We start from the raw sequence: 144,179 nt of genomic DNA on the forward strand, positions 1-144,179 counted from the left end.
CTGCAAATTCTTTAGCATAGCTAGCAGAGTCTAATACTTGTTGTGAAGTTGTGAAACCGCTAGATTTTATAATTTTTAAATCCACGCTCTATGAGAACCAACCTGTAGAGCTATTTGAGTTGTTAACAGATCTTTTTGCTCAACTGCTCGAATAATACGTAATTTTTGCTTCAAAGTCAATAAAATACGTATGACACGGTTCATTTTTCTCAAAACTATGGCATAAATTATTTGTAACAGATATGACACATGGTTGCCTCAGAAAATTGATCAAGTAAACTGATTACATAAAACTATATACATGCAAGGACACAAGGAACAAGTGAAAATAATGTTTCGAATACCTTTTCTGCAACTAGAGGTATATTATTGTTAATTTAAAGCTTTTTTAAAAAAAGCGTGATAAAAACGAAACAAAACCGTGAGAAAATCGAGCGTGAATTTGGCGAGTGGTGATAAAAACGAAAAAGCACTGTATTAAAAATTGTTGAACATTTTCGAAACACAAATGTCGACTTTTAATTGGTCGCTTGCTGCCTTTCTTTAATAAGGACGACACAATGGAGTACCTAGTTAGCCGGGAATGCACTCTTTGGGCTATATAAGAGACTGTTTCTCCTGAAGCAAATCAGTTGATTACATCGATTCTCTGCTAGCTTGTTGAGCAGTACAGTAGTTTATTTTCGCTCCGTTCGTTTTGTACGTTCGTTCGTAAGTTTGTGTGTTCGCGTTGGAAACCGACGCTACGGTGAATGAAAAACCAGTTCCAGTACGGGGAAAAGGCCTCGGCCTGACAATACGCCTGATCCTGCGGCTAAAAAGCTTTTGGCCAACAACAGATTCGCTGACCTGGAAAACGCCACGGATCCCGAAGTAGTGAAGAAGGAGAAAATCCCACCTTTCTATGTGAAAGGCTTCCCGGAAGGACTACGTGCAGCAATTGTGTTTTATATCGACAAAGGACTGAAATGCACCATCCGCATGTGCACTGAGGGATACAAACTGATGGTTCCGTCGTTGAATCATTACAAGGCGGTGCAAGGGATACTGCAGAAACACGAGGTGGAATATTTCTCCCATGACATCGGAACAGAAAAACCCCTCAGGGTTGTTCTCCGCGGTCTTCCTGACATGGAATTTGACACCCTGTTGGAGGAACTGAAGGCAAATGGACTCAAACCAATCCAGATCCACAAGATGACGCGGCACAACAAAACTCGGAAGTACCGTGATCAATTATATCTCGTAAACCTGGAGATAAATTCTACGTGCCTGGCGGACCTGCAATCCATTCGAGCACTTTTTCACATCATCGTAGCCTGGGAGCGCTACAAACCAGTGCATCGTGACGTCACCCAATGCTCTAACTGCCTGCTGTTTGGACACGGGACTAAAAATTGTCATATGGCGTACCGTTGCATCAAGTGTGGCCAAACGCACGCCCCCGATGCGTGCCAGCTGATGGAGACCGCCGATCCGGTGTGCGGCAACTGTGGGGCTGCCCACAAAGCAACCAGTAGAACGTGCCCGAAACGCGCAGAGTTCATCGAGATTCGTAAGCGGGCCTCCACCAACAATCAACCAGGTCGCCGAAAGGTGCCCCAAACAACACAAAGGAGTTCCCTGCCATTGGCTCCCGGCACCCCATACCTCGCCCTATTGCTCGCCCCGCTACCGCTGAATTCAACCGCCAAACCAGTCACAGCTGCCTCTACGTATGCTGAAGCAACGAAATCCGGTAGCCGTTCACTCCCAGGTCTCCAAGGGAACTCGTCCGCGATGACTTTCTCCCAAGCTGCAACTGGCACAACTGAAAACGAACCCATGCTCACCATGGAGCAATACGTTTCACTGGTCGTGGAATGCATCAACACTTTTCGCAATTGCAAAAGTAGAGCTGAACAACTGTAGTCTGCGGTGATGATCGCTTCCAATAATGGACCGTGAAATCATCAAGATTGCTAACTGGAACGCTTGCTCCATCAGGAACAAGAATTACGAGCTTGTTGACTTCCTCAACGTACACAAAATAGACATTGCAGTCATCACGGAGACGCATCTCAAACCTGAGATGAACATCTTTCTACCCGATTTCCGATTGGTACGGCTGGATCGAGCATATTCTTCTGGAGGAGGTGTTGCTGTTACTCTTCGGCGTGAAATAAGCTGTCATCTGCTACAAAGTTTCCAACTCAAAGTCATCGAGGCCGTGGGATTGGAAGTAACCACTGAAGTCGGTCCCATTACCATCATCGCAGCCTACTGTCCCAAGCAAGTCAACGTACGGGACGGGTCGGCAATGAACCTAGAAGCGACATCATCAAACTGACTCGGAGGCAGGGACAGTTCATCATTTCGGGTGACCTCAACGCAAAACACCAAGCCTGGGGCAACAGTCGACGCAACCAAAACGGCCTGATCCTCTTCAACGATCTACAAGTAGGCCACTACAACATCCTAGGGCCGGCCGCTCCCACCCGGTTGAGCAGATCCGGAGTACACGCAACCATCGACCTGTTCATCTCCAATATGAGCAACATTACCAACCCGGTTGTACACCAAAAACTCAGCTCGGACCACTTCCCAGTGGTAGTCGAATTTGAATCCTCTGCTAATCGATTCCAAGTCTCTCGGCGTAACTACCATCGAGTCGATTGGGCGCGGTTCCAGCGATGTGTGGACAACGCAATAGACTACAGCGTCCAGCTTGAGTTTTCAGAAAACATCGACCAGTGTCTTTAGTCCATCGATGAGGCGTTATCCCAGGCTCGGGATCTACATGTGCCGGCTTCCAGTCTGGTGAGTAACTCTCTGAACCTAGACAACACAACCAAACGATACATCCAATTCCGTAACACTATAAGACGACAGTACCAGCGCTCTGGCCTGCTCCACCTGAAGACCAATATCAATCGTCTCAACAAAATCATCAAAGCCAGGTTGGTGGATTTAAGAAACAAACATTTTTCTCAACATCTTCGCTCCCTCCCAGTGCGTGGAAAGCCGTTTTGGAGACTTACCAAAATTTTGAAAACCAAACCGAGACCTATTCCCCCTCTATCACCCCCAACACCAATCCCCGGTCACTTCCTTCTAACAGCATCTGAAAAAACCAATGCACTTGGTCAGCATTTTGTCAACTCTCACAATTTAGGTCATGCTATGGTTAGCCCGCACGAGCATGCCGTCCAGGAAGTAATAACTAGAGTCGCCGATCTTCCCTCAGTCCTTCCCGATGAATCTAAAACATCTGCTGATGAGGTGTTAGATGCCATCAAGCGCACCAAGAACATGAAGGCTGCCGGCGTCGATGAGGTCCTCAACCTTGAGCTGAAAAACTTGAGTCGAGAATTTTTCGAACACCTGGCAGCGAATAAGTGTCTGGAGCTCAGCTATTTTCCGTCTCGCTGGAAGATAGCTAAAGTGATCCCCATCCACAAACCTGGTAAGGACCCTACCAACGCTAAAAACTATCGTCCCATCAGCCTATTATCGTGCATCTCGAAGTTGTTCGAAAAATTGATTCTTAGTCGCTTACTAGAATTCGTAAACCAGAATAACATCTTCCTCCCAGAACAATTCGGGCTTAGACAAGGTCACTCCACCGTTCACCAACTGACTAGAGTTACTCAGATCCTAAGGCGGAACAAGTCCGTTAGTAAAACATCTGCTATGGCATTGTTGGACATCGAAAAAGCGTTCGATAATGTCTGGCATGATGGCCTGGTGTTTAAGCTGCAGCGATTCAACTTCCCGATCTTCCTCTTGAAGATCATCAGGAATTAACTGTCGAATAGATCATTCCAGGTCTTCCACAACAACATTCCCTCTGATTCGTTAAACGTAAATGCAGGGGTCCCACAGGGAAGCCTTCTTGGTCCCATCCTGTTCAACATATTTACCTCAGATGCTCCTCCCCTTCCGGGTGCTGGCATCCTGTCTATGTTTGCCGACGACACTGCCATTATCTACAAAGGTCGAGTGATTAGAGCTTTGACGCGTAGATTACAAGAGGGTCTGGATGTTTTGTCCGACTATTTCAACAGCTGGAAGATCTGCATCAATGCAGCTAAGACCCAAGCTATTATATTCCCGCATTCAAAATCAACTAGACTTGTTCCACCTGCCAATGTGAGAATTCATCTCAATAACACTCCCAGCGAATGGTTGAGTGAGGTTGTCTATCTTGGTCTCTCCCTGGACCAAAAACTTCTATTTCGTTCACACGTAGAGAAAACTGTAAACAAGTACAACATACTGACCAAATCCCTCTATCCTCTCATTTAGAGGAAATCCACTCTTTCCCTCACTAACAAGCTTGCCGTTCACAAGCAAATAATTTTACCGGTCATAGAGTACGCTTTACCTGTCTGGGAGAACTGCGCTAAAACCCACCATCTTAAACTTCGATTGTTCAGAATAAAATATTACGTATGATACTAAACACCCCTCCGAGGACACGAAACTCTGAGATCCATCACCTGGCTGGTCTTCAGGTGCTGGAAGAACGGAGAACAACATCGTTGACTAGGTTCAGAGAGTCCTGCGCCAGGTCACCTCACCAGATCATTCGTGAGCTGGTACCTTAGTTTTAAGTTAATTTTAAGTTAGTTATTCGTAGTTAAGTAGGTTATAAAAATTAATTTTCAATTAAAAACAAGTCCTATAAAGGAAGAACTGTAAAATCCTACACAAATAATGTAAATCTATAGAAATAAGTAACCAGCAAACCTCAGAACAAAGATGCAGAGCCTAGAAAGGCTCAACAATTATTGTGTAAACCATATGTAACCATATAAAAATATGAAAATATTTATACTTAGAGTTAAAAAAAAAAGTGAAGCAAATCAGTTTACTAGCAGCGGGCAGCAGTACCGGACAGAAGCAGCGATGGCAGTGCAGTGGGCAAAGGTGGCGTGGAGCAGCAGCGGAAAACAGCGACGGTGGTACTGGTTAGCTGCAGTTCCTACCTCTTTCAGTTCGGCTTTCCTTCGATCTGAGTTGGACCCAACCAGCGGTAATCCAATTCATATGTCGTTGGGTGAATACAACCCGAAACTGAAAGAGACTCGCACCGCCAGATGGTTTGAGAGTAGCGTGTGTCGCTAGCTATATAAGGTGTGTGGTTTGCTGTAGAGCAGGTGCGGCATACTGTATAGCGTGTTTGCTTTGCTATATAGCGTGTGTGACTTGATATATAGCGTATGTGGCTAGCGTGGCTGGCTAGCCGTATAGCGTGTGTGTATGTTCATAGCGTGTATGCATGTCTGTAGTGCGTGTGTGCATGCTTATAGCGTCTGTGGCTTGCTATATAGCGTACGTGGCTAGCTATATAGCGTTTGCATGTCTATAGTGAGTCTGTGCATGTTTGTAGCGTGTGTGGCTTGCTATATAGCATGTGTGGCTAGTAACATAGCGATTAAAGTTTTCAATAATAATTGCAAATGAATCATGTTGAATTTAATTATCACTGTAAATCATTAAGACTAAAATAAAAAAATTGACATGTTGAAAAACATTATTCAGTTGTCAATAAGTGACATTGACAAACGCAATTAACCTTCTTTGACTTCAGCTAAGCCTCAAAGCTTATCTGAAAAAATTTTGAGCTAGTAAGCCTGAATCACATAATTTGTTACTCAAGTCTTACTATTTGCAACAATCAGTTATAAAATTATCTACACTATCGTAAAATGCAGAAAATTGTTATTTGAACTGTTATACTATAGACGGGTAATGCACTATTTGCCCTCGTCTATAGCCTCTTCGTAGCCACTGCCTAAATTAAAATATTTCATTCTTGTTTTGGATACGGCAGCAAGTGAAACCGCATAGCTGCACAAAGCTGTTCATTGTCGTTACCGGTGCCGGCTATAGAGGTAAACGTCATGTGGAGCAAAGAGACCATTAAATAAATTAACCCCAATTGAGTGTATTCCCAAACCTATTCCAGGAAATACATTGACATAAGACAAGCTGTCGTATTCTACGTTAATTCTGCGGTCGTGTCTTATAAAAAAACCTCTTTAATTTTTTTTTTTGGCTACTGTCATCGAACCACTTCTTTCTCTCTTTTCCGTCTGTTGTTCGTCAGATCATTTTAAATGAAGCTTATGACTATTTCAATTGACGCAGAGAGTGACGGAGAGAGAGAGACTATTTCCTTTCCTTCAGCGTTTCAATTGAAATTAGCACCGCATCGCGTCGTTTGATGATAGTTTTCTAATAGCGCAAGCCGTAGTTAGAACAGCAATGGCATCCAATAAATACGTCACGCAAGTTCCGATGAATATTTCCTTCCTCTTTCCTATATATGGGTGAAGTACTGTATGGAGGCCTCCTCCTGTCTCCGTCAGCGCTCATTGTCATTTTTAATTGAGAATCGTCACGTGAGAGTGATGGTGATAATCTCCGCTTTCAATTGAAAAGCATTCTAGGGCTGATCGGCCATCACCCGCTACTGCATCTCGAGAGATCGGCAGTTACATTCTAAAAAATAGGCACGTAAAATCCACCTGAAAAATCATGTAAGTGACTGACCTTCAGAAAATCTGCCATTTTACGTGACACTAGTAACTTTCACCTAAATTTCAAGTACGATTCACTGTCAATTCACGTAAATCGGTCAAATTATAATGTAAATATTTTGAGCGCGTTGGTATTTGTGTGTTTTGACTTTGTTAGTGTTAGTGCGACTGTGGTGTGACGTGTCCGACAACGGAATTTACGTGAATTTTTGGTGTGCAAAAAAAGTCAATATGGCGTCCAAAAAACTCCAAAGCTGTTTCAGCTAATTTTATATTTAAAAACACGCAATGTAAGTAGCCAGAATAATATTTAGATTAACAGAGGAAACATATACATTTTTCAAATTTTCAGTTGGTGAATTCTTTCCGGACGACTGGAATCGTCAACGATCATTTTCGAGCGGAACACCTCCTGCCGGTTAAACGGTCGACATCTTTCCTGTCATTCCTGTTTTTTCCGGTTGGAATCCCGATTTTAAACAAGTAATTATTTTTTTTATTATTTGAAAATAAATTAAATTTTTTATATGCGCTGTTTAGTCTATTTACTTAAAATTTACGTAGTTTCCATCTGAATAACACGTAAAAAGTACGTGAAAATCATGTGGGGTTTATGCGTTCTGCTTATGGTTTCACCGAAATATCACGTGAAAAGGTACGTGGAAATCAGGTTATAATTACCTGACCAACACGTAGACGATTGACACTGAAGTTGACACTAACCCACTAACACATGAACGGCTTTCGAGAAATCGGCAAAAGTTACGTGAAAATAAGGTGGACGAGAATCAGCCACTTGTCCCGGTAAATTTTACGTGAATTTTTTTCAGAGTGTACATTTTTCAAGTACCTATTAGGGTGTCCCAAAAAATCTATGTTGAAAAAGTCAAGGTGCTCAGCCCTAAATTGAAAGATATTGCTATTTAAAGCATTTTGTAGAAAATTTCGACTTTCTAAAAAAATGTGTTCAGGTTGCCCAAGCGTGATTTATAAAAAAATTACTTTTTCAAGCTACAAAACCACTCTTTTGCACATTTTTTTCTAATCTGTTCGATTCCTTAATTTTTCCTACCCCACAAAAATAAAAAAAGTATATGGGAAAATTTAGGAATCGAACAGAATTGAAAAAAGTGCAAAAGAGTGGTTTTGTAGCTTGAAAAAGTAATTTATTTTTATAAATCACGTTTGGGCAACCTGAAAGCCATTTTTTTAGAAAGTCAAAATGTTTTACAGAAATGCTATAAATATGCTATAAATCTATCAATTTAGGGCTGAGCACCTTGACTTTTTCAACATTGATTTTTTCGGGACACCCTAGTACCCAATCGTTAGTCTGTTTTCGTTACCTGAGTCCCAGCCGATTGTTCTGGTCCGTAATTAACAGGGGGGATCTATCTGTCAAACATCGTGTAACCAACATATTCGGCAACATGGTGTTTGTTTTGGTTTTTGTTCTTTTTGGTTATGAAATTGATCGATGTGAAATATTATAGAATTGGAACGTTCCACCACCTAGCAGTGCAGAAACCTTCGTTATACTAACTATTACTACATATAAATTTGTTATGCCAGTTACCATAAATCGTTTAAAATTAAAATCAAAAGATAGTTTTTCATAGGGTGAACCAAATAACATCACTGAATCAAACCTCGATGAGGTTCTCACATACATTCTCAATAGCACAACGGCTTCGTTTTCAAAAATCGCGAGACCCAGAAAAGAACATAATGATTATAGATTATGGATTAGCATCGAATATATCCCACGGATTGCAGCAAAGTCCTACAAACTTGCTCTCAAGAAATTATAGATCAGAATTATACAGCGTGTTAAATGCTTTGTTACCATAGAAATGTTGCTTGAATCATACGTGTGATTATTTCAAAAAATCAACAAAAAATTTGATAAAATCTGTAAGGATCAAGTGCTAAAAGATTTCATTGAAACTCCTATTACTGCTTTTGGAATGTCAATTCCCAGTACACATCAAATGCTGTTAAAGGTTGTAAAATTAATTCTATTTCAAATGCATTTTTTCAAAATTAAAGTTTTTCGCAAGACTTAAGAACAGTTATATGCCTGTTCAAAGTGTACTCGGGGACTCTTGTTGGAGACCTAGGCTGTATGGTGAAATCTGAAACACTTTCAGAACTTTATAAAACTTGCTGCCAAACGAGGATCAGAATAACATGGATACTCTGTTTGCACTGAAGGAAAATAAATTCAAAATAAATTTAGAAAACAATATTTATATTATACAAAAGCGAAGTGTATCAACTAACCGGAACCGGACTTAAATAAGCATTGCAGTTTCCTCTGAAATCTATTAAATATTGTTAGTAAAAAATATTAAAAATAAAAGGTTCATTTATTTTCACCAGTTAGAACGAACTACACAGAGTATGAAAATTATGCACAGATGTCTTTTACTCTTAGTTTCTTTTGAGAAATAAATAATACTAAAAAATGAAAGTGCGAGAGAAAGAGAGATAGTGATATAAAAAAAGGATAGAGAGCGAGAGAAATGATCCAGAAAGTGGAATACTCCATCAAGCAGACGGTATGTGCAGTAGGAAAAGCGAAAAATAAACTAACTGGAAATATGATACCGATTTGAAAAAATTTACCGCATCTCGATTACACTTTCGATTGTTATTTTTCCAAATCTGTATCCTATTTCCAGTTCGCTTATTTTTCCCTTTCTTACTGCACATACTGTCTGCCTAATGAACTTGTGTGTTGACGGGTGAAAGCCGTTGTTAAAAATAGAAATTTAGTTCGAAAAATAATCCATGTTTAAAAATTCTTTGGTAAATATTCTAGAAATCAAGCAACCAATAAAAAACTCTCTCAGTATGATTTTCAAAAGGGTTTGGAGCTTTGATTTGCACTTGTAAACACTTAAATCGAATAATGCATTCTGTGAAAGGTGGGATTTTTTTTTTGGTTTTTTTTTTTGTTCGATTTTGATATACTACAAATATAAACAACATATTTACAAATACGGCCTCCCACTCCGTGGTGGGACCAAGAGTTCTCCGATGTCTACACGCAAGGATCCGACTCGTTTTTGGCCTACCAGAAGGGAGGTATACCTGGCGACTATTTACGGTATTCGAAGCTTGATACCAAGCTTAAAAGCTTGGCTAAAGCAAAGAAACGCGGATATTGGCGTCGGTTCGTGAACGAGACGTCGAGGGAGACATCGATGAGCACTCTTTGGAACACAGCCCGAAGAATGCGGAATCGCGTAACGGTCAACGAAAGCGAGGAGTCTTCAAGTAGGTGGATATTTGATTTTGCCAGGAAAGTATGTCCGGACTCTGTTCCTGAGCAAAACATTGTTCGCGATGCGTCTCCGGGCCACGACGCGATTGAATCACCTTTTACGATGGCAGAATTTTCAGTTGCCCTCCTGTCCTGCAACAATAACGCGCCTGGGTTAGATAGAATCAAATTCAGCTTGTTGAAGAATCTACCAGGCAATGCCAAGAGGCGCTTGTTGAACTTGTTCAATAAGTTCCTGGAGCAAAACATTGTACCGCAGGATTGGAGGCAAGTAAAGGTGATCGCAATCCCAAAACCAGGGAAACCAGCTTCTGATCACAACTCCTTTAGGCCGATTGCAATGCTATCCTGTATCCGGAAATTGATGGAGAAAATGATACTCCGTCGCTTAGACCACTGAGTCGAATCAAAGGGTCTGCTATCAGATACTCAATTTGGCTTCCGCCGTGCCAAAGGGACGAATGATTGTTTTGCGTTGCTTTCAACAGATATTCAGCTGGCGTCTGCGTTCTTGGACATTAAGGGGGCTTTTGATTCCGTTTCTATTGACATTCTTTCGGGCAAACTTCACCGACAAGGATTTTCTCCAATTTTGAACATTTTTTTGCACAATTTGTTGTCCGAAAAGCACATGCATTTTACGCACGGCGATTTGGCAACTTTTCGCATTAGCTACATGGGTCTTCCCCAGGGCTCATGTTTAAGCCCCCTTCTTTACAACTTTTATGTAAATGACATCGACGAATGTCTGGCAAATTCATGCACGATAAGACAACTTGCAGACGACAGTGTAATCTCTGTTACAGGAGCCAAAGCTGCCGATTTGCAAGGACCATTGCAAGATACCTTGGACAATTTGTCTGCTTGGGCTTTACAGCTAGGTATCGAATTCTCTCCGGAGAAGACTGAGATAGTAGTTTTTTCTAGGAAGCATGAACCTGCTCAGCTTCAAACACAATTAATGGGTAAAACGATTTCTCAGGTTTTGGTACACAAATATCTTGGTATCTGGTTCGACTCTAAAGGCACCTGGGGTTGTCACGTGAGGTATCTGATGAAAAAATGTCAACAAAGAGTGAATTTTCTTCGTACAATAACCGGACAATGGTGGGGAGCCCATCCAGGAGACCTTATAAGGCTTTACCAAACAACGATATTGTCTGTTATTGAATACGGGTGTTTCTGCTTCCGCTCCGCAGCAAACACACATTTGATCAAACTGGAGCGAATACAATATCGTTGTTTGCGTATCGCCTTAGGTTGCATGCAGTCGACCCATACGATGAGTTTGGAGGTCTTAGCTGGAGTACTACCATTGAAAAACCGCTTCTGGTCTTGAACCGTCCTGTGATTGAAAATTTTGAAAGGTTAATCGAACTTAATTCTCAAACCCGTTTTATGACATTGTATTTCAAACAAAGTCCCATAATATTAACCCTTCTTCGAATATTCCAAATCGTGTCGACTTATCAAATACTTCTGATTCTACTGTGTTTTTCGATACATCCATGATAGAAGAAACTCGTGGAATCCCGGATCATTTACGCGTGCAGCAGATCCCCAAAATTTTTTCCAATAAATCTCGAAACATCAACTGCAACAATATGTTCTACACTGACGGATCACTTCTTGATGGGTCCACTGGCTTCGGTATTTTCAATAACAATTTAACCGTCTCCCATAAGCTCGATGATCCTGCTTCTGTTTACGTCGCAGAATTGGCTGCAATTAAGTACACCCTAGGGATTATCGAAAAAATGCCCACGGACCTTTATTTCATCTTTACGGACAGTCTCAGTTCCATTGAGGCTCTCCGATCGATGAAAGATGCTAAGCACTCTCCGTATTTCCTGGGGAAAATACGGGAGCATCTGAGTGCTTAATCCGAAAAATTATTTCAGATTACCTTAGCGTGGGTCCCTTCTCACTGTTCGATACCGGGCAATGAGAAAGCGGACTCTTTGGCTAAGGTGGGCGCAACAAACGGTGATATTTATGAAAGACCAATTGCTTTTAATGAATTTTTCGCACTTGTACGTCAGAATACGATCATCAGTTGGCAAAATGCTTGGACCAGAGAGGAATTGGGAAGGTGGTTACATTCCATAATCCCCAAAGTATCGACGAACCCGTGGTTCAAGGGGTTGGGTGTAGGTCGAGATTTCATTTGCGTGATGTCCCGGCTTATGTCCGATCACTATAGATTTGACGCGCATCTCCGTCGTGTTGGGCTCGGGGAAAGTGGTATCTGTGCCTGTGGTGAGGGTTATCACGACATAGAGCATGTGGTTTGGTCATGCCCTGTACACCGTGACGCCAGGTCTAAATTAATAGCTTCCCTGCACGCCGAAAGTAGGCAGCCGGCTGTTCCTGTTCGTGATGTCTTGGCGAGCCGTGACCTATCCTACATGTCCCTTATATACGTTTTCCTGAAATCCATCCACGCCCCAGTTTAATCCTACTCCCTTCCGCCTACATCCAACCAAACGACAAGAACACGTTAAGACCCCGGATCCGGAAACAGCAACTAGACCCGCACGATACTCTCAGGTCCCGAGGGAGACAACCCAATATGCCAGTCCGTAATATCTTGGCCCAACAGCGGAACATATTCAATATGCTGCTTACCTATGGCGATGGAAAACCATTAAACAACAAATCAGTGCTTTTAATGCAAAACATTCTAGCTTTAAGTTAGATTTAGTTTCAGCTCGTAGTCGGCAGCGAGGATAAAAAATTTGCTTTTAGTTATTAAGATACTTTAGAAAGTAGGCTACCAGATATGATTGGCGCCGTTAAACATTAAATTGTATTTGTGCCGTGTCAAATAAATTATGGATGAGGAAAAAAAAACATATTTACAAATACTAACGTACATACACACATACACATGTATATAGGCAATGTTCATTTAGACGAACTGAGTCGATTGATATACGACACTTGACCCTCAACAGATTCATTGTGTGTTTAAAGTTAAATACCCTATGTTAAAAAATACTCTATGATCAATATCTCAAAATCTAAGCCTATAATCAAAAATCCACTCGGTAGCATTCTGGGGGAGCACAGTAGCTTTCATTTGCATATAAAAACAACAAAATCGGATATTGCGTTCTATAAGAAAAGTGCGTTAGTATTTTGCGTCACATACATACGGACAACACACACACACACATACACACATACACACGAACAGACATTGCTCAGCTCGTCGAGCTGAGTCGAATGGTATATAACATTCGGCCCTCTGGTCTTCGGATCTATTTTGCGTTTTTCGACCGATTTTATAACCTTTGTTTAGTATAACAAAAAAATATCTGAAATCAAGCTTAAATAGGGAAACAACATTTTCTAACGCCAGAAAAGAAAGAAAATGAAATCATTCGAAACTAGAAAGAAAATCGGAAGACCAGGAAAATGATAAAATAAGCCAATTAGCATAAACACTTTTAAAAAATGGAAAATAATCCCAAATCAAGCTCGAATTGGCGAAAAACGTTCTCAATGGCCTTTCGAAAAGGATCCGACATTAAGCTTAGAACATCGAAAACCTTTTCTACAAGTCAGAAATGGTCAAAACAGAAAACAGAAAACGATTTCAAACTGAGCTCAGAATAGTTATAAAAACAGTCCTAATAATGAATAATTTATTTATTAAGTATAAGTGTTTGCTTTGAACGGAAAATAGTTTAACGAATTAATCGATAGATCGATAGATTTTTATATACCTACTATTTTTTCTTCCAGTGTATTTTACTTTAAATTATAAATTTTGGTGCAACGTAAGAACTAACGAATAAATATTAAACGGGACACAAACATCGGAAATCGCCTTGTAGATGGGTAATAGCTTACCCGAAACCGGTCGGTAAAAAGATAATTTTTACATTGTAAGAACCATAAGTGTATGTGTCCCGTTTAATATTTATTCAGTGTATTTTTTTCTATAATTATATTGATAACTTTTTAGCGTCAAATTGCTTTCTAATGATGTTTTCAAATGCCAACTGATAGATAATCAAAACAATTCAAGGCCAGAGTAAAGGGTCAACAAATGTTACATATTTTAATTAGCGCCCAAGCACGTGTTTACTCTCTCCTCTATTGTCCGATTGGGTTCCCATTGGACAAATCGAGCAGATTACCATTTAACGCACGATGCTAAATTCTCAATTACCAATACCACAAACAACCCATTTGTTGTCTAATGCACTTTTCACCTTATTTCTCTTCCACCTTCCGCCACCCACAGAGCGCACCATCGCCCTGACGACCGAAATCAACGGACCGTGGCCAGCGAAGCGTCGCCGGGGTTCACTCTACAAAAACATGGGTCTGCTGTGTTGTGTTTCGAGGCCAAACTACCTATGAATATGGAAGTGCATCGCAGCCTAGATCCACCGAACACGAACCCTTCCTAACTTCCATGGCAGCAGCAGCAGACTTTCGGTCACCAACGTTTTCCAGTATGGATACCTTGCTAAAAAAAATCACGACAAACTATTAATATCCACTGACGACAGACAGGCCGTAGATGATTGGCTTTGAAACCACCAGAACCCCACTAGCGACAGATAAGTTTTTACAGGAGGATGCTATATTTTCCCCAGCGCGGGATAAAATATCGAACCGGATTGGAGTCAATTGAGCTCGAAATGGGCACCTGGTTGGTTGGATTACAGTAATTAGCAAATATGGCAGTGGGATATGTGCTAATTTTATTTCCCCCAATGCCGCGATTAACCGTTTGGAAGAGTTTGAAATAACCGCATTTCACGCTACACTGTAATGCACTGTACCGTGAGAGAAAAAAAAACCCTAATCCCAACGAAACTTTACAGCAAGAGGAAATGTGCGAATAGCTCTATTGATTTTAACTTTAGTCGTTAGTAGAACCACCCCCAGAGATTCCGAGCACATAGGTGAAGTGAAGAAGAACACTGAAACTGCATCAGCAAAGGCGTCGTATAAAATGGGCCAAAGTTTGGTGCTGTTATGCTGTTAAAATCCGGCGTTTTAGCGTCCATACGATCCAACACCATGCATCGGTCTACACGGCGACCACTTTACACTAAGTCCGCCCACCTTGTGCTGAGCCATCGAACGTTTAACAGATAGCAAACCATACGGGTGGGGTGGAGTTTGCTAGCCAAAACTAATCGTAACATCAATTAAAAGCGGTCGACCGCGAAAAGTACATATTGGCTGTGCTAAGAGTAGGGATTGAATGCAAGTGTCGTCTCGAGTTCGAGCTCGGGCTCAAAGCACGAGGTGGGTGCTGACAACTTCACCAAAGATAGATGTTATCGTCTAATTGAATCATTCGGCGTGGCTTGTTCGTACTTGTACTTGGCTAGGAGTTAACAGGGAGGTGGGGGAGGTATCGAGTGACATACAGTCTGTGGGTAGCAAATTTAGTTTGGGATAAAACTTTGTCTCGTAATGCCACTTGCTTCCATGTTTTCTTCAATTCACATTAAGTGAATCAAATCACGATTGAATGGACGTTGAGTTGGCTGCCGATGGTGGCTTGTTATGCACTTCAAGTTTGGCCGTTATAGACAGCTCAGTAGTAGCCATGAAAAAAAATATATGGATAATCGAATTCTGCTTTGGTTTGCATTTAATAATAAAACATCGCAGACCCAAAGCTGTTCAACATCCAATGCAGTCACCGACTCGTCGTTGGAGTCGGCGGCCTTTTTCATTATTACAGATTTTGTTATCTTTCTGGCTAAAAAAGGCCCAATTAATTTTAACGGTAATCAAACTATTTTACTCAAACACAGTGTTTTGCACTTCTCTTCCCATACTTCAAAAATAAAACGCGAGAAACAAGAAAAACTCATTTAACATGAGGTTCAGCACACTACAAAACATCATTTAATAAAGGATAATAATATTATGTACAAAAGCAATAATATTATACGTATTGAAAGAAACAAAAAAAAATCAAAGAAAATAAACTGCAAATGAGATGATAATGTAAACGATACGACAGTTCAATAAAAGAGGAATTATAGATTTTTACATGTGTTCTATAATGCAGAGCGATTATCAAATATGTATAAGCTACAAATCAAATTCGATCGACTAATCCGCAAAGCCACTATCATTGAAACACGTATAAGATAACAGAGAAATAAAAATAATGCATCACTCAGTATGGAGCACAACTCGTCAAAAGCACTCATCACGTAAGATCAAAAAGAAAAAAAAATCAACTAACTAAGCAAAAAAAAGGTAGCGTTTAGCATTTAGCATTCGAACTTGTATCAACAAACAACATCACCAAAGAACGTCTCGTGCAATGTACTAAGTAGTAGAGGACGCTTGTTAAATAGTGTAGTACATTAAAGTCTTATTTGTCGCATGCGATCCGGTCTAAGTTTGCGTTCGTTGTGTTAGTGAACGGAAAAGAAAGGACATACTCACACAGACACCCGGCACACAGCGGAGGGTCATTCAGAGCCAATTACCTAACTATAAAAATAAAAAGGAAAGAAGGAACAAAACCAATTTACTTTTAGTGATAACTGTGATATAGATGTCCTAATTGTCAATTTAAGCGAGAGATTTGAAATAACTATTAAAGATGAAGAAATATTCTCTCCTTAGGTTTTTCGATCGTTAGAAGCATATGGTAACTAGAACTAGATGAAAGAATATATGAACCTATATTATATAGATGAATCGTTCAGAATATATTGCAGAAGAGAAAATGAACCTTACATAAAAAAAAAACAAACCATCGTTGAGAGAGCGATATTTTAATGATTATCGAAGATGTCGTAATATGTAAATGATTATTTTCATGTTAGGAATAATTCTGAAAATTTTATTGCGATGAAATGTAGCGTTTATCGAAACTGAAAAAAAATCGATAACAACACCAAACTTGGTTTAGTTTTATACGAAAGTGTATTGAGTAATAGCAAACTGATAGTCAAACTATTTTTCTCGTAGCGAAAGAAAATGGCTCTTATTTCGAGGACCAATTGTTTACAAAATCACATACTCACACTGAAAGAAAAAAATACTGATTTACACTGCTACAACACCGACAACACCTAATTAATGAAACAAAAAAAAAAGAATCTTTATACTGTGTAACTAAATGGTAGCATTTTCTATTCGAGTTGATCATGGATGTTAGAATGTTTCAATTATTACATTTTTTAAAAGCAACTACCTTTGTGAATACTTTTATAAACCGCACATTGGAATTAACGCCGAGCGCAAATTTAAATTATACGCTACACAGTCACACACACAAAGTATTCCCGTATATTCCAAGAGAAGAAATTTAAACTAATGTTAAAAGTCAGAACATTTCAACAAACTGAGAGAAAGCGACGATGTCAGAGAGCAAAAAACACATTCACGAAACACAACAAAAAAATAAAATCAAATGCAAGAAAAATCAACTATGATATTTGAAACAATTATATTACTAAAGAATGAACCAATAAAAACTGAATTGTTAAAAAATCATTTTGTATCTGCTCTTACCGAAATCCTACCCTTATTGTTGCTGTCAACAATAAAATAAACAATCGCTTCAGTTTGAGACATAGTTAAAAGTTTCGGATTAAAAATGTCGTAACTGAATTGTACAGCACACATCAACTTGCTAAAAACCGTGATTTTCCGCTAAAGAGGATCAACCATGTAAAGCTTAATAAATGTTTTTTTTTCGATACCGTCCAATGCATTCCCGGAAGCACTTATTATTGCACCTGCCCGAGTAATCAGATTATTGCAATTATTTCAATCAGTACGGATTTAATGAACTGTAGCGCGGGTGCTTTACATAATATGCAAACGAAACCCATTCGCAGTCGAGCCGCAGCAGCAGCGAAAACAAGTGCGCCCTCAGTGTGTCCTAGAAAACTATGAAACACCGTACGTGTGCACCTGAATAAGGTTTCGCCCCGGTCAGTGTGGTTTTATATTTTTTTCGGACCATGCACTCTTGTCTATTTATTTTTCAAATATTAACCTCCAGCTGTTTTTTCTTTTCGTTTTAAATACCGGGAATTCTGCAATCTCTTCCTGTGGCATAATGGTGTTTTTATAGTCATGACGTTTTATTCTGCAGCCCTGGAAAAATGGTTCGATGTACATATTTTAATTGAAGCCAGAAAATTCACGGCGCTCCCAAGAGAAAAAAATAATATAAGCTACTCCCGTTGAGACCGGGCCACACTTTAAATGAATAATCAAATTGAATCAATGAATCTCTCATTAACTGCATAATTATACTTATTTATGGACGCTTTGTTTCTTATCGAAACTTGGCTTACCGAAATTGCTCCAATTCTTGAATTTCTTTATCGCACTACTTAAACCAACATCTCATTGGAAAATGTAAAATGGTGGTCACCATATTGAATTGTTTCACAAAAGAAATCCATAAAATCTTTTTTAACAGTCATTCCTTCTACCTATTAAAGGCACAAGAATCACAAACTATCTCCTGAGAAGAACACTCATATGTTTCTGGCAAGTTTTATTACACGAGAGACTTTTTTATCAAGTAGAAAGTAAATAAAGTGGCTTGAAAGAAGGGTATAAGTTTTTATTTTCTTGTATGGACTTCCTCACTGCGACCAGAATCGTTAATCTGCTGAAAGCCCGCTCTTTCATTATTAGCAATACCGCTATTGAGAAGTGACATGCTTATTTTTTATCCGTGCTTATACGTAATATGATTTTACCCTTCCTTTCACACATGTACTGCTCTACTATACCAAGCCTTGTTCCTCCTGCCAACTATCGCCGCTTATAATTCCCTTACAACGGTTCTCGAAAACGACCCGACTGGAACGAGGCGACGAGGCGCGCAGCAAGGTGGCTCGATCAAGTGGAAAACGACCTGCCTGGCCTCCGCAGACAACATGATTGGCTAATTGCAGCCATGAATCGAATTGAATGGAGACTCAACTTCGAACAGCAAGGTAGGGTAAATATGTATAAAACGCCCCCCGGGGCATAACGCCCCAGTCCATTTATTCGGAAACAACCAAAAAATAAGACATGAGACTATTGGGAATCTGTAGCGGGTCATAGGACCAACCTTCTGTGCAAGGTTGATATTTGTCACTATCACCAAAAAATAAACAAAAATCAATTTTGATTTGAGCTGCTTCAGATGTAATTTCTTGCTGCGTTTCCGTAACGTTTTTTCACTAATGTATAAAGATTATTACCTGGTTTTTGTACTTATATATCTCAAATGAACCTCTAAGCAGCTGTATCCACTGAAGAAACGATAAAAATTGTATAATTTGCTTATATATTCAATGCTTTCTGCTACACTGCAGCTCCCGGGCAATATGCCCCACCGCTAGCCCGGCTGATTTGTTCATTGCTTTAGCGTTTGCTTCTGAGACTTCAAGCGTTGTTTCACTTCGCATGCTGAGCTGGCATATGAAGCTACTGCATGGGGCATATTATACTGTATCTGGGGCGTTTTGCCCCGGTAGATTGGAAAGCTTGCAATTTAGTCATATTTTTAATAAAATTATGGCGTTTTTGTGTAATAGTAATTACAAAACAAAATAATAGCAGTGCATTACCAACTAAATAGTGTATCCAACTGCATGAAAGATTTGTTGTTTGTGATAAACATAGCTACAATATTGACGATGTTCCTTAGGGGGGGCGTATTATACCTGTTTACCCTACACTTTAGCCTGGAGCTGATTAGTAAAGGTAATTTATGATTCCTTGGAGAAGTTTCGTTGGACGTCCTTCTGGCCAACTGTATTATGGGAGGGACTTTTCAGAGGTTCAGAGGAAGTCACACCAAGTCTTAGAATGAAGCCATGCTTAAGGGGTATATCCACCCAAATTTCTTTTTTCTTGTCATTTTTTTATTGGCTTAAATCATGCTAAAACTATCCTAGAATCTAAATCAAATTCGCCCAAGAACTGGTCTAAACTCAAAATTCGATTGAATCAATTTTTACCAACAACCTTCATGCTTCAAAATAACATTTTTTCGTTTATTTTGGCGATACTCGTTTTTCTATTTATTTCAAGGCTTTGTAAACTAACTGAAGTTACCTATCATCGTTATCGTGTTTCAAATTTGAAGTATAGAGGTCACTGCATCAAGGTTAGACCGTTATAGCGTCTCTACAGCACGTGTTTTCTCACAATTTCCCTTTGTTTAGTCGATGAGCTGTTCTCGTTGTGTACGTTCTTTATTTGAGTTTTTCTATGCTTTTAAACTGTGAGCTATATATTCAAAAGTACCTCAATATGAGTGACAAGTTTGAGTTTCGCGTGGGCTCGGACGCCACCCGCGTCAAAGTCGCTGAGCATCGCATGTCTGATATCGCGGAAGAGGCTATGCGCAGCCTTGCATCAGATAACAAAAAGGAAGAAGTGGAACATAAACCCCAGGCAGGACAACTTTACGGCGCAGGAATAGCTGACTGAAGGTAAAAAAATTATAAGGGGCTTTATTATTGCGTATAGCGTATATATTGCGATTTATAGCATTTTGAAACTCAAAACGCGTTTTCGTCAAAACCATGTTTTCAAAATCAGCGAGCAGTAGGACTGAAACAGTTTACATCCGATTGACTTTAAATTTCAACTGTAACTTCTACATCAGATTATCTGGTGAAGTACACACGATTATAAAACAAACAAAAGTTATAAGCAAGTAAAGTCGAAAAAGATTTTTTTTTTCCAAACCGTTGCCATCTTGCGAAGAAATTTTGAAAATAAAATCATGTGTACTTCACTAGCGACACTTATGTAGATAATAAAAAAAAAATTGTTTTGGTTATAGGTGGAGTTGGGCACGACTTCTACTGCTCGCCAGGCATGGGGAAAACACAGCACACCAAAGCGCGTGGGGCCCATCTGCTAACAAACACACCACGCAGGGCTATTCGTATTACCCTCCGTCGCTAGCTAAAGACAAAACACTGGAGAGCCATTCGTGAACCCGCGAGCCGAGGGATTTTTAACTTCGTCACATGAGGCAACCGAGGGCTCGCAGTTTCGGGAACACACAAGCATTGGTCGCCACGACGAGAGTATGAGTCAACGCATACAACCACATGCAATATTTTTTTCATACGTACTTTTGTAAACATGACGCGTTTGAAAAAACACGTGTTAGCAAGCGGGCTTCCGAGGGCTCATGAATTCGGGAACACTCGGGCATGTGTTTGCTGAAGCTTCTAAAGGGCTGTTTTATTTAGAACACTGTGGGTTTCCGTTTTGTATAAGCACTGAAGGGCAATGAAGAAACCCTCCGTGGCATCGCCTAAAACACACACGCAAGTGGTGTGATGGGTTTGGACATGCCTGCTGCTCGCCGCGGAACAACTTTTGAAAAAGCGGTTCACGGCAATCGCTGCACAGCCGCTATTTTGTAAAAAAAGTAGCAATAAATTTATTTTTTCTATTCTCCAAGAGTTGCTTAATCCAACGAAATATTATTCATATACCTTACATCTCAAATGTCCTTTAGAAAAATTTATGAAAAAAACCTTGCTGTTTTGTGTATTTGGTGGATATTACCCCTTAGGTACTTTTTGACATCGAATGGCCTGATTCTACTAAGGTTCGAACTCACAAGAATGTCATTAATGACTATTTTAACATTTTTGACACTTTTTCAATATTGTTTACAGATATTATATTTTTGACATTTTTTACTTATTTGATTTTTTTGACTTTTTTGACATTTTAAACATTTTTGATATTTTGGACATTTTTGACAATTTTGACATTTTTAAAATTTTAAAATTTTTTGGAATTTCTTAAAATGTTTGAAATTTTCAAAATTTTCAAGGTTTTTGAAATTGTTGAAATTTGTGGCATTTTTCACATTTTTGGCATTTTCGACATTTGTGACATTTTTGCCATTTTTGACATTTGTGGCATTTCTGACATTTTTGGCATTTTTGCCATTTTGACATTTTTGATATTTTTGATATTTTTGACATTTTTGACATTTTTTACATTTTTTACATTTTTGACATTTTTGACATTTTTGACATTTGTGGCATTTTTGACATTTTTGGCATTTTTGACATTTTTGACATTTTTGATATTTTTGACATTTTTGACATTTTTGACATTTTTGACCTTTTTGACATTTTTGACATTTTTGACATTTTTGACATTTTTGACATTTTTGACATTTTTGACATTTTTGACATTTTTGACATTTTTGACATTTTTGACATTTTTGACATTTTTGACATTTTTGACATTTTTGACATTTTTGACATTTTTGACATTTTTGACATTTTTGACATATTTGATATTTTTGACATTTTTGACATTTTTGACATTTTTGACATTTTTGACATTTTTGACATTTTTGACATTTTTGACATTTTTGACATTTTTGACATTTTTGACATTTTTGACATTTTTGACATTTTTGACATTTTTGACATTTTTGACATTTTTGACATTTTTGAAATTTCTATATTTTTGACATTTTTGACATTTTTTAAATTTTTATATTTTTGACATTTTTGCCATTTTTGACATTTTTGACATTTTTGACATTTTTGACATGTTTGACATTTTTGATAATTTTTCACATGACAGTTTTTGCGCCAACACTACTGAGAAGCTGGCAATATTCTCTCAGAATCTAATGAATCTTTCTGGGTGTGCAGAGGGTTTTATTTTGCTTATTTCGTACTCTAAATTAATAGCATCCTAAAATTTGATTGTAGTGTTACACTTTATTTGAAATAATTTCTATGTGTTTTATTGCGCTTCTTTCGGATGGACAATTAAGTGATTAGCTCATCTAGAAACTTTTTTAACAAAAGATATACAAGATTTTATATATAAAGATCACTTAAATCATAGTTAAATTTATTTAAATATAACTTGCAACATTTTTTTGCCCTGGATTCTATGTATAATTCTTTTTTATGTATTTAGACGCAAAAACAAATTTCCCCGAGTTTGAACACATCTCACCTTAAGGGGCAACAGTGGCGCCATTTTGAATTTTTGAGAAATCGGAAATTTCAGACGTTTTTTGACGCCATTTTGTTTTAAAGCCAAATATCTAAATTCAAAGAGTTTGTCCACATATTTGCATTTTTTCTTACCCATCTTTAAAAAAAACAGATCTTAAATCAGACGTTTGTATTGTTGAAAAACCTCAAACCTTGTCGAAACGAAAATTACGTCCTCTGATTGATCGCTTGTTGGCTTTCTCTAGAAAGATCGACAGAACAGTATACCAAGTTAGCCATAGCGTAGCGGATTATAGCAACAGCAGCAGCGGGTTGCACCAGTATCAGCTGGCTTTCTGAATTTGCTTTCGACTTAAACAAATCACTTGCCCGGTTGGTCTCATGTCTCAGCAGCAGCGCGCTTCTATTCAATGTGTGTTGTCAGAGTGCCTCTATTTCCCCATTGTCGGAACAACACAAAAATTGCGATCAGCATACCCGAATTTTGCAACATGATGCAACAAGCAGCAGTGAACAAAAAAAATCGCTTGATGTTCCAAGCCACAACACGATACGGGTTATCTCGTTGCGTGTGTAAGAGCATCACAAAGGAGCTGTTCCGAACCGTTACAAAGGTTACAGAATCTGCAGACAGCAACAATTCGTTTGTTCTGTGATTTAAGTATTTTTTATACGCAGCCTCCCCATAGATTTTCTTTTTAGAAATATTTTGACAACACTCAAAAGAACTTCGATTACACCTAACGATATTGTGTAGTGTTTATTTGTGCGAACAACATTTAATTAACAAGGCCCAAGCGTTTCGTTGTTATTGAAGAAGCACAAAGAATTACTCGCAATGCGTCTGAATCAGAATTAACTTTATTTCCTCGTAAACCAAATCCAACAATACCTACGTTATGATAATACATGATTTTGTTTTATTTAACTCTGATATCATTAAATTTATTATATAAATCTTTTTATGAAAATAACTTCGAAGCCGTTACATAGGTTCACTCATAGGAAAACATAAAAAGATATGTTAAACAGAATTATCAACGAGTTCCAGGGAAAAATCATATCAATCAACAATTACAAGGAAGTTAAAGTTCGAAATGATTAATTTCTGTTTTTTGTTTGACAAGTTTTTTTTTTCATTTGCCAACAATTACATTCACTGTATTACGAAGACAGCTAATATACGTAAGAATATTATTTGTTAGGTTGTAAACAAAAATATATCATCTAACAATGTTGAATTGTGGTAAAAGATTCCGAATAGATCCTAGTGAATCTACAAAATATTCAGAAGCATTCGCTGGCTCTTAAGCTTCTATACATTTCATTTTTAATTTAGTGAATATGGAAGATAAAATGCAAAAAAAATCTTATGGCCGTTGCAAAAATGTTCAATTCTTGTTGAGTAGTTTATGTTTTTATCAAGGTAACCATATTCATGAAAAAAACTTTTAATTACTTTCAATTCAGCAGCATTGCAGTTTTTCCTTGATTTCACGGAAATAGAAGTCGTGTACCACTGCAATGATAGACGACGAGAGACCAGCGGCGCTCTGCTCTACATAATATGTATATTATATTGTACGGCATTGTTGCTTTTAAGACATCAGTTTTTATTATGCTCTGACAGCAGATTTAGAAATTGTTCAAGTAAAAGGCTTGTTTCAAAACTCTTCGAAAGATCTTTACCTTCGAGGCATCAAATTAGTCTAAGTTCATGGAAGCAAACTTAAATTGACCTGTTGGGACGGGGAAACTCTGTCCATTTTTTTTTTTTGTTATTGATACAGAGAATATCACAGCAAATAGTTGGTATCCATTCACATCGTCTGTGCTAGGAATACCCCTGTGTGATTGGTTCATTGTTCGCGTAAAGTTCCTAACTTTTTATCAATTTTCACCGTTGAGTAGTGAAATTATAGTGATGACTAGCGTATTAAAAAATGTTACACATTTTATCTATCCAACAATATATTGGTTATTGTTATCCAGCATATGGTTATGCTGTTATTATCGTTTGAAATCTGACGTAACATTTGCCAGTTTCGTTTCCTATTTTACAGAATGCATACCAGTATAGAAAACAAAGACGTAGTAGCATTTTATTACTCGTTCACTTAAATTAGATTTGTATACGGAAATAAAAATATGAACAGAAAAGTTTCAAGGGCAAAATCGATTTTTCGCAGAAAACAGCAGTAAGGGGTATTTTTTTCTCTAAATAGACTCATAACTTCGACCACAGACACTTGATCTATTGTTATATTGGCCAGGTGTTTCCTGTACTCCGCACTTCATATTTTTGGCAGTATCACTATTGAGGTAAGTGACACACTTATCATTGATATCCGTGCTTGTGTGTGAATTTTACCTTCAAGCCGTTTCAAGCTTACTGCCCTACTGTACATTGGGCCTTCTTTCATCCTACCAATAACGCGGGGGCCTAGCGTGGTTGGTAGCGTCTCCGCCAACCACGCTCGACGCCTGGGTTCGAATCCCAACGCTGATATAGGTGTCGATGGTTGTGGGGTGGGGTGGGTTGCGGGGCAATCCTAGCCCGACACCGGGAGATTTTCTGAGGCGAAAAATCTCTGGGATCACGCCTTCCATCGCATGAGGAAGTAAAGCCGTTGGTGCCGGTCCGTTAATCAACGGGTCGTGAGTTAGGGTCCTGGGTGGAGTCGCCTCCCGGGCGTCGGTGATCGGCACAACAACAGTGGCGGAACTAGACCGACGGAAAATAAGCGAGAATAAAAAAAAAATCCTACCAATAACACCTAATCAAAATTCCTGGAGAGAGATTTCAACTAATGTTTCTTTTTGGCCAGGTTTTTTTTTTTTAAGAGGTGACTTATGTAAAAAGGAAGGAGGTTTATCGAAACATCATATCTCTGGTTACAATTCCCTGGAGAATATTATTCCTCTGAAGGAGGAGGAAAGGAGTCTTATAGAAATCTCGTTCCTTCAGCCAATATTACACCATAATTACAATTCTCTGAAAAGAACTACTATGCGTTACTCAGACCAGAGACTAATTTGTGTTAGGAGGGAAATCAACAAAGGTACTAAATAATTCTTGAAATAAGGGTGTGTGATGTGGAGCTTGCGAATAAATACATGATAAAGTCCTTCAACAACCGAATGGTCTGATTCTACTAATATTCGAACCTTTGACCACACGTTTGTTTGTCATATTTGCATTTTAAAGGCTCTAGAATAGTTCTTTTTTACATTGTATGTAGCAGTAAAGCGCTCGATTCGTTTCGTTCTTGCCAGTTTCATATGAATCCTCTCTCTACTCTACTAATAAGAAATTTTTAAACGCGTTTTTTTTCGAAACAACTAATTTACAATCGGCGTTCAGGATTTTTCCCTCAATTTTCCTTAGACCGCCAACATTCTTGTCAAGTTTTGCTGTTTCAACTTAACCAGATTATCCTAAGGGCACAGACAAACAGACGTGCCTCTTCGAAGAAATATCCTGGAAAATCTTCGTCCTTATTCGAAACGTTACACTCGTGCGCCACCATGTGAGCTTATTGCCTACTAACTTATAATCGTAAAACGGTTTTTGTCTTTGCTAAAGGGTGTGATTGACGGTTTTTGTTTTTGATAATGAATGTGCACGCTTGCTTATAGCGACACTAGCGGTATTATTGGCCTTAGTGGCCAAAAGTGGGCAAAATTTCAAAATAATCCTTATTTTTCTGGTCGATGAAATCGTCATCGAGTGGCACGTCTGTTTGTCTTTCGCTAAGGGTATGGTCTGAAGAACAACGACCTCCAAACTGGTTGGAAGGACTCATATGCCCTATCTACAAGAAGGGACATAGACTCAACTGTAGTAATTATCGAGGCAAAACCCTCCTTAATTCCGCTTATGAAAAGTTGTCCGCATTGGTACTCTCATTGGTAAAACCGCATTGGTACTCTCCAACAAAGGCTTCCTGCAACGGCCTCAGTCGCTGGGACAGGATACATCCCAGCGACTGAGGCCGTTGCAGGAAGCCTTTGTTGGAGAGTACCAATGCGGTTTTCGCGCGGGACGATCTACAACGGACCAGATGTTCATCTTGAGACAAATCCTCGGCAAGTTTCGAGGAAACAAATTGCAGACACAGCATATAATTATAGACTTCAAGGCGGCGTACGATGCAGTGAAACGCAACGAGCTGTGGCAAATTATGCAAATTATGTACCGTTTTTGAGGTTATTAAAAAACGCAATCCGCATAAAAAAATCTGACTGTAAGTAAATACAGAAAATCGCTTTATCGTCCTTGCTAGAACAGGTCATTCTTAACAATAATAGTAATGCAAGGTAATTTTCAACAGAAGGTCATGAACTTTAGAAGTTATATAGCTGGTTTCGTAGAAGCCTAACAATGGATCAGATCTACGCACCATCTATTTATAGTTTTAATATATATATTTTATATATAAATAAATCCGACTGATAAATGCTACGATGGATGGTAACCAGTGCTGTATAAGGTTAATCGGGAGAATTATCCAGATTATCTAATATTTACTATTGCGCTAGAAAGCGTTATGGAACGAATGGCGTCTGTGGAACTGGCGTTCGCTGGAAATCCAGTTGGTACCCGACGAAGAGAAGCACAGTGAATAAGGTAGATAGAACAAGTGAAACAAAACCTGGTAAGTATTGGAAGCCCTTGGGATTGGGGAAACGTGGCTAGGAACCGAATTCGTTAATCAGGCAATACCGTAATGATCCTAGACTGAATAAAGTAAAGTAAGCGAGACTGATTAAGACATTTTTGACATCGTGGACATTTTCAACCACATTCTTCTCTACATTTTTTTTATAATTCTACTCGACTTATTTGAATCCTAGGCGTTCGAGAAATAGAAGAATGAGGATTTTTACGGTATTACACACTGTCAGCATCAAGCTTTCAAGAGCTGTTCACCTGTGTTTAACTGTTCTATAACCCATATTTTATTCTTGTCATATGCACCAGTGCGAGTAGAACCAGGAACAGTCTATCAGAGAAATTTGCACCACGTTAATGCGCTTTACGGCCTGCACGTGTGTTCCTTCAGAGTACAGCTGTCATAACGAGGCGCCGTGTATCTTACAGTTACAAGTAAACGGATTCCCCGCAACGGTCCGCCTGCGTTACGCCAGACCCCGAATCGAAAGACATTTCCGCTTTAACTCATGGAGTGAACGACAAATCATCGGCTGGAGCACAATGGAATAAACCATTGAGAATGACCTCACCACACCGTAAAGCAAGCTCTTGTGTGCCTCCGGGCGGCATTGAGACAAGCACAAACCCGGAAGATACAAAGCGTACAATTTTACCAACCCCTTCCGCACATAAGCCCACTCGTAAATCCTCGTGCAACCAGCCAAGCGAACAGTAAGGATTTGAATATCAGCGGAAATATACGATCCACATAGAGCCACTCGTTCCCGGAAGGTGTTTGCCAAGCACTTTTTGGATGAAATCTTAGGCAGAGGAAGAATTTTTTCCTGGATTGAACGTGAAAGAAAAAAAACAGTCATAAATAACAACTGGCTAGCGTGCGGCGGTGAGCAGTCCGGATTTCGTATTTCTGTCGAGTGCAACCGGTCGGTCGGGTGGCGTAGCATGGGAGGACGGACAGCTTTCCGGTAGTCCACCGGTAGCAACAGCGACGTTGTACACTGTGGCAAACCGACCGACGCGACGCGACATGATGCCAACCAACGGCCGGAAGACTTTTCTTGGAAAAGATCAACTCATCGATTTAATGAAGTGAGATAGCGAAAAAAGTGTACACAAAGAAAAGCTCCGTTACCCGGCGGTAAAAGTTGTCGATTTTGTGTTCCGGCCGGCAACGATGGCGGTGGCGTCGGTGACTGTGTATTCTGTCAGGAAAAAAAACAAATATTTTTCATGTTTTTTGTGGTTCAGGTTTTTGAACAGTAAGGTATTTATCATTCAGTCTTCGCAGGAATTTTTATTCAATTAGCAAATGTCCGTTATTGCATCGCTCTGTTGACAGAGTACCGCTTTCGTTTGGTTTAATTCCATACTGAGACAAATTATTTGGATACACTTTCACCCTGGGTGAGTTTTTTTCTCACAGAAGAAACAAAAATAGAAGATCAAAGCTCAATTCAGTTAAACTTCTCTCTAGAATGTAAAAGCAAACTTGTTCAACTTTCAAAACATATTTTCAACCCATTACATTAACTTGAACAGTACATTTTCCTAGCATGTTCAGAGAAGATTAGCATTGGAAAACGAAAGCTCTCCACTGTAATGTAATTCATCCGTAAAATATACAATGTTCATCTGTTCGTTTGCAGGACAATCAACCATCAGGCAGATCCTCGTCCTAAGCTTTCCATTCTTATCGGTTTAAAGCAACCATTCCAAATGTTATCATTTATCTGGGAAGGGAGGGGAAGGGGAAGTCGGGATACAAGTCGTTAGTCTGGTCGACCAAAGAATAACGGTAATCGTTGGCCCATTCAAGTGAAAAGTTTTCAAAACAGGATTAAGTAATCCCATTGGCAAAACCACTTTTACAGGCAAAATAAACAGCGGGAAATAAAATTGCTTTCCGAAAATCGTGACCGAAAATCAACCGATTGTAGCTTTTCAACCTTTATCGGTTCCGATAGCCCCTTTGTTCCGGGCCGAATCGAGGGAAATCATTGTGTGCTGACTGTAGTTGTGACAGAGAGAGAGAGAGAGCAGAAAAAAAATAGAAATTTACATGAACATGAGTCAGCAGGACACGTGCAAATCGAAATAACCTAGCTGTGTGACGGGAAACTGCATTTGAAAGCTGCATCGAACGACAACTAGAACCGCTTGCCCGTTCGGTGGCGTCTCCAAGTGCAATCTTTCTTTGCATTGTTGTCGTGACTAGCCGGTGCTATTGTATGGCAAGACAATAAAAAGGCCATAACAATGCCCAGCTGGGGCAGTAATGTGCGTAAATCATTACCTGGGCGGAAACCGGTTCACACCTCGGAAACAACTCAGAAGGGAAATGTGGAAATTTTTCGTATATTTTCATTTCTCTTTTTGTATAATCCCATCGATGACAATTCCCATCGTTTTATGCTTGGTTGCTCCCAGCGGCGGCTGGGGGGAGAGGGGGGGTATAAAAAGCAGCCTTACGATTCTGGACTGTCGTGTTTTTTTTATGTGTGAGCAGCTGGGTGTGTTATTTTTCCCAGGAACGTGCCGAAAAAGGATGACTTTTGAATTTGTATAATTCTTTGGCTTTTGTAACTTTTTGCTTCTTTTCAATACAAATAAAGCAACAGATCCGAACGGGGAGCTTGATTCGACGATAGCAATTTATTGTGATCATTAGCTATAATTGAACTGAAAATCCGTGTGAAACTTCGTGATTTTCCAATCATTCTTGGTGATTGTCAAGGATAGCGTACGGGTAAGCAAGAACATCGGAACGTGACCTACTCTACCCGGTACCCGGTGTTGGTGTATCGGTCAAGGATGCCAGATTCGCAGAGAAGCCTGGGTTACACAGACTTTCAGTGTTTGATAAGACATATTTTTAACTACCGTCTACCGGGGTGAGATTGTGCCAAAAAAATTCAATAAATTCAAAATTCAAATTCAATAAATATGTCATGTTTTATATAGTATTGAGTTTGAGGCTTTAGGTTCTAAAAATCTCAAATAATTTCACATACAAACATTCCCCGTTTTGACTTAATCGCACCCCCGTGGCCTAATCTCACCCCGGCATATGGTACACATTTACTATAGATGTTGTATTAAAGTGTACACGAAAACTAAAAACCTTGTGCAATAAAATATTAATTAAACACTGCAGTTTTTCCTAATGCCCGAAAAACTTGAAAACCTATCATGATCAGGGAATTAGATTTTATCTAGAAAAGTTAGTGTGAGTTTTTGAAACAATCAAGAAATTGGTTTAAGGATCTAATTTTTCAACTTGTTCATTCGCATATAGAACTCTCTTTCAATTCACAATCCCTCAACTTCGATTCTGACTTACACACCAAATGATACCAGACATCTAAACATAAACAACCACTCACTAAATCCGCAAATTGAGGGTTTTGAAGCCTAACTTTTTAAAGAACCACACTTGAAATATCTCAAAAATCTCAAGCACCTCAGATCAACTTTAAACTCAGATTTAATATACTTTATAGTTGACTCTATTAGAAAATACTACAACGTATACAGTCCTAGGGTTGTATGAAATGGTGACGGGGAACTAAACACTGTTGTTAGAGGGATTTTTAGTTACAGATTTCACAGATGGAATCAATTTGTTTGTTCAATGACTTACGTATTTTTATTCCCCCCTCCCCTTTTTTTTAGAAACATATCAACCAAAACTCGAAAGAATATTGTTTACACTTGGCCTTATTGTTTCTGTAGTGTTTTTTTTTTCAGAATTAATTTTATTTTCCCAAAAACCAAATCCAACACTACTTACGTTATCATAATGAATGGTTTTGTCTTATCTAACTCTGAATAAATCAAATTTATCACATAAATCTTACTTTGAAAATAATTTCAAAGCTGTTACATAGGTTCACTGATAGAAAACATAAGAAGATATGTTAAACAAAATTATCAACAGCTAAAAATCGTTGCAATCAATAATTACAAAGAAGTCAGAGTTTAAATAAAATCATTTTTGTTTTATGCTTGACAACTTTTTTTTTCATTTGTTGAGTAATTTATGGTTTTTATGGTAACCATATTCATGGGATAAATTTTTAACCACCATCTGTAGCCGCATTGCAGTTTTTCTTCGATTGCACACAGATAGAAAATAACAGGAGGGTTGTGTGCAAAGCCACGACCGCAAGGTTGAAGTAGAACACTTTTACAAGAAAGACCCAGCTGCTTGCGTGTCAGTCATTTTTTCTAGTTCAATAAATAAACGTTGACTAATCAGATCAATCGCCGCTTTCCGCCATCGCTTGTATCCACTGCACTGCTAGTGCTGCTGCTAAGGGAGGAAGACTGCTGTTGTCGCTGTCTAGAACTAATATAAGCAGCGTCGACTGAAATAGGCTCTTATATAGGGATGAGAAACTTATCGATAGTTATCGATAGGAGCAAATCATCGATAACTATCGATAGCCATATCGGTCGATGTTTTCCATCCTTACTCTCATACTGACAAAGAGCACATTTCAAATTGCAAGGTCTATGTTTCTGTCGACTGTGCTTGGGAAGCAATCATGTTAACGACCAATCAGATCAATCGAATTTCGCGCTTCAGCAAGGATTGACCATTTTCAATAATATAGTGAGTTGATTGTTAGGATTGGGGCTTGTTTTTAAATTTCAATTATGCGCAAAATTGATTTTTATGCAGATAATGAAAGTTTCGACTGTCGTGTTCATAACTGAACGAAAAGATAATTCAGTACGTTCTGAGACAAGGAGATAGAGTAAATATTATAACTTTTACAAATTTAAAAATGGGAATTAACTCATTAGAAAATATTAACTCTTCAATCAAGTTTTTATTTCATCCTGAAAAGGACAATTTGTTGTTTATTTCTGTATCGGATAAGATGCCGATCACATCTTTGCGTTATCACTGACAGTGCGAATAAAGTATTCCTTGTGATAAAATAAACAGTGAAAAGTGAAATTGTCAAAGTGAGTCAACTTTTCATTGAATGCATTTACTAGTGTCAACCATCGCACAGAGACTGCATTTCACTAAAGTGCCTCACTGCATCAGCCGCTATCGATGCTGAGATTTGCTGCAACTAGTTCGCTATCCATAGCCATGCCACAGTTGTGGCTGCTATACGCTACCATTGGTATCCACTGTCCTTGCATCAGCTGGCCCAGCTGCTATCGTTGCTGGAATCTGCTGCAACTAGTGTGCTATCCACTGCTACGCCACAGCTGTGGCCGCTTTCCGCCATCGCTGGTATCCACTGCACTGTTAGTGCTGCTGCTAAGTGAGGACGACTGCTGTTGTCGCTGTCTAGAACTATTGTGAGCGGCTTCGGCTGAAACAGGCTCTTATTTAGGCCAAATAGCATGTTTTTAATTGAAAGGTATATGATCCTGTCGACCGTGCTTGGGAAGCAATCATATAACGACCAATCAGTGGTCGAATTTTTCGTTTTGACAAGGCTTGACTATTTTCAATAGTACAATAGTGTGAATAATAAAATTACAATTATCTTCTTTTGGGAAGAATCTTAGAAGACTTTCCAACCTTATGCTGCAAGAACGAAGGAAATCCATCGAATACTAACCGATTTATTAGCATTTGAAATTGGACATATTTTTCACTTTTTTCGGTTTTAGATTTTCATTTCACATCCCTATGTAGCCGAACTTCCTGAGAGAAGTATTCTACTTCAAAAGATATGCGGCGCTTTGCTTTACATGTACTGTACGGTACTGTTGCTTTTACCAACATGTTTTCTTTCAAGACATCAGTTTTTATTACGCTCTAACAGCAGGTTCAAAAAATTTTTCAAGAAAAAGGATTGTTTCAAACTTTTCAAGAAAACCTTTACCTTCGAGACATCAAATTATTGGGACGGGGAGACTCTGTCAATTTTTTATTGGTACAGAAAGTAACACAGGGAAAACGGTTGGTGTTTATTCACGTTGTCTGTTCTAGGAATGCTCGCATGTGATTGGTTAATTGTTCGCGTCAATTTGCGTTCAAAACTTTTTATCAACTTTCACCGCTTAGCAATGAAATGATAATGATAACTATCGTATCACAAAAATGTCCAACATTTCATCTATCCAACAACATATTGGTTATTATTATCCAACATGTGGTTATGCTGTTATTACTGTTTGGAATCCATCGAAACATTTGCTAGTTCCATTTCCAATTTAACAGAATGCATCTTAGTTTAGAAAAAAAAACGTAGTCCCACGTCCAAAAAATTGCGGGGTTAAATTTTACCCCTTCCTAACGCGTGACGCCGTATGGCATAAATGGACTGTAAACAGGTAAGGCAAAAAGCTTTTTAACCTTTTTTGTCAACATTGATAACGTAAATGATTTTTCTCCTCAGGGAGAGGGTTAAGGAAGACAAAAAAGTACTTGACATGTACCGTGAAACGTAACTTTTTAGGTTTGAGTTTTTGCAAGGCAGAAAGCGGCCAAGTTGACTTACCACTCTGTAACTCAGCTCTTATGAGTAGTGAGAAACTACCTCATGCACCGTTGGAAATCTAGCTTAAGCGCTTTAATTCATGTAAATTGGAGTTTGAAAAAAAGATGTTATCCATCCAGTTGAAAATTTGAGTTCTCAACCAGCGACAGTCGATTTTTCTCTCACGCCGTACATCATACCTAACGTCGGAAGTACTGTACTGTATAGCGCATCTGATGTGCTATACAGCGCACTGGTTCTGACGTTTAAAATCGATTGTCACTAGTCGAAAAATTCTTTTTTAAACTGGGGCGACAATATTTTTTTGAATATCATCAGAAGTATTGATATCGATGCATAGTTTCAACACATCCACAATTTGGGTAAATAAATAAATCAATCCCTATTTAATAAATAAATGAATTGATAGAAAGGCTCCTGAATGATAATGATATAATGATATAGAAAAAAATACTACAGTTCCATCATATATCACAAAGATCGATGAGTCGGGAGCGGGAAGCTGACAGGTCGGGTGTCGACGGCTGAAAGTGGTTAAGAGCAGTACCACTGAGAAAGGACGACTAACATCCGATTTCGACGACGAGGAAGCCCAGCATAAATCTACGCGGCTTATGGATGAGAAAAAGCACAATTCTATAGCAAAGACGAACACCAGAGTACGAAATCATTTGCGCCAGATATCGATCGAATGAATGTAAATAACGAACGAAAAAAGGATGTACAGCGGCGCATGCCAAAGGCGCGGCTGACGGCGAAGTTAATAGCCGGCGCAAACAAAACATACATGGGTTATATTACGCCAAAGCGCACGACGCTCGCGAGTATCAACACTGCGAGGATGGCAACCACTATCCGCTAATGAAAACTTTTGTAGGCCAGACACGCTCTCCCGTTGTACTTCTCTCGTAATCTGTCTCACAGTATTGGAGCGACGAGTAGCTCCACTAGCTACTTCACGGAGACTACAGGTTCGCGCCTATAAGCCATCAGCTGACAGGCGTAAGTCATCTCTTCCAGATGGCTTACATCTCGTGAGTGCGAGGAAATGCACCGGCCTTTTTCCCAGGAGCAGGTAGAGCTACATACCGTTCGCACAGACTGTCAAATATTCGATGTCGGAATAGATTGACATCTTGCTTTCCATGAGAAACAACGACGGCTGCCTAGTCTAAGTGTGGAGCGAATGAGTTAATACAAGGAAAGAGTTTAAACAAGGAACAAGCTTTTTCCTTTCGTGGTAATGAGGAACGATAGGGCCAATAGGATAGAAAGACAAATCGGTAGATAGAAAGGTTTGTTGGGTAAAATTAAGTTTGTTTTATTTTATAAATTGTCACTTTTAACGGTTTCCAAGCATGCGTCAGGATAGTGGACGTAATCTCAGACCCGTTCGTGACGTTGAACGGTCTGAAGCAAGATGGCGGCCTCTAGGATTTGTTGTTTAACATTGCCTAAAAAGGTGAAGTATGGAGAGCTTGCGCGCAAAAAAGTGGTACCGAAGTCTCCTTGGCGTTGTGGACAATATTTATATCGTCGATATTATTCGCAGAGGAGTGGAAAAGGCTTTCGTGCTCCAGTGACGTGCGACAACGATGTTAACCGCAAAATAAAGGGACCGATAACAGCCGTAAGCAGGATCCTATACGATATACGTAGTCAGCTGAGATTTCGCAGCATGCTTGTCCGCGCGAAACTCGCACTCTAGAGGACGCTGACTCTCCGGTGGTACTCCGTGTGTTAGCTATGAGTGTTGATCGATAAAAGAGGCCGACTGACAAGCACTTGAAATCTTCGAACATAGGATCCTGCGTTCAACCCTTAGCGGAAAACTGTAGAATAGAGTGTGACGCAGGCGCGTGAACCACCACGCATACCAACATGCTGATAAAATAAAACTGATGAAATAGTTATGTTAACAATTGACATAACTATTTTGAAGCTTCCGAGTGCTGGAAGGAGATCCTAGATCAACAGCGTTGAAGACTTGGATGGAAAGCATGCCGAAGTGCATGCATCAGGTCGTAGATTGCTATGGAGGAACTCGGATTTTTTGACGCCTTACGAAAGCCTTGGCTTAATGTTGGGATAAAACCTCTAGAAGAGCGTCGCAAGCGCACACTGGCCAGGGCAGTCTATAAAATCCTTGCAGGTTACCATGCTCCCAGTTTAAGCTGTTTCCCTTAAACTGTATGTTGCCATTTTAGATTTGCTGGCAGGGTTGTTGTAGAGAAGTGATTTCACAGGGATGTCGTCCGGCATCCTTACGACATGACCGGGCCACCGCAACCTATTGACTTGCGCCAGGTGTGCAATGGGGTTCTCTCCAAGTAGCGCGTGCAGCTCGTGGTTCATGGGCCGTCGCCATTCTCGTCGTCCGTCTGTACTCCACCGTAGATAGTCCGCAGCACCTTCCGTTCGAAAACCCCAAGGGCGTTAAGGTCCTCCGCGAGAAGCGTTGTTGTCTCGATTCCGTAGAGGACTACCGATCAAATCAAGGTGTTGTACATTGTCAACTTCGTGCGACGTCGCACTTGAATCGATCGAAGTGTCTTCCGAAGTGAAAAGTATGCACGAATTCCAGCGTCTCTGGATCTCTTTGCTGGTGTTATTGTCGGCGGTCACTAGCGACCCCAAATACGCGAACTCGTCGACCACCTCAAGCTCATCGCCGTCTACAGAGACTTGAGTTGGAAGGCTGATGTTGTTTTCCTTGGAGCATCTGTGTACAGTCGAATCCCTCTATAACAACACTTTTTATAGCGACAAATCTCGCTATAGCGACATTCTCAACAGCCCCTTTTGTTTTATACTAAAATTCTTCGTTTTAGTGCGACATTTCGCTATAGCGACCTTCCTCTATAACGGCATACCAAAACTAATACCTGTCATTCTTTATTGTGACAATAGTACAGTCGAATCTCTCTGTAACGACATTGCCAAATCTATAACGACATTCTCAACGGTACCTTCTGTTCTACATATGCAATAATTCTTCGTATTATTGCGGCATTTCGCTATACACGCAAAAGTTCAAGCTTTAATCATCCAATGTGTCCTTTCAATTCGCACAGAATTTGCTCTGACTTCGCACAACCAATGCGTGATACGCATAACGCAAAAGTTGTACAAGGAATACATTGACAGAGATCAAATCAGAATATGTACCATATACACAAAAATCGTAATGTCTCGGTAAACTTCGGCTTCGGGCGAACGATCAGTTTCGAGGCGCTCAAAAAACCGTTCTTTACTTTCGCGAGCCGGTGCGTATCAACAGCTCGTGCATCCCTAAAAATCGTCAGCAACCGAAACAGCCAATATCGAGGCTTGTTGCCGCGGAAGTTATTGACGCTGGTGCCAGTAACGCAGAACCGAATGCATGTGAATGAAACCAGAGTCATAATTAAATGCAAAATGTTTTGGACTAATCTCATGTTTTTGTTTATTGTTAATGATTGAATGATGTTTTCAAATGACCTGATTCATGAAAGTGAATCGATCAGACAATCATTTCTTCAATGGAGTCAGTACCCAACTTATCAGTATTGATTGCTGGTTGCACTGTTTTAACGATGCCAACCTTCTGACATTCGGCTTCTATCGATCGGATGCTTTATAAGTGTAGTGGTTTGGAGCTGCGTAATACTTTCAAAAATACGCTAGAGCATCGAATGCGTTATGCCCAACGCACATGCGTTGCACTGGTTCCAATTTTAATCAGTAAATGCGCTAATTTCGCTCATAAATGATCTGTTTAGGCACACTTCAACTTTTGCGTGTAACGACAGTCCCTTGCGATGTCGCTATAAAGGGATTCGACTGTATTTCGTTTTCGACGCATTTATCCGCAGTCCGATTCTTCCTGCTTCGGCTTTCAGTCGAGAGTAAGTTTCCTCCTCCATCGTAAAGGTGCGTGTTATGATGTCAAAGTCATCCGCGAAGCCCAGAAGCTGAACAGACCTTGTGCAAATCGTGCCCCTTGTGTCGATTCCCGCCCTTCGGATCACACCCTCCAAGGCGATGTTAAATAGCAAGCAGGAAAGTCCATCACCTTGTCTTAACCCTCTGTGCCATTCAAAGGGGCTCGAAAGTATCCCCGAAACACGGACGTAGCACATCACTCACGCCATGGTGGCCTTGATCAATCGAGTCAGTTTATCCGGAAATCCGTTGTCGTGCAAGATCTGCCATAGCTGTTCTCGATCCGCTGTATTATAGGCCGCCGTGAAGTCGATGAAGATGTGATGTGTTGTACTCGCGGCATTTCTGTATGACCTGGCGGATCGAGAAGATTTAGTCCGTAGTGGTACGGGCTACCTTGAAAACCGCTTGGTACTGACTCACGAACCTCCAGGTTAAAGGTGATAGACGACGGAACAGGATGTGTGAGTGTATTTTGTAGGTGGCATTGATTAGCAAGACACTGCGATAGTTGCGGCACTCCCGCTTGTCGCCCTTCTGGTAGATGGGACAGATGACTCCCTCCATCCACTCGTCTGGCAGCTTTTCCTCCTCCCAAATCCTGGAAATGACCCAGTGCAGCGCTCTAGCCAGTGCCTCTCTCCCATGTTTGAAGAGCTCGCTCAGCAGTCCGTCTTTGCCTGTGGCTTCGTTGTTTTTCAGCTTCCTGATCTCACAAAGAACTTCATGAACACCGGCGGCTAGTAATCGGTCATCTTTTGCTGGTGCTCCCAGGATAGTTCTTGCTCCGCTTCTGTTGGCTGTATCGCCATTCAGGTGTCCATCGAAGTACTCCTTCTACCTGTCGACCACCTCGCTGGCATCCGTGAGAAGGTTCCCGTTCCCGTCGTTGCACATGTCGGCTTGTGCCTCTGCGGGACTGGTTTACCTTCTCAAAAAACTTCCACGTATCACTGACCGGTACAGCTGTTCCAGATCCTCATGTCACGATCCTCTTTCTGGCGCTTCTTTCGTCTGAGAATCGTGTCGTTCCGTGCCCGTTTATAATTGGCCTCGCACTCCCCGTCATACCAGTCGTTTCTGTCACTTGGTGCTTCCGCTCCTAGTGACGTCGTTGCAGTCTCCCCGATAGCTGTGCGTATGCTGTACTAGCCGTCTTCGAGATGCGATGCGCCAAGCCCCTCCGCTGGCACTGTGGGAAGTACCGCTTCGAGCTGTTGCGCGTATTCCTCCGCAGTCTGGAGGTCCCGGAGCTGCTTGATGTTAAGCCTCGGGGTTTGACGATTTCGCGCATGGTATACGGTCGACAGTTTTGAGCGTAAAGTTAAGTATCCGCACCGCGATTGGTGTGTACGTTTGTAATGTCTGAGAAGAACCGGCCGTCGATGAGAGCATGGTCAATTTGGTTTGCTGTGCGTTGGTCAGGGGATCTTCAGGTGGTTTTGTGGATGTCCTTTCACGGGCAGAAGGTACTTCAGACTGCCAGTCCTCGGGAAGCTGCGAAGTCGACGCATCGCTGGCCGTTGTTGTTCGTCATGGTGTGCATGCTGTGCGGGCCGATCACCGGCTTGTACATTTCTTACCTACCGATCTGCGTGTTCATGTCCCCGATAACGATCTTGATGTCTCTACGCGAGCAGCTATCGTAGAGTTTCTCCAGTTGTGCGTGGAACGCTTTTTTCTCTACATCGGGTCTTCCTTCGTCGGGGCAGTGTACATTGAGGATAGTGTAGTTGTAAAACCGGCCTTCTATTCTCAACAAACACAATCAGTCGCTGATTGCTTACCACTTGATCACACGACTCTGCATCCTGCCCAGCACTATAAAGCCGGTACCCAGCTCATTGGATATGCCGCCGCTCTGGTAGTGCTGTGCCCTGCGGTCACAAATCCTCCGTACCTTCTATCCTTTTCGGCATAGCTTCTGGAGCGCAACGACATCGAAGTGGCAGGGTTCAAGCTGATCCAGCAGAATCCGGTCGCCAATCTACAGTTCCTTGTACCGAGCTTCCAATCGTCGTCCTTATTTCGTCGCCTAGGTCGTTGCCGATTGTTCCGGTCCGTATTCAATTCTTGATTGCTGCCTTACTAGGGCTGCGGATGCATAGTCTCGCGACGGGGCTGCCATTCTGGGTTTAGCTGGCAAGACAAATCTGATTCAATAGGAGGAGTCATAATTCGACTTGAGTTTGAGGAATAAAACGAAATTGTTTGATTACGGTTGGACTGTAATCTCAGAGAAAACAATTTAGACTTATGATAAATAACAAAAATATCTGGCATCTCTTATCGCTCGACCCAAACCGACAGTGGAACAGCGACAGCAGTGTTTGCAATGATGTCTTCCGCACTAGACGATGAGGGAATACAAAATAAGAAATTTAATTGCTAGTTGATACGAAATAGAAAAGAGCTGCACAAAGCGGAACGAACCAACACCAGAACAACGGAACACTTCGAAGTTGTCTTTAACTTCAGTAGTGGGAGACGATGGAACATGATATACGGGTCTCAAACTAGCTGTTGCGAGTTTTTCTTTTGTTTACGTTTCCAGGATGTGTATAGTCAAGTTGTGGGGAAGTAAGAAAGTTTTCCTATATACTTTTCACATGAGACTGTGATATGCTTGAAATTGATAACATTCGTGTAGTGCGCTTCGGTGGTTTTTATTACTAATTGTCCCACACTACATGACGATTCCTCTAGCGCGTGACATAGATTCTAGAAAAAAATGGTGCTCGAAGTTGGCTTAGTACAAAAAAAAAACTCGAGACTCAGGCATTCAACGTGCGCAAAATGAACAAACACAGACACAATCAAACTCGCAGCTGTAAACCAAAGCTTTATGCATCACATGTATTCTACCAAGCGCGGAAAATACGCACCATTTTCCGAACTAATATTTGTTTTATTTTTGCCACCCTCTCCCTAAAAGAGACTTTATGTTGTGTTGTGTTTGCTTCGTTACCGGGAAACAGGTCCATTCAGATGAACAATTACGAGAGCATATTTCGTTCCGTAATGACGGGATGTGGCTATGGGAAAAACATAATCGAAATGTGTTTTTCTTGATGGGCACTTTTTCGAAGCTAAATTACCTTTGAATGACAACGCGGAAGTGAACGTGGAAGTGATGCTAAATGAGAACGGAGGGGTGTAGGAAATTGTGTATGACTTTATTTCCTCGAATGTATTTCATTTAGCCATGAAAATATTTAGGGTATTTTAACAAAAGATGGGACTAATAAAAATATGTGCAGGTTTCGATTTTTTACTATTCATTAATATTGAAATTGTAATTGAATCTTTTAGATTAAAATGATTTCGATTAAAAGAAACATAGATTTATCACATATATCTGACTAAAAAGTTCATTTCCTTAATTCACAATCCGACCTCAGAATTCGAAAGAAATAATTTTATTATACAAATAATTCTCTAGTCCACAGCCAATAGAAGTACGGTAAAATACAAAATATGAACTCGACATTGGAAACCTAAAATGAAAAACTTCTATATCCGTTATCCAGAGCTCAATATACAAGTCCTGAAGTTCAATTCCTTTCCAAGTATTGAATACCCAGAAACCCAGGTATCAAAAACTTGGAGTTTTTAGTCTTAAATCGAGGAATAGAGTAAGCGATAATCATAAATGATAAGCTGAAGGATGGATTAGATTGAAGCGAAGCAAAATAACTTGTGTTAGCAGAACGTAGTTTCGATCTACGGACCTCTGGGTTATGGGCCCAGCACGCTTCCACTGCGCCACTCTGCTGCATACACCAGTGAGAACTTTTTTTCCTCAATTACTTGCATCCATTTCTCCATCATCCATTTCTCCAAGCTCATATTTATTATTGCGGAACGGATATCGAAAAATGATTGTTGATCACGATACAATGATGTACAGTGCTCCGATCGAAGTTTGGCAGGCAGTGGAACGGGATTTTGCGTTGGTTTATTTGTTATTATTGATTTACCAGTAGTAGGTAAGATGGTTAATGTTTTGTGAATTTCAAGCGGGGACTAAAATTCTTTCAGTCCAACGTAAAAGCTTCAACGGAACACAATAAGCCGTGATAGGCTTTATGCATTGTATATCTGACACATTACAACTGGCTCTAATCCAACGAAATAATAGCGATGCTAATTTTCGCTTGTTGCGTTGGCCGCTCGATTTGGTGACATGTTCCTAGCAACGCTCTTCCTAACCTTCAAATATAACCTCAAATCTCTCCCCGATTGACCAGCATCCGTGTTTTGAGCAGCACCTAAATATGTCACCACGGTTCATCGCAATTAGTGTCTCATCTAGCTCGACCCGGAATAAACCCTTCCGGCGGGAAATCAACATATAGTGCGCTATGTGAAGTGCCTACACACGGATTTGACTTGCAGCAGCCCACATGAAAATTGTTTCATTTGCGGTGGGCGACATCGTGATCTTTTGACAGGACGAACCAAACAGCAGTAAGGTAATAACACCCAAACGAGCAAAGAGAAAAATCAAGTGGTTGGTTAGTGGAAATTTTGCTTTTGAGGGACACATTTTTGTTATTTTAATGACAACAAATCATGTTTTATTTACTTCGACAGGTTTCCGTAGTGTAGTGGTTATCACGTCTGCTTCACACGCAGAAGGTCCCCAGTTCGAACCCGGGCGGAAACAATCTCTCCATTTCTTTTTTATGTCCCTTCAATTAATAATTATCGTTCATTAGATTAGAGAATAAAGGTCACGACGTAGGATTTAATTTTCTCACATAGCAACCTAGTTGATCTATGAATGTAGGGAAGTTTCAACCGAAAAATATATTTATATACCAACTATAGACAGGTTATTTTCGCCTAGGATGGAACAAAACCCCCGTAACGAAGGTAAAATTTAGTATGGCAGCACACAGCTCGGTAAAAGTTGCCACGGAAATTTACCGGAGGCGCTCATGATGCGGCGCTGGATTGTGTCCTGTTTTTTTTGTGCACTTTTCACTACTGTTCTTACACTGTTGCAGTTCGCCAGTATCACCGCCACCTGTCGCGTTTTCTCCCGGGGTGAGAAAAGACTTTATTTATAGTGGAAGAACCAGAAAAACTAATTTAGTCTGAAGTTTTTTTACGGTCGTTCAGTCTATTGCTACACTCTTCGCAGTAAGACGTCGGATTTGTGCGGATCCTCCTCGGGCAATCCAGCACAGACCGGGCCGGTGGTGGTGCAATACGATGAACTTCCTTCCGCCAGGTGCCCCAGTTGCGCGGGTGTTTTGACGTTGACTAACGTCTATATCGAAGTTAGGCCCCTGAATTTGAAAATCTAGTAATTCAACCAAGGAAAACCAGAGAAAAGTGGTCAGGTTTTGAGCGCTTATTTTGCAGTCATCTATAATCTGGTTTTCGAGGTTTTGGCATCAATCGATCAGAAATTCTTTTACGGTTACATTTATGTAACCAAAACAAACTTTTGTTTGAGATACACTATTGAAAAATTGGTAATTAATATCGATTGTCTAAATCATACCGCGCAGCCAATCACTACCTCTCTTCCCAAGCACAGTCGACACTAACGGATACAATCGATCTGACTTTGTTGTTATTGTTGTTGTCACTTTCTGTTTCCGATGTTTATGCTGCTGCTAGCGGAAAAAACCTTGCAAATATGCATTTTTTTGTTGGTGTTAATATTACGACAGCGGCCGGCGCCCCATAATTCTGATTCCAAAACCGCACCAGTGACATGCGGACGCTAGGTGATAGCAGCTGAAAGGAGGAAATACAAAATAGTACCGGTCATCTCGTGCCGGTTTCACCCGTTATGCTGGTGGCTTTAGTAGTAAATGGCTACTGCAAAACACTTAAATGGCTGGAATTCTGGACGGACTAACCAGGAAACTATAATCGGCAACTGGCACCTTTTGTTGCCTCGAAATTTTGGTACAGAAGCGGCTAATTGAATTTTCTGTTTTACCAAATGCTGCTGCTAGCGGAAAAAACCTTGCAAAAATGCATGTTTGTGTTGGTGTTAATATTACGACAGCGGCCGGCGCAGCTTTCAAGAAACATTTGTCTCTACCATTCCATCATCTTTGTAGCCCCGCCTTCTTTCAAATTATCTGACGAAGCCTTGGTATAAAACGTATCGTTCGAACATTTCACCCCATTAGTTTCACTACTAAACCGTACCGGATACATACGGACGCTCGGTGTTAGCAGCTAAAAGGAGGAAAAACAAAATAGTAACGGTCATCTCGTGCCGGTTTGACACGTGATGCTGGTGGCTACTGCAAAATACTAAAATGGCTGGAATTCTGGACGGAAACCAGTAAACAAGAAATCGGCAACTGGCACCTTTTGGTGTCTCGCAGTTTTATAATAGAAGCGGTTAGTTGAATTTATGTTTTACAATTTCTGTTGCTAGCGGAAAAAAAACCTTGCAAAAATGCATGTTTATGTTGATGTTAATTTCACGACAGCGCTAGGTGTTAGCAGCTGAAAGGAGGAAAGACAAAATAGTACCGGTCATCTCGTGCCGGTTTCACCCGTTATGCTGGTGGCTGTTAGTAATAAATGGCTACTGCAAAATACTAAAATGGCTGGAATTCTGGACGAGAATAATCGGAAACTGGTACCTTTTGGAGCCTCGAAATTTTGTTACAGAAGTTTTGTAAAAGAAGCGTTACAATTCCCTCTACCATTTGCTTCAATGGAATATTTTTTTTTTTTTTTAAGAATACGGTAGTCAACGTCATGCGGTCGTGTCTTGAATACCACCCTCCTACTTTTTTTCTAATGAGATTGGATCCGGAGAAAGCCGATACTCGCCGTCGGGTGCAGCGCAAGCTTTCAAGTTAGCTTTCTCTTAGCTGTTTACACCTTCAGATTGTTTTCACTCCATTATTCTTGCCTTTATTTTCCCGCTTGGAAGCTGGTTTAAACCACCGGATTAGCAGGCTGGTGAACCTAATTGAAAACATATTTATGGCTTTGCTCTTCGGGTCGGCTGGATTTATGGTTTTCATTCTGCTCATTATTTCTTGTCACTCGCGGCTGATCCGCTGCTGGCTGCTTACGGTTTACGGGCTGAGGAGTCTTTGAAGCAGAGCTAATTTGGGTTGAATTTTTGATTTACTAATTGGAAAGTTAATCTTAACAAACATACATATTTTGAATTGCAAATCACGATGTCTAAACATTAATTAGCTATTGGCTATTATTCGTTTGATGTTTTTCAAAACCTTCGCCTTTATTCCATAGAAAAAGAAGGCCCTATTTTTAGGAAATGAAACTACAGTGCGAGCATCTGTTCACTTACATGTTTACATCTTTGATTGATTGATTGATTTTTATTATAGAGCCTTTAACCTGAGGGGTCATTCAGCTCTTAATGTTTACATCTATTGATTCAAAAGTTATAAGAACATGATAATTCTACAAAATATGTCATAGAGAGTCCGGTGCAAAGTTGGGCTGGACCAGAACGGAGCTCTCTGGACCGGGTAATGTTTCCGGAATCTGGAAAAGTCCGGTTATAAATCAAACTCAACGTTGTTTAAATCACAAGCAGCAAACTTACAGGTTTCTTCATTTGCATTTCTATGAATGTGCGTAATTTCAATCCAAGTAATGAGCCGATGCGGAACAGAGTGGCTTATGTGCCAACGAGCAAATTTTTCAGGAGGCAATTTTCGAAAAATCTCTGAATAAATTCTGTTTAACGGATTCTTTCAAACAAAATGTTATGAAGTGGTTTAACATGGGAATAATTTATTGCGAAATAAGTGATATTATCTTACCAATGTACATAGACCACTCTGACTTCATATATATTTCACTGGAATCCTCGAATCGTTTCGGAACAGAGTGGTTTATGTACACAAAACTAGTAAAAGACAAAGAAAACGACGGTAACTCGTATAAAATAGCTAGTGTCACATGTTACATGAATAGGGATACCATCCGTCCTGATTGAGCAGGACATGTCCTGATTTTGGAGTCCTATTTGGGCGTCCTAATTTATTTTTTGACGTTGGACTAACGTCTATATCGAAGTTAGGCACCTGAATTTGAAAATCTATTAATTCAACCGGGGAAAACCAGGGAAAAGTGGTCAGGTTTTGAGCGCTTATATATCAGTCATTTCTTTTCAGAATTTCGAGGTTTTGGTATCAACCGATCAGAAATACTTTTACGGTTGAATTTATGTAACAAAAATAACCTATTGTTCGAGATACACTATTGAAAAATTGATAAATCACATCGATTGTCTAAATCATACCGAGCAACCAATCACCACCTCTCTTCACAAGCACAGTCGACACTAACGGATACAACCGATCTGACTTTGTAAACAGTCTCACAGCTTTCAACCAATAACGAGCTCGCTTTCGGTAGCTGCAACAGGTGTTTCAACACCGTTTTAAAATGCTTCTTTTATCATTACCACTGAACAGATTCTAAACACCAATGGCTTGATTGATGGGGGAAATATTGCGCAAGATTGTCATATAGTAATTTAAATATGTTTTCGATACTAAACTAGTTAAAAGTTGTGTTAAAAGTCGTGCACATTCAACCAATCACAAGCTCGCTTCTTGTTTGCTCGCGGGTGGATTTTTGCTTTGGGCTATATAATAGCCTGTGTCGTCTCATAGCAGACATCAGTTAACAAGTGAAAGGCCACCAGGCCGGTCTTGTATAATCAGCAGCGGTGGCTGATTCCAGCGGCCAAACTGAGCTGCAGCAGAACCAGAGCGGTGGTATCAGGCAGCAGTGGCGGAGGTAGTGGGAAGCTGCATTTCTTCATTCAGCTCGGTGCTCCTTCGATCTGAGTTGGACCCCACCAGCGGTAATCCAATTCAGATATCGTTGGGTGAAAACGTTGGGTGTGTGTGCAGTGTGCACATATAGCGTATGTGCATCTGTATTGCTATGCCATTTGCAATGATAGGGATGGCGCTGTTGCGTGTGTATGGCTAGCTATAGCGTGTGTAAGACACTAGCATGTGTAGCATATTATGGCTATTGCGTGTATATCTTCAGCGTGTGTACGGATAGTTATAGCTTGTGTGTGGATAGCTGCTGCGTGTGTAATGATTAGTTATAGCGTATGTATGGATAGTAATAGCACATGGTTGGATAGCTTATGCGTGTGTATAGATAGTTGTATCGGATGTATGGAAAGGATTAGCGTGTGTATGGATAGCTATAGCTACAGCGTGTGTATGAATAGTTTTAACGCGTGTTTAGATAGTTATAGCATGTGTGTGAATAACTATAGCGGGTGTTTATCGAAGATTATTATTGTCATTGAAAATATTAAAACGTCTTAACGAACACCGTTGTGAATTTGATTTTACAGCAGCGATTCTAACTTCTTCAGCCAGTCTTTATTCATCGAGGAAAAATTACTACCTATGAATGATCAACACTTATTTACTAGAAATTTGATTTAGATCAAAACGGGTTCTTTTGAGTATCATAAATTATTGGTAAAAAGAGTTGCAAGTTTTCTCAATGAGCATTCATTAAATTTTCGTGTTTGTTTCTCGGTGCGCGGTTTTGATTTTGTTTCTCGCACACAGAGAAAGAAACAAACTTGTCGCTATCGTGAAAAATAACAAAACAATTAGAAATGCTCTAAATCACAACTGAAGAAGTTAAGATATTTTCCTGTCACTCGCCCAAACCTTGATAACAACTACCGAAAAACGTGTGATTGAGCTCTTGCTATATTGAGTTATTGAACCAAACGTTTTTTTTTTTTTCAAATACATGAAGTTATATGCTGGGCTGGAACTAACCTAGCATGAGTTTTATCGATTAAATGTCAAACAATTTTCAAATTTAAAATTTTCGGTTGAATCGTTCGGGCTCCAATTTCAGATAGTTTCGTAAAGTTTGCTTTTTGCTTAGATAGGAAAATTTTACCAATTCGCTCAATTAAATGATTGTCTTGGTAGTGCAGCAAACAAAGGGTTGATTCGAATATGTATGAAATGACAGTGATTAAATAAAAGATATCCATTCTTTTAGTATATATTATTATTTATAACGTTCTAACGTCTCAGCATTCAGAAATGCACTGTTAGATAAAATTGCAGCAAATACTAGAGTTGCAATTCTCTCTATTATTTTTTTTTTTCTTCACATAACATTTATTTGACACGGCACAAATACAATTTAATGTTTAACGGCGCCAATTATATCTGATGACTTAAAAACTAAAGCAAATTTTTTATCCTCGCTGCCGACTACGAGCTGAAATTAAGTCTAACTTAAAACTAGCATGGGATTTCCAATCAGTGTTTTGTTGTTCAATGGTCGTCTGATAATCGTCGAATGGCATGTATGGATTCGTTCTGCTGAGCCACGATGTCGTGAGTTGGGACAGAGGCTCGTAGTCCTTGGGTCCTGGTTCTATTGTGCGGGGTCTGGTTGCTGGTTTTGTGCTTAAGGTTCAAACGTGTTCTTGTCGTTTTGTTGGGTGTAGACGGAGGGGAACGGGACTAGACTGGGGCGTGGATGGATTTCAGGAAAACGTATATAAGGGACATGTAGGATAGGTCACGGCTCGCCAAGACATCACGAACAGGAACAGCCGGCTGTCTATCCTCGGCCTGCAGGGAAGCTATTAATTTAGACCTGGCGTCACGGTGTACAGGGCATGACCAAACCACATGCTCTATGTCGTGATAACCTTCACCACAGGCACAGATACCACTTTCCCCGAGCCCAACACGACGGAGGAGCGCGTCAAATCTATAGTGATTGGACATAAGCCGGGACATCACGCAAATGAAATCCCGACCTACATCCAACCCCTTGAACCACGGGTTCGTCGATACTTTGGGGATTATGGAATGTAACCACCTTCCCAATTCCCCTCTGGTCCAAGCATTTTGCCAACTGATGACGTATTCTGACGTACAAGTGCGAAAAATTCATTAAAGGCAATTGGTCTTTCATAAATATCACCGTTTGTTGCGCCCACCTTAGCCAAAGAGTCCGCTTTCTCATTACCCGGTATCGAACAGTGAGAAGGGACCCACGCTAAGGTAATCTGAGTAGATTTTTCGGATAAAGCACTCAGATGTTCCCGTATTTTCCCCAGGAAATACGGAGAGTGCTTAACATCTTTCATCGATCGGAGAGCCTCAATGGAACTGAGACTGTCCGTAAAGATGAAATAATGGTCCGTGGGCATTTTTTCGATAATCCCTAGGGTGTACTGAATTGCAGCTAATTCTGCGACGTAAACAGAAGCAGGATTATCGAGCTTATGGGAGACGGTTAAATTGTTATTGAAGATACCGAAGCCAGTGGACCCATCAAGAAGTGATCCGTCAGTGTAGTACATATTGTCGCAGTTGATGTTTCGATATTTATTGGAAAAAATTTTAGGGATCTGCTGCACGCGTAAATGATCCGGGATTCCACGAGTTGCTTCTATCATGGATGTATCGAAAAACACAGTAGAATCAGAAGTATTTGATAAGTCGACACGATTTGGAATATTCGAAGAAGGGTTAATATTTTGGGACATGTGATTGAAATACAATGTCATGAAACGGGTTTGAGAATTAAGTTCGATTAACCTTTCAAAATTTTCAATCACGGGACGGTTCAAGACCTCACATTTGATTAGAATACGAGAAGACAGGCTCCAGAAGCGGTTTTTCAATGGTAGTACTCCAGCTAAAACCTCCAAACTCATCGTATGTGTGTTTGCTGCGGAGCGGAAGCAGAAACACCCGTATTCAATAACAGACAATATCGTTGTTTGGTAAAGCCTTATAAGGTCTCCTGGATGGGCTCCCCACCATTGTCCGGTTATTGTACGAAGAAAATTCACTCTTTGTTGACATTTTTTCATCAGATACCTCACGTGACAACCCCAGGTGCCTTTAGAGTCGAACCAGACACCAAGATATTTGTGTACCAAAACCTGAGAAATCGTTTTACCCATTAATTGTGTTTGAAGCTGAGCAGGTTCATGCTTCCTAGAAAAAACTACTATCTCAGTCTTCTCCGGAGAGAATTCGATACCTAGCTGTAAAGCCCAAGCAGACAAATTGTCCAAGGTATCTTGCAATGGTCCTTGCAAATCGGCAGCTTTGGCTCCTGTAACAGAGATTACACTGTCGTCTGCAAGTTGTCTTATCGTGCATGAATTTGCCAGACATTCGTCGATGTCATTTACATAAAAGTTGTAAAGAAGGGGGCTTAAACATGAGCCCTGGGGAAGACCCATGTAGCTAATGCGAAAAGTTGCCAAATCGCCATGCGTAAAATGCATGTGCTTTTCGGACAACAAATTGTGCAAAAAATTGTTCAAAATTGGAGAAAATCCTTGTCGGTGAAGTTTACCCGAAAGAATGTCAATAGAAACGGAATCAAAAGCCCCCTTAATGTCCAAGAACGCAGACGCCATTTGTTCTTTACGAGCATACGACAGTTGGATATCTGTTGAAAGCAACGCAAGACAATCATTTGTCCCTTTGGCACGGCGGAAGCCAAATTGAGTTTCTGATAGTAGACCATTTGATTCGACCCAGTGGTCTAAACGACGGAGTATCATTTTTTCCATCAATTTCCGGATACAGGATAGCATTGCAATCGGCCTATAAGAGTTGTGATTAGAAGCTGGTTTCCCTGGTTTTTGGATGGCGATCACCTTCACTTGCCTCCAATCCTGCGGTACAATGTTTTGCTCCAGGAACTTATTGAACAAGTTCAACAAGCGCCTCTTGGCATTGCCGGGTAGATTCTTCAACAAGTTGAATTTGATTCTATCTAATCCAGGCGCGTTATTGTTACAGGACAGGAGGGCAACTGAAAATTCTGCCATCGTAAAAGGTGATTCTATCGCGTCGTGGCCCGGAGACGCATCGCGAACAATATTTTGCTCAGGAACAGAGTCCGGACATACTTTCCTGGCAAAATCAAATATCCACCTACTTGAAGACTCCTCGCTTTCGTTGACCGTTACGCGATTCCGCATTCTTCGGGCTGTGTTCCAAAGAGTGCTCATCGATGTCTCCCTCGACGTCTCGTTCACGAACCGACGCCAATATCCACGTTTCTTTGCTTTAGCCAAGCTTTTAAGCTTGGTATCAAGCTCCGAATACCGTAAATAGTCGCCAGGTATACCTCCCGTCTGGTAGGCCTTAAACGCGTCGGATCTTTGCGTGTAGACATCGGAGCACTCTTGGTCCCGGGAGGCCGTTCTATGATCGTTACGCCGGGATATTTCTTCGTTTGGGCTTGCAACGCGGCGTCGAGAATCAAGCCCGCGAGGAGGTTGTATTCTTCAAGTGGTGAATGATGTTGAATCGACTCGACCGCTTTTGAAATCATTTCCTCGTATAACTTCCAATCGACATTTCGTGTGAGGTCATACGGAATGTCAATTGGTCGCATGCGAGTTGACCCGTTAGTATTTAAAATAAGAATAGGCAGATGGTCGCTACCGTGAGGATCGAGGATTACCTTCCATGTGCAATCCAACCGTAGCGACGTCGAACATAAGGATAGATCCAAAGCGCTTGGGCGCGCTGGAGGTTTCGGGATACGTGTCATTTCACCGTTGTTTAAAATAGTCATGTCGAAGTCATCGCAAAGGTTATAGATTAAAGAGGAGCGGTTATCATTGTATGGGGAACCCCAAGCCACGCCATGAGAGTTGAAGTCTCCCAAAATCGAACGTGGCGAGGGAAGAAGTTCTATTAAATCAAAGAGCAGCCGTTGCCCAACCTGTGCTCTGGGGGAATATATATTGAGGCAATACAAAGCTCTTTACCTTGTATTGTCATTTGACATGCGACAACTTCGATGCCTGGAATCGAGGGGAGGTTAATACGATAGAAAGAATAGCACTTTTTAATCCCTAAAAGTACTCCATATGGGGTGTCTCGATCAAGGCGAATAATATTAAAATCATGGAAGTTGAGATCAATATTTGAAGTAAGCCAAGTTTCACAAAGGGAAAATGCATCGCATTTGTTTTTATTTATCAAAACTTTAAACGAATCAATTTTTGGTAAAATACTTCTACAATTCCACTGTAAGACAGAGATAGAATCCTTCATATACGCAGTTGAATTAGGCATCGAAGGATACAATCGCTGCAAGGAGAGGCCATTGGGCAGTCAACTGCTTCAAAAATGATCTAACTGTTGGGAGGAATGCTGTAAGAAAAATTTTAATTGGATCGGGTACATTGAAAGTTTCAAAAATCCAGTCCACAATGTCAGAAAATTTCACTAATCCAGAGTTTGTTTCATCAACTGGGAGTGTAAAAGGAGCAACTGGGGTTTTAGATGTTCCTGGCAGTGCTGGGAACTCCTTCTGGGACTTTAAATTTGCCAGCCCAGGAGGAGTTTGCTTCGGTTTTTCCGCAGCACTGTTTGGTTTGTTTGTAACTTTCATTTCACTTTGAGAAATCTTAGGACCTTTTCTGGGAAGTTTAGGAGAGGAAATATTTTTCCTCTTTCTAGACTCCCCAGGATTGGCGTAAGATGCTCCCGCTGGTGAATCGTCAGAATCGGTTTCATCAGAGGACAACAGATCGAAGGGGTTCGAAGTAACGGGAGAAGTGGTAACGGTCTTCTTCAGCATGTCAGCGTAGGAACGCTTTGAACGCTCTTTGAGAGACCGTTTTATTTTATCCCTGCGCTGCATGTACACCGCACATGTCGAGAGCTCATGCAGATTTTCTCCGCAGTGAATACACTTTTCAGCGTTAACACTGCAAGAATCTTCCGCATGAGACTCCCCACACTTGCCACAACGTGCCTTATTGCAGCAGTAGGCGGCTGTATGGCCTAACTGCTTGCAATTCAGGCAGTTCATGACGCGGGGCACGTAGAGCCTCACAGGGAGACGAACCCGGTGGATCGAGACGTGGCTTGGTAGTGCAGACCCGGCGAACGTAACTCGAAACGAGTCTGACGGAGTGTATACTGTTTTGCCACCGATGATCGATGCTGACCGCAATTGCTTGCAGTCGAGCACCTTTACTTCGGGACACGTTTTGTTCTTAAAGCACCCTTTGGCACTTTGCAGTATACACTCGACGGACAGACTCGAATCGGTTATGACACCGTCGATCTCCACGTCTCGTGCGGGTATGTAAACGCGATACTCGCGTGTGAAGAGCTCAGAGCAAGCTATTTCGTTGGCCTCTTTCAGGTTACCGACCACGACACGGAGCTTGTTAGGCCGGACCTTGGAAATTTCGGTCACGCCCTTGTACTCCTTCATCAGGTCTTTAGAAATCTGCAAGAGGTTCAACTTTTTCGATTTCGGTCCTGCCTTTGGCCGAAAATAAACAGTATAGCTGCCCTGGGCTCCGTCAGGGTAAAGCCTGGGGCGAGGGGGGACTGAAGAATGAACAGGGGAGGGGGTAACAGAAGGGTCAGGGTCAGAGGGGTTCGGGGATGGTGGCGCGGGAGGCGAGGGATCTACATCCATCGCGCTAAGTCTAGCGCACTAGCGCTGACAAGAACACGTACCTTTTTATTTCTCCCTTCCAGTAAGGTTGGTTGTCCGATCGTTCGAAGTAGCAGCCGTTACAGCCAGCAGCACCAATACAGCAGCACCAAACAGCCACCAGCAGCGAGCCAGGTGTGAGATCACTCCACACAGCGATACAACTCGCTGACACTGATGGCTTCTTCTTTTTCCTCGTTTGTGTCTCGTCCACTGCTGTAGCACAATCCAGCCAGCAGCCAAATCGGCTTACGCACCAGCTGGCAGTCACGATGCGAAACAGTTGCACAAAGGCACGACCTTGAACCCGGATTTATTTCACTCGACCAGGCAAACGATGCCAACACTTGTTCACACGTCTTTTGTTTTATACTCTATCGGACCGATCACCAAACACGTCCAGTACTGATGCGTGTTCGGCACAGAATGGTCTCTATTATTTGTTTTAATGGAATATAAGAATACCGTAGTTCAACGTCATGCGGTCGTGTTCTGAATACCACCCTCCTACTTTTTATATTTTAGCATTTGTCCTGATTTTCTGGAGATATTTATCTTTCTGGTGTGGCAATGAGCAGAATTTTTCAAAATTGCTCAATAAGTGTTTTCGATTCCAGGTCCCAATGCTCACTGCGATCGAAGTTTTTCATTGGTTGAATCTCACTAGAGTAATAAGACGAATCTCTAACGCGTTGACCGTTACCATTTAGCATCTGGCATTTGTTAAGTTTAAGTTGAAACAGTTTACGTGTGTTGAATGTTTGAAGTATCTACTAATGCGTAATAATTCAAAGTGGTTTGATGAAAGTGGATCGTCAGAGATACACTCAGATTTTTTACTATTTATTTTTTAGGTATTTTTCTACACGGATTTTCGAATTCACGGTTTTTTTACGCGGATTTTTAAATCGAAGGATTTTCAAATTACGCGTTTTTATACGCGGATTTTTTTATTAACTCGTTTTTCCTCGAGGTACGTATCCTCGCGTAGAAAAAAACTGAGTAAATCGAATATTACGAGTTATATTTGCTCATACTTCGAAGAATAGAATAACTTAGACAAATTTGTGCCCAGAAAGATGTCCTGATTTCTAACTTCGAACAGATGGTATCCCTATACATGAAAGACATAGCATGTCAAATGTAACATGTCACGTGTAACGTTACATGTTACGCAACATGTTACATATTACATGATATTTCACATGTTACTTTTCGTGTTACATTACGAGTAACATGTTACAAATCACGTGTGACATGTTACAAGACCAGTAATATGTTGCTTATCACATGTAATCGATTTATGTACATAAACCACTCTGTTCCGAATCAGAATGGCCATTCTGTCAATTTTGAATATCACTAGAACTTAGCATGGCCTGTTGACAATTGGCATTTTCCCCAAGTGCTATTATGTAAAACTTAAATTAAAAATCTTCAAACACTCGCTACTCGCTAAATCAGTGCAGCAGTTAAAAAATAATGAAAAAATATGAAAAAGTTGAATTAAGAACAAATTCGAAAACTTGACGAAAGACGTCAGTCGATTAGGGATAAGTTTCGTGAAGCTCTAATGATCAGGAGATCATCTATTTTGAAAATCATGACTCCTCGTCAACAACGAGAGAGTAAAAAAGAGCAAATTCAAATAATTATTGACATGATATTTATTCTTAAAAAGAAACATGTTGGCAAATTTACAACGATTTTTGCAAGTTTTCATTTCTACAAAATGCACTGATTTTAGTTAATGCACTCTATAAAATTTTCAATGAGTAAAAAGATTTATTTTTCGCAGCTGAGTACAGGTTCGACTCGATTATCCGGAGACTCAATTATCAGGAATTTTATTTTTCTAGTGTTCGTTTTTATTACGAACTTTTTGTATTAACTTGTGTTCTAAACATGGACAATAGTTAAAATATCAAAATTCCTATCAAAATTACTTACTGATTATTACAAAGTATAGCAAGTTTTGTAAGAATTTTGGCAGAAAAAGATCAGAATTAGTTAGAACGTACAAATGTATTGTTAATTGAATGACAAATTTTGCTACGATCATGCTTAAAAAACACTTTTGAACATTCAAGTGGATGATAACCGAATTTGATATAATTCTGTACTTTTTATCTTTCTGGCATATCAAGAATATTACAGGCTTCGTTATTTCATTCAAGTTCAGATATGTATGTGTTACCCGTTTGTTATAATCGTTTGATCGGGATAAGTGAAAATAATCAGCGACAGCGACAACAGCAGTCGTCCTCCCTTAGCAGCAGCACTAGCAGTGCAGTGAATACCAGCGATGCCGGAAAGCGGCCACAGCTGTGGCGTAGCAATGGATAGCACACTAGTTGCAGCGGATTCCAGCAACGATAGCAGCTGGGCCAGCTGATGCAGGGACAGTGGATACTAATGGCAGTGTATAGCGGTCACAACTGTGGCATGGCTATGGATGGCGCACTAGTTGCAGCGGATCTCAGCATCGATAGCGGCTGATGCAGTGAGGTACTTTAGTGAAATGCAGTCTCTGTGCGATAGCGGGCACTAGTAAATGCATTCAATGAAAAGTTGACTCATTTTGACAACACGTGAGCCGTCTAGTTTTGAGTGTTATATCAGCATTTCACTTTTTACTTCATTACAACAAATACTTTGTTCGCACTGTCAATAATAACGCAAAGATGTAATCGGCATCTTATCCGATACTAAATTGAACAACAAATTGTCCTTTTCGGTATGAAATAAAAACCTAATGATTAAAGCGTTAATGTTTTCTCTTGCGTTAATTTACATTTTCAAATTTGTTAAAGTTATAAATTTTACATTGTTTCCGTGTCTCAGAACGTACTGAATTGTCTTTTCCTTTAGTCATGAGTACGACATCCGAAAAAATTTCATCTCAAAATTTAAAAATTGTCAAGCCCTAACCATGACAAGCAACTTACTATGTTATTGAAAATGGTCAATTCTTGTTGAAGCGTAAAATTCGATTGATCTGATTAGTCAACGTTTATTTACTACGGGTTATCTTTCTTGTAAAAGTATTCTACTTCAACCTTGCGGTCGTGGCTTTGCACACAACCCTCCTGTTTTTCCAGTTTGTAGCTGTTAATAGGGTTTCGGCTCCATTCTCGTCAGGTTTATCCAATTATTCTCTGGGGGGTTAATGAAAAGATAGACAAGGTGGCGAAAAAGTTTTCAAAGTCAAATTCCCCGAGTTTCCCTGATATTCCCTGAAATGTAACATTACCTTCCCTGATATTTATCAGCATTCAGCACAAACAAGTGCAATGTAGATGAACGCAACCCTAATACCCCAGTGAAAAAAGTATTCAATCGGATATGAAACCGAACCGTCGATATTTCTAAATAACCTTTTATGCTGCAAAAATCAGATTTTCCGCTGAAGAATCGTTCAAAAAAGAATCGCGTCTCGGATAAAATTGTTTCCCTGAATATTTTTCAGTTTTCTCTGATATTCCCTGATTTCCCTGATTTAAAAATGGATTCGCTACCCTGAATAGAAAACTAATCTTTTGTAGGAAGAACCTGCATGATGGAGAAATTAACGATCTAGGATATCAGTGACCTGACCTGACGATAATAGGTAAAGCCTGACTATAACAGAGTTGATAACCTATGTAATTAATCATAAAATACTTTGCGACCAATATTGTCAATATTCTGCACGATGATGAGATCTCCAATTTTCAACCATAAATTATATGGTGGTTTTCCTGGAAGAAAATTTAAGAAACTACAATGGACAATCTAATGATTGCAAAGAATTTCTCTCTGAACAATGAAACTCAAATTGTCGATATTGCCTAGGTGTGTTCTGTATTCCGCACTTTATATAGAATTTTTTTGTTTATATTTTGCAGATTTTCCCTCCGTACAAAATTTAAGACAAGCGCAACACAAAAAAATGAGCACAAATCTGGTTGATGTAATACTTACTCTTCAAGAATATTCACACTTTATTGAAGCGGGGGCGAATGTAGCGGCATCCCCGTTTAACCCACATTCTATAGGGTTCCGTCACGAATCTTGTGATATAGGGAACAGTGATAGTGGAACAAATACCATTGTTAATCTTATTAAGCCGATATTCACGAAGAATGCACGGATTAAACACCAACTTTTCACGACATCATTGATCAAATAAACAAAATACGCTTACATGCTCTTATGGAATCGTCCAGCAAATAATATTTAGTAAACTTAGCTAAATTTATCCTGAATTTTGTAAAACAAACCATTCTCACAACACTTTCATATTCATCTCAAAACTTAAATCACTGCTCAATTAGGCTTCGTGTGTGTTTGTGTTTTTACAATTCATCTCCCACTGACCGGCAGTGCTTTTATGGAAAAAACCTATCTGCATCTATTTCTATTAAAAGCTGATTTTTTTTACTGATTTTTTAATATTTTACATAATACAAAGATGCAAATATTTTTAGCCCTGGAGATGAAAGGTGACAGCTCTAGTGTTCATCCAACGACCCATTTCAAGAATGCCTGGCAATACACGTACATTCCGAGATCGTTTTCATAAACACTAAGCCCCGCATGAATACGTTGTTATATCTATTGGACATAACATTGTATTCACACTTCCAGACTAATTAACATTAGTGGCTCGTATTTAATATTACTTGATAATACAGTTACAGTTCAGAACGATCTTACCAACGTCTTCTTAAAGAAATTCTTCGCTATTAGTGTACAGATTCGAATCTGCTCACGTTTTCCATGGCAGCTAATTCATTTACCCGCCACCGAACGGCGGTGGCGCTGCGAGCGTATTAAATTTTACTTCTTGGTCGATGAGTTTTGTGGTTGGTTCAAGTGCTCCTCAAAAACAAAACACTTCGAAAATATAGCGATACCTATCCTGCCCAGAGCGGTCCGTTGATGCTCTTCTTCACTTTTCTAGGTATCAGAGGAACCGGAACTTCGCGATTCCACCTATTACTTCATTTGTATTCCGCGAGAAACCGCCTTTATTACTAAAATTTCACGTTGAGGCAGAACGCGCACAACACTCAGTTGGCCTTGTTGCCAGTCTCACTGCTCAATTAGGCGTCGTACACAAATTACGTAACGCATGAAGGGAGGGGGGGGGTTGAATCTGCATTACCTATTGTTACATAGGGGGGAGGGGGGGTAGTTGAGACAGTCACGCAACTGTAATGTTTGCTAAAAATCGCAAATTCGGAGGGGGGGTAGGGGCAAGTTGTCCAGGGTTACGTTATTTTAGGGGGTGGAGAGTAATTTCGAACGTTACTTATCGTTACATAGGGGGGAGGGGGTCTGAAATCTAGGTTTTTAGCGTTACGTAATTTGTGTACGACGCCTTATTCATCTCACGACGCCCCCATATTTATCACACTGTTAATTCTGAATTAATCGCATTTTCATGAATGAACGTAGACGCAAACCGTTGTAGTAGGGGGTGACCTAGATATGCGCTGTAGTGATTCACGTGCTAAATTGGTAACCTAGGTAACCACTGCAGTGTTGTCGATTTATGTCAATCATGTCGGAATAATTCAACATTTTCAATATGATTTTTCGTATTTACAGAAACTGTTTTGGCAACTTTTAATTTTCTTCAACACAGTGTGAGCAGATGAAAATCAATACAGTGGGAATCTAGGTTTGTAAAAATTCATCTCATATATTTCTGGTAATTAATAATTTTTGGAAATTTGAGGTGAACATTTTAAAGATTAAAGTATTCCTATTGTAGTGAGTAATTTTGTTTAGTGATTAAAATAAAAAGTAATCCGCTAATGACGAAAAATACTCTGGTTGGCTGCTGCGTGGATTTTGCTTTCTGAGGTAAGTGATTGAAATTAATGAGTTTTCGAGTGCAGATGCCCGAATCAAATTTAGAGCTTTTAAGTGACTTTTTGAGAATTCTACTTTATGAGAAATCTACAGTGAACTAAGAAGAATCTATTCCATGGATTAGTAGATTGGTTTAGTTAGAAATTATGAGTTTTGTAGATTGGCAAGATCCCCCACCCTCCTCCTCGTCACATTTCGTCACAAAACTGCAACCACCCCTCCCCCCTCGAATGCTACGTCATTTATGAATATTCGCAAAAAAATATTTTCATATACTATTGCTTGGGATGCACCTACTGTGAAAATTTCACCAAATTCGATGCAATATTTTTGAAGATATGCCTATTTTTTACAAATTTTGACCTAAATTTCGAATGACATTAGCAGCATGAAAACTTACTCAGAATCAATAAAAATTAGAGAATCAAGTTCTCGAGTGAAAATCTTGGGGTTTTTATAATTCAATCGAAAAAAAAAAGACATTGCGATTTATATTGATCCGTTTCGAACTCTGACCCATATACATCTTCTACCATATCACCGAAATGTCTTGACCGATATTCACCAAACTTGACAAATATATTCCTTACATATTTGAAGTGTTTAAGAGTATGAGAAATGGGAGGGCATAAATTCCGAACAAGTCTATGTATGTTTTCCGCTTTTCATACAAAAAAACACGACTCATTAAAATTTGAGTGTAATACAGTCGCAAATGATGTTAAGCAAATTGTTTTGATCATAACAGATAGAACAAATTCTAAAAGTATTGAAAAAAGGACGAAAATAATTTTGTCCGCTTGCTTGTATGAAAATGTCCCATAGTGCAGCGTTCAGTACAGGCTGGAAGATGTAAGGGGTTGTGTCAAGGGAGGAATCATTGAGCATATCTTACAAATTTTCATTGCACGAATTCAATTCTATCAATTCAGAAACGGAACGGATTAGAATTCTAAGGTTAACCGCACTAAACAAATCGTGAAATCCTAGTTCACTCTAGATAGAGGCTAGCCCAACATAGTACATATAGCCAAATAAGATTCTAAGATCTTTGTCCAATAGAACGAGATGAAACTATAATTCTGAATGCTTACAGACTGAAAGTTACTAGAACACCATTGACTTAAAATATCGCTGAAGCTTGACGCAGTCCACAGTGTTGCTCACAACCTAAAATAGTGTGAAATTATCGGTGTACAATCTAAGACACCCATCGGGAAGAAATAAAAAAATATCAATGGTAAATAACATAAACAGTAACGGTCCAAAATAAGTACCTTGCGGTACTCCAGAGACATTTGTAAACTGTGCTGTAAACTGAATCCCCTGAATTTCTTAAGCAAGTCGATAAGAATTCAACTAATGTAAAAAGCATGTTGATCAGAAGTGATGTATTAGCTGCAGGATACATTCATTGCTGAAGAGGTAAATCAAACAGCAGGCATAATGAATGAATGAGGACGGCGGCGTAAATATCCAACATTGTCAAAAATGTCCTAAAATGTCGAAAATATCAAAAATATAAACCAATCATAAATGGCATGGAATATCATAACAATAAAAATTTCAATAACGTTGTTCAAAACATTAAAAATATTGTGAAAATTGTGAAGAAAAATATTTGTTGAAAATGTACAAAATATCAACTGTTAAAACAATGCTGAAATCTTCTCCAAAATCTTCACTGAAGCAACTTCAAACAAAAGCTATGAAAATCAAAACCCATCTGATCTTTGCAAAAGCTATTCTTCTCAACGCTACTCCCAAAACCGGACTTCTTTTCGTTCCTTTCCCATACACACAGACACAGCAGGTGAAAAATTGGTTACACTATTATTGAAATGAAGTGGAAAACTGGCAAACAAATGACTTACTTAAACTACACTTTGGATTCGAGCGCTTTTTCATTTTTGTTTTTTTTTTTTTTATTTGTTTCGATCACTCTCCGGCAGGAAGTAACATGATACATATTTCCGTTTCGTTCCGGCCGCCGCTTCACGTCCCTTCGATCAGCTTCGAATGAACATCGTACAGGCTCTGTGGGCGAGAAAAAGGGTCGTTCCGGTCGCGGCAGGAAACAAATTAATTAGTATCCCATAGGTGAGATTTACTAGCATATACATAGTGAAAGGGGGAGAGAAATGGGGGAACCGAATAACGGACCGCCGGTCGGACGCTTTTTCCTGCTTCCCTTCCCCATTTGGTGGATCCAAAAACGCGGACGTCATCCATCTGCCACCGGGGGTAATTGTGGCCTTCGATTGGATCTTAATTTGGTGAACGTAGGAAGGTGATAAAGATCAATTACTTGCTGGGGTTGTTGCTGCTGGTTGTTGATGGTGTTGTTGCTGTAGTCACCGTTGCTTACTTCCGCTGCTGTACATCAATTGGGCTGAGTTGCCCCACTTATGTCGTCCCCATTGGCAGTGGCCAAAATGTAGCAATCCTGTTTTTCATACAAACAGAGCATTTCCAATAGCCGTAGAGGAAATGGAAAATGTAAAATGTGCTTTGTTGTCTCGGATATAGTAATAGATAGATTTTTGTTAGGGTGGTGCGAGAAAAATCAAAGCTACGTAAAGAGAAACTTCTATTTTCACCACCCCATCAGACATACATGGAATTTTATTAGACCCCGTTTCCTGCCCCACACGAGATTGCGTCATGTTAGGGACAAACATATTCTAAATTAAGTGCGGCAATGGATGAATGGCTACCGGTTGACCTTTCATTAAATTCATTAAATTAAATTAAATTAAATTTAATCTTTCATTAAACATATCAGTCACAAAACCCAAGATAGATGTTACAAGTGTACGAAAGATGACGAGAGACTATTTCGACTATTGGACAGTTGTTCGCATTGTCTGAATGCTGGTTGTTCAGGATTACCGATGATTTACTCCGAACATCCTTTTTCCGGTTGGTCCGTTTTCGGTTGACAAATTTATTCAGTTTCGTAATTGAAGAAGCCATTTTTACCATTTGATGATGTTTGGTCTTGCGGGAATGGACTTTGCTGTTGGGTGATGGTGCAATCGGGTCACTTCGAATCAAAGAGTAGTTTTTGATTGGTCAAATGCCACGATAGTAGAGGTTTGCAAGCAGGCTAAAACTTCCAAACTACAGAGTTAGAATTATTTGAACATTCGTACATCTTTTGCGTCGTCTTCGATCAGTTTATGATGAATTTGGCTCAGAGCCTGAATGTTCACGGCGTCAACACCACGCAAACCATGAAGCAGCCCGGTGCCATCATGAAATTAAAAAAAGTGGGTGGAAGCTTGGCGTTAGCAAAAAAGTGCCAATTATTTGGTTCAGTAAACCATCACCAGAGGCGTAGAACTGCCATCCACTATCACGAAAGTGATATTCGTGTCATATTACTGATGCCATCACCAGGATGACCACGCCATAATAAAAATATTGGTTTATTTCCGGTTGCTTCCAACCTGATCACAATATAATTTGGTTGAATAAACATCGCATGAAAATCTGTTAACAGCAATAGAAGCGCAATAAACCATCACCAGAGTATATATTTATACAACAGAGTAGAAGAGAGCAGGAAACCATCACCAAACAGCAAATTAAACTAGCAAAAATGTTCTTAGAACAATAGAACTCACCTTGAAATACTTGACCGTCTTAACGCGCAGCTCCAGCGTGGCGTCCTCGTCGCAAATCATAATCGTGTGCGGGTGCTGCTGGAAGGCACTTACGGTCCACATATGATTAACACCTTCCTCAATGGCCTTGTACAGTGCAAACGCCTTGTGCGCGCCGATAATCAAAATCATCACCTCCCGGGAGTCCATCACCGTCCCAACACCGACGGTGAGTGCCTGTTTCGGCACCTTGTTGATGTCATTGCCGAAAAATCTCGCATTTGCTTCCAGTGTATCCTGGGCGAGTGTTTTCACGCGGGTTCTCGAAACCAACGACGATCCGGGCTCGTTAAAGGCAATATGGCCGTCCGGTCCGATTCCTCCTATAAAAAGCTCAATTCCGCCGGCAGCTTTGATTTTGTCCTCGAAGGCATTACACTCCGCCACCAGATCCGGCGCGTTACCGTTCAGTATGTGCACGTTAACCGGGTCGATGTCGATGTGTTTGAAAAAGTTGTGCCACATAAAATAGTGGTAGCTTTCCGGGTGTTCCCGGGGCAGGTTGACATACTCATCCATGTTGAAGGTTTTCACGTACTTGAATGATATCTTGCCGGCATTGTGGAACTTAATCAGATTCTTGTACAGCCCCAGCGGGGTCGATCCAGTCGGTAGACCAAGCGTGAAATATCGGTCCGGTCCCGGTTTGAAGTCATTGATTCGCTTCATCACATACTTGGCGGACCATTCGCCGACATAATCGGCCGTGTCGAGAATAATGAGACGCATTGTTCTGAAATGGATGAAATAGAAATTTCATTGTTTTTTCGGTGGATGGCCTGGAATTCGAATTAATGACGACCGTCAATATTTGAACAAAACATTCCGGTACCTAAACTGCTTTTTAATAGCATGCTCAGGCGCGGTTGATCGATATTGGAAGCATGTCAATAATCCATTTCACCCTTCCGAAAACTAATCATACAAATGATTAGGTTAGTGATAGCATTGAACACGCAGTTTAGCTGATTGACATCTGGTTGAAACAAACTAGCCTTCATCGGACAGCCGGTTAACCGATTTGGTTAACCAACCAGGTTGGTAGCAGGACATGGAATCGATAGTTGATTACTTCGAACTGTAATTACCTAAATGAAACAGAAGCTTCAACAGAAATTTATTTCAATTTACGAAAGTGGAGCTTGTTTGAATGAAAGTAAACATAGCGTGAGGGCAAAACTAATCCATTTAGTTGGGGCGTAAGGGAACGCAGTTAATATTTAATATCTAATATTAAAAAAGACAATACAAAATTTGTAATTCAATGAAATGACAGTCTATTGAATTCACAGAGCGCTGTTGAATTGGTAAATCACTAGTTTTTTTTGTTCGACCCATTTATAATTCTCTATTCCGAAAATAATATACAGTTTCACAGATCTAAAGAGTTTGAACTTTTATTCATAAAGGTCCCAAGGTGACCATCACCTGTACCGAGAACTTCCTCGTGGTGCTAACTGGGATACGAGTAACCTTAGTGAAAATCTAGTGCCAACTCCGGTGGGCAGTTTTGCATACGTGTCTATTTTTCGCATTGGGCAACTTATAACAGCATCTGATTCGGAATGGATTATTATTAATTCATCTGAGTTATCGTCTTAATGAAAAAAACATTAAATAATTTAAAATCAACAGATATTAGAATGTCTAACTTATAGCAATTGCTGTTTGTAAATATTCGAGGTACATCCAAAATCGAACAGTTGACTAGTGTTATTGAAGCTACGGGTTACTCTAGAGCAGTAGTTTCCAACCGGAGGTCCGCGAGACTTACCTAGGGGGCCGCGAAGCTCTTGGCAAATTTAACAGGTAATTAATTTTTTTTCTAGATACCTCTGTGAAGACGGATTTTCAATTCTTTTGCGTATTAGGACTAAAACGTAAAACAAATTAGACTTACAGAACGATATGAGACTGAACAACGAAGCCTCGTATAGCAAAACTTGTATCTGAAATTCTACTGGGGGACCGCGAAGCTCTTTTAGCTTCGCATAGGGGGCCGCGGAGCCAAAAAGGTTGGGAACCACTGCTCTAGAGATTGTAATCATGTGAAGGAAGATTCGGCCCATCTGTCCAAGGAAATCTACGGAGTGCGAAGCGAACAAAACGCTTTTGCAGCCTCTGAATCCTATCAATCCAGGTTGTCTGTTATGGCGCCCACACTACAGCTGACGATACCGTACTCGATCTTACTAACACCGAATATAACGGTTTCTGGCAATAAGCAATAGTGAATCTATAGACACCTTCATAAGAAATCGATGCGGCCCAAAAGTCAATTTATTACCAAGTATTACCCTAATTTCATTGACACGAGCTAGAGGTGTACGCCCGATTGTAAAAGTAGCTTTGACGGGATTACTACATCGATGAAATGAAATTACGGCATATCTCTGGACACTGACACTCTACTACGAACGACAATGGCCTGAGGCTTGTTAATTTCGCTGCAGCTAGGGGGATGGCTATCTGTAGCACTTATTTTGCACGCCGGAACATACGTAAGCACACCTGGATGCACCCGAATGGAGAGCTTTGCTCTCAAATTGACCACGTTCTGATTGATGGACGGCACTTTACAGACGTTGCAGACGTGAGGTCGTTCAGAGGACCGAACGTTGACTCGGATCACTATCTCGTAGTAGCCAAAATCCAAGGCAACGAGGAGGATGCAGTTGAACATCCAGCGGCTATCGACTGAAGGAATGGCAGCAGAGTACTCGCAGAAGGTTGATGAACGGATTGAGGAAAAAGTTGAAGGGAACCTGAATGAACAGTGGAGGCACATCCACAGTTCGATCAGCACTACAGCGCGAGAAGTGTTGGGTACAACTGCGGCAGCTGCGCCCAATGAGTGGTTTGACGCTGAGTACCAGCGAGTGACGGAGGAGAAGAACCGCGCCAGGGGTCACATGTTGGCCACGGCTGTGACTCGTAACAGCATGCGTAGATATCGAGATGCTAGAGCCGCTGAAAAGAGACCCCAACGCCGGAAGAAACGACAGCATTGGGAGCGTATTCTCGCGGAGGCGGAAGGTTGCTTCTTCAGGCACGATGCGAGGAGCTTCTACAAGAAGGTCAACGGAATCAGGAATCGAAACGTGTCAGCCCCTGTCATGTGCAACGATAGGAAGGGGAACCTGATAACCGATAAAACAGAGGTGGCCAGACGTTGGAAGGAACACATCAGTGTGCTGTTGAACGGTGAGGGAAACAGTGGAGTCGAAAGGAGCGGGATGACTATTGAGAATGATAGTCAAGCTGTGGATCCACCATCCATGTTCGAGGTGAAGAAAGCAGTGAAAGAGCTGAGAAACTGCAAGGCAGCCGGGAAGGACGGCATTCCCGCCGAACTCTTCAAAGTCGGGAGCGAACAGCTGTCTCGTGCCATCCATCGGATTATGCTGAGAGTGTGGTCTGATGAAGAATTGCCCTCGGACTGGTTGGAGGGTCTCATATGCCCGATCTACAAAAAAGGTCATCGCCTGGACTGTAGCAATTATCGGGGCATAACTCTTCTCAATACCGTGTACAAAATTCTCTCCCGCATCCTGTTCCACAGACTGAGGCAGTTTCTGGGGACTTTTGTTGGCGAGTACCAATGCGGTTTTCGAGGGGGACGCTCCACGACGGACCAAATGTTTATCTTGCGACGAATTCTCAATAAATTTTGAGAATTCAACTTGCAGACGCACCATCTGTTCATAGACTTCAGGGCAGCGTACAATTCAGTTAAGAGAAATGAGTTATGGCAGATTATGCTCGAACATGGCTTCCCAACAAGGCTGATTAGGCTGATATGTGCCACCCTTGAAGGTTCTACATCAAGCGTCAGGATAGCCGGTGAGATATCGGACTCTTTCGTGACGTTAGATGGTTTGAAGCAGGGTGACGGGTTGTCGAACTTATTGTTCAACATCGCATTGGAAGGTGCTACACGGCGGGCTGGTGTGCAGAGAAGCGGCACCATCATTACGAAGTCGCACATGCTTCTCGGTTTTGCGGACGATATCGACATAATTGGTATCAACAGCTCTACGTGTGGAAGAAGCCTTCGGACCTCTCAGGAGGGAAGCTACGAGATTAGGGCTTGTCATAAATTCTGCCAAAACGAAATACATGGTGGCTGGCAGAGTGCATGGTAGTCCGTCGGAGGTTGGTGCTGCGGTGGTGCTAGAAGGGGAAACATTTGAAGTAGTCGACGAATTTATTTACCTGGGAACATTAGTGACATGTGACAACGAGGTTAGCCGTGAGATAAAGAGGCGGATAGCAGCCGCAAACAGGGCCTTTTACGGATTACGTAACCAGCTAAGGTCCCGCAGTCTGCAAATCCGTACTAAACTTGCACTCTATAACACACTGATTCTTTCGGTGGCTCTCTACGGCCATGAATCATGGACGCTGAAAGAGGCTGATCGGCGAGCTCTTGGTGTTTTTGAACGTAAATTCTTGTATTCACCCCTTGGTGGCAAATTGGAGAAAGGTGTTTGGAGCAGACGCATTAACCATGAAGTGTACCAGGCATACAAATCGGCGGATATAGTCAAGCGGATAAAACACGGCAGGCTTCAGTGGGCTGGGCATGTAACGAGAATGCCGGATGAGCGTCAAGCGAAGGCTATATTTAGCAGGAATCCCGATAGAGGTCGTCGACTTCGGGGTAGACCCCGCACTCGTTGGATGTGTGCTGTCGACGAGGATGCACGCGGTGTTAGGGGCGATTGGAGGATAGCAGCCCAAGACCGAGAGACATAGCGAAGTATTCTGGATTCGGCACTGGATCGATAATCGGTCTGTCGCCTTAAAAGTAAAGTAAGTAAAGTAAGTATCTGTAAATAAAGTAAAGTAAAGTAAGTAAAGTAAGTATCCCAGAATCCAGCGTAGCATCTGTCACTGAGAACATCCGCTCGTCTGATGTTGAAAAATTTGATCATTTTTTATCACGCAGCAAAATATCTATTCATAACTATGTACGGAGAATTTGGGTTCCGTTAGTTACGTCATATTAAAATTAATCAGGGATTTCAATTATTTATTTTGTATGCATATGTATGATACGTATGATTCATATAAACTGCTGAAAATTTCTATTTTGTTAATTTATCCTACTAGCACAACACGGAGAATGGTGAAAAATGCATGTCTGGTAGAGTTTGAATTAAGCGACGAGTTTTATGTGCACATCGTAGCAATCAGGAGACTCAACCGTGATGAAGTGTATAGTTCGAAACTGTTACCAAACGACTTTTTTTTGATACCCGAGTAATAATTACGTAGGAGGTCTGCCGAAAAGAGTTTATTTGCAAACATTGCTTTCACATTTAAACAACAAAAATACTTGTAAAAATATCGGAAAACTTTCAAAACTCGTAGCTTACCAAAGGACAGAAATATTATGTTTCAGAAAATATTTATTGTATATTTATTTCGACAAGCAAATGTAGACTGCATAAATATTTCATTAAAGTTATTATTTCTAGTGTTTACAATGTTCTTGTTACGATACGATATTTCTAGTGTATTTCAGACAGTTTTTAATTTGTTTTTTTTTTTTTTGATATTGTTATGCCAATGGTTTTACAATGTAGATTATACTGACACATCATTCGATTTATGGGACCATTTTTTGCATAATTAGTTCTGCAATGTTTTTTTGAAAAAAAGTTTTCTCGTTCTAAGATGCCGTGAAGGTGTATTAAAGCTAAGTTGTGATAGTAATGCAGATGAGTCTATACGATTTGAATTAATGTCATTGAAGAAGAATAGCATTGCAAATTCGCGGCGTTGTTTAAGTGTTTGCAGATTAATAAGCTTGCAACGTGCTTCATACGATGGCAGAGGACATGCAGTCCAATTCAAGTTGCGAAGCGCGTAAAGAAGGAATTGTTTTTGGACTGATCCATATGAGATTACAATATTCTACAATAGGTCTAACATATGTATATTGTTTGATAGTGTACGGGTCTTGAAAATTGTGGCTGAATCGCTTAGCAAAGCCCAGCATACTATTTGCTTTACTTGTGATGGAGTTATAGTTTCATAATTAGTATTTTTCGAATAAGTCCACGGTCAAGAAAAATGCAATCATTCTTCTATAGAAATCAATGATACCGTTACTGATGCAAATTTGTGCTGCGTCGTATCCGTTTCTCCCTCCCAGACCAAGACTATGCTAAAACACCTAGGCTAGAAAAGTTAATGATTAAATTCTCATAATGCACGAAAATCGAATTACCCGTACCCGACCAGTTGAGAATTTTTCAAACCCGTACCCGACCCGAACCCGAAGCCTTGGTTTTTAAATTACCCGTACCCGACCCGAACGCGAAAAATATTTTTTGGCGTTACCCGAAACCCGACCCGAACCCGTCGGGTACGGGTCGGGTACGGGTATCGGGTAAAAATACCCGTACCCGACCATCTCTAGTACCAAGCGTACCAACATGCGGATATCATCAAGCTAATAAAATACGGCAGGCTATAGTGGGCTGGCCACGCGGCACGAATGTCGAAGGAGCGAGCAGCGAAGATAATATTCAGCAGGGAACGTTGGATGTGTGGTGTAGATAAGGACACGCGATCGGCGGGTGTTAGAGGCAATTGAAGAAGACTAGCCCATGATCGGGTGACGTGGAAACGTATTCCAGGTTCGGCATTTTCTCTCAATTTTGTTTTTGCTTTCATTTTAATGCTAAAAAATATATATGTGTGGCAGTTTACAAATATTGTTTCGAAAATTATATGATTGCAATATACGATTCAATGACCAAAAATAATGTAGCAACTGTTTCTTGAAGCACTTGTCATGAGCAAGACAATTCATTCAGGACATGGAGGTAAAATTGAGAAGCGAAAAACTAATTCCATAATGAGAATTGAAGCAAATTTGGCTCAAAAACTAGACTGATTTATGACCAGTTTTTTTCTACTAGTGATTTTTGAAAATTCTGTCAAAAGCAAAATTATTTTAGAAAAAAAAATTGGTTGAAATACCTTCCTTTTCTTGAATACTCATAAATAATACCTCGCTTTTATAATTTTGACCGCTCAACATTTGATCAGACTTTTGTCAGTTGAAATAATTTATATAGAGTATCAAACGTCTTCGTCAGTGGTTTTCTTCGGCAGGTTTTCTGCAGCAATCTTATGCAAAAACCTGCCGAAGAAAACCACTGACGAAGACGTTCGATACCCTAAATAAACATAAAAAGAATAATTCTAGAGCTCAGTAATGCATATTATCCAATATCATTAAATCTGTGTCCCATGAACTGACTTCTTTCTTCTTCTTCTCGCATGAACTGAATTGGCAGGTCTCTGCATTGTTTCCTATCACTATTCTATCTCTTCCACTTAACCTAATTTTGAAAGAATTTGTTTTTTTTTTTTGTAAGAATTTCGAGTAGGCTTTTCCTGCACTCACGCGCTCCAGGTCCATCCATGGGATTTGATTGTTTTACAAAATCTGTAACAGCAGATTAATTTACTTGTATTTTGATTCACTTAGGAGCGTGTTATGAGTAATGAGTTTGTCACACACAATGTTTTCATAAAATTATCAACTGTTCGCCAAACGCCAAATTCACTAAGATTATTTGAAAACTTCATAATTGTTAGAATTGAATTACTATACCATCAGTAAAATCACATAGGAAAACTTACTAGTAGATTATGTCAAGTGTATCTCATTTGGAATTTGGTTTGCACTAGTTTACTGCTATTTAAACCTCCCCTTTTTCATTTATTGTACGTAGTTTACGCAAATTTCACTAACAAAAACAAAACTGATTTTTGAGTTGTGGGACGATAATCTCAGGAAAAGCAGATGAACAATTTTTTTGGCTGACAACGATTGTGATATCGATTATCATATTTTCGAAATGATGATCTGTAGATATGATAAAAAACTTAAAATCTCCTACTGATACCCATTTAAAGCATTTCATCTCGCAACTGCAGATCAAGTAGCTAAAAATTCTTCCAATAATACATATCAATGATTATTTTTGATTCACTAAACATTTATCTGACACGACTTAAACAGCAGCGGCCCTCATAATAATTAAAAGCGCGTTCTGTAAAATCGCTCATTGTTTTAGGTGTGCTGCTTGTAGTTGGCACATAACAACAACAAAAGTATAAAGAACTATTTAGTAACCGCGATTTTTGAATAGCGATTTTTTTAGTTAGCCAACAATATATTTAAGAAATCACCTTTAGTAGGCTCACACAAATACAAATTTTTACGAAGACGATATAGACGACAAAGAACTGGTTTAATCAAACCGTCGACACCACAATAGCCAATAAATCATTCGAACGCAATGGCCAGGCGTTCCAAACGTTTGTTTTCAAATCAAATCCACACACTTTGCCTCACGGACTCTGTTGTTACCAGTGCCAACTTCAACCGTACAATACACAATGAAACAACTGTGCACCGTTTACTGCCCACAAGTTTGAAAATATCCAGTGGATTCCACTTATCAATGCAACTACTGTTCAATTACTGTTATCTCCGCAGTCGTTATCAAATTGGTTCAGACAATAGCGATACCCTAAAAATAGGCTTCTCAATTGTTTGTTGGGCGTGCGACCTAGATTATACTTAGATTGTATTACTCGGACAATATTTCCACAAATCGTACACCAAAATCGTAAATCTAAGCTGCGCGAAAAAATGACCAAACAACTCATCAATTTTACGACTCTGACAACGAAACCGTGGCTCGCGCGTCTCGCGCTAAGCACACAGCAGGTATCAGTGTGCGAAAAAATGTGGGTCAATGCCGCCTACAATATCGCGAAGCGTAGCAAACCTTATAGCCAGTGCCTCTGTTTATTTCGATAGCTTTTTGTATCGATCACGATACCAGTTACTACTAGTCAGGTACGATGTTGTTACTTTTTTATATTTTTTGTCCTAGGAATTTATTGTCCTAGGGTTTGTTGAAGCAGTTTATAATTTCGAATATCTCCACCAATCGAACATACAATTAAGTTCACACAAAATTCAGCACTGCATACTTACGTAGGTGTGAATCGGAAAGTTTAAACCTCACTAACAAACTGTACAAACTGCAAGATAGGTAGTAAAGTGTTATAGCTTAACGTGGACACGAAACCTGAACTGGCGGACACTTCCTCACACACTGAACCCTCGAAGCAAGCAGTTGCAAGCTTTATGCCAACATGCGCGGGGTGCTATCCTACATGCGGGTACACAAAAACGACTGCCAAAAACATGCATCGTACATGCGAACTTTTGCCGGTGTTCGTTATCGATGAGAGATGACCAAGTGACCAATCCTCATCTGGCGACGGTATCAAGCAAGACTCCGCAGATAGGCCAGAGTAAAGCGAAAGGTTTGAGAAGAGGGAAACAAAATTTTACAACCCCGCTGCTAGATTTGCTTGGAAGAATATCAACCAAATAAAGTTACTGGAAAAGGCATTGAACTCACCAAAAAGATTTCATTATCAGTATTTGTGTGACGATAGGAAAACAACCTACAGAAGAAAGTGCGTTATCGCTGCATCGCCAGTCATGATGCATTTTGTTATCATCAAAAGGAATGTGGAAAGGCTTTCTTTTGAAGATGTTCTGTAGATTCGGTTGACTCATCATCCTGAAACTTAACGATTCTGTTATAAACTTTAGGAAACTTTACCGATATTTTTCACAATTAAATCAAGAAATAGAAAAAATTACAAAAATTACGTATTAAAGTGCCACAAACTACCAAAGTTTACCAGCTGTTTCCACTTGAATTAAATGTAACTAATCATAAATTCTTATACTCACCAGAAAATGGAACACCACTTTCTTGATTGTTTCAAATATCGAGCATCGGTATTAGACCCGCGATCAAGATCCATCATCATCTATTATTGCCAGGCCAGGCACGACTTTCCAAAGTCCGATTGAGCTGAAATGTTGCATGTGGATTTCTTCGCTTCTCTCTCTCTCTCTCTCTCTCTCTTTCTGAGTATCTCTACTTTACCCTATTATCGTCCAGGGAGTTAATGAAAAACCGTCATGCAAGAATTCAACGATCGTGAACATCATTTACCCCCCTGACGATTATAGAACCGATACCCTTTATGAAATTTTTTACGTATTAAGGGGTTATATACCTTTTTAGTTTCTAAAAAAACGATTTTTTATTGCATTATCTTGAAGTACAACATCTTGGGAACATTCTCACAAATTATTATGACGATCTGAGCAGCAACGAGAAAGTTAGAGCGATTTGCAGCGCGCCTCGCCACGGCCGCATAAGCTAAACTTGAAACTTTACCCCATCATCAGGCTTTGTTTTGCTCATCTTCATCTTGAAGAGAAAACAGTTTTCTTCCCTCTTAACAACTGCGAGCTTACATTCAATGTGCATCACACCATCTGCTGTAGAGAGAGCGCAGAGTAATAGTTTCTCTGACGAGAAAACGCTCCTAATTTTACAGAGCAAAAATCCAGTGAAACTCTTGTAAAATTGCGTTACCATTCTCATCGCTCTGGGGTGCGGCAAAAACAGTATAAAATCGAAATTTCTGCAGAATAAGCACCCATGGTGAGTTGTGAATCTTCCTATAATATTAAATTCGAAAACGGTTAGGATGTGGTTTCAATGTGAACCTAAATGTTTTGATATTTGGCCAACTTCTCTTCTAGTGAAGGAGAAGCTAACGAAAACTACTCCATCTTAAACTGAGAGAGCAAATAAATGTTTATCCCTAACACGTGATGATAAAGAGTGAAAAGAAACTCTGCGACTGAAATACTCTACGCCTAAATGGGGATAATTACTCACTTTGTGTGAGAGAAAGTCTAGTTCTCCAAGGGGTTTGGCAGGTAGAAAAGGAAATTTGGGCAAAAATCAAGAGAACGGAAGAAGCCTGCCCATCATACAATAGAGTTGTGGCGCAATTTTAAGATCCCGTAAAGCTATAACAACCAGATATCAGAGCTCAACCACCAAGTCCAGGGAGTTTTCTGCAAAATCTATCAAGTCAAGCTGAAAATATTGTGATTTTAGTGATTATGACGGTTTTTATAAAAAACCTTCCTAGGGCCTGATGTTCACGGTCCATACAATTTTTTAAAAATTTATCTGAGCAGTTGTCCACGGAGAGGGAGGGGGGGGGGTTCAAAATCGTTAAAAATCTGTCCACGTGGTATGTGGATGGCCTCTTATACATGAAATTAAAGCTCTCGAGTTGCTCTACAAAACGCTATATGCATTCAGAACTTTTTTCCAGCGATGTTGAGAAGAGTGAGAAGACTTAAAAAGTTGACAATTTTTTAAAGAAAAATGCATTTTTTCGTCATGTTATCTCTTTGCCATATATTGTGACCATGCGTTTTGTAGTACTATTAGTGTAGAATAATAACACTTTTTTTTAAAAAAGTCCATCAAGTCTAGCAAGAGTTATTGAACTTTTTGTGATTGGGACGTTTTTGAACATATCATGCCGTTTTACCCCGCTTAACCCCAATGAAAAAACTTAAAATTTTGCACAACTTCCTGCCTTGAATAGACAGTTTGACGCTGAAAGTTTCAGCCCAATCAGAGAACAACGTCCCGCATAAAGGTGGTTGCGTTTATCGTGAGCTAGCTTTTAAGCTTCAATGCTTCTTCGAAGATACTATTGTAGTAAGGGCTGGAAAATTGCATCGTTTTTGCATGAAAGTGAAAAATAGCCATCACAACGAAATATTTCGCTCTAGTGCAATGTTAATTTTTTTCCTCTGTTTTTTTAAGTGTTCTTAAAAAATGAAAACCAAGTCTTCCGTCAGGCTAGTGAAAGCGTATTCTTTTGATATTCACTTTTCAATTTTTCTAAAATCATTATGTGAACTGTTATGTTTTAAACTCCGTTTGTGTACTGGAGAGTAGCATTACGCGACTAGTGATGGACAAGAAAAATGCTGCCACGAAAGAAATTTTAGCGATGATAACGTCATTTTGGTTTTACCTATAGTTTGACCTGTAGATCGACAGTACCCTCATTATGACGAACCCCTCGATGCGCAGCCGCAGACTACTAACGTGTCAGGGAAGTGGTGAATACCATTTGTTTGGATTTTCAGAAGATTTTTTTGCGTGACCATGAACTATGCGCGTGAATTATTTCATCGGAGTAGTGTGTTTTAAAGGGCGCTGCGTTCATTGGAGGTGAAAATTGAAAAAGATTGGCTGTTATTTTCACAGAATTCCGGTGGTGAAAATGATTTTTATCAGCCTTGATAGTAGTATCCTGCCTATCCGTTTTTTAAGTTTAGATTTACATTTTTTGCGACTTCACTAAGCCGCCTTTAACTTTCAAAGCTTACACTCTCTCCCACTCACTCCTTCTCTTTCACTTTTCTCACTCACTCTCTCTCTCTCACACATTATCTCACTCTCTCACTCCCTCTCTCACACACTTTCTCACTCTCTCACACACTTTCTCACACTCTCACACACTTTCTCACTCTCTCACACACTTTCTCACTCTCTCACCTACTCTCTTACTCTCTCTCTTTCTCTCTATCTCTCCCTCTCTTTCACTCTCTCTTTCGTTCTCTCTCTCTCTCTTTTTCACTCTCTCTCTCCTTCATTCTTTTTCCTTCACTCTCTCTCTCTCTCCTCCATTCTCTCTCTTTCACTCTCTCTCTCTCTCCTTCATTCTTTCTCTTCCATTCTCTCTCTTCCACTCTCTCTCTTTCACTCTCTCTCCTTCTCTCTCTCTCTCTCTTTCTGTCTTTCTCTCTCTCTCTTTCTCTCCTTCATTCTCTCTCTTTCACTCTCTCTCACCCTCTCTCACTCACACTCTCTCTTTCTCTTTCTCTCTCTGTCACTTTCTCTCACTTACTTTTTCTCTCTGTCTCTTACTTTCTCTCAAAGTGTCTTTCTCACTCTGTCTCTCTAACTCTCTCTCTTTCTCTTACACATTCTTTCTTTTCTATTGCCTTTGTTCACTCTGCTATGAGCTAAAAATCACGCTTGCAATCTTAATTTAAGCGAGATTATTTCTCATCACGTGGGTGAGTTAGTAACAGTAGTATGCTGCTGCAGCAGTGTTGTTTACAAAATTTTATGTTGAGCCGTTCGTCGGATATTGAATCAGTTTGAGGTAAGGAACTTTTCCTTAAAGAATCACAGCGCATTACGGTCCTCAGAAATTTTCCCAGGAAAACCTCCTGCGAATATCAAGTGTCACTATATTTTAAGGAGTTAGCTAGACATCTCTGGAAAACAAGGTTCGAAAAAGGTGATTTTGCGAGAAATAATATTAGGAAAATCTAAAAAATGTCGATAGATCTGAAAATTCGCACAGTTTTTATAGGAATCACAAGGAACCCGAAAAATTGCATTGAAGCTGACATTTATAATTACCTATTTTTTTATTGCATTTTAAATTTTAGTAAATTTTATTCAATGTATTTTGTTTTCCGAAGATGCGAAAAATAAACGAAAACAGAAGATGTGATTGCAGAGTGTGACTTAGACTTAGAGATCTGGATCTGGTCTGGATGAGGAAAACTTTCTGCTGAATTTCTGCGCATACCTTTTTTCCCGGAAAAAATCTATGTAATGAATGTTATGAACATGGTAGGTACTTTCATAAATAAATCACTGTTACTATTGTTCCTCACTCGAAACATGAATTATTGGCATTTGTAATGATAAAAAAACCAATATTTTATATTTCCTCTCTTTTATGTACCAATTTAAATATGTATAGCTTCTAAAATTTCGAAAGGCTTGCCTCCTTCTTCCCTTAGTTCTGGTTACGCCTATGTCTGAATGTAATTCAATTATCTGCAATGTAGCACCCAATTCAGTTAAGTATAATCCCTTGACTCGAAAATCAATTCATTAGAAACGAGTGTATTCAAAAATATAGCGAATTCTGTTGAAGAGAATTATGAATCCTCGGGAATGTCCTAAATCCTTTATTAAAATTAGGTGATTTTAAGGACCATTGTTGCAGAATGTTACCGAAGAACTACCAAAGAACGTATTTGCTAGACAACTCACACAAAGAGATAACCAAATAGATGCCTGTTGCGATAATCAGATTCCAGTAACGATTTTCACTCTGCAAACCAAATAACAGTCATAATCTACAGGCAATAATCTACAAAACGTGAAGACACTGAAGAATAATCCTTGTTTGACTCTTAATATTTAACTAAACGCCTCTAAAACAGCAAAGAGCACAATTATACCAAAAAGGGTAATAGATAGCCCCTAGGCAAAGTGTAACTCACTTGATCGTTTAACAATGTTCTGTGTTTCGTTGCTTTCTTCACATTACTGATATAGGCTTTCTCTCTGAATGGCGTTCTTCTGCTATCAATATTCATTACTCTTGATAAGAAAAGTGTGTCACTTACCAGTTGTGTCGAGGTAACCCCTGTGACCTTGTCTGGCAGCGAACTTCGTAATTTTTACTCGTCTAAAAATTTGTAAAAACTATCTAGGGTAACTTAACTTCACTGTACAGTTAAAATAAATGAATTTGATATCCTATAATAAAAGGTGTCACACAATACAGAAACTACGACTAATGTTTATAAAAACGCCGCCACCAGTAGCGAAAACTACGGCTATAATAAGGTCGTCAGCCGCTCGAATGGATGTAATAGTAAAAGTAAATAAACAACAAAGACAACCGACCAGACGCCCAATGGGGTGTCAAAATACAAACTCATGTGTGCATGCATAAATTTGGGCTGGCTGATATTATTTAAAGTTCCTATGAAAATCATTTATCTGTTTAACTTTCTTATCTGTTAGAAATTTTCGACTGAAAATTTGTGAGATGAGCTTTTAACAAAAGAAAGCTCTCATCAAACGAGTCCCGAATTTAAGCATACACAGATATCCTGTGCGGCAGCTGTTTATGCGGTTTATGCGGTAGGCCCGCCGAATACTACACTGCGAATCCGAGAAAGGCCTGCTCTAGTTTCATTGTGTTAGTAGCTTTCCTACGTCACCAGTAAAATAACAAAACTCTAAATACGCTTCGACGGGTTCTATTTATTTACAACTTTAGTAGCTTACAACTACTAGACACACGTACATGACATTATTCTTACGATAATTACAGAAATATGAACTAACATTAGTTGGGCTTATTAGCACGGTTTTTGGTCGGAAATCGAAAATACTACTAATTTGCCATACAAGTCTCACGTGCCATCTTTTCGTGCCTATCGTCGACGGAATCTCTATTTAGTAAGTTTCTTATACTCCCGTCGCCCGTGTGAAAATATTCGCAATTGAGCCAAGAAGCCACCCAACCGCAGCAGTGACGTGATCACCAGAACGATCGACCCAACCAGATAGATGGTGATGATGGTGCTCTCAACCGGCATCTGGCAGCGGGACACAGTGTGTTCCTTGGGTGATATTTGAGCCAATATAAAACTAGGATTATTCTTATTCCGCCAGCTGAACGACGCTAGCGTATATTCTTCGATCCCCAGCCGATTCTTTACCACGTGGCAGTAGTTATGCGAGTGACCACTGAATGCCAACCGCGGGTTGAGCAGTTCACCGATTAGATCGGTCGATTCTTTCGAAATTACCTCCCACCGTTCGCGGTACAGTTTGACCTCCGGTGTGTCGTGTTCCTCACAAACCTTGTCCGAGTCACGATACATGGGAAAATGCTGCAACACAACCGGTCGACTGTATTCCTCAAGTTTCGGGACATTTTTACACTGACCAATACCGCGCCCACATTTGAAAATAGTGGAAACGGCACGCAGTTCCTTCTCGGCCGTTTCACACAGCTGACATCCGTCGCCCTCCATCGCAATTGAATTGATGGAAACGAAATTTACTCCTCGGATGCTAGTCAGCGACACGCCAGTGTTGTTAAAGTTCTTTTGAAATCGATGAACCAAGTACGGGTGGGTTGCATAATGAAAACCGATGTCGTGATTTCCTACAAAAAATGTCAACCGTAACATAAAAAGCATCCTTCGATAGAAACTTCTGCTACTCACCAACAATGCTGTGAAGTTGGGTTCCAGTGGGAGTGTGGAACAACTTTCGGAATCGATCGACATACGAATCGAATTCCTTCTGGTTAACCCAATTACCCTCGTCGAAGACATCACCCAGCAAAAAGACTGCCTCCGGTTGGAAAAGTGTCATAGCCGATTGAAAGGCTCGATGCATCTGCCACTCACGACGCAACCGATCGAACCAATGACCATGGATCGGACCCAACAGGTGTGTATCCGATAGCAGCATAACTTTCACCGGTTCCAATCCATTTACCGGAAGCGGCTTGGTAGGCCATTGACACTAAAAGATAATAAAAGTTATTCAGCGGAAATGATGGAAATTCCACCTGACCTACCTCGAGCAGCACAAGATAGTAAACGATAAACTCGTTAAACACCAGCAGACAAACGGCGCCAAGCAGAAGGCGCAGGAGTAAGTTACGAAGTTTCATCGTCCGGTTCTATCTTTTATCTAGACAGTCGCACTTTCAGCAGCTAGTTCCCAGCTGCGGAACGGTAAAACAAGATAACAGCGGCCACACAGAAGCTGATAAGATGCAAATGATAAACAAAACAAGACGATCTAGTACTACAGCACCCCACCTTTTCGCTTAACGCAGGTGACAGATACATAATGAAAGTTGTACACGCACAAATTTGGCTTTATAATTTCGAAAGTATTAGGTTCCTGCAGTAAACATTTTCAATTAAATCACATAAAATCTCGAAAATACCAGTGGTATTAAAAAATTCATAAACTAAAAAATGTTTTGGGTTCCAAATTTGAACAATTAGGTCTAATTTTTATTATATCTCTGCTATTTTTCCTCACGGCAATGTAGACCCCTTCAGAATTACTAAAGTTATTGGGTAAGAATTGGGTTGTTTAGCTATATCAGTTTTTTATATCATCTGATCTACATTTCTAAGATCTACATTTTCTAAGTAAAACGTGATTTAAAAAAAAAATTATCGTTGCCCTTCGCTTTTTAAATCACGATTTAAAACTGTTCGAAATCGCTACAATGACAGTTTGCCCATATACCAACTGTCATTGTAGCGATTTAGAACGAATATTTATTCTTCATTTAAAAATCAAAGGATTATGATATAAAGTTTTAAAAAATCACGTTTTGCTCAGAAAATTACACTCTTTCAGATAATATAGAAAAATCGGAAATCCGTGAATAGCTAAACAACCCAATTCATGAAACGGATCACTAAAAATCGCGATGTCTATTTTTTTCAAATAAGTATTAAATACTTCAAGAGTTTCACTCGGGAAGTTGATTTTCCAATTTTTATTGAATATGAATAAGTTTTTAAGTTGTTATTGTCATTTGAAATGTAGGTCAAAATTGTTTTTAATAGATATTCAATGTAACATTCTTAAAGCCAAGAATATTGCATCGAATTGTATGAAATTTTCGCAGCAGATGCATCCTAAGTTGTAATTTACGAAAATATTTTTTTTGAGAAAAAATTTTTTTTGTCAAAAGTAACTATTTGAAACAATATGCTGAAAATCTATGTTCTGTGGCACTGAAAAATCTTAAAAAAAATTACAAGTATTTTTGAAGTAATTTCGAAACTTCCCTGAAAATTTCGCGGTGGTGTTATTTTTTGATCAAAAGATATGGGCTTTCAATGTTGGTGCCGCGACGCATTTTCAAGCGAGAAGCGAGTGAGCAGTACTACTATTGACAATCCCAGTTTCAGTTATATGCAAAAATTCTGTAAGGTTTGTAAAATTAGTTTGATAGAAATGATTTTCAGTCGCAAAATAGTCAATATATGCTTAGTCTGTTATCTCACTTAATGATGAAGATAGTATACTTCATGCCCCTAACAACTCGCAAACCTACCCAAGCAACAACTGAAACATAGCAAAAAAATAAATTGTGATCATTTGTTGCACTAATGAAATTCCGAGGTTTTAGGAAACATTTTTTGTTACTACGATGAAATTGTAAAGATACAAGCAACAACTAAAGTTACACGGCTGCTTCAAAAATCTTCACACCAACAACGTAATTCGCGAGGTTGAATTTGTTGTTGAAACGTGTAAACGGCATTTGAAACCTGACCTTCACTGGATAGATCTAGTGGGTGGAGCATATAAGTTGCCAACGTGATGCTTGCGAGATATACAAAACAAAACAACAAAAATACTTCTAAAAGTTGCTGTCATGTTCTCAAGCTATGTAACAGCAACTTTTGCTCGATCGTTTGCCTTATATTTGTTTTTGAGATGAGGTTATTTACTGCGTTGTAACTTTTGGATACTTAGATGGGAAGTCGTCCAAACAGTGTGGGTCTCTAAAGCGAAATGAAATAAATTGCTTTGAATTTAATTATCACGCTGAAGTGCTGATAAATTTAAGAAGCAAAATAAAAACTGAGAATGAGCATGAGCATGATAAGGGAAGCAAAATTAAAAACTAAGCCATAAACTAGCAAGTGTTTCTACAGCAAATGATGTAAATAGCAAAAACGAGTAAATTGAATAGAAATTAATAACAGGAGTTGAATCCAGTTGAAATTTCTGGAAATAATCAAAGATAAACCGCTATACAGACAATCTTTTTCCATTCTGACCATTTGCCGTTTTACGATCTTATTACAACGCCATGTAGTTGCTATTTCACCCTAGTTGCTGCCACGATACATCGTCGTTGCTAAAATTTGACCATGCAGCAGTTACCATGTTGTTATCAAATTCCACGCATAAGTTCATACACATTGCTGTTTCATTCTTGAAACTTGTAATGAAACAAGGAAAATGTTGCAATTGGCTCCGCCTCTTGCGCTAATTTTGTCATTGTATAAGGAACTGAGATGTAGCTGCAACTTAGTTTCGCATAAGAATTTGTTGCTGTGGTGCACAAAGTTCATAATCAAAACAAATTTTGCTGCTTGGGTACCTACACATTTTACTAAAAAAAAAATGCAAAATTTAGTTAGGAGATAACCGTACAGAACGCATCAGCGGAGTAAGATCGCCCGTGCTATTACTTTTAGTCATTATGGTGCACTTTTTGGTATGAGAACTGAAGAAAACTGGGTTTAGGAGAATTTCTCGCTTGAAAATGCGTTGCGACACCAACTCAGAAAACCCTTATCTTTTGATAAAAAATTAACACCACCGTGAAATCTTCAGGGAAGTTTCAAAAATTCGTCAAAAATACTGATTTTTTTCAGGTTTTTCAGTGCCCCAGAACATAGATTTTCAACATATTGTTTCAAATAGTTACTATTGAAAAAATATTTTTTTGGAGGAAAAATATTTTCGTAAACTACAACTTAGGATGCATTTGCTGTGAAAATTTAATACAATTCGATGCAACATTCTTAAAGCTATGTCTATTAAAAAACTATTTTGACCTACATTTCAAATGACAATAACAACTTGAAAACTTATTCAAATTCGATAAAAATTGGAAAATCAATTTCCCGAGTGAAACTCTTGAAGTTTTCAATACTTATTTGAAAAAATTAAACATCGCGATTTTTTGTGATCCGTTTCACGAATTCTGACCCTATTGTGAAAAGATATTATCAAAACTTATGTTTATTCTACTCTAATCGGTTGATGACAGTAATATCGATTTTTTTATCCCACCGGCTCATCTCGTTCTGACCCAAAACAAATCTAACTGCTGTCAAAACCAAGGGTGACATTGCGCATTTAGATTCGAGTAACTCGAACAAAACTAAATAATCGCTGGTGGGCGTTATGTTTCGTTTTTCGTATATGTTCGACTTTGCGGGTTAGATAAGTCGAAGGACAAATGACAATGACAGCTCTTTTGAGTTTAAAACAAAACTGGCAGTATGAGATGTGCTCGAAAATAGCGAATATCGTACGAATCGTGCTACACAATGTCACCCCAGGCATTAGATGCGTCTATGCTTTGCACAGGGTTTGTATGTGACTTTTTTCTGGCTCCGTTTTCATTACGAACCCACCGTGGTTCCATAATGTTACATGTTATTTTTGGGTCAAGAAAAGGTGGTGTCAATTCATAGGCCTGGCCAAAACCCTAGGGACTAGACAACTTTATTTTAAAGAGAAATATTTCGGTTATATTATACGGTATTGGGGGATATATTTTAAAATTTATCGATTATCTGTCACATTCATACCACTCGGACAATAATGTGTTGTCAAGGAGTTGTGCCATAGGTAAACAGGTGCCTGAAAATGCAAAATTAATCCTCGATTATTCGGAGACTCGATTGAGCGAAGACTTGATTATCCGGAATTTTGGACTCGATTATCCGGATTTTTTTTGTGTTCGTTTTCAATTTTTATTACGAAATTTTACCTTCACCATCCCTTCTGGCATCTTTGTTACCATCTATTTCACTTTCGGCGTGTTTGGGACATGTTCGAATAAGGTGAAAATAATCAATGTCTAATTTTTTTTTTGCTTCTGAAGATTTTACCCCTTTTCGTCTCAGAAATAATTTCTGGTTTCGCCACTGCGTCAAACAAGTAAAATAAAAAACAGGAAATATTTAGTTTATGTTCGTTAATCGCAAATTTGAATATTTTTCTGTGATTCGATTATCCGGAAAACTCGGTTATCCGGAACGAAAAATTTTTGATGTTCCGGATAATCGAGTCCGACCTGTACTTTGTATTATTGAATATTGGAAATAGTTCGCAATATATCAATAGTGTCTTGCCCTATTCAAAACCCTTCTTTATTCGTTTGATTTTGACGCAGTGTTGACCTCGCATGTTGCTCGAAGCGCACCGTAAATTTTGTCAGTTTCAACCGACCACCGCACGTGCTTAGTTGTGAACAATTATCTGGCATCTCTTTCTTACTTGCGTCGTTAATCGCGATGTCGTTTCATTATAGACCATTTTACGAGCTGACAGGTGTCACTGATCCTGCTGATATTGATGTTGCTCTTACGTGCGTTGTGTCAGCGGTTCCGAACTTTCTGTCAAAATTTCATTTATGAATTGAGTTCAGAAACGTCTCGTAAAATGGTCTATTCCTCGGTAGATTTGCCCTGACGCAGTGGAATACACTCAAAATATTTTTCACGTTATTGTTGCGTGAAAGTTCCTATACTACACGCTCGTGAAAAGTAACACTGCGAATGAATTGATTTTAATTCAATTTCATAAGTTGCATGGAAACGTCAAAAAATGAGTACCGCATTTTGTGATTCTGTGTAATTTTTATACTGATTTTGGATTCATCTCTAATAACTCAATTTTGAAGTTACCACATTAACTCAATTTTGAGTACCAAGCATGAAAAAGCGACACCATTATTTGACTCGAGTGAAAAAGCGGTACCATGATTTGCAATCAACATTTGTGCGCCATTATTTAGCAATAACGTGAAACATATTTTTAATGTAAACAAATTCGCTATAAGTTTTCTCCTCACCATCCCTTTATTGTCATTGCAGCAATATGACATCGTTTCTGAAGGGCGCCAAACTGACAGTCACTGCCACAAACTTGCTTCGCGTGTTTCGCTCCTTCTCACACAAACATGAACGGAACCAGAGTTGCCAATGTTCCAGTTTAAACTGGATTCTTCCAGTTTTTTTCAAGTGATCCAGTCAAACAGTTTAATCTCAAAATCTTCCAGTTTTTCTGTATATCTGCCAGTTTTATCCAGATTTTTTGGACACTCAACCTCCGATTGGTTTTTTGAAATATTTTTAGAACGTAAATTTTGTGGATTGATAAGTCATTGTAGCATTTCTTAACAGCATTTTCAGTATCGTATCTTCTCGTACGAAACAAAGCCAAACTAGGTGTTGTATTGCATGGTTGAGATATAAAGTTCAGTTTTATTCTAGAATCTAACAAAAAGGCTTAATCAGATCATGCAGAAAAAGAAATTAATTGCAATGATAGGTTAATGTTATATAAAAATTAAAACAATCTATTTCAAAAACGTTATATTCAGACGGCATTCTTCAAATTACTTTCTGTTGCGGAGCAATTTGAAAATTGTTCGAATAATCAGATATCAAGAGATAGCAAACTCAGAGATAACTGAAATTTACACATCACACTTGTAACGTAGGAAAACGTTGCATCAGTTCTTTTGTTAAAAGTTAAAGTAAATAAAAAGAAGCTTTATTTTCTGTTTTTGCTATTAACTGGTTGCGCAATTTCAAGTTTTGCTCCTGTAAATGAGATTTTTCAGTCTATATGTTTAACAAAATATAAGCATACAAAATGTATGCCCGCTGTTTTTGAAACTTATAATGGATTCAATAACCATCACAAAGAAGCTCTCTCACAATTTTGTCGGTATTTTGTAAATTTATTTGGAATCCAGTTTTTTCCAGTTTTTTCTTCAGCATTCTTCCAGTTTAATGAAAAAAATGATTGGCAACTCTGAACGGAACAATCACTGAATAAAAAAAAGTTCGCCCCCCCGCTCACTTTTTCACCGATGCTGTAACGAGACGGTCGCGGTTTTTGTGTTCCGATTTTTCGTCGCGAAAGTTTTTCTTTCTGCTCCAATCTCGGACTGTTCATTAGTGGTGACCGATTGGAAAAACGGTTCCGCGAGTGTGTGTTTTCCTCCGACGCCTAAATCGGAGATATTTCCAGTTCAACTCGCATCGGATTCAAGTTGCGGACGTGAAAGAACACTTCACGATGAAAATCTGGACCTCCGAGCATGTATTTAAGTAAGTCCACTTAACGCTACTCTAATGCACATCATTAGTTGAAAGTCTGGGTAGAGCGCGGTTGCTGGTATTGATTATGTAAAAGGATGGGCGGAACTGCGTCGATCTAGAATGTTCCGGGTTCTCCAGTCCAGGGGAATTCCAATCGGTGACGTCACGACGGCCAGCTGCACCTAGCAACAGTGAGCGCTGTCGCGCAAGATGACCTTTGGACACGCTTAACCCCCTGCGATATACTTTTAAGTTTGATTACGAAATTAGGTAAAATGTTTCATGTGACAAGCGAATGAATGAGTGTAAAATTTGTGTGTGAGTGCCGTGGTTTGCATGTGAAGGTTGTAAATTCCTTTGTTCCGACTTGCTGTTGCAGTCAGTGACGACGTCACTAACGGAGCATGTGAGAATCGTAACAGCTGGTTGAGCTGCTTGAGCTAAGCGGTGGAGGTGACGGGGTTCTGTTGTTAAACAGAGTGTGAAGGTCCGTTTGCTAGGCAAAACTCGTTTTTGTGTGTAACGGGACGAAGTCAATGTCCTCAGTAGGGGTTTTGCAACCGGAAATAATCAGTTGTGACGCGTTTCTTGCTATCGATTGGCAAATTATAATCACAATAAGGCTTTGTTTGATTGGTGTTTCGCTTTTCTTTCTCGTTTCAGCCACCCATGGGAAACTGTGGCGCAGGCAGCTTGGCGCAAATACCCCAACCCAATCAACACAGCAGTTATCGGAACCGACGTGGTCGAACGTCGGGTTGTGGATGGCATCCTGCACACCCACCGGTTAGTCAGCACCAAATGGTACTTCCCGCACTGGGCTCAAAAGGTAAAATATTGCTTGAAATTAGCGAATGTGTTAGGTCCTGGTATTTAAATAATGCTTCCTTACCAATGATGTTAAAAAACGGATTGAACATTCCAAAATTTATTTAGGCTATTCGAAACGATCTTGGGTTTTCTTATGTTATTTGACTTAAAAAACAGTAATATTGACTTGAAGATGTCAAGTAGTAATAATCGAAAGAGAAATCATCTACCCTTTTTAGTGCCGCTTTTCCTTGCAAGCCAGGGTGGCGACTACCGGGAAAACCCGGGAGTATCAGGGTCCAGGGATTTAATTTTTCGGTTAGGAAAATCAGGGAATTTAAAAAGTCGGAAAATTTTAAAGGCTTGGGATTTTTTACGGAATTAGTTCTGAATTGGATTTATTTCAAGCATTTGATGTGGGCTGTCGCCAGCAACCCTACAATAACACTCAATAACAATTTGTTCAAGATAGAAGAATTTTCCTGGAAAGTAATTTTCTAGAAGAACGCATCCATTTTAGCATAGGCTTTATTTAACCCCATCACCGCGGAGTGCCAGGGGTTTCCTCGATAAATAACCGTCAAACTCTTCTTACTCAGCAACATGCACAATTTGCATAAAATGTATTGTAAATTAAAGGTCGATTTGTTCTCCAACCGTTTCGTATAGTTGCATCGTTGAAAAATTTCAAGTATATTTGTTAAACTGCAATCAAAGTTTAAATTTTTAAAGTTTGAATTCCCGCTGGAATGGATTAGAGCATTGTAGCGCTGATGATACCTTGTACAGGCCTCATAACGGTTAGACAATGCAACTGTAGTTAATGTTAATGTTCAAGATGTCAAGAAATAGTGATGAAATTTTTTGAAAAGTATCCAAATAGGTACTAACAAGTCATCAAGTACTGCGCGAATTTTATGCTAATTACTACGCTTTTTTATAAAAACCAGCGGTTAGACGAGATTTTTTTCTTCGGTTTCTTGCAATTGCTTCCAAACTATTAACGCACCTTTTAACATCGCCTGAGCAAGCTTCAATATTGCCAATGTCATTTTCCAGTAATTGAAAATGGTGATTACTTCCTTGCAACAGAAAACTCAAAGACTTGCTCAGTAGTTTGAGTGTGTTCGTTACTGGAAATATAGTAAGCGAGTAGTGATTTAATGTTATCAAATTTCTACCCCGGAAATGTTTTACCAGCAGAATTCATTGAAATTAATTTTAATGAGCTTAAATCTATCAATTAAATTTTCAAAAGTATAAAAGCACTTCGTCACGATGGGATTTTAAATAAGGTTCTTGAGAAATTCTCAGAAATTGTTTCAGAATAAGTATTTCGCCAAATGATTGAAAAATGCTAAAAATACTCAAACTTTAAAGCAGGATAAGAAACCAGCTGTGGTTTAAAGTTGTCAAGCAATCATTTTTGTGATGATACAAACTAATAAATCTGAAGGTTATTCAAGTGGAGCTGCTCTTCTATACATAGAAAAAGCATTCGACAGTGTTTAGCATAAAGGTTTGATTGCGAAATTGTTAATATCTAATTTTCTACTTTTTACAGTCAAGAATTTAAAACAACTATTTAACTGATCCAACTAGAATTCCAGATCTGATTGATTTTCTTGTCAAGGCATGTGTGTCTCAAAATAGTTAATTGATAACACTGTTTCTGTGAATTGTGGTGCCCCTAGACGTTTCGGAAATGTCTCTTCAGACTTCAATAAAATTTTCCCGTAAGTAAACGGAAAACGATGAACACGCAAACAATTACTCTGCGGTCTTTTGACGCACTTCTGCATTTACCAGGGGCACCAACATGAACAGGTTAAGAAGCTATAATATTTCTAGGGTACTTACTTGAGCTTAAGGACAACTTTTTTTCACTTTTGTCGACCAGTGTAATTTTCATTTTCAATTTTTTCGAACTGGATGTGTTTCTCAACAAAAAAATATTTTTGTTCAAGATTCAAGTTAGCAGAAGCGAATCTAAACTGTTACTTAACAATTACTGGTGGCAATTTTAGCCGGAACCAGTTTAAGTCTGATCCTTTTTAGTTTAGACTTTTGAGATTTAGGTAGAAAAACCTATTATACTCGTAACTTAAATCAGTTTAAAATAAATTCGAACAGTCAGGGAAAAAAATTGAAACATCAGGGAATATCAGGGAATTTTTTTTTAAATTGAGTCGTCACCCTGCGAGCTGAAAAACCTTGGTACTGAGGGGGATTACATGAGCAAACAATCAACTGGACGCTTTCTGCACCCAAATAATGCCACTGTTCATTATTTAGCGCCAAAATGAGCTTCATAGCGCACAGCTTCACGAAGAATTGAAAAAGTTGTGGTTGTTATTCTTTTCTAGTTAGGTTGATCACCGTGAATTTGCCGTTTTAATTCGCGTAACGCGATTTGGTCTACTTTTTATCAATCATCATCCGATGCCTGGAACATATTAAATCATTACAATTACTGCAACATCAAATATCACCACGATCAATCAAACCATCCCCTGGGAGTACGGATCGAGGAGGATGATATTAAAAGCAAGAGGTTTCTAAAAAAACGCGAACCTGATCATTACAAAAGCGGACAAAGCGGAGGTTTATGAGTACCATAGCAAAATGATTAATTTGCTTGAGGACGAAACCACGTACAGAAAACTACCAGAAAATTCGTCCAATCAGAGTATGTATTAAACAAATCAACGGTTTCGTCGACGATTGACACCAAGGAACCTGAAGGAATCCAGCTTCAACTTACTGCGAAATTACGAATTACCAAAAATAAGAACATCCGACCCCTCCGTCCAGGTGTGTCCACGGGTGGATTAGCGGCATACCAAATAGCTGGATATCTTGCTGGATCTATTGGGAAAATGGCAGGAAAAACGGATTTTTACATCCTAAATAGTTTTGAATCCACCAGTGAGATCACAGGAGTCCAAACGAACGAGTAAGGAGTGGTTTTCTCTTTGGACGTAGTATCTCTACACCAATGTACCAGACAGAGATGCCAAATGTTTTTGAAAAATCTGTAACTGCTCGAAAAACCGGGAAAGTGTGCTCGAAATCTGAAAAAAACTCCGTGTTTCGAAAAAATTTCGCTCGCGCAGGCAAAAGTTTGTAAAAATCTGCACACATTTTAGGAAAATCTGCGCAAATATAAGGAGACTGACAAAAATCTGCAGAAACCGTGGAAAAATTGCAAATATCTGCAAATCAATAAATATCTGCACTGCACACGAACTCCAAAAATCTGCGTTTTGCAGACAAATCTGCACATTTGGTATCCCTGGTACCAGACTACTCCATCATGGATAAGGATAGTGGCTAGAAGGGGAACCCATTAAAAAAATTATGAGTTCGAATAAAAAACCGAGTGTAGATGGACTACCGAATCTTTTTGCGCGAGGGTGCATCCAGCGGTCCCCGCAGAAAAAGAAAGAGACGGATGCGAAATCCGAAGGTGGAAAAACGGCGAATATTTCTGTGCCCACACCGCATATATCGGTAGACTTGCTAGCCGGAAAGTGGCTGCGCTGTTTAGTCAACTCCACGCCATAAGCGAGTTCTCGCGAACAGGCGGTATATCGCTGACGACCTGAAGCCTCTTGCTTTGCAATTTGGAAACCATCGATTATGCCAGGAAAGAGCATGAGGAACTCGTAGCTCGAGTGGAAGCAACAGAGAAACAGGTCAGGACCGGAGGGCAACTGCATCCAAAGAGATGCAGTCAGACGCCCCTACATCGACTGCGGTCTGCTCAAAAAAAAGTTCAAAAACATGGACAAAAAACAAAGTTCAAAAACATGGACAAAATCACTGAGGGGTGCGACGTTGCAATATAGCCCTCGAAGAGAAATGCGGGGGGAGGGGGAAGCGGCCATTGAGACAATTCGTTTCCGGGAGAGCTCAGCGGGGACTCAGGATTCAGGTGATTACCGTCGACGTGAACTTAGCACTGAACTTGGCTGGTCACTATACGCCCTTGGCATACTACAGCAAACGAACGTTTGGACATAAGTCCTGGACCTGCAAGGGGCCCAATAGGAGCCAGTTATGCAGGCTTTGTAAAGGTGCTGGTGATTAAGCGAAGGATTGTGGAGAGTCTCCCAAGTGCCTTGTATGTTCCGGGAAACGAACGCCAAACACTTCTAGGGAGTCTCCAGGTGCCCAACCGGAGAATCGGCTGCGAAAATACGGGCTTGAGGGTGACGCAACTGAACCCGATAAACTGCTTCGCGGCTCAGTAGCTGCTATACCAACCAGCCTCTGAGTCGTCGGACATCGCCATCGTATCAGACTCTACAGCATCTCCCCCGGAGAACGGAAACCCGGTTCAGGAGATTGTGTCAACTTTAAGAGAAGGATACGTGGTTGCCTACGTGAAAAGAGTATTTTACTGCGGTTGTTATGTTCCGCCACGTTGTTCTACAGAACGGTTCACCCAGATAGTAGACTTATTATCTATAGAGTTAACGAGTAACTCAACCTATACCTGGCCAATGTTGGAACCAAATGTACCTGCTGTATGTACAACGGTGCGGAGTCGATCATTGACGTGACGTTCTCCAGCCCAGGACTGATAACGAACTGGAGTGTAGACGATGGCTACATCTATGGCGACCACCAGTCGGTTTGCTATAGTGAAGGCAACAACGTAAGGCGGTGAGTGACGGGTATAGCCAACACTCCGATTGTCGACAGGTGGAAGATTTCGCATTTCAAGGTTGAGGTAACCGAGCGCACGGGGGTGCAGTTGGCTCCGCCCGGCTGCTGACCACTCAGTTACCTTACTACAGGGATGGTCGGCCAACCTGCCGAACATCCATTTCGTGAGCGACAACAGCCATGTCGAGGTTGACGAGGAGACTATTTCCTAACCAGGCAATCAGGATGGCAATAAAAGCAGTCTCGGGCTGTTCCAGGCAGTCATGCAGAAGTACCTGGGGCCCGGATAGGTGGAAGCGACAGAGATTGGTTTTATTACATATAGGCAGTGGCGTCTCGTCCTATTGTGCACTTCGTGCACTACACCAGGTGTTGTTGGTGGGGCTTCATACCAATTTCAAAAATAACTAACTAACATCGAAAGCTAAAAAAATCCATCAAATAGTATCAATGATCAACTAGTATTGCTCGCTGTGACGCTGTGTACCATTTCTAGTGCACAAAATGAAAAAATACATGTGACCCACTCTAAGGTACGTTAACTCTGGACATCAATGAGTGATGCGAACGAGAGGCATAAAACAGACCAAAAACCTCTCTGCGCAGTGCACTTATTAATGTACACAATATTGTTATGTATCTACATACAGAGCGTGTAAGCGTGTGGCCAGTGGATTTGGTTTGCAAGACCGATGTGTTAGTATTGATTCCGTGCACTCCCGTCAATAAACTTGAAGAGATGAGAACAAACACGGAGAGCGTTGAAATTTGACAACAGTGTACACTCTCCGCAAGTCGCATGCTGCTTCATTCAAGCATTGAGTGCAGCTTCATTAGAGAAGGGGTAGGTGGGAAACTGAGAGAGGCCCTCGCCATGCAGTATGCGGCAAGGCGCGACAAGTGTCTTTTTTCACGGTGGGAATTAATATTAACAATAAAAACGATTACGCGCGTCCAAGCACATCCCGAACGCTATTCACGTCTCGCCGCATTCTGCATGACATGGGCCTAAGGCCGGTGTTAGTATTGGCTATTGAAAATACGCTCGGTGGCTTTGTATGTAACACACACGCGATGTTGTATTGCCTGGGTGGTAGAATGAAATGATTTTCTTTCAGTACTTTTCAAGAGGCAAATGCAGTATGTTAAAATAAATATGGAGCCAGATCTTGTTGAGGACCTTCTAGTCAAGCCATTCTTAAGACGAATTATAGAAGAAAAGCTTTCGGTCACAAAAATGCAAGTTCCTCGAACAAAGTTAGAAAATCTCAAGTCAACGTTTGTCAGAGGTGGAATGACAATTACACGAAAATTTAACGTGAACACTTATGATGCACGGTGGCTGTGCTGGTCACAGACACGTGGTAAACTATTTTGCTGGCCGTGTCTCTTGTTTCTAAATCCTAGTGATAAATGCGTGTGGATAAAGGATGGATATGGGGATTTGAACCATCTTTCCTCGGCCATGAAGGGGCATGCAGCGAATTTCTAAGAACAAATCTGGTGTTTGAAGATGATATTTTTAAAAATAAATTTGATTCTTTTTATGACACTTAATGATAGATTTTTAGAAAATATGAATACTAAATCAGATAAATGCAATGCATGTGTTTTATTATGTACATTCCTGGTGATGGTCAATGGGGAAGGAGGAGGGGGGAGGGGGGTAGGTGTTTGTATGAACAACCTTGAGTGCACAGTCAACGCCACTGCATATAGGCTTATCTGTCTGCTGGGTATTGCCGGCAAGGTGCTTGAGAGGATTATCCTCAAAAGACTGATGAAGTACGCGAAGGGTGTAAACGGTCTGGTAGATAACTATTTTGGGTAAGCCCACACTGAATCCTTCGTCAACAAGACGGCGAGAAGAAGCGGCATTTGCCATTGCACAATCGTCACACTAGTACCTGTTTATACCACGGGGGAAGCTTCTGACCAATCCTGCTTCCCATTCACTGCAGAAGTTCCGAAGGCTCTATCCTGGGCCCGATATTGTGGAATGTCTTATATGACGGTGAGTTCAAACTTAAGTTCCCTGTAGGAGTTGTGATCGTCGGCTTTGTAGACGGCATAACGCTAGAGGTCTACAGCGAGTCGATCGAGTAGGTTTAGTTAACGGCCGCGTACTGTACATGCAAGGTCGAAGATTAGATGCACTCCAGGAAAATGGAGCTAGTGCATCATAAGATGGAGGTCACGGTTGTTAATAACCGTAAATCGAAGCAACAGGTGGATGTCAGAGTCGAAAACTGCATCATTACCTCAAAGCGATCTTTGAAACGCTTAGGGGTCATGGTTGGTGACAAGCTCACGTTTGGAAGCCACGTCAACTATGCCTGTAGAAGGGCTTTATCGGCTATTGCACCAATATTTCTTATAATGTCCAATAGCTCAGCAGTGTAAGCGCTCAGTAAGCGAGACTTCTTGCCGGCGTGGTTTCGTCCATATATAAGTATGGTGGGCCAGTGTGGTCCAGAGCGTTAAGTACTAACAGCTACCGTGGTAAACTGGAAAGTACTTACATGGCTCAGGAAGATAGTACTTGAGCAGGAAACGATGAACCGTCAGACTTTCAGTACCGCTCCGTGGGACCGTGGGATCGCTGTGGGATCGCTGTCACCGGTGTTTGTCTATGCAGTCATGGCAAAGCTGGAACATGAGTGCATGAGACATCTGGGGGGCAAACAAATACGAATTAAGTTGTACAAACGGTATGTAGATGACTGCATGTGTGTAGTCGAGGGTTGAACGATCGTGAGCACGTTCGATGGTTTTCGCGGTCGGTTACAGTTCACAGTGGAAATGAAAATGAGGGGAGGATGTGGAAATTTTAACACTACCTACGACGGACTATCAGCTCGGCTTTGCAAAAAGCTGAAAACACGAACTCGGGAGAATACTTTTGAGATAGGGAATGTTAGCAATGGAATAGTTAGGTTAATATAATTTTTAAAACCTGACCCACAGCAATTCGTAAGTGTAGAATGATTGCAATTTTTAAAGGAGAAAAACATTGTAATTTCAATGAATAACAAATGTTTATAGGCGTGTGATGGTTGATAAAAAGTAGACAGAAATGTATTTCGCGAAGTATAGTTGTTTTTATAGCTTCCCCCGAAAAAGATCTACTGGTTTTGCATCAGCACTACACCTTGAAATTCGACAGTTAAAAATTGTGAAGCAGATTTTTGTCAACTTTGCGGTCGTCGCTTGACACACAACCCCAACATTCTTTCAAAAAATTTCTTCCAGTTTTCCAGTGAACATTTTCAGAAAGACAGACGCAAACAATATAAAATGTTGCCTTCCTAGCACTAAATAGATGCAAATACCCGTGTCTTGACTGTCAGTTAAATATTTCCCAAGACATGTGACATGTTTCCTTAAAAGTTAATTATCAAAAAAAAATAAACAGTTAATATGCAGTTCAAAAAGTTGAGCGAAATTCAACCAATCCCAAACTTTCTTTGTCTACCTCACTTTCGGAAGTTTGTTGGTTCGACACATTATAACATTATGTGCAAAAATAACTTTTCATTTCGTGCTGACAGGTAGCCAGAGCATAAGCGCTCTTTGTAAAAAAATGACCATCTTTCTTCTGTTAAAAACAAGTTTTTTTCTTACAAAATCTGCATTCTCAACGTAATCTCAATCAATGCTACCATTTTGGTCTACATCAGCGGCTCTCAACCTGGGGTACGCGTACCACTGGGGGTACTCGGAAGCCTTCAGGGGGTACGCGAAAGAAAAATCAGTAATGGCGGACAAAGTAATTTTTCTTTATAATTCTTTACTTTCTATTCAATGTTGCTCCTAAAACATGACTGTAGCAATCAAACAAACCAAGTTGAATTTAAAACCTGATCTAGACCTCCACAACATGATCTACCACTACCACTCTCGCACTCTGCGAGAACATTCGTACAATTGATATGAAAATATCGCCAAGGGGTGCGCGGACAAAGAAAGGTTGAGAACCGCTGGTCTACATAATAAAGACGTTACTTTTTAAAACCACCACAAATATCACTGGTTGGATAACAATTTGCGTAGTTCTACGTCAATAACGTGGTCTACATGGGCGTATCTCAAATGCCATCCTCTACTTTAGTTTTCTTATTCGGTACAAAGGTCGATAAAATTTATCTGAATCTCCAGCCTAAACCTGTTCGATATTGAAGCAAAAGCTCCACAGTCACAGTGATCAATGAGTGGTCTTTTATTACTTTTAATTTTTGAAATCTTATCTTATCAACCATAAAGAGGATAGTTCCAGTTTACATGTATGTACCTCCAAATCAGCTTCGTATAATGAAAGTAAATTTTGGATCAGGTTTGAATGAATTATACCCGTACCTCGATAAATCACAATGTTGATAAATAAATAATATGTAGGTTAATTTAAAGTTCTAATAACCTAACATAAGAATACTACGGCCTTGTTAAGGACGAGCCAACGATTTTGCTATGTCAATGTATGTGTGACGTAATCATCATCAACCATGCTATAGTGTGTGTAACACTTCGACATTTGTTTACAGAGCAAACAAAATTATTCCTTTTTTTGTCTGTTTAGGAACTGAATCGGTTCGCTTATGATCAATCCACATAAGAGATAAATGTATCTTGTCTGTAGTTCAGATTACAAATCGAGCCCGTTGTTTGGATAATTTCGACATAAATTCTGTTCTTCTATTTAATGATCGATGATAAAGCGAACATTGTAAATTAATAAGTAACAAAACACTATATGAAATCTAACAAAAAAATACTGATTTTTATCATTTCACCAATCCACAGTTTCGTTATATTCACGGAAATGGTTTTTAGTAAATAATGTTCTTAAATACTTACTCTGATTGATCGGATTGATCTTATACCGTTTGCACAATCGCAAACGAGCTGACCGATATTGTGTAGAAAAAATCGAAAAAGGCATTGCTTACCCGGTCGCGTTTCAAAGAGTGCGAAGTGCGGTGTGAAGATAAGCTGATAATCCGCAGTGAAGGTCATCCAGCTATTGTGCTTTAGTGGTTTCGCTGCGCAGCTGCCCGTTCCAGCACCGAAAGACTCGGTGATTGTTCTATTGAAGAAAACAAAGAAGAAGAGGTACGTGATTCTTTGCCACTGTACTGTTGCGCTAGTTTGAGCGCAATGGATATGGATCCCTTAGCCCCCGATCCCCCGTCTCCAAACCCACCCGACCCTGTCCCTCCTGTTCACCCCCCCTCTGTCCCTGCTTTAGTCAATCCTCGTCCCAGGCTTTACCCAGACGGATCAACGGGTCCACTGGTTCTCTACATGAGGCCCAAACCAGGAGGAAAATCACTGAACACGCAACAAATCGCGAAAGATCTGACGTCACGATACAAGGCCGTGACCGAAATCGCAAAAGTCAGACCAAACAAGCTCCGTGTCGTGGTCAATGATCTGGATCAGGCCAACGATATAGCTTGCTCCGAGCTCTTTACACGCGAGTATCGCGTGTATGTACCCGCACGAGACGTGGAGATCGACGGTGTGATAACCGATTCGAGTCTGTCTGTCGAGTGTATCCTGAGCGCAACTGGTTGCTTCAAGAATTTCAATGCTGAGGCGAAGATATTGGACTGTAAGCAATTACGGTTTATGTCGCTCGCCAACGGTAAAAAAGTATACACTCCGTCAGACTCGTTTCGCGTTACGTTTGCCGGATCTGCTCTCCCTAGCCACGTCTCGATTAACCGGGTTCGTCTGCCTGTGCGTTTGTATGTGCCCCGTGTTATGAATTGCACCAATTGCAAGCAGTCAGGTCATACAGCTGCCTACTGCTGCAATAAGGCACGGTGTGGCAAGTGTGGGGAGACTCATGCGGAAGATTCTTGCAGTGTAAACGCTGAAAAGTGTATTCGCTGCGGGGAAAATCTGCATGAGCTTTGTACATACAACGCAGAGATAAAATTCGCTCAAAGCTCAAAGCGTTCTTACGCTGAAATTCTTAAGAAGACCGTGACCACTTCTACCATAACATCGAACCCCTTTGATCTGCTGTCTTCGGATGAAACGGACTCTGACGATCCACCAGCAGAAACGTCCTACGCCAATCCTGGAGAATCTAGAAAGAGGAAAAATATTTTCTCTCCTAAGCTTCCCAGGAAAGGCCCGAAGGTTTCTCAAGATGGAATGAATAATACGAACAAATCTAAAAGCGCTGCGGAAAAGCCGAAGCAAACTCCTCCTGGGCTTGCAAATTTAAAGTCTCAGAAGGAGTTCCCAGCACTTCCTGGAACATCTAAAACCCCAGTTGTTCCTTTTGCACATCCAGTTGATAAATCAAATGCTGGACTGGTCAATTTTTCTGACATTGTAGACTGGATTTTTGAAACTTTCAATGTACCCGATCCAATTAAATTTTTTCTCACAGCATTCCTCCCAACAGTTAGAACATTTTTGAAGCAGTTGACTGCCCAATGGCGCCTCCTTGCAGCGATTGTGTCCTTCGATGCCTAATTCAACTGCGTATATGAAGGATTCTATCTCTGTCTTACAGTGGAATTGTAGAAGTATTTTACCAAAAATTGATTCACTTAAAGTTTTGATAAAAAAAAACAAATGCGATGCATTTTCCCTTTGTGAAACTTTGCTTACTTCAAATATTGATTTCAACTTCCATGATTTTAATATTATTCGCCTTGATCGAGACACCCCATATGGAGGAGTACTTTTAGGGATTAAAAAGTACTATTCTTTTTATCGTATTAACCTCCCCTCGATTCCAGGCATCGAAGTTGTCGCATGTCAAATGACAATACAAGGTAAAGAGCTTTGTATTGCCTCAATATATATTCCTCCCAGAGCACAGGTTGGGCAACGGCTGCTCTTTAATTTAATAGAACTTCTTCCCTCGCCACGTTTGATTTTGGGAGACTTCAACTCTCATGGTGTGGCTTGGGGTTCCCCTTACAATGATAACCGCTCCTCTTCAATCTACAACCTTTGCGATGGCTTCGACATGACTATTTTAAACAACGGTGAAATGACACGTATCCCGAAACCTCCAGCGCGCCCAAGCGCTTTGGATCTATCCTTATGTTCGACGTCGCTACGGTTGGATTGCACATGGAAGGTAATCCTCGATCCTCTCGGTAGCGACCATTTGCCTATTCTTATTTCAATTACTAACGGGTTAACTCGCATTCGACCAATTGATATTCCGTATGACCTCACACGGAATGTCGATTGGAAGTTATACGAGGAAATGGTTTCAAAAGCGGTCGAGACGATTCAACATCACCCACCACTTGAAGAATACAACCTCCTCGCGGGCTTGATTCTCGACGCCGCGTTGCAAGCCCAAACGAAGAAATATCCCGGCGTAACGATCAAAGAACGGCCTCCCACTCCGTGGTGGGACCAAGAGTGCTCCGATGTCTACACGCAAAGATCCGACGCGTTTTTGGCCTTCCAGAAGGGAGGTATACCTGGCGACTATATACGGTATTCGGAGCTTGAAACCAAGCTTAAAAGGTTCGTAAACGAGACGTCGAGGGAGACATCGATGAGCACTCTTTGGAACACAGCCCGAAGAATGCGGAATCGCGTAACGGTCAACGAAAGCGAGGAGTCTTCAAGTCGGTGGATATTTGATTTTGCCAGGAAAGTATGTCCGGACTCTGTTCCTGAGCAAAACTTTGTTCGCGATGCGTCTCCGGGCCACGACGCGATAGAATCACCTTTTACGATGGCAGAGTTTTCAGTTGCCCTCCTGTCCTGTAACAATAACGCGCCTGGGTTAGATAGAATCAAATTCAACTTGTTGAAGAATCTACCCGGCAATGCCAAGAGGCGCTTGTTGAACTTGTTCAATAAGTTCCTGGAGCAAAACATTGTACTGCAGGATTGGAGGCAAGTGAAGGTGATCGCCATCCAAAAACCAGGGAAACCAGCTTCTGATCACAACTCTTATAGGCCGATTGCAATGCTATCCTGTATCCGGAAATTGATGGAAAAAATGATACTCCGTCGTTTAGACCATTGGGTCGAATTAAATGGTCTACTATCAGATACTCAATTTAGCTTCCGCCGTGCCAAAGGGACGAATGATTGTCTTGCGTTGCTTTCAACAGATATTCAGCTGGCGTATGCTCGCGAAGAACAAATGGCGTCTGCGTTCTTGGACATTAAGGGGGCTTTTGATTCCGTTTCCTTTGACATTCTTTCGGGTTAACTTCACCGACAAGGATTTTCGCCAATTTTGAACAATTTTTTGCACAATTTGTTGTGCGAAAAGCACATGCATTTTACGCACGGCGATTTGGCAACTTTTCGAATTAGCTACATGGGTCTTCCCCAGGGCTCATGTTTAAGCCCCCTTCTTTACAATTTTTATGTAAATGACATCGACGAATGGCTGGCAAATTCATGCACGATAAGACAACTTGCAGACGACAGCGTGGTCTCTGTTACAGGAGCCAAAGCTGCCGATTTGCAAGGACCATTGCAAAATACCTTGGACAATTTGTCTGCTTAGGCTTTACAGCTAGGTATCGAATTCTCTCCGGAGAAGACTGAGATAGTAGTTTTTTCTAGGAAGCATGAACCTGCTCAGCTTCAAACACAATTAATGGGTAAAACGATTACTCAGGTTTTGGTACACAAATATCTTGGTGTCTGGTTCGACTCTAGAGGCACCTGGGGTTGTCACGTGAGGTATCTGATGAAAAAATGTCAACAAAGAGTGAATTTTCTTCGTACAATAACCGGACAATGGCGGGGAGCCCATCCAGGAGACCTTATAAGGCTTTACCAAACAACGATATTATCTGTCATTGAGTACGGGTGTTTCTGCTTCCGCTCCGCAGCAAACACACATTTGATCAAACTGGAGCGAATACAATATCGTTGTTTGCGTATCGCCTTAGGTTGCATGCAGTCGACCCATACGATGAGTTTGGAGGTCTTAGCTGGAGTTCTATTGAAAAACCGCTTCTGGAGCCTGTCTTCTCGTATTCTTATCAAATGTGAGGTCTTGAACCGTCCTGTGATTGAAAATTTTGAGAGGTTAATCGAACTTAACTCTCAAACCCGTTTTATGACATTGTATTTCAATCACATGTCCCAAAATATTAACCCTTCTTCGAATATTCCAAATCGTGTCGACTTATCAAATACTTCTGATTCTACTGTGTTTTTCAATACATCCATGATAGAAGAAACTCGTGGAATCCCGGATCATTCACGCGTGCAGCAGATCCCCAAAATATTTTCCAATAAATATCGAAACATCAACTGCGACAATATGTTCTACACTGACGGATCACTTCTCGATGGGTCCACTGGCTTCGGTATCTTCAATAACAATTTAACCGTTTCCCATAAACTCGATAATCCTGCTTCTGTTTACGTCGCAGAATTAGCTGCAATTCAGTACACCCTAGGGATTATCGAAAAAATGCCCACGGACCATAATTTCATCTTTACGGACAGTCTCAGCTCCATTGAGGCTCTCCGATCGATGAAAGATGTTAAGCACTCTCCGTATTTCCTGGGGAAAATACGGGAACATCTGGGTGCTTTATCCGAAAAATCGTATCAGATTACCTTAGCGTGGGTCCCTTCGCACTGCTCGATACCGGGTAATGAGAAAGCGGACTCTTTGGCTAAGGTGGGCGCAACAAACGGTGAAATTTATGAAAGACCAATTGCTTTTAATGAGTTTTTCGCACTTGTACGTCAAAATACGATCATCAGTTGGCAAAATGCTTGGACTAGAGGGGAACTGGGAAGGTGGTTACATTCCATTATCCCCAAGGTATCGACGAGCCCGTGGTTCAAGGGATTGGATGTAGGTCGAGATTTCATTTGCGTGATGTCGCGGCTTATGTCCAATCACTATAGAATTGATACGCATCTCCGTCGTATTGGGCTCGGGGAAAGTGGTATCTGTGCCTGTGGTGAAGGTTATCACGACATAGAGCACGTTGTTTGGTCATGCCCTGTACACCGTGACGTCAGGTCTAAATTAATAACTTCCCTCCGGGCCGAGGGTAGAGGACCAGCTGCTCCTGTTCGTGATGTCTTGGCGAGTCGTGACCTACCCTACATGTCTCTTATATACATTTTCCTGAAATCCATCCACGCCCCAGTCTAGTCCCATTCCTTTCCATCCACATTCAACAAAACGGCAAGAACACGTCATAGACCTCGATTTTGGAATCAGCAACTGAACCCCACACGAATCCGCTAGGACCTGAGAACCCGAGGCCTTTCGCGATATCTTGGCTTGAACAACAGCGAACAACAACAACGAACCATAACCAGCAACTGAACCCCGCACAATACTTCCAGGCCCCGAGGATTACATGCCCCTGTCCCAGCTCATGACATCGTGGCTTAGCAGAACAAATCCATACATGCTGCATATCCATGGCCATTCGACGATCATCAGACGACCATTCAACTACAAAACATTGATTGAAAAATATATGCTAGTTTTAAGATAGACTTAATTTCAGCTCGTAGTCGGCAGCGAGGATAAAAAATTTGCTTAATGAATTTAAGTCATCAGATATAATTGGCGCCGTTAAACATTAAATTGTATTTGTGCCGTGTCAAATAAACGATAGGTGAAGAAAAAAAAACAGTTATAAAAATCATCAATAATGACGATGACTACTCACTAATACCTACGCAATGCTATCCTTCGAATAGACGTTTTATTTCGCTGTTTCCATTGTTTTCGTTAGTTGCTATTAGTGAGGCAACTCGTGGTTTTGCTTTAATAATTCTGAGTAAAAAAGCATAGTTTGTTTTGGCTTTTTGAAGCAGTGAAGACAGAACCAGTAAGTTTATGTAGTGATATATTTCTACACGCAAAACTTTTCCTTATAGCAATAGGGCAAAATTGCCTTTTGGGTAACAAACCTATTACTTTAAAGGCAATAAAATTCTTCCCCAGTCAAGTAACAACACATACTGACATAAATTTAGCACGTGTTACGGGAGTACGACTATCTAATAATGGTCGTTTCAACCACATGCAAGATTTTTTCTGTCGAAAACTGCTTACTTTCCATCTCAAGCAAAAAAAATCACACACCGTCGCATATGTTGCATATGTTACAAGTTTCTTCAATCTCCAATTCATCCGGTGTGCGTGTATTAGTTCGCATACGGAGTAGAGAAAAAATATGACAAGAGCTGCCAAGCAGCATTTTCCCCGTCATAGAGTAGGCAAACGTTGATTATTTCAAAGACTTGAAATGCGTCTTTAAATGACATCACGATCTGTAAACTGCGTTAGAGAAAAACAAAAACATTCGCTTTCCTGCAAGATATCTAAAACACATACTCATTGGTTCATGGAAACTCATTTGCACCTGTTTGAAAACTTCGCAACTTCGGCAACTCTGGTCAGACAGTATTACATATTTCCATTTCATGTAAACACTGAGGGACGAAACGAAAGTGTTTCTAATTAGACATTTGAGGTTGACGGATGAGATTCCCATTATGTGTGGATGAAGGGAAGCAAAAATGAATCTGATCGTTCAGTGTGCGTCTTGAACTGTCCTACAGATCAGACGTTTTTTCGGTTGCTTGTGGACTGGTCTTTGACTGCCTATAGCTTCAAAGTTTGTGTTTTGTCAGTGTGTCTTTTAAAGATTACCTGAAAGTTATTTCCCATCAGTCTTTCTCAAGACTACCTACTTTTGAATTTAACATTTGTTTTAACTTTTTTCGTATCACCTGAAATGGCTGGACGGAAAAAGAAACCTCGCATCGCTGCGGGGAGGAAAAGAAAGGCATCTCTTTCTGACACATCGAGTGTCTGTAGTGACAATCCTTTTGATATTTTGCCTGAGCAAGAAGCTGGTGAAATGGAAGTTACCAATAATGAAACTATACAAAATATAAAATCTTTAAAAAAGGAGAAAGTTCCACCTATTGTGGTAACTATTTCTTCTGAATTTAATATATTCAAAAAGGAACTTTCAACGTTTGTTTCTGACGTTAAAGTTACCTATCAAATTGGCCGTAGAGGTGAATGCCGCTTATTAGCCGACTCAGTAAAGGGTCGTGATCGTCTTGTTCAGTATTTAACTGACAAGATGTACAAATTTTTTACATATGACACCAAGAACGCCAAGCCGTTCAAGGTTGTTTTGAAAGGTCTCACCAACGATCAAACCGTTGATGAGATCAAACTTACTTTAACAGAATTACTTGGCATAGCCCCTACACAAGTAATTCTAATGAAACAAAAATCACGAGGCGAAAACAGTCAGAGAACTGGAATTTCCCTTGTTAACTATTTAATTCATTTTAACCGCAATGAGGTTAACAACTTAAAATTTTTTGAAAAAGCACATGCTTTGTATAATGTGCGTGTAAAGTGGGAAATTTATAGGAAGTATGGCGGAGGTGAAAAGCATATCACCCAATGCCGTACTTGCCAACGTTATGGCCATGGTTCTAAATTCTGTAACATGGACCAAAAATGTCTTAATTGTGGAGACTCTTCTCACAAAAAGGACACATGTCCTGTGAAAGAGAGTAAAAATTTTCGCTGTGCGAATTGTAACGGCAACCATATGTCAAATTTTTATCAATGCCCAGTCCGTTTAGCAATTGTTAAGGCAAGGCAAGGTAAACAAAATTCAATTTCTCAAATAAAACCAACTTCAAAACAAAATTCTCCAAGCGTACCAGTGACGCATAGTTTACCTACTCCTTTGCATACCCGTTTAACTTATGCACAGGTTACAGGTAGTTCGAACATTATACCGCCTAGTGTTGGTAGTTCGAAAATAACCGTTAATATGGGTAAGCAAAACACGCTAGAAAATAATTGTACACCTATCACTCCAGCTAATATTGCTACCGAAAATATTTTTTCTAATGTCAACTGCCTGGGGCCTATTACGGCAGGTAAACTTTCTTTTTTGCAACAGGCAATGTTCGATCTTATGAACGCCATGTTGCAGGCAAAATCAATGTTTGAAGCCATTCAAATAGGTACAAATTTTACTATTAAAATTGTTTCTAATTTAAAATTTAGCAATGATTTTAAATAAAACAATTAAAATATTAAATTGGAATGCTCGCTCATTGAAGGCCAATGAGAATGAGCTTTTTAATTTTTTAACAGTAAATAATGTGCATATTGCAATTATTACTGAAACATTTTTGAAACCTAACATAAAATTAAAATATGATCCCAATTACGTGGTTCATAGATATGATAGGATTCAGGGTTCCGGCGGTGGAGTTGCAATTATTATTCATCGCCGAATCAAACATCGTGCTCTTCCCCATCTTGAGACGAAAGCTATTGAAACTTTGGGAATTGAAGTTCAAACTGAACTTGGGATTTTATTTATTGCCGCAGCATATTTACCATTTCAATGCACACGCGAGCTCAAAAATTATTTTAAAGGTGATTTACAAAAACTCACCAGAAATCGTTCGAAATTTTTCATAATCGGCGATTTTAACGCTAAACATCGTTCATGGAATAATTCTCAAAGTAATTCCAATGGCAAAATTTTATTCAATGATTGTTCTTCAGGATACTATTCTATTTTGTCTCCGAATAGTCCCACATGCTTTTCTTCTTTAAGAAACCCTTCAACAATTGATTTGGTGCTAACAGATCAAAGTCATGTATGTAGTGATTTGATCACACATGCTGACTTTGATTCTGACCATCTTCCAATAACTTTTTCTTTATCACATGAATCAGTTTTAAACCCTATGAGCTCTGTTTTTAATTATAACAAGGCTAATTGGGAAAGATACAAAACTCATATTGAGAGAAATTTCAATAATGAGCTTGATTTGCAAAACGAAGTGAATATTGATTCCGCTTTGGAAGCATTAAAATGTGCAATTGTTGATGCCAGGAATTATTCTGTTCCAAAGGCTCAAGTGAAATTTGATTCATCAATAATTGACGAAAATCTTCAACTTCTAATTCGTTTGAAAAATGTCCGCAGACGTCAATATCAACGTTCTCGTGACCCTGTTTTTAAAACTATTTATAAAGATTTACAGAAAGAGATTAAGCATAGATTTACTCTTCTGAGAAATCAAAATTTTGAGACTAAAGTTGAAAAATTGAAACCATATTCAAAACCATTTTGGAAGCTGTCGAAGATTCTTAAGAAACCTTCAAAGCCTATTCCAGTTTTAAAAGATGGTGAACGTTTTCTTGTATCCAATGAACAAAAGGCTCAAAGACTTGCTCAGCAGTTTGAGAGTGTTCATAACTCAAATTTGAATTTTGTGAGTCCAATTGAAAATGAAGTCACACGTCAATTTGATTTAATTTCTTCCCAGAATTTTTTACCTGCAGAAATAATTGAAACTAACTTGAATGAGATTAAATCAATTATTAAAAATTTCAAAAATATGAAAGCACCTGGTGACGATGGAATCTTTAATATACTTATCAAACATCTCCCTGAGAGCACAATGGAATTTTTAGTGAAAATTTTCAATTGCTGCTTCAAAATTGCATATTTTCCCAAATTATGGAAAAATGCAAAAATTACTCCCATTTTAAAACCGGATAAGAACCCAGCTGAAGTTTCAAGTTATCGACCAATCAGTTTGCTTTCTTCAATAAGTAAACTGTTTGAGAGAATTATTCTTAACAGAATGATGTCACACATCAACGAAAATTCAATTTTTGCAAATGAACAGTTTGGATTTCGCCATGGGCATTCCACAACTCATCAATTGCTCAGAGTTACAAATATGATACGAGCTAACAAATCTGAAGGTTATTCCACTGGAGCTGCTCTTTTAGACATAGAAAAAGCATTCGACAGTGTTTGGCATAAAGGTTTGATTGCGAAATTGCAAACTTTTAATTTTCCAATTTTCCTAATCAAAATTTTAAAAAATTATCTTACTGATCGAACTCTGCAGGTTGACTATCAGAATTCAAAATCTGATAGATTTCCTGTCAGAGCAGGTGTACCTCAAGGTTCAGTCTTGGGTCCAGTCCTGTACAACATATTCACTTCAGATCTTCCTGATTTGCCTCCAGGATGCACAAAGTCATTGTTCTGCGATGACACAAGCATTTCCGTAAAAGGAAAAAGCCTTCGTGTCATATGCAGTCGATTGCAGAAAAGTTTAGATATTTTTTCTTCCTACTTGCAAAAGTGGAAAATCTCTCCCAATGCTTCTAAAACTCAAATGATAATTTTTCCGCATAAGCCTAAGGCTTCTTTCCTCAAGCCAAACAATAATCACGTTGTCAAGATGAATGGGGTTATTTTAAGTTGGTCCGACAAGGTTAAGTACTTGGGACTAATTTATGATAAAAAACTTATTTTCAAAGAGCACATTGAGAGTATACAAGCCAAGTGCATCAAATATACGAGATGTTTATATCCTCTCATTAACAGGAATTCTAAACTTTGTTTAAAGAACAAACTTTTGATTTACAAACAAATTTTTAGACCAGCAATGCTTTATGCTGTACCGATCTGGTCAAGTTGCTGTTCAACAAGGAAGAAAACGCTCCAAAGGATTCAGAATAAAATTCTGAAAATGATTTTGAAGCGTCCTCCTTGGTTTGGTTCACTCGAATTACATAGACTTACTGGTGTTGAACCATTAGAAGCTATGTCAAATAAAATTATTAACAATTTTCGACAAAAATCGTTGCAATCCTCAATTGCTACGATAAGCTCTCTTTATAGCCAATAAGTTAGCAATTAAGTTAGTTGTAAGTTTACTTCCCCTTTTCTGACAAGTAGGTTTAAATCCCTACGAATGATAAGTCCTAATTGCGAAAGCAAACAAATCCTAACAATTAAAATTACAAATTTCTAACAGTGTTGAGAAGTCACCATTTGTGATTGGACACACATACTCATTATTTACTAATATTTATCATAAATACTTAAGCTACTAACAAATCCCCCCTTAAAAAAAAAAAAAAAAATCTGATCGTTGCATCAATACAAATGCAGCGAGTGAAGTCTTGCTAACACATGCATTGCGGTGGGTGCTTGGATGTATGTTCTCCTCCAGAAACACATACAAGCGTGTGGCCGTCATAATTTTTATTACTTTTTGTTTGTTACTATTTGTGTATAATGCGCAGTCATAAGACACAATAAGTAATAAAAAATTGCCCTAAAGTAATAAAATGTTCCCCGTTTGCGTTGGGTGTACTAAAGTTTTAACTAGTGTTTTGACCCGAAAACGGCTGAAAACGTACTCGCCAGTGAAGAAAAAGATGAAGAAGTCATAATGAAAATTTTTTGCGTGGAGTGATGATAAGAAGAAGCAAAAATTAAAATCAATCTAAAATGACTAATTAGTAAGTTTCTAGTTCTGAATTGTGATCTAATTTATGCGGGCACAGGTTATGCTAACAGTGATACATTTTAATGCTGTTTCGTAACGTAATTTTTCGACTGTTAAAGATTTCCTGCAAGCATCATCATTTTACTCACACATTGACAGACCAATGAGCGTTGGCTAAGCCTTAAACCCTGAAAACATTTCATATTCTGAGTATATTTCCAGAGAAACTGAATTTTTCGTCGAGATAAAGCTTCTTTTATGTCCGATAATGCTGAAATTTTGCATCGAAGATTTGTTCAACAAATTCAACAAGCATGCATTCGCTATGAAACCCATCGATTTTAGAAGATTTAAGATTGAATTCGGCAAATAATTTTTCGATTCAGCACTCGTTATCGCTATGGCTTTCAGTCACTAATCCGTTTCAGTAGCTGACATTATTTTGCTGCGCAGTTTTCGTGTGTTAATAACACTACCACAAAGTTGTGAAAGTTAGTAAAAAGTCTTCCTACCTTGCAAATGCTGGCTAGGAGAGAGCGCATAGAAACGAAGAAATAAAAAATCGTCATCAGTGACAACGCAAAGTCCGCCTGTGGCATCAGCAGTAAATGTATAACTGCGTCAATAGCGAGTTGTTGTTGCGGTGTATTTTTCCAACTGTTGCTCGTGTGCTGATAAAAATACCTGCTTCAACAATGTGGCTCGTCACCGGTCGACGATTCCGTTACACATTGTCTGCCTGATGGATGCTGAGATTGACTGCAATGTCCGTCAGTCTGAATTCATTTCTCTTCCAAGGCCGCCGGAAGATATTACCGATTCCCTTTTCAATGACACTTCACAAAATAATGTCTCAATTTACACTACTGACCAGAGCCGCCTTCGTGAGTGGATAAGTGGCTTGGACAGCTGATGAATTCGCACAGCTATTGCTTTTTGACACAGATTTGTTTGCGTAACGCTGCCGGCCGCACGCGCGTCCGCAAGAGTGGGACAGGTGAAACCGAAAACAATACTGTGATCTTGAAAGTTTTAAAATAGCCAACTGAGAAGGGGGTTTTACGGCGGCCAAGGTTTCACTTTTGATTTTTTTTTTTGTGAAGAAAAGGCTTAATTTGAAGAATTGTTTTAGATTATTCGCTTATGCAGTGGCAGTTTCGGCCATTACCCTATCTTGCAATTATTTTTGCTTAATCTATGATTACGTTTTTTTCTTCGTTTGATCGAAGATAACTCTGCAAATTTATCGTTTAATTCCCACTGATATCAGCATGACCTGGTCGAAAAATTACCGATTGGATTTATTTTGATTCAGTGCTTTGATAAAAGTTTCAATTTTCTGACTGTAAGCGCTTTGTCAATTTTAAAACTGGAACTTTTTATGATATCAAAGCTTACATGAACCTTGATTAGCCATTGTCACTCAGTCTTGCTTAGTTATCCCCTAGCTGTGAGTAATCTCTACCCCTAGGCAATTCTTCTATTCCACGTGAGTTGTATGACCTTTCAATCAACGGGAGAGAGAAATGATAATAATTCAATTGCCTTAACTTTCCTCTACACGTGCACTCGGAAATCTGATTCCAGACGATCACCGACTTTATCAAGGCCAAATCTCAAATTTCCTCGCTTTTACTGCTCTTGCAGGTTTGACGGAAGTTTCACGAAAGACACGTTCTAGTGTCCAGTAGTCTGGTTGGTCCGATTATTTACTTATCAGATTCTCAGTCCTTATCAGCCGGTGCGAAGTGCGAACGCGTTGGTTTTGAAATTCAACAAAGACACACGTGCCCTATATTTACTATTCTCCTTACGACGTTCGTTGCATAATTGAGTGTACATTTTTCAATGACACATTTCCTTTCAAGGCACTTCTGTGGTCTATTAGAGCTGGCTGGCAAGTAAAATACTTTACAAATTAGTAATCCTGACCTGCACGAGAAGCTATTTTTAAACTTACGTTCACAGCTGACCAGTCTTCTGGTTCAGGCAGGTATTGCGTATTTTTCCTTACGGGGGACGAAAGTTCTTTGATTTGCCAATTACATCACCGTTCACTCAGCCGGCCGATGAACTAACGACGTTCTGTTTTTCTTCTCTGTTTCTAGCTTATTGGTTCTCCCAATGTATGCTATGCCAGTGAAAAATCCACCGTCGATCCGGGGAAACGACAAATGACACTGAAGACGATCAATCTCACCTTCGGCAGTTTTCTTTCGGTGTACGAAACGCTCAGTTACGTTCCACATCCGACAGATCCGGGCAAAACGCTGCTCCGACAGGAGGCCACCGTGCAGGTCGAGGGCGTTCCGCTGAACCGGTACATGGAGGATGTACTGACGAAAAATATCAGTACCAACGCAGGCAAGGGCCGACAGGGTCTCGAATGGGTGATAGGAAAATTAAACTCAGAGGTACTTTTCTTTATCATAAGTTTAAAGCATTTATTTCACTGTAACGGTTTTTGCAGGTGAAAGAATTTGCCACCTCGGCAGCTACCAGTACGAACGAGATCCTCACCCAAACGAAGAAATCGCTGGACGACATCACCGACCAGGCACGGAAGAGTATGGATGAGCTTAGTGCGACAGCGCAGAAGATTCACATATAGTAACAAGCGCTGCACGACTTCGCCCACTACTGCTAGCACTGCTGGGACAGCCGCTGCATCGCCGCTGTCCTCCCCATCTCCATCAGCAGCAACGGCGACTACGGCGGCTGGCTCCGCTAAAAGCAGTTCCGCCGGTGGAGGAAACTCGCCCTACCACTCGGCTGCTTCCCGATCGACCGATACTAGTATCAACAGTAACACCAGTTCACGATCTAAAGCTACCACAGTTAAGCAATTCATCTCGGCGACGTCTACTGACAACAGCACAGCAACGCCATCCTCAACATCGTCATCATCATCACCATCAACTACTAGAGCCAGTACAATCCCGCCAACCGCTCCGACGTCCTGATTGTAAGCTAATTCAATAATGATTAGTTCATTTTCCTTTGCAAATCCTCGCGTTATGTGATTTTGTCAAATTTCGGTCCTCCAACTTTCCCTTTCAACTTTCGATCCTCAAGTGCCGGTAGCAGTTGTTTTGCTTTCCAACACGCCACCCACCAACACTCCCCAAGCAACCCTAGCATTGTGTTCCTATTTATTACACTACGATTTAATAATTTAAAATCTATTGTACAAACGATTATAATAATACAATTGCTTTAAACTTTATCTCTCACTGCAGCTTCAAGCTTTGATGAAGTTGTTTCCACCCCCCTCTTTCAGACACAGTCCTTGTAATCTTTAGCTGATATAGAATAACGAAAGCCCGCGAATTGTCTCTCAGTGACGAATGTAGCAGAATGATTATATATTGATTTAAGTAGGATATCCGTAATTGCAAAGAAATCAGTTAAAAGCTTCTCCCCCCCGCAAAACAAAACAAAGAAAAGTGATACCAATTTTAGTGACTAAAGAGTGCTAGGGGTATTTAAACGCAGTGATAATCTAATAAATTGTGTAAATAGGCCTCTACTAATTTAACGGTCGAACTAAGTTGACGTGACAATGTAGCATTAAAAATAACACGCTGTTAGTATTATGGTGAAAAATTTGAAGTAAAGAAAAAACAGGTTTCTTTCCAGTTTATATGCTGTTCTGGTATCTGGTCAATCCGCATAAACAAATAGCGCAAAATATCTTTCGAATGAAAAACGTAAATATCTAGTATGACACATTCCTGTCGGTGAGGAACTTGCACCATCATCATGCGACGAGGACGAATTACTGTAGTGAAAGAGGTATTGTTTTTTTTCGGTTCGGTTTGGTTCAATTACCGCTATTTAGGACTTTTTGGATATTCATACGTACTTTTGGCAGGTGAGAAAGGAATGAATGCGTGAGGTGAACCAATATGATTGAATAACGGATTAGCAACTTTGCAGTAGAGTATTGATACCTATCATCACCATTATAAATACATGATACAAAATAACTATTGCATAGACATTTTTCAAATCGGTTACATATGAATTGTTGTCAACGTTTCAGAAGATGAGAGTTTAATTAAATGCAGCCGTGATAGCTAAAGTTTCAGATATACAGAGAAACTGGTAATAATTTGTATCCGAATGCTTCTCGAACGAGGTTACAGCCAAGAATCCGAAAATAGTATTAGCGATTACTCGTGATTTTGGACAGCGACAATAAGCTTACTGAGCCATTCCATTTCCTATTTTGATTTAACTTTGTCCAGTTTGGGTGGAGATGTTTTTTTACGATATTTCCATCATTCAAAGAGGCACCGCACCAATAAATAAAATATAAAATAGAATGGACTAAAGTCGTTTTTACGCGGGGAATACGTAGCGTGTAACAAAAGGGTAAATTCCGAACTTCGCGTAAAAAACCTTCGTGTATTGGACAAACGGTGCGTTTGATTGAAATGCTATCTTCGGTAAAGTCGTAGATTGTAAAATCTGCTATTCGGATAGGGTTCATAATTTTAACAGGGTTTATTCAATTTTATTTTGAATAGTGCTAATAACTGATGAAGTATAGCGACACTTTATGTAGCCCTTGATTAATCATAAAGACCTGAGGTTGTTCAACACCATCATTGTTCGTTCAATCTTCAAACGGAGAAGTTCAAAAGATTATGAGTTGAGTATTTAGATCTGAATTCTGTTGATACGTTTGGACTATAAAAAAATCCTCAAAACTCGCAAAGACTTTCAAAGAACCACCACGAAAAGTCTTCCCTGGAGTCTCAAGTAAGCTTGCTCACCCATGTGATCGATAAAAGGTATAAACCTGGATTCTCGTGTTGCGGAGTCTTCCATCGTCGGTCAATACACTTACAACGGCTCTGTTTTGCAGGAAGGATAATAAACTTATCCTTGAACTAGTGAAAGGGAAAAATATCGACGAGGTTTCCAAGCGAGGATCGGATCGGAATCTTTTCTAAAGAAAAATCTCATCCATACAAATCTATGTGGACCAATGAAAACTGTGACTCCCGGCGGCACAGGTACTTGGGTGACAGTCAAAATGGTCATCTCAAATTTTCAAAAAGAAATATACAATTTTGGCATATTTAATATTACTGGTTTAGGTGCGAGTAATAGAATAATGTTCACCCAATGCCCAAAAAACACCCTGTGCAAAACTTCAGCTCAATCAGACCTAAAATAAATTAGTGTTTTTTTTGGTTTGTTGGTCAGTGGATCGTCGTTCGGCCGAACGAATTAGAAATGTCTTGCTTCGTCTGTCTTGGGCAGCCGTTCTCCAGTCTCCTCGTACACCAGCTGATCGTGCAACTTTTTCCACCAAGCACATCCACCGAGTGCGAGCCCTACAACGAAGTCGACGGCCTCTTTCTGGTTCTCTGCTGAATATAGTTTTGGCGGCTCTCGTCAGGCATCATGGTCACATGTACAGCCCACAGAATCTTGTCTCCACTGTATTATCTTCAGCATGTTTGTATACCTGGTACAACTCGTGATCCTGTATTTGCATCTGCGCCACACTCCATCTTCCAATTTACCGTCAAACATCGATCGCAGAACTTATTGTTTTAAAACTTCGAGCACATGCTTCATGTCCATAAAGAGCCACCAGGTGGAAACTATGGCTCATCAGCTAGTTATGTAGTCCGTAGAAAACCCTGCTCGCAGCTGCAACTCATCTTTTCACTTCACGGCTCATATCGTTGTCACATGTCACAAGCGTACCAAATAAACGAATTCATCAACCAATTCAAATCGTACCCCATCAATCACCACCATCAACACCACCGGTACTCCCACAATTCCTGCCAACTACCATATACTTTGTTCTGAAAGAGTTAACGCTGAGTCCCAACCTCGCTGCTTCCCTTTTAAAAGGCCTGAAAGCCTCCCAAAGTTCTCAAAGTTCTCGCTCCACCTGGTCTACCCATCTATCCCGCTTCGTCCCTCGTCTTCTTCTTACCGGATTCGAGGCAAACATCATCTTCTCAGGGTAGTTGTCCGACATTCTTGCATCATGCCCTGCCTAGTGTATCCATCCAGCATTACCCGCCTTTTGAATACTGGGTTCGTTGTATAGTTGCGCGAGCTCATGGTTCATCCTCCGCCTCCATATTTCGTTCTCACGAACGCCGCCAACGATCGTTTTTTAGTACCCGTAGTTCAAAAACTCCGAGAACAACCGGTCTTAAGGCTGTAGTACACTCTTTGGCCAATGATCAAATATTTGACGTTTTTCCGAAAATATATTTAACCGTCAGTGCACACTGGGCCAGGAATGGAATCTAGCGAAACGAAATAATTAGCGCTCTCAGGGTTTGACCAATCGGTTTCCGATCTTCTACAAAGTTTCTTGGAATAGTTATGGCTTCATTTTGGATGCTTGAATTAGTTCGGAATTTAGACGCAAAGGTGGCGTTGCGATGCCAACTTCTATCCCTTACACGCTAGAGCTTTGCGGTTTTCGACAAAGTTGTAGATCTCTAAATTCTATTAAACTTTACAGAATATACAAAATTTATAACTCTTCAAGTTTCAGAGATCTACGAGTTTTTATAAAATTTGTCTGAATTTCACATTTTATTGTGATTATTTTTCGAGTTCACTCGAATTAATTTCTTACAATTTTTTTTTCGATAGAAATTTAATAATTACGTCGTTTTCTTCCGAGTACAAAAAATATTACCCAAAATTTGAAAAAAAAATACATAATTTTGTGAATTAGATATCTCATAGGTTAGCAAGTATTAGCAAACCATGATTTTTTCTAAAAATTGTCCATCAAAAAATCTTTAACTTCTGAAATTTTGAAAGATGTGTTTTTGTGATATTTCAGTTTGAATATAATCATAGGTTTCATGTAAAAATACAATTGCTATGTATTTATTGCATAGAATACACGGTCCACTACTCTGATACTCTATCCAACCTGATTGCAGTCTTCAGCAAAGTTTCTCGTAGAAAGATTAAACTTGACGTTCAGTTTAGTTCGCGATTTGGCCGCAAAGATGGCGCTACGACACCAACTTTCTATTCTTACATGCTAGAGCTCTGCAGTTTCCGACAAAGTTTCAGATCAGAAAATTTCATATTTGACCAAAGAATTTTTTGTCAAATATTTTCTAAGTGTAATAAGTTTGTCAAATAATTTCGACAAACAATTATCTCATCAATAATTTCGACAAACTAACTCATCGCCGTCGATCATAATGCTACTGTCTAGGCGTTGTCGATTGGGTTCGGTTCTGCCGGCTTGTATATACTTCGTTTTAGACGTATTTATCTGCAACTCAATCCTCGCTGCTTCCCGTTTTTATGTGAAATAAAATGTGAATATAAAATATTTCCTAAAAAAACCTTTAATCGCCAATTTTACCTATTATATAAAGTAACAAACATCTTTGGCAGGTTTTCTGCAGCAGTTTTATGCTAAAACCTGCCGGAGAAAACCGCGGCCGAACGCGTTCGAAATCCTATCAGAAATTTCGGGTCCACGATTCATGTCCGTAGAGCACCACCAGGCTACGGGACCTAAGCTGGCTACGCAATCCAATTTGCCAGCCACCATGTATTTCGTTTTGGCAGTGTTTATGGTGAGTCCAATTCTGTCCTGTAACGGCCTCAATCACTGGCAAAGGATACGGATGAGAATTTTATAGGCGAAATTCAGAAGGTCTCGATAGTTACTTCAGTCAAGTCTATGTCCCTTGTAACCGTTGGCTACAATTCTTAGTTTTATTGTACATAATCATTTGTTTGCATGTTTCGAGCCTTCACGTTTCTCTGCAATACAGAACATAAGCACATTAGTTAGGGACGAATGCCGCTGCAACAATATAAATTGCTGTTTGGTCGATGAGACGGGACTCACACACTTAAATAAAAAACCGAAGTCCGTAGAAAAAAGTACGGAACTCATCGGTATGTTCTAGAAAACCCAAATCAATCCGCGAGTTTCCACCAATTTGACAAAAGCTCACCATTTATTTACAAATCTCGTTTCTATTGAATTTTTACTTCACCGAGTTTTTCGGTAATTGCTCGGTTACCGAATATTGTAAAATTATTTTACCGAAAATACGCAATTTTTTTCTGTCACAGATACGATAGGAATATTATCCATGCACATCAAACGATTTTACCTCTGTAAACGAAATTTTGCATGTGATAGAAAGAGAGCGACTGGCCATTCCACATCATACCGCCGAAAGTTGCCATTTTGTTTTTGTTTGTTTAACATTTGAAGTTGAAAAAGTTACTCCTGCCGGTAAAATATTATTTTGAGCAGAATATTAACAATGGACAGTGTTTTGAAGCAACTGCGGGAGCAAGACGACCGCTTGATAGAAATTTTCAGTAAGTATATATTAACAAATGATAGCAATTTTTTTTTAGGCTGCAAACAGCAGCATAAAAAGTTGTTTTTGTAACGCATACGTCGCAGGTTATGTGACTGGTTTGCATCGCCATGTTAATGAGCATGTCCGCCAAAACCATTTTAAGGCAGCGAACATGATTTTCAATTGTACAATTCAACATTGTGACTGTCGATATGGCAGTTTTTATACTCTGAAACGTCACATTCTCGAAAAACACCCCCTGGGAGAAAACCCGCAAGAACGAAGATTTCAAGAACACATCCAGACAATCGAACACCAAACCGAAATAAGAGCAGAATCTAGCGAAGCACCTAAAGTTACTTCTTTGGAAGATATCGTGAAAATTATAAACCTTTCCTTCTGTCGTATGACATCAGACGTGGGGTTACCGCAAACTAAAATAACTAGTTTTGTAAAACTGTGTGACACCGTTGTTAAGCAAATTACGATATACCTGAGCATGAGCATGAGCATGATTGACCGCCCGCGGTTGCTACTCCGTTATTGCCAGATCAGCTGTAATTACACAGAGAACCAATGGATGATGCTTGGGATTAACATTCATCCTAAATGTGTAAAAACTGGTGACCTTAATCTTTATATTAGGCAATACCAGCGCCGGCCGCATCCGAATGCAGGTCAAAGAAGGAGTGTGTATAGGAATATGTTGACGTGATACTCGCTTTATTGGAAGCCGAGAACACCTCTGCACTTCCACGAGAAATCACTGGGATGTTGGAGAAAAGGGTAAGGTTTGCAGCAGATTTCGTTTTGGTAAACGATGCGCTGAGTTCTAATACCGGGATATTTGTTATTATCGCGCGTACGAGTTCATTATATCTTTTACGGAAATCATAACGCGATCCGAACTCATTCCGGTTGATGATGTAACACCGCAAAAATAAAGCGCACGCGAGGATACCGGACCTACAACCTAATCAAGACACACTCAAATATTCGAAAATCTGTTTATGAAGTCATTATGCAACTACCGAAACGTATCTCTCATTGATTTATCTCAGCTGACTACACAATGTTACGAAGCAACCAGATATGCATTACCCAAAAATAAGAAAAAAGTAAATATATAGGCCCTCAACACATACTGCAAGCGGTCAGCAAGAGAACTTCAAAAACGGCCTATTTGCTTGGCCATTGCCGTTTGAAACGAACGAAAAAAGAAAAAAAGGATGTGTGCGTTGACAGACGAGTCGCGTATAATCCTGAAATTATTTGCAAATAATTGCGATATTTGGTGGCGATTAATAACAATGTTTTGTCGCGATTAAATATTTACGATATTTATCGAACGAACGGAACCTACTCCGAATCACTGCGTGCTGGAATAGAACCTACGGGTGGACAGTCTGCGAATAAATGGTTTGGTACACCTCGGAAGTCACAAAACACCGAAAATCCATAGTTGAGCAAAGCTCACCTGGGCCGAAAACACGTTTACTTCGGAAAGTTATGCGCGACCGCTCTATTCTCTCTTACCGACGCATACGCGCGGAGACACGGTATTTAGCGTTGATTACCACTTACTTCTTGAATAATAAAGCGAAGATACCTACTGAGTATGGAAAAACTGGCAAAGTTTCATGCATTCATAGCTGGAAAATTTTAAAAAATGCAAATATGCATATCTAACAAGACCGAGTACTAATTAGATTTAACAAAATGCCAAAACAATTGCAGTCAAAATTTATTTGCCATGCTCACCGACAAGATTTCTACTTAATTAAATTAAAAGTGGTCTATGTGTTTCAGTATTTACTCAAAAGCTAGAAAAATCATAAAACAAGGGCATAAAACTGCTCAAAATATTCGTAACCGTCCAGTCGGAGCGCGAAAGATAAATTTCTAAATTATGTTGTACTGCTACTCATTCCGTCATGTAAAAACCAGCGTGTTCAAAGGTTTAAAACATCCCTCCTATTGGAGCAATTTTGTCTATTGAGTATAGACTTTGGCAAACAAAGCGACTCCATGAAATCACGCTTTAACAAATCTCCATATACTGAGAGCAATGCAACCAGATATGTATCTTCCAAAATAAAAATAAATAAATAAATAACCCAATTGATTCAGAAACGGCTGACAACGCAAGCAGGGTATGTACAGTATCCCTACCGACGTCAGTCCACTGCGCACACAAATAACGAGACAGCTCGATGAACGCGAAAAAAAAACTATACCTTACACATATATATCATCCTCATATAAACTGCACAAAAACAAAAGAAATCACGAACTCACGACAATCCTACAGTCTGCACCCCTCAAGTCTCAGCACGCACTGCAAGGCCGATGCCATACCGGAGAGGATACGAAGCTAACAGCGTCGTGAAAAGCAGAAAAAAAACAGTGGTTCCCTTTTGCCATGCAAATCAAACAAAAAACACAGGCAAAACGTTACCAACACTAATACTTATCCTTTAATTCCCGCGTCCTCTGTGAATCATCATGCTAGTGCGAGAACGTGCCGCACGCAAGAGCAACGGTCATCCTGCACTTGTACTTCTCGCGCTTTCCCTTGTTCACCTTGCACTTACTCACACACACTTATGGCAAGGCAAGGGCTAGCGGGAAACGTGCTCCGCCACCGAAAAAGAAATGCAGCTCTCACAAATTAGCCACAAAATTGCACGAATCTTTAACGGATTTCAACATTGACGTCACTCTCACCGATAATACGAAACCGCCACATTTCGTATTACCTTTTACTCCACCCTTTGCACTTAAAATATAACGATTACGCGACGGGAAGGCTAAATAAAATACGTCGACATTATTGCACTATCCTCAACCGTACACGACAACCCTCGGAACACTTCATCGCGATTCGAATCAAACACTCGGAATTCACACCGAAACAACAGCGGCCTTCATTCAATAAATGTAGACACATCCCTTTTCCAGATAGAAAATATATAACTTATAAAAACTTGAAAAAACGATGAAAAATTCCGACGAGAAACATTTTCACGTCCGTTTTTGATCGCAGCTTGCTTCGATCTGTCTAAGCAAATTACGATATACCTGAAAGAAAAAACACTCGAATTCCTTGACGACCACGATATATCAATTGGCTCAGAAGATTCTTTAATTTTCCAGGATATATTTTGTTTGGATCATTTGTTTGATGAAGTTAACACATTCTCTAAACAAAAAAAATATTTAAATCAATTAGCCATTTCTGCTGGCCCGTCGGGAGGACATACGACATATAAACTCGGTTCCTAAAAAAGTGCTAATAAACGAAACTGCATCATATATCAGCATTGTGGACACCTTAAAATTGGTATTCAGGGACCCGGAAGCACGAAAACTTTTATCTGAACCATATTTGTCGTCAACGATTACACCTTGCGTTACTGAATACAGTTCCTATAAAACAGCCGAAACTTATAAACAAAAACCATTCTTTAAGCAGTATCCGGAAGCAATACGGCTTACTATTTACCAAGATGAGGTGGAGCTTGGTAATGCTTTCAGTTCTAGAGCAGGAATTAACAAGATCACCAACTTTAGTTTTAAAATCCAAAACATTCCTGAGAAATGGAATTCCTCACCCAGAACTGTATTTCCTTTAGAGTTTTGTAACACAATAGATGCAAAAAGACACGGATTCAAAAAAATCCTCGAACCTCTAATGGGGTCCCAAAGTTTTAAACGGTTTTCAGATTTTTATATATCAGCTGGAAGAGTGCAATTTTCTGAGCAAAACGTGATTTTTGAAAAATGTTTATCATTTTCCTTTGATTTTTAAATAAAGGATGAAAATCTGCTCGAAATGCCTTAAATGACAGTTCTCTCATATACCGTACATGGGCGAAACGTCATCTTAGACCTTCCGAGCAGTTTTTTTATTCTTCATTTAAAAATCGAAGGAGAACGATAAACGTTTTTTTAAAATCACGTTTTGCTCAGAAAACGCGGCTTTTTTAAATGATATATAAAAACCGGTATAGCTTTAGGACCCAATTACTGATCTCAAACGACTAGAGAATGGGATAACAGTTTCTTATGGAGCACAAAATTTCACTATAAGAGCTGCAGTCGTGTCAATTTTCTGCGGTGACACATTAGCGGTTCATGATGTTTTCGAATTACTTGGGCCTAGTGCGAATCTATTTTGTCGACTGTGTCAGATAACAAGGCATGACTTCCATGAGCAACCTTTCGTTGAATATCCTCCTCGTACCAGAGAGTGGTACGAAAATAATATCTCATCAGTCCAAGAAGGTCTAATAGCTTCGAAAGATTGTGCATTGAGAGCGTCCGGGTGTACACTGAACGAGCTTCAGTTCTATCATATAAGCGATAATTACTGTCTCGATCCTATGCACGATTTAGCCGAGGGTGTCGTTCCGTTGGTCATACAGCTTGTTTTAGGACGCTATTCTAGTGACAAACGCATGAAAATTAACGCAACAGACATCAATAACCGGATAAACACACTCCGATATGGGTATAGCGATCGCAGTAATAAGCCATCAGCTAATTTTAGCAGCGAGATGTGAGTGCGTCTTGAACTGTCCTACAGATCAGACGTTTTTTCGGTTGCTTGTGGACTGGTCTTTGACTGCCTATAGCTTCAAAATTTGTGTTTTGTCAGTGTGTCTTTTAAAGATTACCTGAAAGTTATTTCCCATCAGTCTTTCTCAAGACTACCTACTTTTGAATTTAACATTTGTTTTAACTTTTTTCGTATCACCTGAAATGGCTGGACGGAAAAAGAAACTTCGCATCGCTGCGGGGAGGAAAAGAGAGGCATCTCTTTCTGACACTTCGAGTGTCTGTAGTGACAATCCTTTTGATATTTTGCCTGAGCAAGAAGCTGGTGAAATGGAAGTTATTAATAATGAAACTATACAAAATATAAAATCTTTAAAAAAGGAGAAAGTTCCACCTATTGTGGTAACTATTTCTTCTGAATTTAATATATTCAAAAAGGAACTTTCAACGTTTGTTTCTGACGTTGAAGTTACCTATCAAATTGGCCGTAGAGGTGAATGCCGCTTATTAGCCGACTCAGTAAAGGGTCGTGATCGTCTTGTTCAGTATTTAACTGACAAGATGTAAAAATTTTTTACATATGACACCAAGAACGCCAAGCCGTTCAAGGTTGTCTTGAAAGGTCTCACCAACGATCAAACCGTTGATGAGATCAAACTTACTTTAACAGAATTACTTGGCATAGCCCCTACCCAAGTAATTCTAATGAAACAAAAATCACGAGGCGAAAACAGTCAGAGAACTGGAATTTCCCTTGTTAACTATTTAATTCATTTTAACCGCAATGAGGTTAACAACTTGAAATTTTTTGAAAAAGCACATGCTTTGTATAATGTGCGTGTAAAGTGGGAAATTTGTAGGAAGTATGGCGGAGGTGAAAAGCATATCACCCAATGCCGTACTTGCCAACGTTATGGCCATGGTTCCAAATTCTGTAACATGGACCAAAAATGTCTTAATTGTGGAGACTCTTCTCACAAAAAGGACACATGTCCTGTGAAAGAGATTAAAATTTTCGCTGTGCGAATTGTAACGGCAACCATATGTCAAATTTTTATCAATGCCCAGTCCATTTAGCAATTGTTAAGGCAAGGCAAGGTAAACAAAATTCAATTTCTCAATTAAAACCAACTTCAAAACAAAAATCTCCAAGCGTACCAGTGACGCATATTTTACCTACTCCTTTGCATACCCGTTTAACTTATGCACAGGTTACAGGTAGTTCGAACATTATACCGCCTAGTGTTGGTAGTTCACGCTAGAAAATAATTGTACACCTATTACTCCAGCTAATATTGCTGCCGAAAATATTTTTTCTAATGTCAACTGCCTGGGGCCTATTACGGCAGGTAAACTTTCTTTTTTGCAACAGGCAATGTTCGATTTTATGAACGCCATGTTGCAGGCAAAATCAATGTTTGAAGCCATTCAAATAGGCACAAATTTTACTATTAAAATTGTTTCTAATTTAAAATTTAGCAATGATTTTAAATAAAACAATTAAAATATTAAATTGGAATGCTCGCTCATTGAAGGCCAATGAGAATGAGCTTTTTAATTTTTTAACAGTAAATAATGTGCATATTGCAATTATTACTGAAACATTTTTGAAACCTAACATAAAATTAAAATATGATCCCAATTACGTGGTTCATAGATATGATAGGATTCAGGGTTCCGGCGGTGGCAATTGTTATTCATCGCCGAATCAAACATCGTGCTCTTCCCCATCTTGAGACGAAAGTTATTGAAACTTTGGGAATTGAAGTTCAAACTGAACTTGGGATTTTATTTATTGCCGCAGCATATTTACCATTTCAATGCACACGCGAGCTCAAAAATTATTTTAAAGGTGATTTACAAAAACTCACCAGAAATCGTTCGAAATTTTTCATAATCGGCGATTTTAACGCTAAACATCGTTCATGGAATAATTCTCAAAGTAATTCCAATGGCAAAATTTTATTCAGTGATTGTTCTTCAGGATACTATTCTATTTTGTCTCCGAATAGTCCTACATGCTTTTCTTCTGTAAGAAACCCTTCAACAATTGATTTGGTGCTAACAGATCAAAGTCATGTATGTAGTGATTTGATCACACATGCTGACTTTGATTCTGACCATCTTCCAATAACTTTTTCTTTATCCCATGAATCAGTTGAGCTCTGTTTTTAATTATAACAAGGCTAATTGGGAAAGATACAAAACTCATATTGAGAGAAATTTCAATAATGAGCTTGATTTGCAAAACGAAGTGAATATTGATTCCGCTTTGGAAGCATTAAAATGTGCAATTGTTGATGCCAGGAATTATTCTGTTCCAAAGGCTCAAGTGAAATTTGATTCATCAATAATTGACGAAAATCTTCAACTTCTAATTCGTTTGAAAAATGTCCGCAGACGTCAATATCAACGTTCTCGTGACCCTGTTTTTAAAACTATTTATAAAGATTTACAGAAAGAGATTAAGCATAGATTTACTCTTCTGAGAAATCAAAATTTTGAGACTAAAGTTGAAAAATTGAAACCATATTCAAAACCATTTTGGAAGCTGTCGAAGATTCTTAAGAAACCTTCAAAGCCTATTCCAGTTTTAAAAGATGCTGAACGTTTTCTTGTATCCAATGAACAAAAGGTTCAAAGACTTGCTCAGCAGTTTGAGAGTGTTCATAGCTCAAATTTGAATTTTGTGAGTCCAATTGAAAATGAAGTCACACGTCAATTTGATTTAATTTCTTCCCAGAATTTTTTACCTGCAGAAATAATTGAAACTAACTTTTTTTTTTCCTTCACATAACATTTATTTGACACGGCACAAATACAATTTAATGTTTAACGGCGCCAATTATATCTGATGACTTAAAAACTAAAGCAAATTTTTTATCCTCGCTGCCGACTACGAGCTGAAATTAAGTCTAACTTAAAACTAGCATGGGATTTCCAATCAGTGTTTTGTTGTTCAATGGTCGTCTGATAATCGTCGAATGGCATGTATGGATTCGTTCTGCTGAGCCACGATGTCGTGAGTTGGGACAGAGGCTCGTAGTCCTTGGGTCCTGGTTCTATTGTGCGGGGTCTGGTTGCTGGTTTTGTGCTTAAGGTTCAAACGTGTTCTTGTCGTTTTGTTGGGTGTAGACGGAGGGGAACGGGACTAGACTGGGGCGTGGATGGATTTCAGGAAAACGTATATAAGGGACATGTAGGAATTGAAACTAACTTGAATGAGATTAAATCAATTATTAAAAATTTCAAAAATATGAAAGCACCTGGTGACGATGGAATCTTTAATATACTAATCAAACATCTCCCTGAGAGCACAATGGAATTTTTAGTGAAAATTTTCAATTGCTGCTTCAAAATTGCATATTTTCCCAAATTATGGAAAAATGCAAAAATTACTCCCATTTTAAAACCGGATAAGAACCCAGCTGAAGTTTCAAGTTATCGACCAATCAGTTTGCTTTCTTCAATAAGTAAACTGTTTGAGAGAATTATTCTTAACAGAATGATGTCACACATCAACGAAAATTCAATTTTTGCAAATGAACAGTTTGGATTTCGCCATGGGCATTCCACAACTCATCAATTGCTCAGAGTTACTAATATGATACGAGCTAACAAATCTGAAGGTTATTCCACTGGAGCTGCTCTTTTAGACATAGAAAAAGCATTCGACAGTGTTTGGCGTAAAGGTTTAATTGCGAAATTGCAAACTTTTAATTTTCCAATTTTCCTAATCAAAATTTTAAAAAATTATCTTACTGATCGAACTCTGCAGGTTGTCTATCAGAATTCAAAATCTGATAGATTTCCTGTCAGAGCAGGTGTACCTCAAGGTTCAGTCTTGGGTCCAGTCCTGTACAACATATTCACTTCAGATCTTCCTGATTTGCCTCCAGGATGCACAAAGTCATTGTTCTGCGATGACACAAGCATTTCCGTAAAAGGAAAAAGTCTTCGTGTCATATGCAGTCGATTGCAGAAAAGTTTAGATATTTTTTCTTCCTACTTGCAAAAGTGGAAAATCTCTCCCAATGCTTCTAAAACTCAAATGATAATTTTTCCGCATAAGCCTAGGGCTTCTTTCCTCAAGCCAAACAATAATCACGTTGTCAAGATGAATGGGGTTATTTTAAGTTGGTCCGACAAGTACTTGGGACTAATTTATGATAAAAAACTTATTTTCAAAGAGCACATTGAGGGTATACAAGCCAAGTGCATCAAATATACGAGATGTTTATATCCTCTCATTAACAGAAATTCTAAACTTTGTTTAAAGAACAAACTTTTGATTTACAAACAAATTTGTAGACCAGCAATGCTTTATGCTGTACCGATCTGGTCAAGGATTCAGAATAAAATTCTGAAAATGATTTTGAAGCGTCCTCCTTGGTTTGGTACACTCGAATTACATAGACTTACTGGTGTTGAACCATTAGAAGCTATGTCAAATAAAATTATTAACAATTTTCGACAAAAATCGTTGCAATCCTCAATTGCTACGATAAGCTCTTTTTATAGCCATTAAGTTAGCAATTAAGTTAGTTGTAAGTTTACTTCCCCTTTTCTGACAAGTAGGTTTAAATCCCTACGAATGATAAGTCCTAATTGCGAAAGCAAACAAATCCTAACAATTAAAATTACAAATTTCTAACAGTGTTGAGAAGTCACCATTTGTGATTGGACACACATACTCATTATTTACTAATATTTATCATAAATACTTAAGCTACTAACAAATCTCCCCTTAAAAAAAAAAGCAGCGAGATGTTATTGCAACCGACGAGACATAAGATGAAGTAAACATCTTCACAAGCATTGTTGCTCTTGCGTGCTTTTCCGTTTCTTTTTGGCCACAGGTTTCCCAAAGATTGCAAATATATGCAAATGATCGGAGATTTGATTAACATAGTACGGATCATTATATCACCGGTAGTTTCAGAACATCTTTTGAGTCAACTAGATGATTACATAGTGCAGTTTGAAAATATCTTTTATGAAAACTTTGATCGTCGAATTAATAAGCTGCATCATCTCAGACACTATTCAACATGTATACGCAAAAGTGGGGCAATGAAGCAATATAATTGCCTCCAGTTCGAACAAACTAATAAAATTGATAAAAATCAAGCTGCAACATGTAGAAATTTTAAAAATATCTGCTACAGCCTTGCAGAGAGACACTGTTTTAGAATGTTTTAAATATTCTGGAACGTCCATTTAATGATGAATTACTTTATCAATCGGGAGTTATTACTGTCCGCGCTAAATGCATGAGTGAATCCTATTTACCGTCAGAACTAAAATTCGTATACCTTACAACAACGGTAACATTAAACGGGATTGAGTCTCGCCCTAATCTAGTCATCGGCCTAAAAAAAAACACGAAAATCCCCTTTTCCCATCATACGGAATAATTCAGGAAATAGTAGTGCATTCCAATAAACTATTTTTTCTTCTGAAAATTTGTGACACTACAGACTACAACGATTACTATGAGGCTTACGAGTAGGAAACTACAACACGGGTGGACTTTTTAACATCGAAAATTGTTTCACACATGCAACTTTTTCCTGCTGGTCACCATACAATTGCACAACAAAATATATATCAAGACGTTGTTATAACCGCGACTATTGACGATGATTATACATGTATGTTCAAGGCCATCATAAATGTTTTCGTTATGTTACAATCTAATTGTATCATATATATCATTCTTACAGGGGATGAAGAAATTTTTGATCTAGAAACATTCATCGAGTTGAACGAACGTGACTACTGCCGACTAAAATTAACGACCAAAATGATCAAAATAATAGAAAAAATCCAATCACAATTTATAGAACAGTTACCTCAGCCTTCAACGGATGAAGAATGGATCCAGGAGCAGGAGATGGATGTTGTAGAAACTCAAAATATGTGGGACACAGAACAACCGTATCGAGGAATTTCCTTGGAAGAGGTGTGTATAGAAAACAAGTTTTAAAAACAACATAATAATTATAAGCCAAGAGGATGACAACTATGTAACCTTTCACTGTTTTTTTCATGTCTTAAGCCGTGTCCAATACAACCAGAACAATGTTTTGAAATGTTTATTTATATTGTATGTTTCTTTTAAAACAAAACGCGCCGAATCGTCGCCATAGAAACTGTATTACGACGGTTTCTGCGACGAATTCGGCGCGCTTTGTTTAAAAAAAAACGGACAATAACAAAACAGTGAAACAGAGATGCCAGATGTTTTCGAAAAATGTCTGTAACTACTCGAAATCGTTTTGCAAACAAATCTGCACATTTGGGATCCCTGCAGTGAAAGGTATTTAACAGAGCAAATACAGCAATAATTCGAGCAAGTTCTCGTAGGCTAAATATGTATCTGCTATTTCTATCGCAGGGTTACAGTATTTTTCCTAGAATCTCTCACTGTTTCGTTGTTATGTTGAATATGAATAAATATCTCTAAATATAAACTATTCTGATTGCACTGGTTGCACTAGATGTCGCTTAAGGCACATGATCATAATTTTCAACCAGAGACAGATTCCATTATTGAGAAGAGAAGGAAGAAGTCAATTGGCCATACTTCTCTAAGGTATCTGCTAGTTTCCCATTATTTACTCGTAAATTTCAACAGATTATTGAGATTGATCGAGTTTTTGAACGTACCGCTGATGGCGTAGCAATCATGGAGGTGCTAAGAGAGAATAAGAGACTCGATGGTAGCTTCATTAGGCGAATTGGCACACTGTTATGTGACTGTTTACAAGCGCTTTATGGATGGTAAGCATATATATACACTTTTTTTTAAAAATGAACATAGTGGAATCATAACAAAATTCTTATATCTTTGTAACCTCAAATAATTTTTACATTTAATAAAAAATACTAACGTAATTCAAACATTTTCTGATATGCAGCCGACCGAATAACTTTCATAAGAACCAAATAGCTGTTTCTCTCGTCCAATCATATCCAGCGCTTGCAGCGACTTCAGAGGTTCCACAGGTAAATATCAAAAGCTCACAATTGTTAATTTGTTTAAATTATTTTAGACATTATATGTATGCAGCAACCGAAAGCACAATTGTATACATTAAATTTGATTCTATGTTCACCTTTAGGGATTGTGGTTTCATGCTCACGCTAGAGGACTGAATCGACATGCGGGACGCCTTTATTATCGCATGGAGTACTTGGCGCGTAAATCAGAAGACCGTGTGTTCAAACGTCGCCGCCTGAATGAGTTGCCATCCTGCGGGAATATTTCTATTACACCTTCATCAGTGGAGTTCAACGAAATTGAGCTTGAGGAGTTGGTAAGACTTTCAGTCGGGGATCAAATGCTGATAAAAAATATATATTCAATTTCTCAGATACTTGAACTAAAATACATAGTCCCCAACCAGCGAACAAGAGCACGTATTTTTGAATTATGGGAGATCACTTTCGTTAGCAGACATGGCAATGGCACTGACTCATCGTTTTCCAAGATGTTTGCTACGTTTCCTGTACTGTCAGCATATAAAGGTGAATTGGTGAGTATTAATACTGATTTTCGACCTAAATCGGATGAATGAAATCAGCTATTTAAGGAAAATGAAGTTGTAGATATTTGAAATTTTGTTAAGGTGGCTCGCTTATTGTGCATAAACGCCGACTTCTGACGAAAACTACTAAAAAAAATCAAAATATTGAGAATTTTAACGGGATTTTGATTCATGTCGTATATCATCGCAGGATACTGTTAATGTATGGTATGTATTATTTCATTAAATCGGTTTCCTCATTTTCCATAGAGGTTATCCTTTCATTTTTTCATGAATTAAAAAAGTGAATCTTCGACTTTCTCGAGGCTTCACTTCCTGAAGTCCGATTGAGCTTAAATTTTCATGGAGGCTTTTTTAGAAACGCAAAACTTTTAAGCCCTACCACTAAACAAACTTCAAGTAGTCGATATTTTTTGGCACCTCATTGAATATATTGCGTATACATGTGTACGCTATATAACTATGACTTCGCACGCAATATTTTGTTGCGTATGTTTTAGCACAAGAAAATTATTCATAAAAACTCACCGGTAGTGCATTTGCAGATTGGCCCGCAGCTACAGGAGAACTGCGCAGCACACGGTTCGGCCAGTGAACCTGGAAAGGTTCCGCGCCTAACCCGTAAAGGAGCATCGACAACCTCGGTCAGCCGCGGTCAGGCCGGTTACGCCAAGGAGGGAAGACGCCTGCAAGATTCGATTCGAGCTCAACGTCTGAGTTAATTGGGTTCCGCTATTCTGTTATTCGCTTGCCGCCTCGTACCGGTTCGTAATTGGGTTGCGCAGTCGAGAGGAATCCTGCGCAGCCTAAGCAGCAAAACTAGTGAGTAAATATTACACGCCACACCATCATTTGTGATTACACACCCACACGCCACACTTACACGAAATATAATAAGAAAAGTGAAAGTTCTTGGTTCTTGTCCTTTAATTCGCGAAATCCTTGATTACCCGGTAGCTAGCCGACCCTGCGATACTAGCAATAGGACCTGCTCTACCGCAGCATTTGCCAGCCGTAAGTGTTGGGAAGTCAGTCGGTTTCACCCTTCTCGTAGATAGGGCATATGACTCCTTCCAACCAGTCCGTAGGTAGTTGTTCCTCAGACCATACCCTTAGGATAATCTGGAGAATTGCACACAGCCGCTAGCTCACGACCTTAAAAAGTTCGATCAGCTTTCCCAGCGACTTTGTGGTTTTCCAGTTCTTTACAAGCATTCTTCATCTCGTCCAATGTTGATGGGCCCACAGCTTGTCCGTCTTTCCTAATTTCTATCCTGTTCCTCTCAACAACTCTCCTACCTTACTCACCGTTCTACACCGTCACCGTTGGTGCGGTCCGCACCAGGCCCACCACCCAAGGAGCCCCAAAATCTTGCGAACATCGAACCGGTCTAACTGCCCATCTGAACTTAACCTCATGCTGGGTGCTTCGGTCGATGATTCGGCACGCGAAGAATGAAGAATACCACCACAGAGCGAATATCTCTTCGTTGGTGTTTTTCTAAAGTTACATAGAGCGCACGGTGTAGCCCTGAATAATTTTGCTCACTTTTTTGCTTCGTGGCATCTCCGTCTTCTTATACTCTGCTTCGCTTTGCTATGTATATTACACGTTACAGCTAGTGCAGAGGGTGAGCGCTGACGACGTATGCGGGTGAGTGGGTGACTATATATATATGTGTTGTTTTTGAACTTAAATGACATGAATTCAATCTCTGTAATATTACCGACAGTCATATTCTTCTGAACATAATGATCCAACTTTTCCATTAGAGGAAGTGCCGGCTGATGTACGGCAAAAATCTCGCCCGATGGCTCGCGTTGGCGTTCGTTCTCAGGCAGAGGCCTGAGACGTGGTGACCAACCACAGGGCAAGTGCTTTGTTTAATTTGAAGGCAGCCACAGGCGCGACCCGCTGCTATATTCTGTTTCTGCTGAGTGCTGATATCTGCTGCTACTGCTGTCAACGTTGTGGAGGTCTATCCAGCTCACCTTCCGACTAATGAATGTAGCTAGTTTTCCCAGAAACACTCTTCTATAGCCGAAGGGTGCTACGTAATAGGCCACGCCTTTCTGTTCAGTTGTTCCATTCCCTAATGTTCTTCAGACAAATTATTCCACAATTCGCAAATGATTTTTGTATCCAGTGAATAAACACCGATGGTGCTCTCATACACGCAACGGTTTTAACCCGTATCTTATTGCGGTTTGTAACATCAAGCGATTTCGTTTGCTCGCTGTTGCGTGTTGCATCATGTTGCAACTTGGCAGCTGGGAGACGACGAAATTCTGTTTATGCTGATTGATTGAATCGACTTCATATTAGCTCTGCATTAGCTAACAGGGCAGTTTATTATTCAAAGTCGGTTATGCTGATCGCAGCCTTTGCGCTGCCCCTACAGTGGGGGGTTTACTTAATAAAGTAAAAATTTGACAACTACAAGAGAATTTGATTGCATCCCGCACAGAATGTCTGCTTGTGTTGATGCCAGAAAATTATTAACCTTCAATTATTTCTTTATTTGCCTTGAAAAAGGCATTTTGCGGTTCAAAATCGGTTGCTGATCACAACCTTTGAGCTGCCTCAACAGTGGGGGAATTAACTGCTCCTGAGACGTGGTGACCAACCACAGGGCTAGTGCTGCTGCTAAGGAAGAACGACTGCTGTTGTCGCTGTCTAGAACTATTATGAGCAGCTCCGGCTGAAACAAGCTCTTATATAGGCCAAATAGCATGTTTTCAATTGCAAGGTATATGATTCTGTCGACCGTGCTTGGGAAGCAATCATATAACGACCAATCAGAGGTCGAATTTTTCGTTTTGACAAGGCTTGACTATTTTCAATAGTACAATAGTGCGAATAACAAAATTACAATTATCTTCATTTGGGAAGAATCTTAGAAGATTTTCCAATCTATTGCTACAAGAACGAAGGAAATCCATCGAATACTAACCGATTTATTAGCATTTAAAATTGGACATATTTTTCACTTTTTTTGGTTTTAGATTTTCATTTCACATCCCTATGTAGCCGAACTTCCTGAGAGAAGTATTCTACTTCAAAAAAAAAAAAAAAAACGCTTAACGTGCCTACAGGTGACAGAGGACCATTGAGAATGTCGCTATAGAGAGATTTGTCGCTATACAAGTTGTCGTAATGGAGGACTTCAACTGTAATTCGTCATTACACATGGGGTCCGGTTCCTGATTACGTTAATCGTTTTATAAAAGCTCCTCGTGTCGTACCTGGTGTAGTCATTCTTTGTCCCCACGAGGACACGATCGTAGTGCTCACGTTTCTTACGACGATGAAGTCTCTTCTCGGCAACTTTTGCCTCCTGGTATTTCTCTCGCATCCGACGCGTCTCACGATTAGCTGTTACTACACCAAGGGGGTTACTACACCTTTAAGGGGTGATAGAGAACCCTATTTGATGAAAAAACCCCCCTGCAGAGCTTTTCTTTTTTGAAATTGCAGAGCTACTTACTTTTTTCCAGTTTTCAATTATGTTTGCCTTTAACGAGGTCCAACACAAGAAGTATGATAGCTTTCAACTTTCGGCAACATTACTAAGTTACTTAAATTGCAATAAGACTAGTTTCTGAACTGTTACCTCAACATTTTTAATGGAAACAAAATTGAAAACAATACTTATTTAATTTAATTACTTAATATTTATTATTAATTATTGATTATCAAACTCCATTAGGTGCTAGAGGCGAGTCAATTTTTGCTAGACTATCCGACGGATCACGACGGAATAAACAGTATAGTTTTTAGATATTTTTACAAAAAAAATAGCAAGGTTGTATGTAAAAACACGACCTCAAGAGGAGTTGAGGTGCCATCGAATTTTATTTTGTACAATTAAATACACCATCACTACACAAGAATAGAAAAAAAAAACACTATGTGGCGCAAACAACAAAAAAATATTAAATTTTCAATCATTTGTTGTCTTCATAAGGACAATTTAAAGTGATTGATGAATTCATTTATCTTGGTACGCTTGTGACATGTGACAACGACATGAGCCGCGAAGTGAAACGGCAAATTTCAGCTGCGAGCAGGGCCTTCTACGGACTACGTAACCAGCTAAGATCCCATAGTTTGCAAACTCGCACTAAACTAGAGCGGTATAGGACGCTGATCCTCCCGGTTGCCCTTTACGGACATGAAGCATGGACGCTGAAGGAGGCTGCCCAAGACAGGAGACGATAGAAATCTCTAATTCGTTCGGTCTTGGACCGGTAAACGGTCCGTCGGCCAACAAAGTCAGGTAAGTATAAGTACAATTGTTCAATTCAATATCGCAAAAGACGTTGATCAAATGAGCCGTTGAGAGCAAAAGTGGTACATGTGCCATTTTTACATTTTTGGGTTTTTTGCACAAATTAATGCAGATTGCAACAATGTACTAGAATATCCGAGAAAAACTGAGATCTGATAACCTAAACCAAAGTTATAGCCAACACAATTTTTGGTAATTAATATAGTCACCATTTCGTTGAGAGCAAAAGTGCTTCATGTCCAGTATGTGCATGTTAGATGAATTGTAAGTCGAGAATCTTAGGATATAAAACAATAATGTCTTCAGCAAAGTTGGTCAAGTGATTGAGTACTTCCAGATTAGGATCTGTCTGCTTTGGAGTTTTCTCGCTATGTGGCGCTAGTATACCAGTGACTACTTTGTAACAGAAAGCATTTTACCTATTTCAGTATCAACTCGTATGCTGTTACCAAATACATGTACACTAGCACCACGAAAAGACAGAATTCCTTAACAAAGAGATCATCATTCTATAGTACTCAATCAATTGGACAACTCTGCTGAAGAAAAAATGTTCTATATCCTAAGATTAGCGAGCTATAATGCATCCTTCATGCTCACACTGGACATGTACCACTTTTGCTCTCAACGTTTTCTGGTTGTCATTATTTTCCCATAGAACAAAAGTGATACATTTTTTTCCATTGAAGTTTATGTAAGTTTCTCAACCAGAACTCGTTATGCTTCCATGTACCATCTTTTGAAACCTTTCCAGCAATGATTTAGTGCAGTATGATGGAAAAAATTGTTGAAAATAATTTACTATTTGAGTGTTTTCGTTTATCGCGTCTCCTGAGATATTTACTCAATGGCACATGTACCACTTTTGCTCTCAACGGCTCAAATCTCTTTGCTACTTCGACAGTAGGCAGTCTGACAACACAGTGAAAAGCTGTTGCTGCCGCCATCGGTATCACTGCTAGCTACCGCTGTTGCTACCCACTGCTACTATCCGCTGCTGCTAAAATATGGCGCTTGCATCATCCACAAGTAAAATTATTTGTTTGAGCAGAAGCAGGCTGTTTTTTTTACAATATATTTATTTGACACGGCTCAGTACCGTTCAGTTTTACAGTGTCAGATACAAAAAAGTAGGAGGGTGGTATTCAAGACACGACCGCATGACGTTGACTACCGTATTCTTATAAAAAAAAATTTTTCCATTGATGCAACGCTTCTTTTACAAAACTTCTGTAACAAAATTTCGAGGCACCAAAAGGTACCAGTTGCCGATTATTCTCGTTTACTGGTTAGTCCGTCCAGAATTCCAGCCATTTAAGTGTTTTGCAGTAGCCATTTACTACTAAAAGCCACCAGCATAACGGGTGAAACCGGCACGAGATGACCGGTACTATTTTGTCTTTCCTCCTTTCAGCTGCTATCACCTAGCGTCCGCATGTCACTGGTGCGGTTTTGGAATCAGAATGATGGGGCGCCGGCCGCTGTCGTAAAATTAACACCAACAAAAAGATGCATATTTGCAAGGTTTTTTCCGCTAGCAGCAGCATAAACATCGGAAACAGAAAGTGACAACAACAATAACAACAAAGTCAGATCGATTGTATCCGTTAGTGTCGACTGTGCTTGGGAAGAGAGGTAGTGATTGGCTGCGCGGTATGATTTAGACAATCGATATTAATTACCAATTTTTCAATAGTGTATCTCAAACAATAGTTTGTTTTTGTTACATAAATTTAACCGTAAAAGAATTTCTGATCGATTGATGCCAAAACCTCGAAAACCTGATTATAGATGACTGCAAAATAAGCGCTCAAAACCTGACCACTTTTCTCTGGTTTTCCCTGGTTGAATTACTAGCTTTTCAAATTCAGGGGCCTAACTTCGATATAGACGTTAGTCAACGTCAAAAAAAAAAAAAAAAAACAAAAGAACTACTGCTGCTGTTTGCTGGCGCGAGTAATTATTTTCTTTCGTGGTGGCGAGGCAACCTCTGTCCTTGCCTACTTCGAAAGTGGGCCTCCGAGTCCATGCTCATCTCGTCTTCGCTGCTGTCCGAAACGTTCTGCTTTTGGGATTGCTCGAGATTACTTGTCTTCTGCTTCTTGCCTGTTTTTTCGCTACGATAGTGAACTCTTCGGGCGCTGGTAACGTGTTTGCTCCTAGTTGGAAGAGGTGGTGCTGCTTCTACTGCGTCCGTTGTTGTTCGTGTCTTTGCTGTTGTCTCTGCTACCGATTCGGGGGTTGAAGTCTTAGCTTGACAGTTTGTACCGGCTTGTTGAACGGCGGTGGTGTTTGAGTGCATCTCGGCTGGTGGTGAAGCATTGCGTTTCGCTGATTCAGTGCAAGACGTTCCGAAATGCACTTCCTTAGTGCAGTATTGGCATGTTGCTTTTTGGTTATTGTACGAAACACGGCTCAAGAGGGGTTCCGAAAAATTTCCCAGCTCGAATTTTATGTAGCTGGGAACCGGTCGATGCAAGCGCATTCGCAAGATGCGTACGCCGCTATACACACCACCGAAAAAATTTTTTCCATTTATCGTGTCTAATGGATACGACTTCTCCGTATGCCTTCATACGCGCGCGGATCGCATTAGATTCAACCTGGATAGGCAGATCGTGTACCCGTTCTTCAATTGCATCGTCTTCTATGTGCACTGGGATAGTGTAACGCTTCTGCTCATGGCAAATTGCGTGCTTGGAGCTGTTATGCTTAACGAATTGTTCAGCTATCTCACGGCCCCCGTGAAAGGTTATAAGGACGCAATGCCGCACGTGGTGCATCTGTATCGCCTTACACAAACTAAAGTCCAGTTTCATGCGGTCTCTGAGGAGTTTTTCCACCTCTTGAATTGGAGGCCGTATTGGGCAAACACGAAAATCAACACAAACCGTGTCCTCACGCATTTTTGGAATAGCGTTATTAGTTTCCATAATTCACGCGACGAGAAAAAAACACCGCGAATCAGCAAAAGTACAACGTACGGCAAACTCGATTGAATAAAGGGTATCGAATGTCTATTGTTCTCGCGGTTAAAAACACATGCGTCTGTTCTGGTTGGAAGATGAGCACGAACTGTGAGAAGCAGGATCTTATATAGCCGAAAGAGTGCTTTCCCTGTCAACTAGGTATAATATTATGTCGAGCGTGTTAGAGAAGCAAGCATTAAGCAACCAATCAACTCAATCGAAACCTGCATTTCAATAAGGTTCGGTAAATTCTCAATACAGGTCGGACTTATCCGGAACATCAAAAAAAAAATTTTCATTCCGGATAATCGAATCACAGAAAAAATATTAAAATTTGCGATTAACAAACATACAATTATTATTTCCTTTTTTTTATTCTAGTTGCATGATGCCGTGGCGTAACCATAAATTATTTCTGAGCCGAGAGGGATAAAATCTTGAGAAGCAAAACAAATAAATTGGACATTGATTATTTTCACTTAGTTCGAACATGTCCCAAACATGCCGGAGGTGACATAAATGGTAACAAATATGCCAGTAGGGATGGTAAAGGCCAAATTTCGAAATAAAAATCAAAAACGAACACCAAATAAATAAAATTCCGGATAATAGAATTCCGGTTAATCGATTCTCCGGATAATCGAGTCCGACCTGTACTACAATAGTGGGTGAGTGGTGGGTGTACTACAATATGATTTTCCAACCGATTACTACAAGAACGAAGGTAATCCATTGAAAACGAATCTACTAATAAGCATTTGAGATTGGACATATTTTGAGTTTTAGATTTTCAATTCACACCCCTATGTTGCCAAACTTCCTGGAAGACGCAGTTCTACATCAAAATGAAATGATAGATAATGGAGGTATATTAGTTTTCGAAATCAATGACAACATTTACCGTCTAGCCCATTCCAGAATCATATTGCTAGACGGGACAAATTTCTACGCTGCATGGAAGTTTCAGGAATGAGGATAATAGAAAGTTTTGAAGTAGAATACTTCTCTCAGGAAGTTCGGCTACATAGGGATGTGAAATGAAAATCTAAAACCGAAAAAAGTGATAAATATGTCCAATTTCAAATGCTAATAAATCGGTTAGTTTTCGATGGATTCCCTTCGGTTTTGCAGCAATCGATTAGAAAATCTTCTAAGATTCCTACCAAATGCAGGAAATTGCAATTTTATTATCCAAACTATTGTACTATTGAAAATTGTCAAGCCTTGTCAAAACACAAAATTTGACCTCTGATTGGTCGTTATACGATTGCTTTTCCAGGCACGGTCGACAGAGTTATAGACCTAGTAAATTGGGAATGCATTTTTTGGCCTATATAAGAGCCTGCATCTGCCTAAACCATTCATTAGGGACGAATGACCGTTTAAGGTTAAAGTCCCTTCAAAAGAAATCAATCAATAAACCAGTCATAGTAGTTTTGAATGCGGACCGAGATGGCCTTCACTTAGCAGAAGAGGTAGCGGATAGCAGCAACGTTGATAGCTGCAGCGGATATCGGCAGCAACAGGGGCAGTATCAACAGCTGCGGTAGGTACAGTGGCACCTACTTCATCAAAAAGAAGTTACCTTCGTGTGGCAGCAGCAGCCGTAATGACAGGGCCAGCTGGTGCAGTGACACTTCCTCTAGTAAAAAGCTACCTTCGTCCGTAGCGGGCAGCATCAGTAGTAGGTACATCAGCCGGCAGTGAAAAGCTCTGCCATATTTTGGCAACACACAACCTTTTTATGAATACTGGCTATCGATCTGCTGTATCTAGTTTTTAGTGTGAAAACAGCTTTTCACTGTTGTCTGTGTGGCTTGAACCTAACTTTTGGGGTATCACAAAGATCTGATAAACATTTCATCAGATATTAATTGAACAACTGAAGTTTGAAGAACACAAATGAATATTTGAAGTGTTAATATTTCCTCGTTTTGCGCTATAATCCAAAGTTAATTATCTTCATCTAAATGCATACTCTGACTATTATAACGTGTTTGCGTCGCTTAGTGTTTGGCTACGGTTATGCAGAACGCAAATAACGGCGCGATGCGATTCGGCAAGACGAAATGTGTTGAAATGTATAGCTCTACTTTGCCGTAAAAAGAGCTGTACATTTCACCACGGCAAAGCGAATCGCATCGCGCCGTCATTCGCGTTCTGCATAACCGTAGCCTTTGTTCCGTTCCTGTTTAATGATGTCGTGTTAAATGTGCATATTAATTTCGGTAGCACTTCAAATTCTCATTTGCGCAAAATTTTAAAAATATTCAATAAACTTCATTCAAAATATCAAACAAAGAGAAATTACAATACTGCCAATGAACGGTCAACGTTTATTTACTAGAAAAAGCAGCCGGGTTATCTTTCTTGTAAAAGTATTCTACTTCAACCTTGCGGTCGTGGCTTTGAACACAACCCTCCTGTGATTTTTGCCTTGTGTACAAATGCTACTACTCAACAAAGCTGAGTAGGCATAGGCGAGCCTTGCATTTGCTAAAGAATTTGTCTGCAAAGAATAATATTACTTTAAACCCCAGCATAATTTCAACTTCGAATCAGCGGAAAGTAATGTTGTGAAAGCAGTTTTTCGCAAGGCAGTAAAACATGGCTGCTTTTTTCATTTCTCGAAAAAACTTTGGAAGAGGATCCAAAGACTTTATCTAACGAGTTCTTTTAGAAAAGATATGAAAATACAGTTGGTGTTCCGATAAGTTGAGGCTCAAGAAGTGCCAGATGTTTTCACTGCGGTTCCTGCTTCGCCACCTAAAATGATGGCGCTGTTCTTCGATTATTTCGAAAAGAACTATATAGATAGGACGGTACATGGCACCGGTGAGGAAACCAGAACATTGAATTTGTGTTTTAAATCAGAATTTTGGTCCGCTAGAGAATACTATGAACAATAATCCAAGAACAACGAACTCATTGGAAGGTATTCACAACAAATTAAACGGGCTGAGAAAACAGAGAGAAAACAAATTTTATGCCTTTATAAGAGGAAGGACGAGCCACAACGGCAGATTACATGAGATTCCAGCAAGGAGAAATCCTAGTGAGGGCAAAGAGTAAATAGACGGTGGAAAAGAAGCATTGTTTATCGTTTTATCCACCTCCGTACCAGTTGATTCGATTAAAAGGCAATTAATCTCAGTACAATGGCCAAGAAAAATGCTGAATATCGTTACTGTATCCCGATCAGGTCATCTTCCTCAGGATCTATGAAACCAGTTATGATATTTCTTTTTAAACTAATTTTCTATCCATTATTTTTTGCAGTTATCAGCGCTTATACCGTTTAATGTATTTCAATACAATGTGTGTTCCAGTGTTCCAAGAAGATCTTATGTTTCAATAGTGAAGTCTTGAAAGAAAACCACACTCGTTTCGTATTGGTAGACATTAGAATGCGGAGAATAAGAACTAAGAGTTCGCGGCTGTGGGAGGACTGAAGGATCATTGAAGTTAGATGACTTTTTTCAAACGATAAGCTTGAGTAAAACACCAACTTTAGATAAAAATTATTTTATTTTTTTTATATATTTACAAATGGTTTTGCTTCATTTTATCAGTAATATTTATTTAAATTTAATTTAAATGTGGCAACAATAAAGATTTTAATTTTCCATTTTCAATTATAATCAATTTGCTTGTTTCTGCAACTTCTTCTGCTTATTTTCATTTGTTCTTTTGTCCGGTTTTGCTTGCACTCCCCATCACTCTCTCCCTCTCTCGCTTACCTTTGCCCAACACAACTTTTTTAGTGTATGTTCTCCTCTATATAGTGATCCCTCGAGCAACAACTTGTGTTTTAAACGTTGATAATAACATTTGATAACCGGTTTTTTCTTTCGCCATTCGTGGGTGTGTGGATGTGTGTGTGTGTTTATGGTTTTCTTCAATTTTTTTTTGGTTACGCCGAATTGCTGCAGGTGAGTCGTTTGTAATGTGTTAATTTTTCTTCTTCATAAGTTTCAAGAGTTGTGACCAACGTGAAGCCGAAATTCCGATTGTTTTTTTATTTCTTGGTTTGTATTTTGTTTGTACAGTACATACACTAACGAAGCGAGGAGCGACGCACCTGCTGCAAACATGCTTGCTTCGATCCTTCTCTCCTGCTGCTTGCTTGCCTTTTTCTTTGTCAATGTGCAAAGTTTTTGTTTTTTCTTCTTTTAAAAATAGCTATGCTTGTTTGCTGTAAACGTAGTTTGAAAAATGTTCTTTTGTTTTTGTTTTTTTTTTTTGGTTGTTTTGTTTTTATTTTATTTTTTATCTATAACTTGTTTTACTTGATCTGTAAATCGAAATTAACGAAGACTAAGATTTGGGGTAATGTTTTTTCTTTTTTTTTCTTCTTCACGCCTTGTTTCTTGCTCGTGTTTAAACTTTTTGGGTATTAATTTAAAAACGCTTGAGAAACTGCAATCATGTTTTTGATAGTGTGTGTATGGATGGGTGGGTGTGAGTGTGCTTGTTAAGTACAATGTTTTTTGTTGCGTATGTATGGGTGTGTATGATTCGTAAATGTGTTGGTAGATCGATTGTTTTACTGTTTTATTTTTTTCCTTTCTTTAGAAATGTTCGCTCTTTCCATTGTCCTGCCACTGGTTATCGGCGACGGGACATTTGGTTTAGTTTTAATTTACTCTATAATAACGGAGTGTGTAAATGTATGTTAGTATTTGAGAGTGTGTATGCGATGTTTGGCGTAGGCAAGTGCGATTTCGTTTTTCGTATATTGGCTTCGATTTGTTTGCTGGAAAGAATTCAGGCAATTTATTTGAGAAACTCCATCGCTCCTGTGAGTTTGCGGATGTCTGCAGCGATGGGGAAGTACTGATTTACACGAAACAAGTCAACACACGCTTAAGTAACAGTTAGATAGTTTTAAGAGATAGAAATGAGGTTAGTTTTTCGTTTCGAAAGAAAAAGAAGGTCTGTGCACTGCCACTTCTAGGTGAGGTGAAAGAATTCAGCAAGAAAGTCAACGTAATTTCCTAACTTCAACTGATTTGGACTCGACTCACAATCAGTACGATAGTTACAGGAACATTGCGGGAGTTGCTAAAATGTTGCTGCTGCTGCTTTGGTTGCTGCACTCGATTTGATCTATTATTATTTTTATATAGCGAGAAGGGTGTGCTTTTGTCGGGTTTGAGTTTCTCACTTTTTGTTGTTTTTTATTCTTCTTTGCTAATATGGTATTTACAGTAGTGTGTCACCGATTTTAATGTTTCTTCTTTTTCTTCTCTTCTTTGTTTCAAATTTAACTACAGTTCTGTTTGTTACTTTACAATATCTTCTTAGCGTAAATGCTCTCTACTCTAGCCTAGCATGCAGTAAAGAACGTCTCCTGCTTTCTACCCCTCCTCCAATTTTCACAATTCAATACGTGTTAGCTTCGTGTTTGATCGGCGAGAAAAGAAAATTAATCCGTCTAGAAGTATGAAGAAAAAGGGATGAACTAGTTGATTTGTAGGGGGCTTCAATCTCAAAACGCGCTCGCGGTTTTTTGTTTGTTTGTTTGTTTGTTCTTCGTCACTGCTTTTTTCCTCAGTTCGAGTCTCTCTAGGTCGTACTACAGCACGAGTGTGACTATTTTTTTTACGCGGTGACTTTCATCGCACTTTCTTATCCGTTTTTTTTTCTTTAGTTTTGATAATTTCAATTAATTTATATCAGTGCAAGGCAATTGGTATATAGCAATGTTTTTTTATCTTTATTCGTCGTTTATTACTTTATACAGTTTTTATCTTTATCTTTCGCTTGTGTTAGTTGGATTTTTCTGCTTCTGCTCTTTAGTTAATAGTAGTAGTAATCACAATTTCAGTTTTCCTTTAGTTTTTTTTGTTGTTGTTGGTAGTAATATTTCTATGCATTTGTTTGTATCTCTCATTCACGTTTGTCTGCGTGATGATAAAGAGTAAATGATTGAAGTTGTGAGCGTGAATGCGTCGAAAGATTACATTGTTCGGAGTTGTGTTAGTGAGCTGGTAAGTATACTGTTGTCGTTGTGAATAAGGAAAGAATCAACAAACAAATCAAGTGCAAGTAATTTTTTTGTATTACATTTTGATAAATTCGAATTCAAAAGTAATGCTCTGAATCCGATTTTAATGAAAATGGAATGAAGGGAGGTACTGGGGAATATGTATTAGCAGAAGCGATTTTTTTTCTCAGCATGAATTTGAGTAGTCGAAACCGTAACATCAGGTAAAAAGTACTACCATTTGAATGTCCTTTTTGCTGGTTGCAGCTTCTTTTTTGCGTGTTTGTTAGCGTTCTAAAATTCAAAAAAAAAATGTCCTATGGTACAAGCTCTTGTTATTTTCTTTAAGGAAAGTTATCGAATCCAATGGCAGAAACGATATAGGAAATGATATTGAAAATTAAACCTACAAGTTGAATGACTTCTAGCTCAATTTTACACATTATCTTATTTTTTTACAAAAAATATCATTCGTACGAAAATTACTCAACGCGGTCAAAGTTTTAAGGTCTATGTATTATAATTCTTCTGCATATTCGATACCTAAATTTAATTTAAAGCTTTCATTATTTATAATTACAATATACGCCTTGTTTTTTTTGTTTTACTTGCAGCTGGAGCCTATCAAGAGAAAAAACGGAACCTTTTCATAGGTTAGAATAACAAACAACAAAATATGCAAAAAAAAATGTTTTTCTTCTCCCAAACTGCCAACAACAAATCGGTTGTCATGGCAGCCGGGAACCAGCGAGTTAGTGAGTGAGGTGAGTGAATGGAAAAAACTTCACGTATCACGCCTGCTCTTGTTGCTGCTGTTGTTGGTGGATCATCAAACAAACAAAGCGTAAAACTTTCTTTCGTTTACGCATTTGGTTTGTTCGCTTGATTTATTTTGCACTATTTTTTTTCTGTTTGTTTCTTTCTTTTACAATATAACAATTGATTTGGCACACTTAAAAGTTGAGTTCTTTGTTTCATCACCATCTGATGGTTGAATGAGTTCTTCTTCTTGTGACTGCGGGTGTGTGTGTGCGTGCGTACGTGTGAGAAGCTGCAAGAAATGATTCACATTCGGGTTGCACCTACACAAACACGTTGTTTTTTTTCTTCTTCTTCTTTCTGCTTCGATACAAAATCAATATCATTAAATTTTACTTCCTAAGGCGGAATAAACTATAGATATAAAAAAACTATTTTGCGGAATTCTAAATAGAGTAATTGTTCTGCTTTGATAATTAACTACGGAAACTGATTTCAAGAAAGTTCAACTTCATGCCTTCTTATCTACTTAAGCTTGTATTAATATACGAATTTTTTAATATAAATATTGTATTCTACTTTAAATTACACCTATTTCTATATAAATGTTCTTCATCATTTTTTCGTCCATTTGGGTTGCTAAGCGATGCCAACGGTCGGTTAAGGCTTACAAAAAGCATGCTAAAGTAAAGAACAGAAAACATTGGTTCGAAAATTCCTAACCTAAACAGCAACTACCAATCAAATGAACGTTCAGAAAAATAAACAACAGTCTGCCCTAGTCTAGAATAAACAAAGCAAGCGAAGAGTACAAGAAAAAAAAAGAAAAACAATCGGGGTTTGGCTGCGTACGTAACTTTGACAGCATGCGGAGGAGACAAATAAAATTTTACGATTCCCTTCGAGAGATTCGAAACAAGAAGATTCCGGGTTGTGACGGGAGAACAGAATGCGCGGTTGTGCAGGTGTGCAGCTCTGGTCGCACAGCAATAGCTAAGATTTGTTTTTGGTTTGCGAAACAAAAAAAGCAATACTGAGAAACCAAAATTACGAGTAAAGTTGGACAGGTCGTTAAAAAATGATGAAGGCGGTATTATATAGAAATGAGTATTATCATTAATACAATAGGGATGGATCAGGATGATTATTTCGAACGACGGCGTTGTTGGCTTACTGTGTGCTTTCACTCTCGATGAATGATTTTTAAAAGAAAAAACCGAAAAATGTTGCTTTCCATCACTGAATATCTGTGTATGTGTATGTTCAGGTGTGCTGTTGGTGTGTCTGTGGAAAGGTGTTTCTACCGTTTTGTTGGTGTGCTTCAGTGACTGGTTTGTTTCCGTTCTATCTTGCATTGCAGGTCTATTTTACTTTGTGTGGGTTAATATTTTACAACTTTGATGGCAACACTTGTTCTGGCGAGCTTTTGTCGGCTGTAATGGCATCATGTCCATGTCAACTATTCAGATTCCCATGAAAACAGAATAGACCGACGAAAAATTCTTTCTGCTTGATTATTTCTGGACAGGATGCAGTAAACTGCCGAAAGGCCTGCAGCTGCCTAATAGAACTCATCGTACTCGAAGCCGTCGTCCTCTTCGCTGTCCGGGACGAGCTTTTCCTCGTCAACAGTTTCATCATCCTGATCCCATCCCTATATCCACGATTCCTACATGGCATTTAATACTCTTCTATTATTACCGCCTCCCCGGTGGGGGCTGTAGTCGTCGCGGTCCCGCCCGTCCGTCCGTTCGCTGACCCCCCGGCGAAGCGACTGCGACGACGGCGGCGCCACCAGCTGCTGTGGCTGTGCGATCGGATACCGAGGATCCCCCCGTGGGTCCCCCCGCATCAGTTCTCCCCTCGTGTCTCGTATCAGCTCGCGGTCGTGATCGAGCATGTCGCTGTTGAGATTGTGTCGATTGCTACTACTGCTGGCTACGCCCACCCCGCTCGATATATGCACCCGGCCGTCTCGTTCCCGCAGATCCCGAATGTCCCGGCTGTCTCCCCGTATCATACCGCCACCTCCACCTCCACCACCGCCGTAGTCTGCTGGGCCGTAGTTTCGCTCGTTCAGCAGATCGTCATCGTTGATGTCGTAGTGCAGCATATCCCGTTCGCGGGCATGCAACCGCTCCCGATCACGCTCCCGGTCCCGCTCGATCCGATCAAGTCGGTCTCGATCACGGTTGTCGTGACGATTGGAGGCTGGCCGTCGACTGCTGCTGTTACTATTGTGATGATATGATGCTCCTGAAAACATAGCATAACAAGTGTTTAGTAACAGAAGCCATGAATATTGGTGATTGACTGTTAAGAAAACGGGTTAAAAAGACGTGTATCTCCCTCTGGCCA

At 39.7% G+C, this 144,179-nt stretch overlaps 6 protein-coding genes and 2 non-coding genes across 50 annotated transcripts in view; 4 read left to right on the plus strand and 4 right to left on the minus strand.

Annotated features, from left to right (window-relative positions):
• LOC129732921 (uncharacterized) overlaps positions 1-17,310 on the plus strand; it is a 391,879-nt gene extending 374,569 nt beyond the window's left edge. For all 8 annotated transcript variants that reach the window (XM_055694379.1, XM_055694375.1, XM_055694380.1 and 5 more), the window contains one exon: positions 14,072-17,310. In XM_055694379.1, the coding sequence (XP_055550354.1) occupies positions 14,072-14,190 (119 nt within the window). In that variant the 3' untranslated portion in view covers positions 14,191-17,310. The remainder of the gene's footprint in view (positions 1-14,071) is intronic.
• Positions 17,311-41,574: 24,264 nt separating this feature from the next.
• Positions 41,575-41,646, minus strand: Trnam-cau (transfer RNA methionine (anticodon CAU)). The gene has a single exon. It is a non-coding gene; the product is annotated as a tRNA-Met (tRNA).
• Positions 41,647-42,467: 821 nt separating this feature from the next.
• Positions 42,468-42,540, plus strand: Trnav-cac (transfer RNA valine (anticodon CAC)). Its single transcript has one exon. It is a non-coding gene; the product is annotated as a tRNA-Val (tRNA).
• Positions 42,541-61,025: 18,485 nt separating this feature from the next.
• LOC129731003 (glucosamine-6-phosphate isomerase) lies at positions 61,026-77,524 on the minus strand. 8 transcript variants are annotated; one of them, XR_008728955.1, is made up of 4 exons: positions 77,271-77,524; positions 62,846-63,617; positions 61,525-61,662; positions 61,026-61,253 (listed from the first exon to the last, which is right to left on the minus strand). XR_008728955.1 is itself a non-coding variant. In XM_055690702.1 (3 exons), exons 2-3 carry the CDS (start codon positions 63,611-63,613, stop codon positions 61,212-61,214), a joined length of 810 nt encoding a protein of 269 aa, XP_055546677.1. In that variant the 5' UTR covers positions 63,614-63,617; positions 77,271-77,524; the 3' UTR covers positions 61,026-61,211. The 8 variants fall into 8 exon arrangements, 2 of the variants coding, with proteins under 2 accessions (XP_055546677.1, XP_055546676.1); XR_008728949.1 differs by lacking the exon at positions 61,525-61,662 and adding an exon at positions 62,199-62,419; XR_008728952.1 differs by lacking the exons at positions 61,525-61,662; positions 77,271-77,524 and adding exons at positions 62,199-62,419; positions 77,145-77,232.
• A 372-nt stretch (positions 77,525-77,896) lies between these two features.
• Positions 77,897-79,478, minus strand: LOC129729521 (metallophosphoesterase 1 homolog). The gene is made up of 3 exons (XM_055688150.1): positions 79,250-79,478; positions 78,891-79,194; positions 77,897-78,829 (listed from the first exon to the last, which is right to left on the minus strand). Exons 1-3 carry the CDS (start codon positions 79,343-79,345, stop codon positions 78,108-78,110), a joined length of 1,122 nt encoding a protein of 373 aa, XP_055544125.1. The 5' UTR covers positions 79,346-79,478; the 3' UTR covers positions 77,897-78,107.
• Positions 79,479-85,314: 5,836 nt separating this feature from the next.
• Positions 85,315-111,461, plus strand: LOC129729831 (protein slowmo). The gene is made up of 4 exons (XM_055688670.1): positions 85,315-85,574; positions 86,229-86,394; positions 109,466-109,771; positions 109,828-111,461. Exons 1-4 carry the CDS (start codon positions 85,543-85,545, stop codon positions 109,966-109,968), a joined length of 645 nt encoding a protein of 214 aa, XP_055544645.1. The 5' UTR covers positions 85,315-85,542; the 3' UTR covers positions 109,969-111,461.
• A 14,520-nt stretch (positions 111,462-125,981) lies between these two features.
• On the plus strand, positions 125,982-128,534 carry LOC129728197 (uncharacterized). Its single transcript, XM_055686613.1, has 6 exons — positions 125,982-126,224; positions 126,900-127,045; positions 127,183-127,270; positions 127,387-127,581; positions 127,639-127,800; positions 128,358-128,534. The coding sequence occupies exons 1-6, from the start codon at positions 126,066-126,068 to the stop codon at positions 128,532-128,534; spliced, it is 927 nt and encodes a 308-aa protein (XP_055542588.1). The 5' UTR covers positions 125,982-126,065.
• A 10,048-nt stretch (positions 128,535-138,582) lies between these two features.
• Positions 138,583-144,179, minus strand: part of LOC129729905 (voltage-dependent L-type calcium channel subunit beta-1) — a 468,159-nt gene continuing 462,562 nt past the window's right edge. For all 29 annotated transcript variants that reach the window (XM_055688787.1, XM_055688810.1, XM_055688805.1 and 26 more), the window contains one exon: positions 138,583-144,077. In XM_055688787.1, the coding sequence (XP_055544762.1) occupies positions 143,491-144,077 (587 nt within the window). In that variant the 3' untranslated portion in view covers positions 138,583-143,490. The remainder of the gene's footprint in view (positions 144,078-144,179) is intronic.

Source organism: Wyeomyia smithii, chromosome 3 (genome assembly GCF_029784165.1).
Source record: "Wyeomyia smithii strain HCP4-BCI-WySm-NY-G18 chromosome 3, ASM2978416v1, whole genome shotgun sequence".
NCBI lineage: Eukaryota > Metazoa > Arthropoda > Insecta > Diptera > Culicidae > Wyeomyia > Wyeomyia smithii.

Bases quoted from the DNA above. Each gene is read 5' to 3' on its own strand.
- LOC129731003 (XM_055690701.1), bottom strand. From the start codon at position 63,613: ATGCGTCTCATTATTCTCGACACGGCCGATTATGTCGGCGAATGGTCC. The intron at 61,663-62,845 runs GTGAGTTCTATT...TATGAAAAACAG, and splicing joins AGACGGTCAAGTATTTCAAG to GATTGCTACATTTTGGCCAC.
- LOC129729521 (XM_055688150.1), bottom strand. From the start codon at position 79,345: ATGAAACTTCGTAACTTACTCCTGCGCCTTCTGCTTGGCGCCGTTTGT. The intron at 79,195-79,249 runs GTAGGTCAGGTG...ATTATCTTTTAG, and splicing joins ACTATCTTGTGCTGCTCGAG to TGTCAATGGCCTACCAAGCC. The intron at 78,830-78,890 runs GTGAGTAGCAGA...CATTTTTTGTAG, and splicing joins CCAACTTCACAGCATTGTTG to GAAATCACGACATCGGTTTT.
- LOC129729831 (XM_055688670.1), top strand. From the start codon at position 85,543: ATGAAAATCTGGACCTCCGAGCATGTATTTAA. The intron at 85,575-86,228 runs GTAAGTCCACTT...TTCTCGTTTCAG, and splicing joins ACCTCCGAGCATGTATTTAA to CCACCCATGGGAAACTGTGG. The intron at 109,772-109,827 runs GTACTTTTCTTT...CGGTTTTTGCAG, and splicing joins TAGGAAAATTAAACTCAGAG to GTGAAAGAATTTGCCACCTC.
- LOC129728197 (XM_055686613.1), top strand. From the start codon at position 126,066: ATGATCAAAATAATAGAAAAAATCCAATCACAATTTATAGAACAGTTA. The intron at 127,582-127,638 runs GTAAGACTTTCA...TCAATTTCTCAG, and splicing joins AAATTGAGCTTGAGGAGTTG to ATACTTGAACTAAAATACAT. The intron at 127,801-128,357 runs GTGAGTATTAAT...GTGCATTTGCAG, and splicing joins CAGCATATAAAGGTGAATTG to ATTGGCCCGCAGCTACAGGA.